Source organism: Ipomoea nil, unplaced genomic scaffold (genome assembly GCF_001879475.1).
Source record: "Ipomoea nil cultivar Tokyo-kokei standard unplaced genomic scaffold, Asagao_1.1 scaffold0805, whole genome shotgun sequence".
NCBI classification, from domain to species: Eukaryota; Viridiplantae; Streptophyta; class Magnoliopsida; order Solanales; family Convolvulaceae; genus Ipomoea; species Ipomoea nil.
The window spans coordinates 419,349-533,007 of NW_017617233.1; the positions used below are offsets into that span (position 1 = coordinate 419,349).

At 34.9% G+C, this 113,659-nt stretch overlaps 12 protein-coding genes across 16 annotated transcripts; 6 read left to right on the plus strand and 6 right to left on the minus strand.

Annotated features, from left to right (window-relative positions):
* Positions 1-1,707: 1,707 nt before the first annotated feature.
* LOC109177938 (homeobox-leucine zipper protein ATHB-16-like) lies at positions 1,708-3,816 on the minus strand. Its single transcript, XM_019327442.1, has 3 exons — positions 3,267-3,816; positions 2,536-2,888; positions 1,708-2,455 (listed from the first exon to the last, which is right to left on the minus strand). Exons 1-3 carry the CDS (start codon positions 3,301-3,303, stop codon positions 1,931-1,933), a joined length of 915 nt encoding a protein of 304 aa, XP_019182987.1. The 5' UTR covers positions 3,304-3,816; the 3' UTR covers positions 1,708-1,930.
* A 7,054-nt stretch (positions 3,817-10,870) lies between these two features.
* On the plus strand, positions 10,871-15,091 carry LOC109177916 (GLABRA2 expression modulator-like). 2 transcript variants are annotated; one of them, XM_019327411.1, is made up of 5 exons: positions 10,871-11,535; positions 11,937-12,038; positions 13,360-13,631; positions 14,139-14,354; positions 14,844-15,091. In XM_019327411.1, the coding sequence occupies exons 1-4, from the start codon at positions 11,178-11,180 to the stop codon at positions 14,325-14,327; spliced, it is 921 nt and encodes a 306-aa protein (XP_019182956.1). In that variant the 5' UTR covers positions 10,871-11,177; the 3' UTR covers positions 14,328-14,354; positions 14,844-15,091. The 2 variants fall into 2 exon arrangements, with proteins under 2 accessions (XP_019182956.1, XP_019182955.1); XM_019327410.1 differs by lacking the exon at positions 14,844-15,091 and having other exon boundaries at positions 14,139-14,696.
* A 4,472-nt stretch (positions 15,092-19,563) lies between these two features.
* Positions 19,564-20,856, plus strand: LOC109177541 (zinc-finger homeodomain protein 2-like). The gene has a single exon (XM_019326921.1). It carries the CDS (start codon positions 19,753-19,755, stop codon positions 20,464-20,466), a length of 714 nt encoding a protein of 237 aa, XP_019182466.1. The 5' UTR covers positions 19,564-19,752; the 3' UTR covers positions 20,467-20,856.
* Positions 20,857-38,040: 17,184 nt separating this feature from the next.
* On the plus strand, positions 38,041-43,236 carry LOC109177825 (ATP-dependent 6-phosphofructokinase 5, chloroplastic). The gene is made up of 13 exons (XM_019327295.1): positions 38,041-38,493; positions 38,587-38,677; positions 38,894-38,967; positions 39,377-39,488; positions 39,863-39,958; positions 40,242-40,343; positions 40,437-40,511; positions 40,701-40,841; positions 41,265-41,381; positions 41,458-41,562; positions 42,304-42,384; positions 42,554-42,682; positions 42,782-43,236. The coding sequence occupies exons 1-13, from the start codon at positions 38,195-38,197 to the stop codon at positions 42,947-42,949; spliced, it is 1,590 nt and encodes a 529-aa protein (XP_019182840.1). The 5' UTR covers positions 38,041-38,194; the 3' UTR covers positions 42,950-43,236.
* A 2,053-nt stretch (positions 43,237-45,289) lies between these two features.
* LOC109177826 (cyclin-D4-1-like) lies at positions 45,290-48,388 on the minus strand. Its single transcript, XM_019327296.1, has 7 exons — positions 47,766-48,388; positions 47,262-47,348; positions 47,054-47,152; positions 46,760-46,961; positions 46,545-46,669; positions 45,652-45,907; positions 45,290-45,549 (listed from the first exon to the last, which is right to left on the minus strand). Exons 1-6 carry the CDS (start codon positions 48,078-48,080, stop codon positions 45,695-45,697), a joined length of 1,041 nt encoding a protein of 346 aa, XP_019182841.1. The 5' UTR covers positions 48,081-48,388; the 3' UTR covers positions 45,290-45,549; positions 45,652-45,694.
* Positions 48,389-51,959: 3,571 nt separating this feature from the next.
* On the minus strand, positions 51,960-57,778 carry LOC109177828 (14-3-3 protein 1-like). 2 transcript variants are annotated; one of them, XM_019327301.1, is made up of 5 exons: positions 57,147-57,778; positions 56,472-56,594; positions 56,072-56,188; positions 55,879-55,929; positions 51,960-51,971 (listed from the first exon to the last, which is right to left on the minus strand). In XM_019327301.1, the coding sequence occupies exons 1-4, from the start codon at positions 57,627-57,629 to the stop codon at positions 55,909-55,911; spliced, it is 744 nt and encodes a 247-aa protein (XP_019182846.1). In that variant the 5' UTR covers positions 57,630-57,778; the 3' UTR covers positions 51,960-51,971; positions 55,879-55,908. The 2 variants fall into 2 exon arrangements, with proteins under 2 accessions (XP_019182846.1, XP_019182845.1); XM_019327300.1 differs by lacking the exon at positions 51,960-51,971 and having other exon boundaries at positions 55,746-55,929; positions 57,147-57,777.
* A 1,952-nt stretch (positions 57,779-59,730) lies between these two features.
* Positions 59,731-62,385, plus strand: LOC109177829 (protein CURVATURE THYLAKOID 1D, chloroplastic-like). The gene is made up of 5 exons (XM_019327302.1): positions 59,731-59,983; positions 60,438-60,715; positions 61,633-61,737; positions 61,853-61,924; positions 62,006-62,385. The coding sequence occupies exons 1-5, from the start codon at positions 59,857-59,859 to the stop codon at positions 62,075-62,077; spliced, it is 654 nt and encodes a 217-aa protein (XP_019182847.1). The 5' UTR covers positions 59,731-59,856; the 3' UTR covers positions 62,078-62,385.
* Positions 62,386-66,197: 3,812 nt separating this feature from the next.
* Positions 66,198-68,263, minus strand: LOC109177827 (transcription factor bHLH30-like). Of its 2 annotated transcripts, none has more exons than XM_019327299.1 (3): positions 68,073-68,263; positions 67,698-67,975; positions 66,198-66,829 (listed from the first exon to the last, which is right to left on the minus strand). In XM_019327299.1, the coding sequence occupies exons 2-3, from the start codon at positions 67,947-67,949 to the stop codon at positions 66,299-66,301; spliced, it is 783 nt and encodes a 260-aa protein (XP_019182844.1). In that variant the 5' UTR covers positions 67,950-67,975; positions 68,073-68,263; the 3' UTR covers positions 66,198-66,298. The 2 variants fall into 2 exon arrangements, with proteins under 2 accessions (XP_019182844.1, XP_019182843.1); XM_019327298.1 differs by having other exon boundaries at positions 68,069-68,263.
* An 8,584-nt stretch (positions 68,264-76,847) lies between these two features.
* On the minus strand, positions 76,848-78,050 carry LOC109177553. Its single transcript, XM_019326941.1, has 2 exons — positions 77,256-78,050; positions 76,848-76,910 (listed from the first exon to the last, which is right to left on the minus strand). The coding sequence occupies exons 1-2, from the start codon at positions 78,048-78,050 to the stop codon at positions 76,848-76,850; spliced, it is 858 nt and encodes a 285-aa protein (XP_019182486.1).
* A 6,248-nt stretch (positions 78,051-84,298) lies between these two features.
* LOC109177526 (MADS-box protein JOINTLESS-like) lies at positions 84,299-87,387 on the plus strand. Of its 2 annotated transcripts, XM_019326900.1 has the most exons (7): positions 84,301-84,941; positions 85,978-86,056; positions 86,148-86,312; positions 86,427-86,468; positions 86,581-86,622; positions 86,718-86,881; positions 87,177-87,387. In XM_019326900.1, exons 1-7 carry the CDS (start codon positions 84,760-84,762, stop codon positions 87,187-87,189), a joined length of 687 nt encoding a protein of 228 aa, XP_019182445.1. In that variant the 5' UTR covers positions 84,301-84,759; the 3' UTR covers positions 87,190-87,387. The 2 variants fall into 2 exon arrangements, with proteins under 2 accessions (XP_019182444.1, XP_019182445.1); XM_019326899.1 differs by lacking the exon at positions 87,177-87,387 and having other exon boundaries at positions 84,299-84,941; positions 86,718-86,897.
* Positions 87,388-87,829: 442 nt separating this feature from the next.
* Positions 87,830-90,954, minus strand: LOC109177544 (uncharacterized protein At4g38062-like). Its single transcript, XM_019326925.1, has 2 exons — positions 90,717-90,954; positions 87,830-90,377 (listed from the first exon to the last, which is right to left on the minus strand). Exon 2 carries the CDS (start codon positions 90,349-90,351, stop codon positions 87,970-87,972), a length of 2,382 nt encoding a protein of 793 aa, XP_019182470.1. The 5' UTR covers positions 90,352-90,377; positions 90,717-90,954; the 3' UTR covers positions 87,830-87,969.
* Positions 90,955-98,997: 8,043 nt separating this feature from the next.
* Positions 98,998-103,028, plus strand: LOC109177547 (protein NETWORKED 2A-like). The gene is made up of 2 exons (XM_019326930.1): positions 98,998-99,384; positions 99,925-103,028. The coding sequence occupies exons 1-2, from the start codon at positions 99,291-99,293 to the stop codon at positions 102,588-102,590; spliced, it is 2,760 nt and encodes a 919-aa protein (XP_019182475.1). The 5' UTR covers positions 98,998-99,290; the 3' UTR covers positions 102,591-103,028.
* Positions 103,029-113,659: the final 10,631 nt, after the last annotated feature.

Sequence of the window (113,659 nt, forward strand, 5' to 3'; positions counted from 1 at the left end):
GGTTTTATTATATATTATAAATTAAATTAAATTATTTTTACCATCAAAAAAAAATTAAATTATTTTATTTTATTTACTATATTAACATAAATTAATATCGGCATCTAGCCCTTCAAATGTTGTTTTTTTTTTTTTTAAACAAAAAATATTATAACTATGGTTTAAACAAAAATATTATTACTAGAATCCTATACATAGAGACTAGGGGTGTAAACGAGCCGAGCCGAGCCCGAGCATGGGTAGGCTCATGCTCGTGCTCGTTAATGATAGCACTGCTCGAGCTCGAGCAGCTCGATTGTTCGAGCTCGAGCTCGAATTCGAGCCTGAACTTGAGCTCGAGTTCAGGTTCGAATTCGAGCTCGAGTTTAGGCTCGAATTTGAGCTCAATTTTGATCTCAAATTTGACCTGTTTGATTTAAAATTTAAACTACTTTGTTTTATGACTTTTATCCATACATAATTATTAAAGTATTTTAATTTCCCTCCCCTAATTATTATTTTTATATACTAAATATAATATAATATAATTATATATTATATATTATATAATATATTATAAGGCTCGCGAGCGGCTCGTCGAGCCGCGAGCCTACAATACCTAAGCTCGGCTCGTGCTCGTTTAATCCACGAGCTGGTCGAGCTCGAGCCAAGCTCGATTTTGACCGAGTTTGAGCCGAGCGTTGACCGAACTGCTCACGAGCGACTCGCGAGCGGCTCGGCTCATTTACACCCCTAATAGAGACTAATCTTGGTTTATGTTGGATAAGATTTTAAAGGGTGTCAAAGTTTAAAAATAACTGCATTTTCGAGCTCAAATGTAAATGATGGATTTAATTAACTCGGGGTGACCCGAACCAATAAACTCGATTAAGAATGTAAATAGTAAAAGATAAGTATATAGGCTAAACGATGTCATAAGGTCACGTGGACCGTATATTATATTTGATAATAACGTTGTTAAGCTACTACACTAGTAGGATAATGCTATTACAATCAGTAGTTTAGGATAAGAGAATAGAACATGTCTTAATCGGACAAAGGAGGGACCATTTATACATGCTACGGACCCCTAACTGCTTGCCTAAACCGGGGGAGCAATCCTCCCCCCCCCCCCCCCCCCCCCCTCCTCTCCGCTTTGACCGCGCCCGGTCCGAATATCGGGCAACATGACTGAGGCCGGCTGCCGAGGCAGCCCAGGTTGAGCACGGGGCTCAACCCCGGGGCCTCGAGTCTGCTCGGATTCTCCACGCCCCGTCATTTTGGATCGGTTCGGTTCCATTCATAATATATTCATCGGTAAAATCTCTAATTAAATTGAAAGAGACTCTCACCATTTTATTCACACCTATGAGGCTATTAATAAATATTGATTGGTTGTTTAATTAATTTTTTTAAGAGCCACCCACTTAACTATCATGTTAGGAAATGTTGATTCTTTACATCTTTTAATATTAATACCGTCTTTTTAGGTATTAGTGGGGCATATATGTGAATACGATGTTGGGAATTTTTGTTTAATCATTTATTTTAATATATATAGCTTTTCTCCCTCCAATAATTATGAAGTTGGAAGAATTGCCTAGGTAGTAGAATAGATGAAACATAATTTTCATATTTAATAATCACAAATTTGATTATTATTAACATTATTTTGGTCAAATCTGTCTTAAATTGCAATGAAAAATGGAGTAACTGATATGAAAGACGTAACATAATGCCGATGAACATAGAAATGATTTGCCGGTGTCTTGTGTTCTTGAGACACAGTGATTCTTTGATAGCTGCTACCTAGGAAGCAAATGAAATTTCATTTTGTGCAATTTGATTTAACACAGTGATTACAGAGCTAATGTTTTTTCTTAATTTTCATGCTCCAATAATGTTTCTGAAATTTTTTAAATTTACCAGAAAGTTATTTGAATTCTTGATCTTAGGATTCATCTTCCCAATTCCAATCGTCAGGGGAGCACCAAGGGAACGTTGGAGCCTGTTCTTCCGATAGCAGAATGGTGCAGGGCTCTTCGCCGGCGGCGAAGAAATTGTGCTCCTCAATTTTCACGAACTGGGAGTCGTCGTAGGAATCTCCGAGGATGTTTTTCGGGATCTCCGAGAATTGAGCGGGGTTGTCGGACGCCGTCAAGAACGCCGCCCCCGACGAAGACATGGCGGCGGCGTTGGGGCTGTTGTCATCGTTCAGTATGGCGCTGGCGGAGTCGCTGTCCGATGACCAGTCTTTGAATTCCGCAAAAATCGAGGCGTTGCCGCCGCCGCCGCCGCCGTGGAAATGGTTGTCGCCGAAGTTTAGCTCTGTTTCAATGTCAAGCGAGACGGCGGCCGTCGATTTCGACTTGTCGCCGCCGCCGCTAAAGGATTCCACCGCCTCTTCCTTCACCGTCACCGTCACTTTTCTCTCTCCGTCGTCCTCGCCATTCATCTTCCCTTTCAGCTCCCGAATCTGCAAAAGTTATCACCAAAACGATTAAAATATCTCAAAACAAACATTATAGATCAGATCAGATCACGATGAAGTGTTACCTGTTCGAGGAGATCTTGGTTGTCATGTTGGAGAGTTTCATAGCTGCGTTTGAGGGAATCATAGTTGGCTTTCAGGACGCCGTAATCTCTCTCCAGCTGCTTGGTCTTCCACCGTGCACGGCGGTTCTGGAACCAAATCGCCACCTGTCTGGGCTGAAGCCCGATCTCCTGAGCAAGCTTCACTTTCCTCTCCGGTTCAAGCTTATTCTCCATATCAAAGTACTTCTCCAGAGCCTTCACTTGATGCACCCCCAACCGCCTCTTCTTCTCCCCCACGCCGCCGCCGCCGCCGCCGCCACCTTCTTCCTCATCAACACCTTCCATCATTGACCGGAACTCCCTACCGTAAACATCTGCATTAAAATCAACAAACCCAAACCTTAATAACACCAAAAAAAAGAAAAAAAGGTTACAAATGCTTGGCAACCCAACCAAATTGGTCAGACCGTTGTCCCTATAACTATAAAGCTACAAGTTCTATTTTTCATAAGTGCGACCTATTGATCTGATTCGAGTTAATAAGTTATAGACAATCTAAGCTGATTTAATGTTATAAGTTCTATTTTTAACCGGAGTTTGACAACCTAATCTAATTTAACTCTTTGTGGTTCTTTATCGATTAGATCACAACGTATTTATTTAGTGTACACTCGAAGAGTTTTTATACTGACTAAAGAAAAAGTTACAGATTGATGATTTGCAGGAAGAAAAAACAATGAGGGTGGTCTTGCCTAAGGAATCAGAGCCTCCAAGTGATGATCTCTTCATGGCTGGTTGTTCTGATCTGCTGACAAAATTCCAATCTTTTTACTGAAACTTCTGGGGAATCTTTCAAGAACTTTGGGCTGTTGTTCTTGGACTGTAGTAATGAAGAAGAAGAAGAAGAAGATGATGATGATCAAGAACAGTTCAGAAAAGAAAGCAAGCTGGGAAACAAGTCATCATGACTCATGAGAACCCCTTTTCACATCTTTTAAGCACAAAAACTCCATTTTTGTACTTGTTAGGTGGCACCATTACTGCTAGTTTAGTTCAGTTCATCCACCTATGAACCCACCAAGAACAAGCAAAACCCAATAATGCAGAAAGGGAATAATGGAATGATGGAAGCAAAACTGGGGAAAATGTCTCCTCTTTCTCTCCAAACATTTCCATGCTTACATCATTAGTTGTTGTTAGAACACAGGCTTAGGTCAGAAGACTCTCAGAGCTGTTCATCTACAAGAAGAAGAGTAGAGGACAGGGAAACAAGAAGAAGAAGAAGGAGAGAGCTTAATGGACTTATTAGCTGCCACTATAGTTTCTCTTTAAATAAAACTAAACTAGGGTTAAATGCAGGGTTAGATTCTGACTGGGGTTAGGTATTTCTTGCATACTTTGTATTCTGGGGGACTATCCATGGGCCTATTCAGTGTACTACCACTCTAGCAGTGGGGTACCTGACCACACTAATTTTTTTTACAAAATAAAAAAAAAAAAATTATATATATATATATATATATATAGGGTTGCATTTAAATACAAACTCCCTTAAAATACAAACTTGAGCTCGTCCACACATTAACATATTTACATGCATACAGGGCGCATTGTCAACAATTTATGGGATTAGCATGTGCACACATTAACATACTTACATGCACACAGCGCGTAACAGAAAAAATCACAATCATCCATCAAAGCTCGTGCACACATTAACATACTTACATGCACACAGCGCGTAAGAGGAAAAAAATCAGGACCGTCCAATACCACCATCCAACGGCGTCAAATGATTCCCTCAAATTGTCCACAGGTTTGTACATATATATATATATATATATATATATATATATATATATATATATATATATATAATTAAATTTCAGTACGGGTAAGTGTCTCTTGTACAATTATACGAGTGATTAATTTGCATGAATTTTGTAGTTAATGTGGGTGAGGTTTGTGCTTAATGTGAACTTCTATTCTGGTCCAATTTACCATCATGATCCATCTACTGTAATTTTTGCATATGAAGGTAAATTCAGTAAACTACTGAAGGTGAAAGTGTTGGATGTGCGGTAAATTTACATTGAAGTCATCACCCCAGGGTAAAAAACTGGAAGGTACTGTCATGATGGTGAGTGTGGCAAGGTTTACTGAACTGTATGTAGCAGCAAGATGTCAGGATCAAGCCACTATCCAAAAGTTATTGGGATTCGAACTAACGATTTACTCTTATACTAATTGTCAAGATTAAGTCATTGTTACTATGCGTCAAAAGTTATAATTAGTAGTAAATACTTAGGGGGCATTTGGTTCAGGTTATATAATATAATCAAGGAAATGTGACATTCCAAAGCTCACATTCCGGTGTTTGGTTCATATTATCTTAGGGAACTTAACATTCTCAAGGAATGTCACATTCCCTCCACATAGGATTTTTAAAATCATGTAATTATATATGATACCGTTATCTTATTTATTTATTTTAATTTTTAAATTTATTAAAATATATGAAAATATGTTAAGGATATTATAGTGTGTATAAAAGATAACGCTAAACCAAACATCATTATATTACATACCCCAATTTTAACCAAACACATAAATGTACCCAGTAATTTAACATTCCTAGCAATCTAACATTCTCTAAGGTAATCTTACATTCTGTGAACCAAACGACCCCTTAATTTTACTTTCTTAGCGTAACAATTGGTATTATGTTTTGATGACAAAATGGTATACTTGATTCTTTAAATTGTCGCCCATAGAAGAAGATCACAATGTTAGATCTCACTCTCATCTCATGACTGCAGTAAGTCAAGCACGCTTAATTACAGAGTTTTTTGGTTATCTGATTGTCATATTCTACTATAAGTAAATGGACATTAACTATTTAACTATACCTCCTAGTAAGTCCCAATGCCACATCTCAAATTAAGCAAAAGACTGAACTCGGCCAACCCGATGGATACTCAACACACTACTATAAATGAAGATCCCACCAGCCACTCAAATTTAAGCATGTAGCATGCTGGGAATTCAACAGTGTGATGATAAGTAATCTGTCATAGCTGCTAGCTGCCATGGAAGGGGAAAAGAAAATTCCTGCTTTTTGTAAGGTGGTCAGATCGGACAACACGTGTGGGTCTGAGCTGGGGTGGGGGTAGGGGGGGGGGGTCTCTCAATTCTCAAAGGTTCTATGTGTTCAACCAAACCCCAACACATAGGGAACTCATCACTCGTGAGATGTTTGTTTAGTTTGTATGATTTGCATTATTTTGTGGAGAAATATATACTCCCTCTGTCCCTATTTATACTGTATATTGTCTGGCTGCTTCATATGCATTATTAATTATTATTGGCTGACAATCAAAATCCTATCACTATCCGAGGATGTGTGATAGATCGACTCAACTAAAAGGGTTCGGGTATATACTGGCCACTGAGTAAATTCCAGTCCATACTCTTTATGTCACAAACTCGATCAATAGGGGATTGAAGAACTCATAACTTTCTGGTGTGAGAATTACTTCTCATTCAACATCTTCTCGAGCTCGTCCCTCTCTTGCACACAAAAAAAAAAAAAAAAAAAAATAAATAAATAGTGACGAATATTTTTTTAATTCACAAAGTAGCCGGAAACCCTAAACTTCTCAATATGAGCACACAGAGTTCCAGCAAAGCTCCAAGAACAGCAGCTATCAATATCTACATCTGCCAAAACTTCAAGCATGGATGCATGTCGGAAACAAAACCTTTATTTCAACTCACAATTATAACTAAAAAAAAAAAAAAAAAAAAAAAGAAGAAAAAAGTCCCAACTTTAAAATTTTGTTTGTAATGACATATCGCACATGACAGCTTGGGTGGAGTGGGATGGGATGGGAACCAATCCCTTTGACGAGTAACGACAACATGTGCCATCTAATAGTCCAACGCTGTTGACCTCATTGTGGTTTGTTAATCCGGCGGTCATTAAACATCATAATCCTGTCCAGCCCACATTGCCCGCAGCTAAATCTTTGATTTATCAGAAAATTCTGAAAGTGCCCTATGAATAAAACTCACTTTGTGACGTTAGTTAGGAGTTCTTTGCACTTTTGGTCCCACGATTATAGTGACACTAGCAAAATTGATGCACGACTTTTGAATCTTGCAATTTTAGTCCACGACTATTGATTTTTTTGCAAAAATGGTCCTTCCGGCCACTTTTCCGTCAAAATTTCACCGGAAAAAAATTTCTTCATTTTTAGCCGGGCTAAAATTGACATTTTACTTATCTCAAAAAGTTAAAAGAAAAAAATTGATATTTGACTACATACAATATTACTGGGCTACATACTACTGCCCCAGGCGGCGGAGTTCCTGGAGCAGGCAGGGCTGTCAGTAAGCGGCGGAGTGGTCGTGGCGTTCCCCGGGCTAGTTGGGTTATCCGGCAGCAGCATTGGAGGCAGAGCCATCACGTCTGCCGGATCATCCGAAAACATCGAAAAAGCTTCGTTGTATAGATTTCCGATGAGAGAAGCGTCGGAAATTCTCAAATGCAATTGCTTTTACCTTTCCGTTTTCTGTATTTCCTTTATAGAGAAACTCACAAGCCGGATGAGAGAAAATGGAGAAGCTCACAGCTTGCACGCTCAGTAATATTGTTAGTATGTAGTCAAATGTCAATTTTTTTTTGAGATAAGTAAAATGTCAATTTTAGCCCGGCTAAAAATGGAGTTTTTTTTTTTTTTTTTTTTTTCCGGTGAAATTTTGATGGAAAAGTGACCGGAAGGACCATTTTTGCAAAAAAATCAATAGTCGTGGACTAAAATTGCAAGGTTCAAAAGTCGTGGATCAATTCTGCTAGTGTCACTATAGTCGTGGGACCAAAAGTGCAAAAAACTCCGTTAGTTATAGGTAAACAACTTTAAATTGTTCATAATTGACTTAAACCAATAAGGTTAATAAATAGTTCCTAACTGGAATTGAATTTGAGACTTTAGGATTACTAAGCCCACTATTAGACCCAACGACAAATTATGCTGTGGACTCGGTCCAAAACCCCGCTGTTTAAATTAAAAATAAAATTGCTTCTTTTCTTGCCGTTTGTCTTCAGAATTCGTTCCTCTATATTCACAATTTTTGAACTCTAAATTCACAAGTTTAAAATTCTATATTCATAATTTTAGATCTCATTATACAAAATTACATAACTCAATATTCACAATTGCAGAATTCTATATTCACAATTTTTGAACTTTATATTCACTATTTTAGAATTGAATATTCACAATGTTAGATCTCAATATATAAAATTACAGAACTCAATATTCACAATTGTAGAACTCTATATTAATCATTTTTGAGCTCTATATTCACAAAAAAAAAAAAAAAAAAAAAAAAAAAAAAAAAAAATCATTGGTTGAAGAAACGATACCACCTGAATCTACCTTGGGTCCATGGCATAACAATTGCCTAGAGTGCAACTAAACCTCTTGATGGAGATAATTGAAATAAGGCAAGTAGATAATTGAAATTAAGGAAAGTAGCCATCACATTAGAGACCTCAGCTCGACCTCCCCTCACCTCTTTCCTTTGAAGCGTCGTAATTATATTAAGAGATAAATTAAGGAAAGTAGCCATCAGATTAGACCCTGTAATGGAAGACAGCTTTTTCATTGGTGATAGATCTCATCTGCTTTTTGTTCTTTCATTTTTGAGTGAAGTCCAAAAGGTAATAGGATCTGCTGCGGAATATTGATAAATATTGATAACCATCACTTTTCAATTTCTCATGCATTAGTTTCTTCCTTTAATTAATTGTTGTGATCAAATTAGTCAAAATTAGAGGTGATGGCACATCGGTGTAAGCTTGAACCAACTCGGAATTATATTAGCAAAGAATGATCTTGAGATTTTAAGTCTATATGGTTAGTTTCAGTCTAAATATGTGAATGTTTAGGGTCAACTCTGTTTTGAGTTCGGTTCAGGTCCAAAATTTGACAAATTATAATATAAATGTAACATATTAGAGTTTGATAATGACAATTCGTGCATCATATCATGCATATCATGACAGATTGGCATTCATATACATGCATGCATACCTCGTAAGTCGTACCTGTGTCTAAAACAAATCAAGAATTGGGGTCCGTTTACTAACAGAAAACTGTTTTCTGTTTTCATTTTCTAATTTTTCAGTTTTCATTCTCTGTTTTCAATTCTCTGTTTTCTGTTTAGAAAACTTGTTTACTAACATAAAACTGTTCTCTGTTTTCTGTTTTCTAATTTTTTTAGTTTTCACCTAAAATTTAGTTTATTGAGTTCAATCAAAATCTAAAACATTATATAGAGTTTAATTCTTAATTTTGATAATGTAAATAATGTCTAACTTTAAAGTATAAGCAAATAAATTATGTTTATTTAAGTAAGGTAAGTAGAAAAGATAGAAGATAGTGATAAGTAAAATAAGATGATAATGAATGTAATCATAGTAATGTGTTTATAGTGACATATAACTAAATAGATGATAGATGATTCTGTTTTCTATTTTGAAAACAGTTTTTAAGTGTGTTTCAGTTTTTCGGAAATTTTCAGAAATTATTTTCAGTTTTGAAAATGGAAACTGTGTTAGTAAACATGTTTTCTGTTTTCTATTTTCCAGTTTCCGGAAATTTTCAGAAATTTCCAGTTACTAAACGGCCCCTTGAAGTTTGATAATGTTGATGATTACGTAGCCAAAACCAAAATAAAAGACAAGCGGCGCTTTTCTGTAATAAATGGTTTTTGTTGGGATTTATTGGGCCAAGCCCATTGTGGACTAGGCCCATTACTCACTCTAGGAGGACTGAACTCACTGAAGTAGTAACCCACTAGTAATACTCAACAATACTCTTAACCAAAAATAATAATAATAAAAATCTCATGAACTCTTTTGATGAGCTTCTACCTCAACTTTCAAGTTCTATAATTTTGGCTCCTATCTTACGAGCCCAATTTTATTGAATGTGCAAATTGAGAGTTTGTTGGACCGGAAAAATGGACACTAGTAATTGCGATTGTCGATTGGTAAGATCGTTATTGACAAATTATACCATGGCCGATATGGTCCTTCCATTGTAAATCTTGGTCCAAAAATAACTTTCAGATTCTGTACCTGAAGTAGATAGTTTATGTATCTGTATCTATTATATTATGTGTCAACAATTATCAAGTCGTATATATAGTTGACACATTATGTACATACAGTTAATAGGTTATATACCTGTAGTTATCATATTATGTGTAAGCAATTATCAAGTTATTTGTTTACATGTACAGAAACTGTTAACTGTAAGTATATAATGTGTTAACTGAAGGTACATAATTTCTATATCAAGGTTCATAATGCAATATGAACAATGGTCCATGGTATAACAATTGATTGTTATTAGGCTTCTAGATTGAATTATAGCTTGATGTTGGGCCAGACCTGCATCATACTCGTTTTCTTACAAACGAATTCATTCACGATTAATTAAAAACGATGTCTCAATTGAATCCTATGTAACAAAGTCATTAGAAATTTAGAATATTTGCTTGCTATATTGGTATTTAACATTTATAGTATGTACCTTTTAAAAATTTAGATGACAAACTAAAACATATAGGTCATGTTTGGTAAAATAGTTAGCCTATAAACTAATTTTGACTTATTTGACCACTATTAATATTTTGATTTGACTAAAAAATCAATACAAGTGTTTGGTTAATTAGTTTTTTGAGGAATGAAATTATACCAAACAACTATTAGTTAACTAATACTTCGTAGCTAATTAACAAACACCTTTTTACAATCAGCTAATATTATCAATTAGTTATGTCTTCTAATTAACCTAATTAGATAACAGCTAACAACTATTTACCAAACAGGGCTATAACTAAAACATAACGAACAACTCAAAGGGGTAGCTCAAGTGGCAAATGAGTTTCTTTGTGGGGATGATCTTAAGGATAATCCGAGTTTGATTTTCATAAGTGACAATTTCCCTGGATCAGCTCTCATGCTTCTCGGAGCGAACGGAGATTAATCGAGTAGACCCAAAGAAAGACACAAAATCCGAGTGATTAACACACACAAAAATACACAATAAACATATTTCGAGAGTACAAGTAGTGCTTCACTTTAAATATATATTTTTTGTTTTTTGTTACTTGACGACACGGTAAGTATACAATCAAACAGTTATTAAGAGATGGAACATGTTCTGATCTCAAAATATTTGCCACTCGTTAAATAAAATTTAAATTAAAAAATAAAATTTAATTTTTTTTTGGTATAAATTTTATCGGATTTCCCCTTTGGAGACTTGTTTCCAGAGTCAAAAGTTAGGCGCCCCATTTTCTTTGGTTCCAAGTCCAAAAACGGGCCGGCACGACCCAATATTGCTGCGTTCCCGCGTTAAATTCGCCGGTCACCATCTCACCGCCCACCGTACGGCCTTCACCGTTATAACCGGTTACCCTGTCGACGCCGATGATTCACTGTCAAGATCACACATTTCAACATCGAGATCGTTAGCGGAGAGCTCCACCTCCAACACAAAATCTCACGCGCCACCGCACAAATCCACCGTTTCATAAAGAAAAATCTGAATTGGATTTGAGTCCTACTTTCTAGGTCACGGATTGTAATGGACCAGCCCAACGGCGGAGAAGAAAAGAAAGTAGCCGCCACGTCGGCGAAGGCGGATGCGGAGCCGATGAGCTCGGGTCTGGAGGCGGATCGGGGTCAGAATCCCGATCCCGTTGCTGACTTAGGGCCGCAGCCGGAGAATTCGAGCGCTGCGAATGAGAACCATAGCGAGATTGAGAATGAAAAATCGGCGAACGCGGTGAATAGATCGAAGAAGTCGGTGAGGTGGAGCCAGGAATTGGTGACGGAGTCGCCGATACCGCGGACGATGCCGTCCGATGAACCCGGATCCAATCCTTATGGCGGTTATTCGTCTGCCTCTGCCAACAACAATTCGTCTTCCTCCAATTTCAAAGGTCGGTCCCTCCCTTTCTCTTTTAGATATTTACATTCTCCCGCATAACAAGCATGAGATTCGAATGTATATAAATCTCTTTGCATTTCTCTATAAATTTATTCATTGAATGTTTACTTCCACATGTTTTATCTATTAATCCATATACATTTACTTAAACGTTATGACTTTTAATGTCTACTAAGAATAACTAGATTCGAGTGTTCAAATTCACGCTCTTATAGTCTTATCTATGTAAACCATTGCATTGATCAAATATGAATCGAAAATGAAGAGCTAGTTGTGAAATTGATGACTACAATATGGTTGTGTGAAATGCAGGATTGGGAAGTTTTATGTTGATAACTAGTTTCCAACACAACAGATTTTGATATAGTATTGATGCTTTGCTTTTGATGTCAGATACAATGGTGACTGTTAAAGATGTCATAGGGAGATGGAGGAAGAAGGTAGGAGAAGCAACAAAGAAGGCTGAGGATTTTGCGGAAAACACTTGGCAGCACTGTAAGTTGTCCTTCATTTTTGAGAATGTGTGCATGTATGGTACATTATAGAGAGGTTGCTTTCGAGGGTTCTTCCAGATCATGGGTTTGTGCTTCATCATCCCAAAGATGAAAGTGATTTTTAAATCCTAATCTTTGATTATTGATATGAAGAAGATGACACATGAATCTAGCAGTATGACATTATGTTTGTGGAACAAATCTACTGTATAAATTAGAGAAATGATTGACAAACTGGTGGGGGTAGAGTGGACAAACTTTTTCCATAGCACCAAACAACATATACTGTTCAACCTCTAGTTAACATAGATACAGGGGCTAGGCACAGGGATTCAATTCTAGCTGTTTCACTAAAAAATATTTATATCATGCTGGATTGAAGTTGACGGGTGAACATAATCTGATAAAAATTACCATTAATCCTAGATAGTTATGCTTACTATGACTTTGCAAATAATCATTTAAATGATTTATGAAGATTATTTTATATTTGCTTTTAAGTTAAAAAATTTAGGCATTCCCAAAATTTAGCTAATATTCTTCTCTTTCCCAGGATTCCCAAAATTCTTTTTACATTTGCTTAACATAGTGTGAGTAGAATTGCATAATGAGAAGTTATATTACAATGATATAAACAAGTTATCTTGCATAGTTGATGGAAGTTTGCTATTAGTATGGACATTGGAAAATACGATGCTTTGTGTGGTTGATTGTGTATACTTCTTTAGATATATTTATATAAGCTATTGTTTTTGCATTATCTTGGTATGACTATCTAAAGAACAGCTTCCATGAGGTTTTTCAGGCTTATGATGTGAATAACTGAGTGCCTCTGAGAGAATTCGATATTTGATTGTGATCAGACATTTTATTTAAAGATTGTGTGACGTATTGTTTATATACCTGAATGTCTTTACTCATTAAAACAATCTTCATTTATTTAAACATCAACATATATATTCTTTGGGAGCCAATTGTTTCCCATCAGAATATATAGCCCTGCATTTTCTTCCTTTTACACCATCTCTTTTCCCATGTTGAGACTTCTGCCGTATATGGCATTTAAATTCTATGAGCTTTCCTTTTGTTTGTGGTGTGAGGGGAGCTAAAGATTTGATGGGGTTTCTCTTTTGTACTTTTGCCTCATCTTCTGTTGTGTAATGCTCTAATCACTTTTCAGAGGGAAAAAATATTTTAATCTGCTCTTGCCATTGTGCTTTCATTATTTATAAATTCATCTGCGAAAGTTAAATCTCAATATTTGTGAGACTAGAATATTTTTCTGACAAAATCACTGAAGTCTTTGCCAATGGTTCCTATAGTGAAAACGGGGCCAAGCTTCACTGATGCTGCTTTGGGAAGAATTGCACAGGGGACAAAAGTTCTTGCTGAAGGTGGCTATGAAAAGATATTTCGCCAAACATTTGAGACAGTGCCCGAAGAGCAACTTCAAGATTCATTTGCTTGTTACTTATCAACATCAGCTGGTCCAGTTATGGGGGTTTTATACGTCTCTACTGCAAAGCTTGGATTTTGCAGTGATAGTCCTCTTTCATACAAAGCTGGTGACAAGACTGAATGGAGCTATTATAAGGTATGTTTCGATTTGCTTCTTAGTATTTAGACTTTCGAGTGTGCTTATGTGTATTTATAAAACATATAACCATGTAAGCTGTAAGGTAATTCGTTGATCATCCCTCATCTGCAAGATGGAAACTCATATTTACCATTTTATAGTAAATTATTCTTTCGAATGGTCAATGCGTTACTTAAACAGGCATGCCCTTTTTATCATACAATACCTTTTCCAAACTCCAAAGTCCAGAGCTCTAGGTGGTAAATTCTAGATATTTAATATTCTGCTATATAATTGCAAGATGATCTCTCTATGTACATAGTGGTGCCGGAGTTATTGGTTTTGTTTTCCTTGTTGGCACTTCTGCTTTAACTCATTCATTTACCTTGTCAGGATGTTAATTGAACCATTGAAACATAATCTCGGCAAAGTTGATCTTGGTTGAGGCTAGGTCCTATTTGGTTTATGTTCTAATCACATTAAGTCCTTTCTCAACCTCTTTATATTTCTCTGCAATGTGTGCAGGTAGTTATCCCATTACATCAGCTAAAAGCAGTTAACCCTTCAGTGAGCAGAACGAATCCTGCTGAAAAATATATCCAGGTCATATCTGTTGATACCCATGAGTTTTGGTTCATGGGCTTTCTTAACTACAATGGGTCAGTGCAGTGCCTGCAAGACGCTATAGATGCACACAACATGCATTCTGTGTGAACCAGTCGGCGGCCTACAACAACTTTGGTACATTACATGCTTCCGCTGTCTCAAAGAAGTGCAATTTTGCAAACCTGCGTATCGTGCCTGATCAAATATGTTGGTTATAACATTTGTGGGGAAAAATCATACTTGTCTTTCTAAAACGGAATTATCTGATATTAGAGAAGCACAGTTGGATTCTATATTATTTATCTGAATCAATAGCTGCATTAGCAAGGCATTAATGTGTTTCCTTAGAAACAATACAATGGGCATTTTCCTCATATTTTGTCCATATTGCTCAAGATCTTTGCTCTTCCCCCTTGCCCTGTTGTCAAGTCTTCTTTGGTTTCCCAATCAGTAATTCACTTCATTTTGTCATTTTAGGCGATCTCTCTCTCTCTCTCTCTCTCTCTCTCTACTTTGTTATATGGTTTTATGTGCAGTTGGAGTGGCTTCAAATCTTTAATGAACTGGAACTGGAAGCTCAGTAATTTATCTGAGTTATGACTGGAACTCATATTGTTATTTCAGGTCTGAACAACCCGTTTTCAGGTTGGCCTTAATGATGAAAGCAGTGCGTGAGGCAGATTGGTTTGACCTTTGTTGTTGTATCCTCGTGAGAAACAAGACAATATAGGGTAACCGCCCCATTTAATGTTTCGCCTTAGCATACCTCATAACATTAAAGTCTATAGGACCGAGTACTTGGTATTACCATAACAACCCGGCCTGTCACAATTCTACCTCTTTATATTTTAAAGTTTAAATGTGTGTTTTTATTTTTTTCGCTCTCTATTTATCTGAGGATAATAATTAATAAGGAATAAGCGCAAAATAAGCTTTCGAGTTGTTTATATAAATACAATTGAGTTATTTTTCCTTGTAAACATCAGGGACTCAATGAATGGGCGCGAAGTACCCCGTATAAACATAAAGCATTAACTATTCTTTTGAGGTAATACAGGGTACAAGAGGCACTATTATTGTTTAGAACCTTATAATTTTCTCATTTAAAAATGTGTTTCTAATTTTTGTTTCATTACGGAACGGTCATGAAACGTTTTCAAATTTTCTTGCTTTATTACAAAAAGACGTTAAAAAAAAAAAAAAAAAAAAAAAAAAAACTCATGAGTTTTTGTAAATCATAACTAATATATTCGTAAAGAAATGGTAAGATATATGGTACGGGGAAAGGGGCAGCGTGTGAGTGACAGACACAGATTCATTAAAAGGGAGATGTTGAGACAAATTAAAAGCAAAGTAGAGATGAGGGTTTTTGCCATTTCAGTGGAAGCATGATGCTAGTGGAGAAAAGAGTTAGACATGGCTACCCTAAATTTAGCACTTATCATTATTTAATATCTTTAACTTTGATTATTTTGATTTACGGGAGAACTCATAGTCATTACATGTGGTGAAACACACGTCTTGTGACCTTAGCCGATAAATAACAACAAGGAGATCAACTAGTCTAGATTGTCCATAGCTGATTGGCAAAAACCAAGAAAATCAATAGGCAGTTCTAATAGAGAGTAGAACTTAAAATTTTGCAGTGATCAAATCAACTATTGGACAAATTCGGTTGGGGTTTTCCCAACCTTAATTATTATTTGTACTGCAAGTCCTAGCCATGGGGCCAATACTACTAGCATATATATGAAATCACTCAATAACCCAACCCCAACTTTTGTTGCACCCCCTGCCACACTCACATGCCTTACAACCATTCATGTTTACTCCAATTTAGAGAAAAGTGGTTTCATATCAAAATGTGACTGTCTTGTAACATTTGTTTTAAAAAAATAATATCTATACTTTTATAGGGAAAAACTTTTAGTGTTATTGCCTTCGGTAACTTCGGGGAGGGGGGGAGGGATAATTTGAAAAAAAAAAAAAAAATTATTCTTATAAAAAAAAAATCACTTGATATTATTGAAATACTCCGCTTTTTTCATATTTAGTACATGATTGAAAAATCTCTTATTTTTCGACCACTTTTTACTTGGGTGGACAAGAACTTTTGAACTTTAGACACAAAAAAAAAAAAATTAAAAAATCCTAATTTTCATCTTTTTGGTGGTTAGAAAATTTTAGCAGTTAATTGGAAATTTGAAAATTTTTGAATTTAGCAGACAAAATTTTAAATGAAAAAACAAAATACTTATTCTATATATGGCAATTAAAGAAAGAGATGTAAGAAGAAGAAAAGGGAAAATGGAGGGAATAGAGAAGAGAAGAAAAGAAGAAGAATAATGAGGTGTTGGCAATTAGTGGATAACTAATAATTAATAGCTCATTATCAATGAATGCAAGAATTTTTAAAGACACTTTGAAGTAGTGTCAGTACGTTAGTTTCATCTCTAGATCAGTGAATAACGTTGTCCACGCTCTAGTTAGGGTTGCTCGTTCTCAAACTGGTCTCTTGTATGGTTTTCTTCAATTCCTATTTGTATTGAACACCTGACCTAATGAAGTTCTATTTTTTTTTTTAAATAATAATTAATAGCTACTTGTATTAGTTGTTTTGACTTAATGGTCTGTAAAAAATATTTGATAATTTAATTATTTTTTTAAGGATAATTTAATTATTTTTTATTAGCATATACTCCGTAACATATAAAATGGCTTATAATTAAGGACTTGTTTATTAATTTCAGATTTAGATTTTAAAATAAGTTGAATCTAAAAGTTACTATTATTATCACCATCCTAGTAGTTGTTGTTTGTTTTTATTTTTATTATTAATATAATTATGTCATAATTATAAACAAGTAGTTAATAATAATAATAATAATAATAATAATAATAATAATAATAATAATAATAATAATAATAATAATTCAACATTAAAAATGTAAATTTGAATAAAAATATAATAAACATAAATATTACAAAACCTTTAATTTAAAGTTTGCCAAAGCAGGCCGGCTTTATTTTGTTTGCAGAAAACAAGCATGAGTATAACCCAAGGTATATGAACTTAAAGCTTTAAGTTCATGCATGGAAGAAGCAATGGTACGTGGTCCTAAAGTCGCACTTTGATTACTTCAATTTCCAACATAATCATAGGAAAAACCAAAAAACAAAAGAAAAAAAAAAAGAAAAAAGAAAAAAAGGTTTCCAATCCCAAATTGTTAGCTGTTGCATTTCATTTCACAAACCTAACGAAAATGGATGGGAAATGGGTTATTTTCTTTTTCTAAAAATGTGCAGACCAATTAGAGAATTTATGCTTTCCGTAGAACCATGATTTTGCAATGCAATTAATTATATACATTTTGGTGTGTCGTTTAGTTGCATGCATGATTTCTTCCGTTTGAATATAAGTATAAAGAGGGGATATCTTATGTATGATTTGTAGACTATTATATAAAAACAATGTTTACAATATGCACAATTTTTTAGGTTAGTAAGTGAACATTCGTGTGTACGCTTGTGCACTTAACGTGCACATCTAGGTCGGCTCTGGTGTCCTTGATCTCTTCTAATACTCTTTTTTCAAGAGGTTAAATTCCAATCCTTGGCGTCCCACACTCCGGCCCGACATAGCATGTGGAAGGATGTAAATCACGGCGACTCAATGGCTCAGACATGGTCAAATGCTGGTCCGCACAAAGGACCTGCTCACTTTGGGCATAACTCTCACATTGTCGCCGCTGAGATTCGCACCTTGGTCTTTTTTCGTAAATACTGCCAATTGAACCATTAAACAATGCCCATTTGAAACTTGTCGATCTAAAATTGGGCAAAATATGCTTGATGCTCTCCAAATCAACTGTTATTACACCTAATAATATAAACAATGTAAATAAAGCACATGGGTTGTGGTTCAACCTTTTAGAAGAATGTAAATAAGGCACATTTTGCATAAAATTAAAATATTTAACACTCAAAATAGTTTCAAACATGGAGTAAAAACATAGATATAAATACCTTATCAACAACTCATTTAATTCATAGAAAAGAATTTATTATATGAAATGAAATTTAGACTTTACAAATATATTACCAAAGACCTTGTGGTCTAGTAGCACCAAGTTACTTGACTCAGTGGGGACGATATTAACTTTTTTGTGTTTTGATAAATTGAGAAAGTAGTTATAAACATATACTGCATTGTAATAGAGTCAATAGTATTAAACAAATTAATATTATTATATGAAATTTATATATTTAAAAATATTATTAAACATACAAAAAAAATTGAATGAATTAATTAAGATAAGACATCTCTTGGAAGAAGAAAAAAACATTAAAATCCTAAGCCGAGAAGGTCGCACGTAAGCCGGTGAGCCACCAACCACCCGACCCCAAATACCGACACCTTCAATTTTTCCTACGTTATTCCCGTGCCCTCCTTCATACGCGTATGTATTCCGTTTACTTATTAGGGACAAAACGGACAAAACACTGAGACGAACGCTACTTAATCAATAATCCCAACGCCCAACGCCGATGTCGTGACCGGGACGCGGGCGGGGGCGCGTGGAGCACTGTTGGGTTTTATCTGATCTGCTGCCGTGCTGCCACCTACCCTGTACAGGTGGGACCCACGGTCCCGAATTTTTTTACGGTCCCCTCCCCTCCATCGAAGCTTTTACTTACCGTGCGGTGAAAGCAATGGCGATCTGTCAATCACGCCACTTTGACCGGCGGTAGCCGGTCGCCCATCCATTTTGGGTATGAGAGAGAGAATCTCACCCTAATTTTGGTAAAGCAGACTCATTACCTCTCTAATTTGGGAACTTCATTGCGTCACTATGCCTCCCTCTAGGTGAGATTTAAAGTTTGAATATTATATGAAAAATTTATTTGGTTGACATGAATGGTTGTGCATTCTAGTTTTTAAAAAGAGGTCCAAAGTTTGAACCATCTTTGGTATAGAAAAATCAATTTGGTCAGAATTTTGTCACTTAATTGGATCGATCCAGTGTAAATAGGAATAAGTCTGAGTATGATACGAGCTTAAAAGTGCCATCATACGATTAGGGAATTTTTAACACACCCTTACAAAAAGAAAAAAAAAACAATTTATTTTGATGTAATCAAATCCAAAAATTCATTAATGACTTGCTATCACAAAATATTAGAATTTTAATAACTCGCTTACAAAATTTCAGGCAACAAAGTTACCGGCTTAACCTTGATGGATAGCTATCTCATGGCTTGTTGTTGAGAGCAATTGAGTAACGGATAGTTTGTGGAAATTATTGAATAGTAGAAAGTAAAGGGTAGTGGTAAAAAAAAAAAAGTGAGAAGTGAAAAAGACCGGCATTACTATGTTGCCGGTGGTTGTCTTGTTGTGGTTAAGGTTAGATATACAGAGGTATATATAGAGAGAGAGTGGTGAATGGAGATTACGGAAGATAATTAGTTGGGGAAATTAGCGTACGATTTGGCTAAGTATAAGAAGAGCTAAGAGCTAAGAGAAGAAGAAAGCATGGAGTTTGAGGATCAAGAGGAGCAGAAGGGAGAAGAAGGAGATATAGAGATGGGGGCGAGTTATGACTCGCTGGGGAACTCGAAGCCAACTCAGCCGAAAATGGCGTCCATGAGCCCCGGCGGCGGCGGCGGAGTGATGGCGCCACTTCAGATGAGGAAGCCGCGGTACAGGGAGTGCCTGAGGAACCACGCGGTGGGGATCGGCGGGCACGCGGTGGACGGTTGCGGCGAGTTCATGGCCGCCGGGGAGGACGGCAGCGTCGACGCCCTCAAATGCGCCGCCTGTAACTGCCACCGCAATTTCCACCGCAAGGAGACGGAAACCGCCGCCGCCGCCACCGCCCTAGTCCACTTCGGCTACCACCCCCACCCAACCGGGTACCTCCACCACCACCTCCCTCCGCCCCAGCACCGCCCTCTCGCGCTTCCCTCCACCTCCGGCGGCGGCGCCGCCGCTTACAGAGAAGAAATGATGGATGACATGGACTTATCGAACCCGAACAGCGGCGGCGCGTCGAAGAAACGGTTCAGAACAAAGTTCAGCCAGGAGCAAAAGGACAAAATGTTCGAGCTGGCGGAGAAGCTGGAGTGGCGGATTCAGAAGCAAGACGAGGCGGCGGTGCAGCAGCTCTGCAACGATTACGGCATTAGAAGGCACGTTTTCAAGGTCTGGATGCACAACAACAAGCACACCCTCGGTAAAAAACCTTAAAAAATCCAAAAAACAAAAAACATGGAGATCGAAGATGATGAACACCCTGACAATTTATCTCCACTTTTAGGGCATTCCATGATAAAAATCTGTGCTTTTTCTGGGGAACTTAGTGGTGAAAATCATTAGATTAGGCCAAAAACTAGGGCTTTTTTTTTCTTCTTCTTCTTTTTCTTGCCAGCTGACTCCATGAATGGAAGATGATGATGATGACTAGTAGTAGCAGTAGTAGCATTAATTTCTATGGAGTTCTTCTTGTCTCTGAAATGGAGTAATATTGTGGGTGCATGTTAAGATGAAGTTATGTTAAGGCTGGCTGTATTGCATGTACCCTTATGACATATTCCTTTTTCTGGGTTTTCTGAAACTAGCCCTCTTGATGTGGCTCTACATGAGTTATTGTGTTTTCTTGCTCTCTATATTCTTCTTCTGATACCATTATTTGTAGTGTGCAAAGCTAGCAGCTTTTAATGGCTTCTGAGGTCAAGAAAATGTTGAGAGAGATTAGCTGCAGCTGATGAGAAATGTGTCTTCTTCTTCTTTAATATTTTTTTTTTTTTTTTTTGAGTGTTAAGAGAAACTCACAGTCACTATTATCTGGTTGTCTACAACTATCTGACTCAAATCAAGAAGGTCAATAGACAACTCGACTTGTAACATTGTGGTTAATGAGTTTCTTCAATTCTTGAATCTTGAGTGTACAGACAAAGAGGGATGGATTGATTGAAATGGGGGAGGACTCATCTTCTCTCTCTTGCTCTCACTCACTCTCTCACTGCTGGGCATGTTCTCTGAAATGTGAATGCTTTTTCAGAGTCAGAATTCATTGAAATGTACCTTTCTTTGCATTTCTTTCTTTAATTTCTTTCCCCTCACTTCAATGGTGGACAAGGAAGTGATGAAGTGAATGACTAAGGTAGATGCAGTAGTAATGGCACTCTATGGGAATACTGCTAGTAGCTAGCCTTCTTTCTGCTTTAATTGTTTGATGGAATTAAAGGCTTAAAGCTCCCCACATCTATTCCTTTCTTCTGAGTTGTTAATAAAGCTGTATATATATGTGTGTGTGTTTGAGTGGGTAATTTCCACTTCATTTCTTGCATCTCTTCACCTCTTTCTTGATAAGTTGCATTAGCTATCTATAGTCTATGCCACCAAATCTAGGAGGAAAAACCTAGTAATTTGAGATAATTGGTAAGTGAGTTACAAATGTAACTACGATGTCAAATGATTGACTAATTGTTCGGAATGAAACTTTCCAAACTGACTAGCAGGCTTCGATGAGTCGAGGCATAGTTTCAACATAGTGGTCTCGACCAATTGTTTTGTATGAATCAAACCTTTCAAATTAATTAGGCTTTGATGGGTCGGGTATAATTCCAACACAGTAGTCTTGGCGAGTTGTCCAATAGAAATCGAACCTTCCAAATTGACTAGGCTTTGACGGGTCGGGTATAATTCAAACATAGTAGTCTCAGCCAGTTGTTCAGTAGGAATCAAATTAAACCTTCCAAACTGACTAGACTTTGATGGGTCGGGGTATAATTCCAACACAATAGTCTTGACGGGTTGTTCAATAAGAATCAGACCTTCCAAATTTACTAGGCTTTGATATGTTGGGTCGGGTATAATTCAAATATAGTAGTTTCGGCCAATTGTGCGGTAGGAATTAAATTAAACCTTCCAAACTAACTAGGCTTTGATGAGTAGGGGTTTGATGGGTAGGGGTTTAATTCCAAGTTCCAACATAGTAGTTCACCTAGGAACCATAATCATGCATGGATTGAAACACAATACTATTATTTGTTCAGATGTTCACTCTGGATAAAAGCCCATCTTATGACTATAATCAGCAAAGGACCAAAATGAGATAAACTAGCTACTTTAAGCTGTTATAGCTGACCGGCTCAAAACAAAAGATCAATAAATAATTCCCACGGGAAGTAGATCGAACTTTAAACTTTATAGTTACGAAACTAACTTTTGACCAACTTCGCTAGGATTGTTCCGAACACAATACTATGTTTGTTTTGGGAACAACTAGAGATATAGTTATGTATATACATGAAATCACAATCTCTAGTCTAATATTATTTTAGCAGCATGATGTTCTAATGTTGTTGAATTAAAATAGTAATTGAGTAATTCTTGTGCATGATTGAGGTTGTCTGCAGTGCACCTAGGGAAGGGGTTTGATGAAATCTGGCTCTTTGCATTTTTCTGGCTAATCTTGTTGTTGTCATTTTCCATGTTATGTATTATCACTTTACTATATATGATATAGAATATTGTTCTCTTGGGAAGGAAAATTGTGTTTTGAAAATCAGATGATGTCTGGAACAGTAACATAACAGTAATACTATATAGTATTCTAGTGTGCTTATTCACAGGAAAAAAAAAAAAAAAAAAAAAAAAAAAACTCGAATCCAAATGTGGGTAAAGTCCATATTCAAGAAAGCCAATAGATCCAAAGCTTGATTCTCCAATTCCTTTCTTTTTTATATTTTTTATTTTATATATTTTATTTTGTTTTCCAACCCTTCTTGTCATTACTTTTTTCTTTTTTAATGTTCCAAAGGGAACATGTGGGCACTACTGCAACACAAGAGTCTTCTGCATTATAATATTCCTACATGTCCCTCTCTAGCTATCTCACTTTGTGGGGGTGTCTATCTCCGCCTGTGTTATGGTCCGGGTCCACTACACTCGATTAATCTCGTCCGTCCGATTTCGCGAGATATAAGAGTTGGTCGAAAGGGAATTGTCACTGGTAAGAATCGAACTCAGATTATCCTAAATATCATCCACACAAAAAAGCTCATTATATTTGTCACTTAATTAATTTTAGTCTTCAACTATTAATCTATTATATTCATGTCACTCTTGATTCTTCATTCAACTTTTAGTCATTCTCCATTATAACGGAAAGAAAATTATAAATTTTCAAAATCCAAACTAAAAAGTGATTATATACTCGTAGTATATAAAGATTGAGCCTAGAATTCCCTTGAGAAGATTGCACTTGTTTTGAATGAATTTTCTCAAATTTGATTAAAATTGGAGGGAAAAGAGGGTGACATGTATGTTTAATCAACTCATAGTACTCAAAAATAATATGTAAAGTGTCACAAGGGATGTATTATTGGACAAAATTACAAAAATATGACAAGTGATTGTGTACGATCTACTAGCTAGTATTATATTAATTCTCAGTGTATTTGATTGTGATCCGTAATTTGCTTTGTAAGTATTCTGGAAAAGTAGCAATCTCTCTGTATGGTAAAAGTCGAATCTTCTTTTTTAGTAAAAGAAAATGTATTTATATTATTACTAGTCACAAGTATGCCTATTGCGCAAAACACCGTACCCCATGACTGATGAACATTATTACTCTATATTAATTATATATTCTAGAAGTAAATATATCTCCAAATTTCTTATAGAATGACAATAACAAATAGTGCAACACTATGTAATAGTTAAGTATTAGTTTGAAATCAAATGCAAACAAAAATATTGAAATGTAGTACACTACTACATGTGGATTATACTTTGTTGAAAACTCATTTACGGGCCAAATTTGTTTATACTAATAGATGTATTGAATATTGCAAAACAACCCATTTATTTGTAAATTTGTTAATAAATGACACTTTTAGTCAACTAATTATGTGTAAATGTGATACTAAATGATCTTTAAGAATGACTATACATTAGAAAATCCTCAATGATAACTGGAAATTGATAAAACGTTGGAGGGATGATCAAGTAGTATCCAGCAATTATATTGTGGACCGCGGTCCACAAAGTTTTATAGACCATGGTCCAAAACGACAGACACTATAGTGTATCTAAACCGGCACTGTCTCACGTATTATTTTTATTATATTATCAAATGAAAATGCAATTGAATTGATATAAAATTGTAGTTGTGTTGAAGTAAAACTACAGTGTATACCTATTATACACTAATTATTTTTTTTTTGAAGGTTACTATACACTAATTATTAGTCGTTGCATTATATTATGCATTGAGCAATTGCGGGCATGTGTCCTTTTTGTACTACCCTCATCATCTTTAGAAAGGAGTGTATGTATGGTAGAGACACTACCCTTTCCACTTTAATCACATGTACATTGCTTATCTTAAAAAACAAACCTAATCTACATTCACTTTATGAAGGCATGTGGATGGGTTTTATGTTGTTGCTTATTATTATTGTTAAGGTTAGCTAAGTTTCCCTAATGGGTACTTCTTCTTTAGTTTACTACAAAAGTTGATTCAATAACTTTGGTATTGAAATCATTGCCACTGCACTTGAATTTAGTGCACTCATGTCTATGCTAAATTTGCATATATCACACTTCTATGCCCTTTTTTTTTGGATGCACATTGTTAAGGGAAACTTATTATAGCATTCTTATTTTTGTTAGAATATAACGCTTAGCTTTAAAAATGATCTCTTTTAATTAAAAGCAATGTTATATTTCTCTCAAAATATCTATTTGTTTATGTGGTAATATAATATTTGGTTAGTTATTTTATCTTCATTTTTATCTTTAAATCTAGAATTTTTTTGTACGTATTTGTTATGTTTTCTACCGTTATTTTGTTTTGTCCATTTTTGTTTGGGTTTTGGGTTTTTGTCCTCTAGAGACTAGAATGCAAATACCAATTTTAGGTAGAAACCAAAACTCTAGGAATCCCCTCCATTCTTTTTAATTTTAACTTGTTTAATATATATATATATATATATATATATATATATATATATATATATATATATATATATATATAAGTTCCCTTGCAGTTGTACAATTAAATCTGAGCCATTGATCTTGCTTAAATCAACGTTCAAGATTATTAAAATTTTTTTTTAAAAAAAAAATCGCGGTGGCAATTTGGTAATTTTTGCATCTAGGTCAAATTTAAGGTGATGAGTGATTTTTGGGATTAAGGTGCGTGAGTTTTGTACTTAAGTTGCGTGTGTCTTGTGCTTAAGGTGCGTGAGTTTTGTGCTTAAGGTGCGTGTGTTTTATGCTTAAGGTGCGTGAGTTTTGTGCTTAAGGAACGTGGGTTTGTGTTTAATGTGAGTAGTTGTTGAAACTTAAGGTGCGTGTGTTTTTTAATGTGCGTTGTTTTCCTCCTTAAGGTGCGTCAGTTGTGTGAAACTTAAAGTGAACCATTTTTAAAACCTGGTCTGTGTTCTTAAGATGCTTTGTTGTATGCTTAATGTGCGTGGTTTGTGTTCTTAAGGTGTGTTGTTTGTGTGCTTAAGGTACGTGGGTTGTGTACTTAAGATACACCATTTTAATACTTAAGATGCGTTCCTTCGCATAACCGCACGAAAACCTCTCCACGCACATGAACCATTTCATATATATATATATATATATATATATATATATATATATAGGCCGGGTTTTTAATTTTGTATGTGAGTAGGTGGGGCGAAATTAAGATTAAATTTCAAAAATGGAGAAAGAATGATTTTAGTCATCAACCTATTATGATTTTACCATAGAATTTGGACCCTGCCTACCTTCATCACTTAGCTATGGTGCAACGTTGACTAGCAATACTAATGGAATATATGCACCAATTATATATTGCATTACACTTTATTCACATCCACAATAATTTCTACTCTAAACATTACAAATGAAAATCATTGCATTCCATGCAACACACGACCAAAGGTGACACACAAAGATTCTTTTGGATTGCCCGACTTTGTGAAAACCATAAAATTACATATTAATTTGCCTGGAACGTTACGCTGTGAGCACATGTCCACCTTGCAAGGTGGGCACAATTTCATATTTATAATTTCTATACTGTACATTCATAATTTTTATACTGTAGATCAATAATTTCTATACTGTAGATTCATAAAATTTATACTTTAGATTCATAATTTCTAAACCATAGATTCATAATTTAAATACAGTAGATTCATAATTTTTCTATATTGCAAATTCATAATATCTGTACTGTATATTCATAATTTCTGTACTATAAATTCATAATTTCTAAACTGTATAGTTATCAAATTATGAACATATAGTTCTCTGATTTGTGAAAACAGAGTTCAACAATTGAAATCTAAAGTATAAATTTTATGAACCTACAGTATAGAAATTATGAATCTACAGTATAAAAATTATGAATATGGAATCGTGCCCACCTTGCAAGGTGGGCATGTGCTCACAGTATAATTTGCCAAAGTTGAAATCTCTACAAGAAATTATATGCACTTGATGGGCCACTGGTTCAATTTTTACATTGGTCCCAATCTAGGGGCAAATTATGTTGTGCATCCGTATGCACCATGCACATGGTGCATACGGATGCAAAAACGACGTTGTTTTAATAAAACGCGCGTCTCCCCTTAAAAAAAAAAAATCAGGTTCGATTCCCAGCAACAACATATGAACTAAAATTCCATAATCAATGAACTATAATTCCATAATTGATCTGATGAACTATAATTCCATAATCTAATCTATGAACTAAAAATTCCAGAATGAATGAACTAAAATTCCATAATCTATAAGCTAAAATTTCAGAATCGATGAACTACAATTCCATAATCGATGAACTATAATTCCATAATCAATGAACTATAATTCCTTAATCTATGAACTAAAATTCCAGAATAAATGAACATTATAATGTTGTTGCTGGGAATCGAACCTGAATTTTGTTTAAAGGAAAGACACGCATTTTTTAATAAAACAACGTCGTTTTGGCATCCGTATGCACCATGCACGGTGCATACGGATGCACAGCATAACGATTGCAATCTAGGTGGTAATACATCCACCGAGGCATTGAGTACATATATGTTATTGGGTTGAAACTTTAGGCCCATTTAAATGGGCCGAAATTCAAGTCTAACTATTAAGATCTCAATCTTTTGGCAAATTATGTTGTGTAACTGTGGTGCACACGGTTGCAAAAACGACATCGTTTTGAGTAAAAATGTGTGTTCGACTTTAAAAAAACAATTGAACTATATATCCAGAATGAATGAAAATGAAAAAATCAGTTTTGATTTCCGTCAACGTTTTTAACGACTCCAATCTTTTGTTAATTTCAATTTGTCTCAATTTTTTTTTTTTATTACAGAAGAAGGGGATACCCACATGCATACACAGTAATCTATGAACCTTAGACCTCCCACATAAGGGAGCAATCAAATATCAGTGCACCACGAGTCATTTGGTTCAATTTGTCTCAAATTACACGCACAAAATTTAACTCTTACTTAAATATTTGATATTATAATTACACTAACAATCTGGTTATCAACTATGTCAAAATGTTATTGAGTTTGCAAAATGTAAAATTTGAAAAAGTTATAGAGCAGTTCTCACTCCAACATTTGAAGAAAAATGTTTATCAAATCACTTTAATGCTCTCACTTTGCAAGTTGCACGATACCTTCCCTCAAAATTTTTGAAGTGTTCATTTTATTCTAAAGTTCTACTCTTATTTTCAAATTTTTGATGTAGATATTTTTTTTGGAACTCACATGAAAAATAATTTATCATTATCTGTCATATCAGGAAGTAAAAGACTCATACTATCGCGCAATGTAACGAGTTCTATTACGTGTATTCACAAATTCTACTCCATCATTTTTACTTCATGACATGTCGTCATTTTTTTATTAGGAACGCTATGTCATTTACAATCCCGGCGTATTTCGGATGCTTGAAGGCTTCCTGTCTATCACTGACTGAAATCTCGAACTTTGAAAGAATTTATATCATGATTTACGGCAAACACAGATTAGTTATTTTTGTTATTTGGGTCCCTGGAAAGGTGTCTACATCAAGAATTTGTGAGAATGAGTAAAAGTTAAGAGTAAAAAATGTGAGTAAATGTAGTATTTTATGAGTGTAACAATCTAATAAGAAGACAGCTTCAAGGTGATTGGACAACACTATGTCAGCTTCAATGGTGTCCATTTCTTGACAGCTTAAAGACGGTGCCGACTTCCATGGCGGATAGATGGTGACAGACTTCCGATAACCCAAACATCTCTAACCCGAAGAAGCTAGTTATTTTAAGAAAAATTAGATTTATATTCAGAAAATAAAAACTGTAAATAAATTATTTATTTATTAACGAATTTTTGTATGTAAAAATATTGAAATTTATTGATATATATTTAAGTTATTTCTCTTTAATTTGTTACTAAATTCGTATTTATTTTGGTATTTAGTACACCACTGCACGTTGTGGACGTGACATGTTTTAATAAAGATATAATTATATAATAAAGTATAAAAAATGTTGTAAATTAAAGGTTTAATTGAAACAAAATCAACCGTTTGGGAGTTAACTTTATGTTAGATAGGTGTTAAAATTGAGGGCAAAAATATACAATTAAATCTTTTAATCTTTTCTTCTCAAATTTGTTTTTCCTCCCTCACAAGATCATATTTTGAACCAAATATTTTGTCATTTCTTCTTCAATTCTTCTCCATAACTATCACATAAAATCAAGGATTATTTTTCTTTTCATCTCCGTTTCTTATCAAATAAAATCAAGAATTCCTTAATCAAATTCTAGAATCCTAGTTTTAATTGCCCCGCAAATCGAAGTATAAGTTTACGAGGATGGGCTGGGATTGATGAATAATGAATTCAACAGAGATGTGTATACTTATTCAACATAAAGTATTATGTCCAAACAACTAGCAAACATTCAAATGTTAATTTACACGTCATGCATTGTATTGTCATGTTCAACAAGTCTACCCAACTCTCAAAACAACACAATGGTCCCTACATATCACATGATTTTATCTTATAGCTATGGAGAATAAATGAGGAAGAAATGGCAACACATTTGGTTCAAAATATGATCTTGTGATGGAGGAGAAATAAATTGAAGAAGAAAATGTATGTTAAATGATTTGGTTTTATATTTTTGCCTCAATTTTAACACCTATCTAACGGAGAGTTAACTAAATGACTAAAATTAGAACAAAATCAATAGTTAAGGGACTAATTTTGGTCAAATTAAAAGTCAATAACAGAAATTGGTAAAAGTCAATAATCGAATGACTATTTCTGAAATTAATTCTAAATCAAACTAGCTTGAATTGGATGACTATACGAAGCGGTTGGTTCATGGATAGAATGGTACACGAGGTTCCAAATTCGACTCCTATTAATCTTCTCGATTTAAGCAAATTATTTATAAATAATCTATATTAATTTATTTTTCTGTGACTATTTATCAATTAAGGTCGTAAAATTATTTAGGCAAAGTATGTACCCTTTCAATTCAAAGAGTTCTGCTTGAAACTGATTGCAAGATGGCTATGAAATACCTTACTGGAGATGGCAGAACTAGGACCACTTTCAGTATAAAATGTTTCTCTCTCTCTTTTTCTTTTTTTTTTTTCTTTTTTAATCAGATGTTTCTAGTTAAATATAGACTTACTCAAAATGTGACAAACTTGGTGGGACTACAAATAATTAAAGTGGAAATAAAGTCTTTGCCTTTATTTACATAATACTCCCTTTATGTTTCTAGGTAAATATAAACTTAATCTTGTAGGATTGAAATGTATATTCATAATGTAAAATGACTGAGATGTATTCGTGGCACATCATCATCATCCTCATCATCATCATCATTATTATTATTATTATTATTATTATTATTATTATTATTATTATTATTATTATAAAAAAAAATCACAATCCCTATTACTCGAGAATGGTGTGCATTGAATAAACCACATTCCTCTGTAATAACACGCAAGCTACATAAGAAAGGTAAATTGCATCAGGAAGACCGTACCCTTGTGCAACGGGCCAAATAGTACTAAGAATATCTTATACAACACCCTTGATCGAAAAGGTGATGACAAGAATTAAAGTCGTGACCGACCTTTTGATACGAAAGTCATGCTTCATCCACTCGTTTATCGTTTTAAGACCTTTTTTTTTTTTTCGAAATGCTACATTTGCAATAGGTGTTATTAGTATTCACATGAATGTTGAGAAACAAAAAGATCAATTTTTTTTTTTTTTTAATGTAAAAGTGGCAACAGGTTGGACAAGAATATAATATAGAAGGGATCATAAAAGAGGGTGTAATCAAATGTTCGCACATTTTGAACACAATTAATGTATATTTCCCATCAAACACCACTCAACTAGTTAATTAATTCAAAATAAATTTATAATTTTGTTTTGTTAATCATAGTAAGGGTGGCAAATCTATCTCCCAGGTATGTGTGGTTGTAAATAGATTTGGAATTCATGAATAATATATTATACTTTTCTCTTTTAATTTTCCCTCCTAATGTTCATTTTCTGGCATGAAAATAAAATTATTTTTATTTATTAGCAATCATGAATTGGTTAATTCTTATTTTTTTAATTTACAAAAAAGTCCTCAACCGCTATCTAAAAGTGCATTATGTGTGAAACTCATCTTGTAACTTGGAATGCACATCTGCTACATGAAAGTGCATGCGCTCTAGATATATAAAGTCCGCCTTATAACCCTAGGTGACAAATAACCACAATAAGATAAACTAGTTAATTTTGCTCATAGCTTACTATTTAGCTCAAAGTGAGAAAGCGTCCAAAGTAAAGCTCGCTTTGTAACCCTAACCGACAAATTACCACAATGAAATAAATCAACTTATATTTTACCTAGTTGATCGGTTCAAATTGAAAAAACACCACGATAAAACCTATTTTTTGACTCTAGCAAATGACCAAAAAGATAAACCACTATAGAATTGGTTTATGCTATCCATAGTCAAAATGGTTATCATGTAATATTGTGTGTGGTCATTTAACGTGGCATTAAATGATTGGATGGTTACTCAATCAAGCAAATCTCCCCCCTCTATTTAATGCCTTGGGAATTGCCAACCAAAAAAAAAACAAAAAAAACAAAAAAAACAACAAAGATACTACGTAGTACCTGATGGCTATTTTTGGTATCAAACTCTCTTCTTCCCTCTTCTTCTTCTTCTTCACTATCCTCGTTGCCGGGTTGATCATATCTCCGGCAGTTGCAACGCGGAGGTTTCCCCGCTCACAGATCGACACTCCTCCGAGCGCCCTCCGGTCGACGATGCCCAAACTTGAGTCCAGTTACGGCGGCGCTGCTGTTGCCACTCCGACGTCTCCCACCTTACAGAATTATCATGAGACTCCGAGCGCTCGCCGCCGGTCGATGATCGATGCTCAGTCCAGTGACAGCGCTCCTGCCCCCGGCTACTAAACGCCGGCACTCTGATTAAGCGCTTTAATTTCACGTACACGGTACACCCGAAAACCGATGGAGAAACAATAATCAAGTAATGCGGAAACGATATATATGATGTCTGTTTTTCTTTCTTCTTCTTCTTCTTTTTTTTTTTTTTTTTTTTTTTTTTATGCATGTAAAGTGTGAGTATATATATATGCCTTATCGTTGTGTGGAGTAAACCGGAGATGCATGTTTGCTATCTCCGATCAGCTCCGATCTATATATCTTCTGAGGTTTATCTATGAATTTCTTTCTCCTTTTGGCTAATTTTCTCTATTATGATTTTGGATCCCTCATATCAGGAGGAGCGATTGGGATAACTCTTGGTTAGTTAGGTAATTGGTTTAAATTTATAATCATAAAATTTTAAGTTTAATTTGAGTCGGTTAATGGGCTAAGATCAAAAGACAATGGTCCTATTCGGTAAAATGGCGGTTAGCTGTTAGTTTGTGTTAATTAGAGAGTATAAATAGTTGATAATAACATTAGCTGATTGTAGAAAAGTGTTGGGTAAATGAGTTGTTAGCTGATATCGGTTTGATATAATTTCTTTTCTCAAAAAGTTAATTGAAAAAGTTGCTTGGAGTAGCTTTTTGAATTTTAGCATTTTGGACTTACAAAAAGTTAATTAACCAAACATTTATATTGATATTTTAACTAAATCAAACAATTAATAGTAGTCAAATAAGTCAAAATTGACTATATGACAATGTTTTTTCTTGTAAATCAAATAGTTTGAGCTGGTTAGTTAATTCGCATGTTCTCTTAGTTCTTAACTGATCAATTCGATCAGAAAACAAATTTTATTGATTTACATCCTCCCACATTCTCTGTCGTCGGGTCGGAGTGTGGGGGGCCTTAGGGTTGGAGATTCAGCATTTTGGGATAAGAAAACAAATTTTATTCATAATATGCTTTGAGATACTAAGTGCGAGTTTTTGTGTAAATTAAAAGTAGGGGCTGGGAAGAAAGTTCTCTTATTAGTTTTAAACTTATTGGGCTGCATGCCGCCCGTTTACTTCAGTCAAAGTCAGAAAATCTTTTTGACATGGATAAATCTTATAAGGATACTTTAAGTACCACTAATTTTAATTAATTAATGACGCTTTAAGCTTATTTATTTATGGTAAGTGTTGTACTTAAAAGTATTTGCCACGTTTTAATTTCCAACATCACAAAACTCATCAGGTGATAGAAATATGATAGAATATTCCAAAGACAACACCCAATTTCAACGCCAATATAAAAATTAAAAAGCTAAAGAGTGCAAAAGGAAGGCATCTGAAGAATTCAGGGAGGTCAACCGGGTGGGGCATACCCGTCTCCACATCATACTAGTATAGGAATTTTAAAAAATGTTACTCCTTATTTCTATTTTCAAAATAATGAAATCCCTATGGACTAAGGATTTAAAAATTTAGTTTGAAAAACTTTTGTTAATCGGCAATCGGTTAATCGAACAAAACTTCAGTTCGATTAATTCGGTAATACAACGTTCAGTTTGATTAGCGATTAAAATTTTAACAATTTTGGTTGAAACGGTTCGGTTAACTGAATGTATATTCCTATCTAATTGTGTGAACCTGAGAACCTGTACACACATTTGATGTACACACACTTGATGTTGCATCATCCAACGAATGAGAACATGGTGCACGAAAAAAGTCAACACAGAGCAAGGTGCACAACGTGTGTGCATTGTGTTATAGATGGCATGCACCGTCCACTAATCTAGATAAAGGGTCCAAATTGATTATCAGGTTCACATATTAATATAGGTTCTCACACACACACACACATATATACATATGGATTCAGGTGAGATTATACTCCTAGGTAAAATGTGATGATTGATATGATCCATCCCTTTTGATAGATCAACGATTGAGGTTTGCTGATAAATAAGATCAAAATAGAAAAAAAAAAAAAGAAAAAAAAGAGTGATATTTGTTTTATAAAATATTACAAACTTGAAAATTTGTAATAATTATAAAATTGATCTCATTTTTTTTTTTTTACTAAAATCATCAACCATTGATGAATCTTGATGGGTGGCTAAGATCAGTATATATATTGGGATGGGTTAAAATGAGAACAACCCCCCTCTTATAAAAATTGAGGATTTATCTAGTGAATGAAAGTCTCCGTTAGAGTCACAATAAATGAAATTCTTTTTTTTTTTTTTTTTTGCATAGTACCAAGGAATTAGTCTAGTGAATGAGAAGTTTTACATAAGATTTGCATTCAGTAACAAGGTGGGGATTCGATTACTGTCCAATATTAAAGGTTTGAATTTGAGTTAGCCTCCTTGTTTGCACAAGTGTTGATTCATAAAAATCAAGATATAATTTGACAAAGTTAGAGAACCTTAGTTATAAAAAAAAAAAAGAGCATAGAGTGCATTTGGTATATTAAGTACCTAATTTGTCATCCAACAAACTAAGGGCATCCACGGCAAATTACGGTCTACACAGTTGTATGGACCACAGAGCATTCACGACGTCGTTTTGATGTTAAAAAAAAAAAATCCTTTGTTTCGCGCGAGTGTTAGAATAATGAACATTTTGGGATAAGATAATGTATTTTATGAGTTAGAATAATGTATAATGTACTTTATGTGTTAGAATAATGAAATTTCTGGAGCAATTTATATCCTACACCACGGCGCGCGTTGCACTATGCGCCCAGATGCAAAACGACGTCGTTTTAATTATTTTTTTTTTTTTTTTGAAATTTCCCGCCCCAGTGAATGGCAGTAGTTTTTTCTTTAAAAAAAAAAAACCGCTGTTCAAGAATGTACATAATGTTATACTAGAATACACATAATGTTATACATGAATGTACATAATTATATAGCAAAATATACATACTCTTTTTAAAAGATAATACACATAATCTAACATAATACATAATAAACATAAACTTTTAACACAATACACATCAACTCTTAACATAATACACACAAATTTTCTGATTCGGATGTACATAATTGTATAAAAAGAATGTACATAATTGTATAAAAAAATACACATAACTGTATGAACCAATACACATAACGTTGTGAACAAATACACATAACGTTGTGAATAAATACACATAATCTCAGCAACTTCCTACAGCGCCTCCCAACACTACCCCAAAACGACGTCGTTTTGGGAGGCGCGGCGCACAGTGCTATGTGCGCCGTGGTGTAGGATATAACGATTGAATTTCTGGGGTAAGATAATATATTTTATGAGTTAGAATAATGTGTTTTATATGTCTTTGAGCCTGATCCACACACTATGTGAACCACGATTCACACAATAATGATTGGGCATCCACTTGATGGGCCATAGGTTCAAATAATTTTCATTGGGCCTAATCTAGTTGGTAATAGATCTATTGAGTGCATATAAATTATTGGGTTGAAACTTTAAGCCCATTATAGGTGGGCCAATCTTCAGTTCCAACTATTAATATCTCAATCTTTATTATCATGTTGCAATCTGATCTTTTTAGATATTGACTCATCCATATTCACACAAATTGCAAAAGTTTCCCTACTTTAAATTGACATCTTAAAGAATATGATGATACCAACTTTTCAATTTTCGGCTGCAACTCTCTTACTCACATGATATGTCATGGATTCCATATTCTTGTAGTACTCCAACCCATTTTGTGGTACATTGCATTAATACTTATGGAGGGGTGAATCGTGGTAACTCTACTAACCAATGAAGGCTGACAATAAAATCTTTATTGTCATGACGAATTGTTGGTAAATAAACACAATAAAGATTTTATTGTATAAAAAATATATTAATTGTACTGAGTAAATGTTAATTATTTACGTGAGTATAGTATTCGAAACATAATACATGAACAGATAACGGTTGCTTTGTATCAATGAAATTAAGTACAAGTTATAGTCAATAATAATGATGGTAGGGCTTTTAAAGAAATGCATGGATGGAAATTAAGTATAAGCTATAGTCAATAATGATGGTAGGGCTTTTAAAGAAATGTATGGAGTGGATTTTTTGTTTGTGTGAGAGTGAGAGTGCGTGATATGATTTAGGAGAAACTAGGGAAAAAAATCGGTTCTTCTACTAAGTTGAGTTTTTTCACGATTTTTTAGAGCATCTCCAAGGGGGGTCTCATATCTGCAAATTCTAACGCCATTTTGTCATTTTGGCAAAATTCTGATCTTCAATGTGTGTTTGCATAACGCCATATCGTCATTTCTTTTGGCATTAGTGAACAGTGCCGCACCATATTTGGCGTGGCACTGTTCATTCACGCCAAATGGAGAATGGGGAGAAAATGGACTCTTTTGCCCTTCTTTCTTTTTCTAATTACAAATATATCTTTTATTTGTTTTATATGTAATTTTTTATTTTGTTAAATACTTATATTTAAAGTTTGTATAATGAAATAAAAATTATACCATTTTAAAGATCTCATTGAGACGATCGAAACAAGACTAATATTGAATATATATTAATTAAAATTTCGAATATATCAAACATAACTAGAACATAATAAAAGTTATTATTGTGGAATAAATTAAATTTTTAAAAATATTGTTAAATTCGATTTTTTAAAATAATTAATGTTATAAAAAAATTAATGTAAATAAAATTATTATTTACATTACAAATTATATTTTATATTAAACTAATTAAGTTCGAACTAAATTATATTAAACTAACTAAATTTGAACTAATAATTGAAAAATAAAATTGTTTTAGTGTAAAAGTTTGGTGTTTTGATGTTTTGGTGTAAATGGGTTGGAGATGAATAAAATTTGGTGTGAAAATATGCTGAGAATATTCCTTCTGATGTGACATTTACTGAAAAAATTTGGTGTTTTCGAGTAAGATGGGTTGGAGATGCTCTTAGACTGAAAAAAGAAAAGTTGAGAAAAGCTCGCACACCTGTTGTATGCATCAGGGTGGTTGCCAAATGGAGATTACCCTATTTTTCTTTTTTAATTCACTTTATCTACTTGGAACCCAAAAACTCAATAATTGACTTTTTTTTTGCTCTATTTATCTTATTTTTCTCTTAGTTACAATTTGTTGACAATTACTCCGTAATATTTTATGTTGAATATTCATTATGTCATGTAGTATTTCTATAAAGTAAAATAGCAACGTCTTTATTTGGTTGATGCTATAGGAATACTTTTTCGAACTCAAAATGGAGTGTGATGAAATATATTCATAGAGAAGTTAATCAATATGTTAATTGAACTGTTATAAATCATTCGTTTCTATTTATTGGCTTGTATGTGTTTGATACTTCACCTCAGAGAATCAAAGCGATTGCTTTTTATTATCTAGTCGGTTCTATTAAGCCAATATATAATCGGTGTTGTTATTTATTTTTCTTTATATTAAAAAACAAACTATTTTTATTTATTTTAAAATATATAGATTTTATACGTCAATACTATTTTAATTAGTAAAAAAAATTGAATCAAAACAGTTTTAAACCACTCTTTTTTATTTATAAAAATAAGATATATAAAATGAGATAAATAAAATAAAATTATACTTATATATACACACACACACTATTTCAAGGCTTTTTTATTTTTATTTTTTTTTTATATAGTATCATTTTTGGATTAGAATATGTTTTCATGCCAAGTCACCTACTCCCGGATCCTACCTAACTAAGCCTTCCTAACTCCCAACTCCACTCAAAATCTAATTAATTTTTATTTATTAGACAAATTATTCTTTCATTATTATTTGCTATATATATATATATATATATATATATATATATATATATATATATATATATATATAATGTTACGAAATTATTTTTGTAATCATTAATATTACAAGTTATCATAAGTCGTTAATGTTTCTTATAGACAAAAGATATTAAAGCAAGACTAATGCGATTTTTATGGAGCGTTTTACACGAGAAAGAAAGAGAAAATTGTGTGACAAAAGAAAAATAATTTTGACATTTTTTTAAAATTTATTTATCAGATTTTCAAAAAAAAAAATTAGACATGTCTACTAGGCTATTGGAGTGATCGTCAAATTAATTTTTCTTTTTTTTTTTCTTTTGCATTCCATTAAAGCAAAAATAAAATAAAATAAAATAAATGCATAGTATAATTTCCTAGTTGATACATTCAAAAAAAAAAAAAAAAAATTTCCTAGTTGATATTTGATTGATATAATTGTCTTAGTTTGAGTAGAATTTGAATGAGTATGAGAGTTATTTGATATTGGATACAACACGAATAAAAAAATAGTTATAAATATTTAATCGGGAGTTGAAAACGATTATTTCACCGGCCTCCTCTCGTTGTCCGTCGCTCTCCGATCTCTTCTCTGTCGTCTTCCTCTCCGTCTGTCACTGCGTATATATATATCTCTCTCTCCTCATACTTTCGTTTACTAAGCTTTGTAATTTTCCCTATGGAGTCGCTTTCCTCAGTGATCGGACCGAGAACAGTGCTGCCGCCCGCCAGGAAAGCTCACTGCCGCCACAATCATCTGTTTTCCACTCCGTTGCGGCGGAGCTCGGCGGCGAGCCGGAGACTGAGCGCCGTTCGAGTAAAGGCGGCTGAGAGTGCGAAAAGCAGCATTGACTTTAGTGATCCTGATTGGAAGTTGAAGTACCAGAAGGAGTTCGAGTCTCGGTTCAATATCCCTCACATCACCGATGTCTTCCCCGACGCCGTTTCGTATCCCTCCACTTTTTGCCTCAAAATGAGGTAAATTCCTGGCCTTTACATAGTATTTCGTTGTTTAATTTTTTAGTTATTTGTTTTTTATGGGGGATCTCCACATGCACAATTCTATTTTAGGACGCCTGTAAGTGAAGAATTTGCACAAGGGTACCCCTCGGATGAAAAGTGGAAGGGATACATCAATAATGATGACAGAGTGCTTCTTAAGGTGTGTTTCTGTTCTGTTTCTATTGAATTTCCAATTCCTTATAGCAGTTAATGGTGTCTACTCATCATTCCGTTACATGATGTAATATTTGTTTTCCATGTAATCTGGAAATAATATTTGTTGGGACTGAATCTATTTTTATTGTCATATTCTCATTAAACTCTCAAAATTATATTCCCAATTGCCTCTGACTAATGAACTTATGCAATGCCTCAGACAATCTATTATTCCTCTCCAACATCAGCTGGTGCTGAGTGCATTGATCCTAGCTGTACGTGGGTGGAACAATGGTAAGCTTCACTCTCATGCTAAGATTGTATGACATACCAAAAATTAGATGCTCTGTTAGACTTGAAGCAGTAGATTGGTTTGACCTGAAGTGGAGGGATATTATATGCTATCAATTAACTCATCTATATTTATATATATCTTGTGAAACTTGAAAGTGAAAGCATTGATGTCATGTTGAAGATAGATAAGGAAATGGGTGCTGGCACAATTTAAGAAAAAATGTTCAAAACTTTCTGCTTCTGTTTAGCTCAAAATTAGTTAACTTGTCAGTGTTGGGAAGAAAAGTGCTGTAACAAAATTGGTCGATGCTTAAATTGGTTTTTGTTGATGTATCTTTCGAGATTCCAGTTCTATATTTCTGATGTGGGAATGCAATTCTTTGTTTTATTGATCAATATCTTCACTCAGGGTCCACCGTGCTGGTCCTCGTGAGAAAATATACTACAAACCTGAAGAGGTGAAAGCAGCAATTGTAACTTGTGGCGGGCTTTGCCCTGGTCTCAATGATGTCATCAGACATGTATGATATTTACTATTTCTGCTTTACTGTTCTTAATTGATTGATTCATGTATGAGTTTTATTTTCTGAATTCTTTGATTATCTATCTTTACAACCAGAGCTAAAGCAGTAGTTATTAAGTGAAAAGAATTTCATCTATATTTTTATTAGCCCATTTGTTTCGTTGCTTGGTGACAACACTATATAGGTGCTTTTGCCATCCCTATTTGAGTGATTATTTTGCATTTAATTGTTTTATATGCAAGATAAAACTGATGCATGATTTGTGATCATCTCTGAGACGAGAAATCTATGCTAGACATTTCCTCCTATGCAGCCATATAACAGTCAGATTATTAAGTTGATTATTATTATGTCCACTATGATGGCTGCAGATAGTCATTACACTTGAGATATACGGTGTGAAGAAGATTGTAGGAATTCCCTTTGGATATCGTGGCTTTTCTGATGAAGATCTTGCTGAAATGCCTGTGAGTACTCTCTTCTCGGTGTTGTTTCTGAATGTTATTTACCTGAGCATTGCTATCCAATCAAGAACTTACTGTTGATAGTGATGAGTACGGATACTTTTACTGCTTTCAAAACATATCTTCAAGTATGGTAGATTTAATTTTATGACGCACTACAAGTTTATAGAAATTGTCTTAGATGTTGGATAAGGACCCTAAAATAGGAGTTGGTTTATGTTTACATAAAGAAACAGTTTTTTTTTTCTTTTTTTTTTTTTCAAAGAATTAATTTCTTGATATCCAGCTATCTAGGAAAGTGGTTCAAAACATTCATCTTTCTGGGGGAAGCTTGTTAGGAGTCTCACGTGGAGGACCTACAGTCACTGACATTGTGGACAGTATTGAGGTGCTTAATAAACTTTCTGATGAGAAATATGTTATTTCTACCTTGTAAGATATGATTTTGTTGAGTAACTTTGTCTTTTCTACTTGGTTTCAGCAAAGAGGAATCAATATGCTCTTTGTGCTAGGTGGAAATGGCACACATGCTGGCGCTAATGCTATCCATGATGAGGTTGTTAACCTACACTGAATTCAACTCAATCTTGGATAAAGTTCTTGTAAATTTTTAATCCGTGAATAAACAGGGAATTTTAAATGTCCATCTTTTGGAGTATGGTGATCCTTGGCTGCCACTCTTTTAACTTTGATAATACCAGAGTTTACTAACTGTTTAGTTTGCCTTCCTTTACTTGATGTTCAGTGTCTTAAGAGGCGTCTAAAGGTGGCTGTGGTTGGTGTGCCGAAAACCATAGACAATGATATTCTGCTCATGGATAAAACTTTTGGTTTTGATACCGCAGTGGAAGAAGCACAGAGAGCAATTAATTCTGCTTACATTGAGGTATTGACCCATCACCATCTTATATAACAGACTGTATCACTTGCCACGAATATCCTTCAAGCTTTTCAATTGTTTCTTGTTTTCCTATGCTTTGTTTCCATACTAAATGATAGGATTCTCCTGATTTCATTCTGTTGACAATTTCATACAACTTTAGTTCTACGCATCTAACTATGATTACATTCACTAGTTCCATAATACAGTTGAAAGATCAATTTAGTCATGTCTCTATGCTATCCCACAAATTACTCAATTCATTTTTAAAAAATAAAATTCTGTCTCTTGAACAAAGCCCAATTGACCTTATGGTTTTGAAGTGTGCTTTCTTTGTCTTTAACAACCATTTGGGCCTTTTGATTAAAGCTGTACATTGTAACTCTTTCCCACAATATTTTGAGTTGGGGTTTGCTTCTTTTTTGACAGGCTCATAGTGCTTATCATGGTATTGGGGTTGTGAAATTGATGGGCCGTAGCAGTGGGTATATAGCAATGCACGCATCACTAGCTAGTGGCCAAATTGATATATGCTTGATTCCAGAGGTATGCCTATTATATACTCTATTGAAAATAGTATCTATAGCTCCATTGGTGAGACATCTTTTATTGCAATTTCCAGGTACCTTTTAATCTGCATGGACCTCATGGTGTACTCAGACATCTAAAGTATCTTCTTGAGACGAAGGGTTCAGCTGTGCTCTGTGTTGCAGAGGGAGCTGGGCAGGTGAACTATTCTATGCTTTTATTTCTTTTTTGTCCTTGGTACATGAGATACCGTGTCAGATGAACAGTATAACTTGGTTTTCCATTAATCTTGTGATGTTCATTGTTCAAGATACATAGTAAAATTCTGGGGGTGTCCCTATCCTGTCATATTTTATTTCCACTGGTTTGGCCATGGAAAACGGAACTTTGTCTTGCATGCAAAGGGATATAATGAGAATAGAATGAGAGGAATAATCTATCCCCTCATTCAGAGAATAACTTTGTCCCTCACCTTTTAGGGAAGAGAATTTATGCAGAAGGTTGTCTGCACTAAGGATTCTGCAGAGATTTCATTTATCTTCAGCCCATTAATATTCGATATGCATTAGTACATAGTAGGTAGGTTAGGTAATTGACCTTACTAAATTAGTACCAAGCTTACAAGCAAAGATGAAGATCAAATCATCTGCAACAACTACTGTTCTACTGAGTAAAGCTGATCTTGGACAAGATACATTAGCAAAAGAATATTTCTGCTCAAAGTACCAATGGAAAATCTCAAAGTTTCTGAAATATCTTTTTTTTTCCCTTGACAAAAGAAACAGATAATTTATTTATTTATTTATAGTTTTTCTTTCCATTCAAGCTTAAGGAAGGATGACTGTTGGACCTCATATGTGATCTACTAATTTGCTTTTTTTTTTTTTTTTTTTTTTTTGAGGCAATACTAATTTGCTATTTAATTCAACTTCCTTTGCAGAGTTTCCTTCAGAAAACAAATGCCACAGATGCATCTGGAAATGCTGTGCTTGGAGACATAGGTGTTCATATACAACAAGAGGTTAGATGTTGCACCTGTGTCGATCTTTCTCTCTTTGATATCCATTATTTGATGTAATAGATTGGTGTTGCCAAATTTGAGGCATGCAGTGTTATTATGCAATTTCCTTCTCCATAATGCAATTTTGATAGATAAAGAAGTATTAATGCTCTGCATAATTTCTTGCCAGGTAAAGAAGTATTTCAAGGAGATTGGAGTCCCGGCTGATGTGAAATACATCGATCCTACATACATGATCCGTGCATGTCGTGCAAATGCATCAGATGGAATTCTCTGCACCGTTCTTGGTCAAAATGCTGTAAGTCCTTTAACCTCCTCCTTACTCGATTCGGTGTTGTGACTCGACTCAATATATTTTGTCTTTTACACCGTTTTATGATTTTGGTGGTCTTGTCAGGTTCACGGGGCATTTGCTGGATACAGCGGCATCACGGTGGGAATATGCAACACTCACTATGTCTACTTCCCGATCCCAGAAGTAATTTCTCAAGCAAGATGCGTCGACCCCAACAGCCGCATGTGGCACCGTTGCCTAACGTCCACAGGCCAGCCCGATTTCATTTAATTTACTCTGCAATTCGATTTATAGTTCAGAAACCTTAAGTCGTTTCCCCATACTGTAAATTTGACCGTGTCGGATCGTCCCTGTCCCTGTTGTTTAAGAAATAACAGCAAACAGGTAGCTAGGAATGCCATTTTTTTTTCCTGTCAGCAGTGAATACTGAGAGGGTCTGAACAATTGTCTTAATTTTTTCGAAGATAACATACATGTGGGAATGCATTGGTTGGTTCATTGTTGTATGAGTACTCCGTATTCTATTTATGAATAAATGCAAGTTTTGTACTATGTTACACCTGAATGTACTGCCCTGCCACTGCTAAATTTTATGTTTTTCTGATGCTTATTAAAGGAATATGTACCCTTCTATGCCTAAGTCTGCATTACTCAAAAATGCGGTTTAGCTGGCAAATAAACACAAGATAAACTAGACTAGGTTGTTCATAATGTTGTCAGTTTAAACTGGTCAACTATGAACAACCTAGTCTGGTTATTAAGCTAATTGTTCAACCGATTCGACTATGGTTGTCCCTTAAGCATAGTATTACTTATAATGATTCATTAGATGTTCATTATTCATCATGATGGATTAGATGTTGATTATAATATAATATTCATGTTGATTATATTTAAATGTCCTTTAAATTTACTGTAAGTTATTCTATGAAGATTCCCGATCTTCCCAATTGAGTAATCATATCCTGACACCATAGCCAACTGTGCGGTAAAAACTTGAAATTGACTGGTCAGCATGAACCAACAATGCCTGACAAGTCATTACTTTTTATTCCACTTTTTTTACCTTGCCCACTTTTCAGTTGTACATATTTTTTGTACCGAATGCCCATACAACTATTTGAGTGCTTTTGGTTTAAATTATTCCATTATTCTAATTTATATTTTTTTATGGGAGAAATTATAAATTACTGTGTTTGAGACAAACTCACATAAGAAGAGAAGACCTTATAAAATGTTAGCAAGAATTGAACTCAAAATCATTTACATAGAGTTTAAGTATACTTTCTTTACTATGCACTACTGAAAATTATGGAATTTTCGACCACCTGAAAGTGATATTAAATCAAGTTGATACCAAAAAGTGGTCGGAAATAGCAACAAAAGTTTTTTCGGATACCAAAAATGATCGAAACAAAACTTTTGACTTGATTTAAGATCACTTTCAGGTGGTCGGAAATTCCATAATTTCCAGTAGTGATGTTACGTTAGATATTTTCACAATGTCATATGTAATCATGTCGTATGTTGAATAAAGTTGGATAATATATATGGTGAAAATATAAATAAAAAGTATAAATTTATCAAAAATATAAAGTTCGATTACGACATCTCGTATGTGGTGATAAAAATTAAGAAATTGTTTTATTCCCATATGGCATGCATATACTATATAGGTGTGTAGCTTTATTGGGATCTCCCAAAATCAGAGCAGTTTGAATGGCAAATATTTTATAATCCATTTCTACCATGCTTACCTGTTACAGTCAAAACGCCAAACGTTGTACCACCTTTTTTTAATCTCCTGTCACCTTCTAATAATAATGGAATAAAACAATGCGGAATAGATGAAGTATAATTTGTATATCAAAAATTGCGAGTGCAATTTTTGCAAGCATTTCTTGGTTGAGTTTATTGCACAATGTATTGTTAGTACGGTTTACATTTTATCTTGTGATTTATGAACTATTACACAGACAGAAACTAAGTAATTGTCGTTTTCCTCCTAATCTCTTCACTGACACAATACAATTACATTATTATTATTAGTAGTATTAGTATTAATATTAGAGAAAATTTCACTTTTCATCCCTAAATTATAAGGTAATTGTAGAATTCGTCCCTGAGTATTGATCATGCCCATATTTTGTTCCTAAAGTTATCATTGGTAATATAAAAGATAAATTATGAACATTTAATATGTAAATTGTGTATTTTGAACCCGGGTCCACCTTGTAAGGTGGACCTGGTCCACATGGTATAACTACTGAATGAAAATCCTATTTACCGGTCAAAGATGGGTTTGTGAGCCTGGACCATGCTCCAACTGAGGGCATTATTGTCAATCACCGTGAAAACTTCAAAAACAAAGCTTAACGACGTCGTATACGATATAATACGCCACAACGTTGACACCCAGTTTCCCGCCATTTTTGAAACTCCGTTGCCAATAGTACCCCTTTTATGATTTGAAGTCAATTTTACAGTACTCAATTTTCATTGCAGAAAAAAAATTTTAATCTTTTTTTTTTTTCTCAAATTCCAATTTTCTGTCTATTCTTATAATTAAATAAACATTAAAAAAAAAAAGTGTATACTTCTACCACAACATAAAACTCATCAAAATTTCACCTTTTTGTATTACTATGGTTGGTTGACACCTCAATGTTTTTTATTATATAACAGTAATAATAATAACAATAATAATAATCATTATTATTATTAACAGCTGGTAATGATGGGACCCATCTCTACCCTCCCCCCCAATTCTCATTCCTTGGGGACCTTCCTTGTCTGTAAGTCTTTTTCACTGCCACACCAAAATTCCCATTCAACCAAAACTTATTTGGCCATAAGGTGTGATTTTGCAGCTGCCAAGGAAAAAAAAAACATTATATGACTAAACAGACAAAAACCATATTTCATGCTCCTAATAATCTCCAAAAGTCCCCTTTAAAGATTGGTAGTATTACTAGGAATGTTCGGTGGTGGTTGTGGAGTTTTCGTCGCTACTAATCATTTGTTGTGTTGCGTTTCCAGTCTTCTTTTCTTGGTGTCCGGGGTGGAGGTCGATGAGCTCGGGCATGACCCGGCTGTCTGCTCGTCGCTCAAACACGCTGCTTCCAAGACGCCGTTTGGGCTTTGGGGTATGGAGCTGCCACTACCTTCCCCCGCGTTTCCCTTCAGTTTCAGGTTTTGAATCAGCTCCACGCATTTCGCCAGCCTCTCCTGCAAATCCACAAATCCATTCTCAGTTGTTTAGATTGCTTGATAATGGTGGATGATCAAGATTTGGTTTTTGATCAGATGATATGTAATGATTCTAGGCAGGACCGTCCATTTCTAGTTGCAGATGGCTATAAAGATTCGGTTTTTATTGAGCAAAAGGTGTATTACAAACAGCAGATGACAATAAAGATTCGTTTTTTTAGCAAAAGGTGTATTACAAACAGCAGATGGCTATAAAGATTCGATTTTTATGATATTCCAAACAGTTTTAGCAAAAGTTGAGGTTTAATTGCATCATTATGTCCCAAAGTCCATTTCTAGTTGCAGATGGCTATAAAGATTCTATTTTTTTGATATTCCAAACAGTTTTAGCAAAAGTAGAGGTTTAATTGCATCATTATGTCCCAAAGTCCATTTCTAGTTGCAGATGGCTATAAAGATTCGGTTTTTATGAGCAAAAGGTGTATTACAAACAGCAGATGGCTATCAAGATTTGTTTTTTTTTTAAAAAAAAATATTCCAAACAGTTTTAGCAGAAGTTGAGGTTTAATTGCATCATTATATCCCGAAAAAACTGAGAAATAACATCATTATTATATCCCAAATAACATTATCTTGAAAAGGTATTTCAAGATACCTTTTGTGTTTCTTGGGTGAAGGAAGGCATTGCCTTGATAACGTCTATTGCTTGCGTTTTCCCCGAAACGAATATGGCCACGGCTGCAGCTACCTCGGAAGGCCTGAATTCCAAGAAGTCGATTCCTGCAATCCCGTTCAAGCAATCAAATAACAATTCAAAGAGTTTGGAACCCGAAAAGATCATGGAGAACGAAAAGAGAGGGCACCACCGACCTTTTATCGTGCTCAAAATAAGACGCATTGATCTGGAAATCACGTGCAGTGAGGGTAACTGATCGCCATTGATCTTCCTCAGGAAATAGTCTATGAACGAACAAGGCGTATATGCCAGCATTCTCCACTTGAGCCTGCTCAACACGAGAAGTTCCATTTTCTGTATGGTTTTACCATCAAACAGAAACTTGGGATCACCCACCTGTTCCAATCGATCAAAAACGAACCATTATCCAACCCGATTCGTCGAATAAGCATAATACATTAAACTGATTAAAAACAGACAATCTTCACCTGTAAATCCACACTCAAAGGCACACTGATCTCCTCCAGTTTAGCTGCTAGCGATAAACACGCCACAGCTAACAATTGCACTGCCCAAGTTTTACTTCTCTATGAATCCCAAGAAACGAAGAATTCGAGCCATAAATCAGTCAAGAAAATCACCATTTCAAGGCCTTAAACACAAACTACCTGACTATCAGAACAGATAAATACTTACTGGCAGTTCATACATTGAGAGAAAACGATCCAAGTAATTCATTGATAGGCAAAAACTAAACTCTCCAAAGCCAAAATGGGAATGAGCCTGCATAGAATTGACAATTATGGAGCATTAAACACTCAAAAGAAGTCTCTTGAATCTCCTTTAGGGTAAGAATTAATAAAAGCTATGAACTTTATCAATCAAAATGTCACCTAAACTAAATCAGAGATTCAATCATCAAACCATCAACATGTTTCACCAAGTAGAATAAGCATCAAAAAGATAAAACATGAACTGTTCAGCTAGCAAAAAAGACATCAATCTGTTTAAAGAATTCCCATTTTCTGGAAATCCCTCAAAATGAATGCCAAAACCAAGAGTTCAATGGTGCTTGAAATGGAAGGAAATCAAGTGCTCTCTTGAAAAAGAAAATCAGTAATAATAACAATAACAAGTTGGAAAAAATTCAGAAAAAATATAATTTGAGAATGGAAAAGAAAGAAGAAAAATCAAACCCACCTTCCAAATCCAATCAAGAGCCTCTCTTCTAAGGGTCAAATCCAATTCCCCAGTTCTCAATCTGCTGAGATAATCATCTGCAGGCATATGCTGGCTCTCCCTCCCCACCATCAAGCAAAAGCTCTCTTCACTCAAAATTGGAAAATCAATTAATGGGTCTGATCCACCATTGCCAAAGATCAAACCTTCACCACCATTAGATTGATGGGTTTGCCTATCTGTGGCAACAGAATCAAGATCATCAAAGCACAGAGCCCTGATGGTCTCTGTGCAAGGTAGGTCTGAGTCTACACAATCATAGCTGTTGTCAGCCATTAAAGCCACACACACCCAAAAAAAAAAGTAAAAAAAAAAACAACCCAAAAAAAAAAGATGCTTCTTTCACTATGCTCTGCTATCAAAATCTTCTCATCATCACAAAATTTAATTCATTTCCTATGTCTAAACGATTACTGCTCTCAATTTGCTTCTTGGCCTTCTTGGTTTTACTTTTTTCTTTTATAGAGAAAGAGAGTGGAGAAAGGGGGATATGAAGAGATGTGGGGCTGCACTCTGGAGTCTGTTCCAAGGAGAGCTTTATGTAGGAAGTGAACATTTATGTTTAGGGTAAAGGACTTCTTGAGGAAGAGAGGCCTGTTCACTCTTTTTCATTTCTAAATTCTAAGCAAAAAAATATTTATTTTCCTCTCTAAATACAATAATAAAACTCTTTATTTTCCTCAGTGCCTAACCGCACCACTGAAAAATAAAAATAAAAAAAATAGAAAATCGTAAGAAAAATATAGCACGGAGTAAAACAGCCAGAACGTTCTACTTACCTTCTTGATTTAAATCGATCAACTATATAAGCAATCTAAACTGGTTTATCTCATTGTCGTCTCTTGCCAGCTAAAGTCACAAATGAAATTTACAAATATACATATTCGAATAGTGATTGGGTTTTCGTCATCACTAAAAAGAAAAAAAAAAAAGGAATAAAGTATATACATTTGATTGTGAATTTTTTTGGTCACCTAAAAACATACCAATTCCATTATTTATATTATTTAATATATTTATATAAAAAAATGTAAATAATAATAATTATTGGGGAGAAAATAAGGAAAAATCTTGGTCATGATATTCTACAAGATTTAGGGATAGAAAATGTAGGCGTAAATTTAGAAGTTATAATAGATACTGCTCTTAACATTTTTATACCCTTTCTAAATAAATATTTAGAAGTTATAATAAATATTTATTTACTACCTTATAGTAAATATTTATTTATTTAGTACCTTATAGTAAATATTTACTTTTTCCTTTGAGTGCATTATTTTCATTTGTTAGGTGTATATTATTCTTTATTTGAGTGTATATTGTTACTTCTTTGGGTGCATATTGTTCCTTCTTCAAATGCATGGTTTATATATCTTCTAGTGAATAATTACTTTTTTCTTTGAGTGCATTAGTTTCTTTGTTTCAGTGTATATTGTTCGTTATTTGGGTGTATATTAGTTCTTCTTCGAGTGCATGATTTATCTTCTAATTAATATTTAATTTTCTTCTTTGGTTGTATTATTTTATTTCGTTGGGTGCATATAGTTCCTTCTTTAGGTGCATATTATTCTTTATTTGGGTGCATATTGTTCCTTCTTTAGGTGCATAACTTTGAAAACTAAATGAAGATAATTGCAAGAAGCGTGTTTAAAAAAAATCCTTCATTATGGGCAATTGATCTAGATTATATCAACGGCTCAGATCTCATCTCATTTTTCATCTGAGAGTTATTTCGCACGTGAACCATCCCCTATGTGTGGTAAGATCATTGTCTTTGATTTCTCCGATGCTGCGTTCGCAGGCTTTAAGCCTTTAACCATCTGTTCATAATTACTTTCTCAACCGACTAAAGCACAAAGAGCCAATAACGCCTCCAATGAGGTTCAAACTCACAACCTCGATCTCCCATATGGGAGTCCAACTCGGGTGCCATCTGAGCACAAGGTGCTTGGCATATCTCTTAATATTTAGTTATTTACATTTGTTTGATGTTCCTTTTTTAATTAAACAAACTTATTTCATAATTAAATATAAATAACAAAAAAACTAATCAAATTCTGTCACATTATTAATAAGAAGTAAATTTAAGCGGAGAAGGTAACACTGGCGCCCTTTTACCCTTAAGCACATAATATTGGATGTTTTTGGCTAATGGTTGTGAATTGTTGATAGTGAAAGTCAGAAGTTGATGTGTGAATGGTTAGTCATTAGTCAATGAACAAAACTGAGCGAAGTTATGGAGTGCGAGTAGTGATGGGGTAATAATGATTCTTTTCTGTTTTCTGTCAGAAATGATTTTAAAGCAATTACATTTATGGATTATTGAATTATTTAATTTGTTACATTATAAACCTAATCCCTCCATTATTGCAAAAAGTAAAATTCCAACTAAATGCACTACTCAACAACCACTATATGATGTGTGTGTGTATGTATGTATATATATATATATATATATATATATATATATATATATATATATATATATATATATATATATATCGAGACACAATTCAATTAATTAACCAATCTAAAATAAGTTGAGTGATATTATTTTGTACTTTTACAATAACAACATGGTGAAGGGTTCGAATATTATCACTAAGGACTTAAAAAATGATATACATATTTGATTTTACTATGAGCACTAATGTACAAGTATTTGCGAGCCTGTAGGCCAGTTGCTCTAGGGTAGGAATGTGTATGTATGTATGTACAGGGATTGAATATTGTGAAAATGATCGTCTAGTTTTTCAATGTGAGAAGATTGATGACTCTAAAATAAAGGGTAAAAGGAGAAAAATAATATGTCATTTTGATAAATATTTTAATATTTAAAGTGCATTGCGTAAAATTACAAATGCGCTCAAGAAGTTGCACTTCACATATCATTATATACATTTTGTAGTTTTTATTGATACATTTGAAATATTTATCAAAATGTTACTCTATTTTTTTAATACTTTAGAGCCATTTATTATTCCCAACTATGATAAATTCACAATTTTATATGAATATATTCAACAATGACTTTAATTTCTTACCCAAATTCATCAAGAGTATATTCATTTATTATATTTATAATATTTCCATTTGAGCATTTGCTTAGGTGGTAGATATGTTCTTAAATATCTTTATTATCATTAGATATATTCATAAATAGTTTGCTCATTAATATTATTGTTATTATATTAATTATTATTGTGGAGTATTATCATTGTAGCAAAAATAACATGAAAAAATGGTTCCTCTAAACACTAAGTCTATTGCATGTATTGAACATCAAATGATATCTTAACACTCTTGTTATGTACTTTATTTTGTCGCATATTTTGATTTATTCCAAAGAAAATAATAGATCACGATTTTTATTACTCTATTTCTATTTCTATCAATAAAATCCTGACATGTGACGAGAATTTTACACTTTAAGAATCCTTGTATCATTTTCTTTTGTGAAATGAAAAATTATTGAGAATTCATATCATGGATAATCAAATCAGGGGCATAAATGTTACTAAAATAGTAAAACAAACAAAAAAATTAATTTACGTACCCTACTAAGGAAATTGGGAATCCAAATTAGCAACTTGTTTTTTTTTTATTTGTTTAAATAATAATATTGCATTTTCTTGGTATTTGCTACTCGTTAAATGAGACTAATTATTTTAGTTGATTCTCAGTTAACCCCTACTTATCAATTCTGATCTCATAAGAGCATTGGTGCACCGGATGACCCAAAGTTTAGCACATAAGGTTAGGACTCAAAAATTCTTAATTAGACGAAACTATAAAACATTATTACCTTTTTATTACAAAAAAAAAAAAAAAAAAAAAAAAAAAAAAAAACCATATTTCTTCATGCATCATTATCATCATCACGTGTAGGACTGCAGCTTACACATATTCAAACCTTAATATCAGCCTTCCCACCCTTCTCGATCTAAGCTCTATTATTCTATAAAGAAAAAGAAAGAGAATTGAAGATGATGATATATATATATATGGAGATCAGATGGGGTTTGCAAACACCAACAAAGCTTTTCTTGGACTTATATATGCATGCATGTCCATGAATTGACGCATTTCAGTGGTCCAACAACTGTCTCTCATCTTTTTTATTTTATACTAACTACTCTTGCTTCTTGTTCTTATTTGAGATTCGAGCTCCATATATAAGATTGGGTGTTTCCCCTAGCCCCTAGCCCCCACACCCCCCTCTCAAAATGTGTATGACACTACTAATAATTCAGGGGCAATATATGTCACGTTTTGAAAATTGAGGGATAATATTTACACCACTAATAATTCAGGGTAACATTAATGATTGATATTGATATATAATATATGAATGGTCTACTCTACTGTATACGGTCTTATTAGGTCGGTAGTGGGCTCGGATCGTATGTCTAGTCTGCTTGTTGGTTTAAGTCTTTAGTCTCGAGTTACGTGACAGTGGGTCAGAGGTCCCCAGGCTAAAGATCAATTAGTAGAAAATGCCCAAAAGTCCCCCTCCCCTGCATTTAATGTGGTATTTATATGTGGAAACGGGGAACAGGTGCCGAGCTTTCGGCATGGCTTGCACGTGAAGTTCATGCAGCGATGCAGTTTAGGGGCGTAGCGGGCCTAACCATGTGGAGCTAGATTCCTGGTTCCTCTAGGCGCGATCCCCCACGTCCAATCATGAGAACTAGGTCGGTAAGAAGTCCCGACCTCCGGGGTCGAGGCGGAATCGCTAATAACCGTCTTTAACCTGCCTATCCCGACTTAGCGCTTGCTGCGGTCAATGTTGAAAAAATTGCTAAGCGCCTAGGCAGGCGCCTAGAGCGCCTAGGCGGGTGCCTAGGAGGCCGACTGCCTAGCGCCTAGGCGCAATTTTTGCAACACTGACTGCGTACAAGGTCGGGAGGTTGCCTGCTTTAGCCCAAAGGTGGTCGGGCCAGATTCTACTCGGGTCGGGGGTCGAGACTGACCAAAGCCCATGAATAGCTCGAAGGCAATAATCCCCATCAGGCATATTTGTGAGGGGCATAAATTATAAATTTTTCTTATTTCTTTGTTGAAGTTCGTCAATAATGATTATATTTGAATGCTCAAATATTTTCATTGGTAACCTATTGTATATTGGAGAATCAACCCTTCAATACTTCTAGCGATGAACAAATTAATTTTTAAGAAAGATGTGATTTACACATGCCTTGAATTTTTCATGTTATTGTCGTGACTAGAATTTTAAAATATATTTCAAACTAAATTTCCTTACAACCTCACGCTATTTGTTTCTATATAGCGAGCGAGCAACTCAACAAGTCATAAGCCAACAATTTTGAAGTTTGACCTTGGACTGAACTCAAATCAAATTTTGATCAAATGACTCACTAGTGGAATAACACTTTTGCACTCAATAGAGACCATTGGAGTGTTTTTGTTGGGTGAACTGAAATATTATTAAAAATAGGTATAACATTTGTGTTGCTCCTCGAACATAATGTCCCAACTCCCAAGTTACGGATTAAAACTCTTCACGCTATGATCATGAGTCATTGGTACAAATTATAGGTTCGACAATTGAGTAAGCTTGCCCGTCGGCGTTGTCTTGACAGTTCAACTTTTTTTGTTGTTGTGTCGATAAGATTAATGCTAGTATAGCTAGCCTAGTACATGGTCGTTCAGCTGTTGGAGGACCACATAAATTATGGCAAAAGCTACTAAATAAAAACCATCCACCCATACCTCTGCACTTCCTCAACACGTACAACTCAAGCATATATTAGCTTCTACTGCGGCATGCTAGCCTGCTGCTAGTCCACAATAAGTGCTCAACTCTTTTTGTTTCTAATGGGTTGGGTACTAGCGGTTTGGTGCCTCGACTCATTTTAATTCGTAATTCCATGACGTGCTTACCTATTTTTTGAGGAATTGTTTGGACACTTAGGCCGGTTCCCTAGCAATTCTCTTCTATGATTAGTTGTGTTGGATGGCTTTTGATTGCACAAGTCGTAAAATCAACCCTTTTAATTCTCCTTATGGCCCATTCTAGTTCGTTATTGGAGGACATGCTAACCTATTTTTGAATGAAACATACTAGACGATTTGGTTACTTAACAATTCTCTTGTTCTTTGTTCGATTGTGTTGGCCGACTGTCAACTGCACCCGTCGTAAAATCAACTCTTTTAATTCTCCTTATGGCCCATTCTAGTCCGTGATTGCAGGACATGCTAACCTATTTTTGAAGGAAACATACTAGACGATTTGGTTACTTAACAATTCTCTTGTTCTTTGTTCGATTGTGTTGGCCGACTGTCAACTGCACCCGTCGTAAAATCAACTCTTTTAATTCTCCTTATGGCCCATTCTAGTCCGTGATTGCAGGACATGCTAACCTATTTTTGAAGGAAACATACTAGACGATTTGGTTACTTAACAATTCTCTTGTTCTTTGTTCGATTGTGTTGGCCGACTGTCGACTGCACAAGTCGTAAAATCAACCCTTTTAATTCTCCTTATGGCCCATTCTAGCTAGTCCGTGATTGCAGGACATGCTAACCTATTTTTAAAGAAACATACTAGACAATGATCTGGTTAGTTAACAATTCTCTTATTCTTTGTTCGATTGTATTGGCCGACTATCGACTGCACAAGTCGTAAAATCAACTCTTTTTATTCTCCTTCTGGCCCATTCTAGTTCGTGATTCCAAGACATGCTAACCTATTTTTCAAGGGAACAAACTAGATGATTTGATTCCTTAACAATTCTCTTGTTCTCTGTTCAATGTGTTAGCCTACTGTCGATTGCATAAGTACGTCATAAAATCAACTATTTTTATTCTCCTTTTGGTCCATTCTAGTATGTAATTCCAGGACATAGTGACCTACTTTTGAAGGGAACAAACTAGACGATTTAGTTCATTAACCATTCTTGTTCAATTATGTTAGTCGACCGTCGATTGCACAAGTTGTAAAATCGACCTCTTCGTTTTTCTCTTTCATTCTGCAACTCTACTACTAATTAATTCTATAATATCAATTCCAAAACCCTTACTTATTTAATTTTTTTACTCCGTATCTATTTGTAATTTTTTAAGATTGGATATATTGAAAGAAATACAATAATATAGATGAAATCTTCTTGGCATCACGTTGTGCGCCCATTTAGTATTACAGACGATTCTCCCTAGTCTATGTAAGATGCTTAAATGGGAAAAGAGATTATTAAAGTTGATAATTTGATTTGTTGTGTTATCCATATATGTATGCATGTGTGTATGTTTCTATGTACGTATATATGCATGTGTTTTAGATTAAGCCAATGAAGGGCCTAGTCAGCCTAACCAAGATATCATGGATCAGGGTAACATTATTGACTCTAGTTCATTTTTTTTTTTTTTTTTTTTGGTGACATTTTTGACTCTATTTCTGATTATATACATGCAGTTAACATTCACTTATAACTAAATTACATAATATGTTAACGGTGTACGTAATCTAATCTGGACCATAATTTATAATGCACATGTTGAACCCTGATCCATGATATAATTTGTGAAACAACAAATAAGTCTAGTTACACAATGCAATAAATCCAATTATACTGTAAATTTAAGTTTTTAATCGAAACGTAGCATATCAAAGATTATGTCCACTAAGTATATACATATACAGTTAAACTACAACCCAATGAAGTAGCTCAAGTTACAAATGAGCTCTCTTTGTGGAAAAAGATTTTGGGATAACCCGAATTCGATTCCCACAGGTGACCATTCTCCCGGGCCAGCTCCATAAAAAAAAAATACAGTCGATATCGAGTTATTCACCATATATACATATTCTTAGAGTGACAATGCAACAAAAGAGAGATTTGGTGGTTTGATCTTATCTGCAGATAGAGGCATTGTGAAGAGATGGAAGAAAAAGAGAGCAAAGGACAAATAATGGAAACAAAAAGACAACACAACCAACAAACACTCAAAACTTAGATTTCAAACCAATATTAGGACAAAGAAAATCAACACAAAACACACAAGTCATCACTAGTCATATATATATTTAGTCTGCAGATTATAGACTTGAGACCACATCCGATCCATCGAGAAGTGATTCAACTCAAGCATCGCCCGTCTGATCCTGCATCCAATCACAAAAACGGAGAAGTTATTTAGTTTCTTGTTTGAACGTCGGGCAGTTAATAGATTGGCATAAAAACAAGTCCAAATAGTCCTATCCCTGCAAAGGTATACCAATAAGTTCTCGTTGAGTTCTAATTTACCTGCATATCAGAAGTCCAGAGAGTGAGATTATCCCTCAAAAGTTGCATGATGAGCGTGCTATCCTTGTAGGACTCCTCGCCCAAAGTGTCCAGCTCGGCAATGGCTTCCTCAAAGGCCTGTGTATAAACGGAAAATATACGATAAGCTAGACACCTTCGAATAAAAACAATTTCAGAGACATCTTAGATTTGGTGTTTGGCAGTTCAAATTCCCCATCGATAAATCGATAGGAATAGACGTGGGTTCTAATTGTAACCAATAATGTTACACATTTCGAAATCGAATTAAAGCTATCAAATCATTTAGGACGAAACTAAAAGATAGCTTATACATTCAGCCATTCAGGAACATAAAAAGAAATTATTGAAATAAGATCGATAGAAGTAGAGATTGACTAACCTGCTTAGCCATGCCGCAAGCCTTTTCCACTGCATTTAAAATCTCATAGTAGAATACCGAGAAGTTGAGTGCCAAACCCAACCGTATAGGATGCGTAGGAGCAAGATCAGCAACTGCAACATCCTGAAGTACGTCGTATAGCCAGAAACAAAAACCAAGAATTAATGATAGTTTCGAGAATAGATGTGGTTAATGATATCTCAATGTTGTTTAAGCGACCAAACACCCTTACAACCTTATTGTCACTGTTAGCTTTTTTTCAGCGTAAACTGAAAATCTCAAAAACAAAATCGAATCTTTTGCTGTTTCAAAGATCATATATGGAGATTCGTGTTCGGTTTCAATCACCCTCATGGAACAAATTTGTCAATTACATCAACTAAAAAGGGCTGAACAGTACACCTAACCTTAACCAACAGGGTAAATTAAAAGACTTCAGACATTATATGCAAACACAATCCTTAATTTGATAATTTCAGTCAAAAGAATCAAACTTTACACACCCATCCTAACAACAGTTCAATCAAAGATCTTTAAAAGACTAATCCAATAACCTAAACATATATAACTGAAACATTTTTGGTGTTTCCTAAGTTCCCTTACCTGAATTCTTAATCAATTCTCATGAAGTATAGAAAGGGAAGTTAAAAATAGAAACTTTAATTTATTATATACCTGAGCAGCTTTATAAGCTAGCATAGTCTCCTCGGCGGCTTCTTTGCGCTCATTCCCAACCTTAAACTCCGCTAAATAGCGATGGTAATCGCCCTTCATCTTCAAGTAGAAGACTTTGGGCTCGGAGGCGGCGGCGGAGGGGATCAAGTGGCGGTCCAAGAGGTTGAGAATTTGGGCGCAGACGGCGGAGAGCTCAGACTCGATGACCCTGGATCTGTAATCCTTGACGAGTACGACGTGGTCGTCGTTCTTGCGGCTCTCCTCCTTGTGCTCTATGGAGGAGACGATCCGCCACGCCGCCCGCAGCGACCCGATCACGTTCTTGTACGCCACCGACAGCAGGTTGCGCTCCTCCACCGTCAGCTCGGAATCCGCCGCCAGCTTGTCCATGAATTTCACCATCTCCTCGTACCGCTCCGCTTGCTCCGCCAGCTTCGCCATGTACAGGCACTGCTCCCGGCTCAAGCTTTCCGGCGTCGTCATTGCGGCTAACTCTTTCTCTTTCTCTTCTCTGGGAAATTAAACTCACTGGAAGAAAAAGGGTCGAGTTTTTTAGAGTAGGATATGACGAGGCGAGACAGTTGGTACTTTGTATTCCACGTTGTATCGTTAAGGCTTCTTTGTCTGTATACGGATAAGGACGGTGACGATTTTAGGCGTAGATGTTCTTACTTCTTAGGAAGTGTCGACCAATCGCGAGCGTGTAGACACTCGATTGCCTTTTTATTTTTATTTTTATAAATTATTGGTAAATTTACTCATCTTACATTAAATTAAATTAATAAAAAAAATGAAAGGGGCTAGGAGGAGTTAATTCCAGCAATGGTCCTCCGACTATATTGGTTTTTCAAAATTAGTCCTCGATTTTTAATTTGGACACTTTACATCTATTGATTTTCAATTTCTTTCAAATTGAGGTCCTTCCGTCAAATTACGGTAAATTGGACTTTAAATGAAATGGTAAAGTAGTCGTTTCATTTGCCTAATGTATAATTTTTCGTATTTCTCCCTTGTATGCGCGACTTCAGACATCGGATTCACTTAATTACTTAATCCCTAAATCCACTTGAAGAACAAAATTTCATTAGGGATTAAGCAATTAAGTGAATCTGTTGTCCGAAGTCGCGTATACAATGAAGAAATACGAAGAATTATATATTAGGCAGATGAAATGACTACTTTACCCATTCACTTAAAGTCCACTTTATCGTAATCTAACGAAAGGACCTCAATTGGAAAGAAATTGAAAGTCAAGGGACGTAAAATGTCCAAATTAAAAGTCGGGGACTAATTTTGGAAAATCAATATAGTCAGATGACTATTGCTGGAATTAACTCGGCTAGAAGTGGAGAAATGAAAGGGTCTTCAACCGGAAAATAATAAACATAAGACAAAAAAGTTACTGGATTTACATGCAAATAAGCGAGATTAATAAAGCTTTTTATAGGGCAAATAGAGTGGTGTCTCAAAGGACGGGTAGAAGCTGGAAACTGATTAGATGGAATAAACCACCACCAGGTTGGATCAAGAATATTAATATTGATGGGAGCCATAATCCTAACACGGGCTGGGTTAGATGCGCAAGCATAGCTAGAGACGAGTAAGGAAACTGGGTAAAGGGGTTTATACAAGGATTTGGTAATTGCTCAACTGAAACTGCAGAAGCTTGGACATTGTTAAGAGGCATCCAAATGGACAAAACGATAGGCAGCAGACAAAGTTGCATTGAGAGTGATTTCAGAAATCTTGTGGAGGCGATCACCTAGGGGCTAAGGTGGGGAAACATCATAGACAACATAATCAACGCTTGCAGACGAGAACTTGCAGAATCGGGCGTTTAGCACCTGACGTTTGTTGCTAGATATCAAAATCAAGTGGCTGATTTCCTTCCAAAGCTCCCCGTAGAGCAAAGAGACACGCCAACCCTTCACCAGGCACCGGTTGGGATCCTGCAAATTAAATCCGGGAAGAAGACATGTTTGGCATCCATATTTGGAAGCAAGTCCACACATAAAGTTTCTCCTTTTGAGTATCCCCCTTCCAGTGTAATAAAAAAATAAAAATAAATAAAAAAGTAGAGGCCTTGGACGCACCCGGCGTGACAGTTAACGCCTGCACTAAGGCTTGAACTCACAACTTCCTATATAGGAATTCAACTGGAGTATCATTAGACCATAAGGTCTTGGCACTACCACATACTATTATTCTATCATGCTACGAACAAATAAAGAGTGTTTGAAAAATAATGAATTCTTTAAAAAAAAAAAAGAGTTAATCATTCACTATCATTGTAACTTCTCAAATGTTTCAAAGAGAGCGTGAATGGGGAGAGCGCGTGAGAACATTTTGATTTTATCCGCGAGAAACTTGTGGGGAACGGACAAGAAAGATGAGTCAGACTGCACTTTCAACATGGCGTCATCTCCCTGCCCGGTTGGCCCAATAACCGAAGTGGGGTATCGGCCCAATAATATAATTGGGCTAGCAGGCCCGTCTTAATAGATTCAGCCCATAAAACAACCGGCCCAAATACAGAAAAGCCTCCGGCTGTTTCTACTGCGTGCCAGCAAGCTCTTCTTCTCCCACACGTGTTTCTCGTAAACTCAGTCCGATCAAAACCCTAACTCGCTTTCAGTTTTTCTCTACACTCTACAGTATAATACTCTCTACCAAACTTCCGCCATCGCGTAATCAATTGGCTTCAGTAGAAATGGAGCTCTGCACTTGTCGAGCTGTATCCAATCTTTCAAAGCCTGCTGGCCTTTTCGCTCCCCATCCGAGAAGCCATGATCGCGTTCCCTGGATCAAGAAGGCTTCGCGTTTTGGGTTCACTCCAGGTTTTCCCGCTAGCCCATCATCTGTTCTTACCCTTGTACTTGTTAATGCATCATGCTTTTGATTTAGCGGTTGATCATGTTGTTTCTTTGATCGGACAATGTATTCCCTTGCTGTTTGCTTCGTTGGTTTGAAAAGGGTCGCCAGTTGTTTGTGAAAATGTCTAGTGCATCTCGGGATTTATTGGGATTTTGTTAGTTAGGGAAGAGGGTAACAAAGATAGAATTTTTATGGAAGTTAACCTCAAGTGCTGGTTATATTATTCAATTTCACGTTGGCTTTTACCTGCTTTGTAAATTTTGTATCTTTGGCCTAGGGCTATGATTTTTTTTTTTTTTTAAATATCATTTTTTCATAACTGATAACTCTCATAGAAAATGAAACAGAGAAATGCAATTTTATAATTACTTTAGCAAGATATATTTGACAGGTTTCCCGTTTATGTTATCATTACAGGAGTGTTACAGTATTCCAATTCATCTATCAGATTGGCAAAATCAGATGAAGCATCTAGCTTTACTAGTCAGTATGTGAAAGATGAACCTGATAGCATTGTAACTGCTGACGATTCTAAATCTGGTGAGCAGACTAGTGCTTATGTATCTTTGCATAATGAAGCATCTGAACAAGAGGGTCACTATGACACTGCCACGGAGAATGAGAAATCAGAAGACGATCCTCTCTCTGAATTTCGAGGAAAATTGTCTGAGATTTTTGATCAGCTTGATATAGAGGTTTGATTCTATTCATTTTTGTTGTCTGTTCTAGAAATTTCCTATGATATGTCATATGCCATGGCAGTTTTAAAATGGACATTTCATATATTCTTGTCATTTGATTGCAACTTATTCTGATTGTGATCTTTAGAATATTATATGCATTTTTATTGCCCATAGTTTGATATTGTCATTCTTAATTTGATACTTCATATATTTGCTTATGACATATATTCTTTACAATACCTCCTTTGATTATGGTCAATAAGAGTGATTAATATATGGCTGCCTTGATGAAATGGACTCGATGAAAGTTTGTTCATGCTTAATGAAACATTGACAGTAATGTTGGTCCTGAGCGGTTACCTGAGCAGCCTGAGTTCATTAACATTCCTTGTGTCTTTCAGTTTTTCATCTTCACACATCTGGTATATGGTTAGCAGATTATGACTAGAATGTCCAATGTGTGTCTGTTTGTGTGGACATACATACTCGCAATTCTGAGTTTCTGACTATAATTGTTATTTTGTATTTGAAATTTTAAATATACAAGACTTTTGAGTTTTGACCAGTTTATTTTTTTAAAATCTTTTCTTTTCTGGTTATTGGAGCCTACTAATTATTTGACAATATTTCTGCACTGTGTAACTTCAGTAATTCCAAGTTGTACTGTGATAGAAGTGTGATTGATGTTAAGAAGGCTGCTATGATGTGTCTCTTACGTTTTAAAGGTCTGTCAAGATCTGATGATACATTGGCGAAATTGCCAATTCTGAGCGGTTACCTGAGCAGCCTAGGTTTTTGAGAATTAAATTATCCTCATATAATATGTTCACTTCTCTGTATTCTATGACCATTAATTTTACAATTTTACATCAATTTTATTTTGACTTTATTCAAATGTTTATAAATTGTTTCCTATTTTGCATATGCAGTTTGATTCTGAAAATTTGTCCTCGCTGTTTATACTTGGTGGTGGTGGTGGTGTTGCCCTTTGGTTAACAAGTGCTGTTGTTGGTGCTATTGATTCTATCCCTCTGGTCCGTTCTTCTACTCTCCTCATTTTTTTTGGATCTTGACCCTATTTGGTATATTTCATTTTACATTCTTCACTGTCGATGAATTGCTTATAATTTGGTTATTATCATTTATCAGTTCCCCAAATTGATGGAAGTTGTTGGCATTGGCTATACAGTGTGGTTCACTAACCGCTATCTGCTACTCAAGGTAAAATTAGTCAAGTGTATTGTTTTACACAGCTCATTTCTCTCGGTTCCATGACTGTTTATGTTTCAATTGGATTTGCAGAAAAACAGGGAGGAGTTAGCGTCAAAAGTCGAAGAGATCAAGAAGCAAGTGTTGGGTTCAGATCGCGATTGAGCCCTGTTCTACGAAGGCTGAAGATAAAGGGGGGCTCCATGTTTAAGCGAAATTCGTTTTCTTTTAAGTGTCTGTGGCAGTTGTGCATGCCAGAATGGGGATGGAGTTTTTGGTGTATATTTATATATATATGTTTTCATGTCCATCTTGGGATATCCTTTGTTATCTGGTAGTAGAGTTGAACATGCCTGTAGATACTGCAGCTTCACAATTCTATAGAGATGGTTGATAGATGCTTTCATGGATTATGCTATTAGTTTTTTTAAAACTAGAGCAATTCTGGTTAATAAAATGTGGACTGCCCAATCCCCATGCATGCTTATTCTCCTCATACTTTTATCATCTTTACCACCTAAAGTCTCCTGAACATAGTTCAACTAGTCAATTAATCTAAATACTGCTCGTCTCAAATTAGTGGAGAAGATAAATTGTGAGATGTACTTCATTTATATCTCCTTTTTAACGAAGCCTATATATATATATATATATATATATATATATATATATATATATATATATATATATAGATTCATGATATAGTGACTTCACCCTCTTCATATATAGTTGCACAGTTGGCTTTTTGGTCCAAATCTATCCATACGGACTCAGAAAAAAGGGTGGACTACCCTAAACAATATATGTATATATATAGATTCATGATATAATGACTTCACCCTCTTCATATATAGTTGCACAGTTGGCTTTTTGGCCCAAATCTATTCATATGGACTCAGAAAAAAGGGTGGACTACCCTAAACAATAGCATATATATATATATATATATATATATATATATATATATATATATATAGACTCATAAACAAATGACTCCACCCCTTCTCATATATAGTTGCACAGTTGATCTTTTGGCTGAGATCTGTCTATACAGACTCATAAGAAGGGGTGGACTTACCTAAACAATAGCATATATATATATATATATATATATATATATATATATATATATATATATATATATATATATATATATATATATATATATATATATATATATATATATATCAAAGTCGAATCACATTATGGTAGCTGCCATCTCCTCAACTACTATACATACATGACGTCCAAATATAGGTTCTATACATGCAGCTGGAGCTTCAATTCCAGATGGAAACATCAGAGATATCCTCGTCTCACTTTCCCTTGTAATTCTTAACGTGCATTCATTATATTATGGCATCTCATCTATCTGCTACCAACGTCATACTTCTTACTATTTTTAACGTTTCTCCATCTCAACATTTGTCTCTTTACTTAATTTACCAACGTTTCTTCATCCACCCGGACCACCCCGCACTGCTATATATATACTGCAGAGGCTCAAAAGGATTCTGTATCTATCTCCATTTACAATATATACTTGCAGATTGCGGAAATTTTCTAAGGGATATATATGATGAAGCCAAACAGTTTGATTCTCGTAGCTTTGTTGTTGTGTGGGGCCCTTCTCTCTGCATCTTCAGCTCTGGGAACTGAAGAAAATAATGGTGAAGTAGGCCTGCAGCACCATGGCGGCTGGGGTGGTTACGGCGGTGGAGGTTATCATGGAGGTGGTCACGGTGGCGGAGGTTATCATGGAGGTGGCCACGGTGGCGGCGGAGGGCACTGTAGATACGGGTGCTGTGGCGGATACTATGGCGGACGTTGCAGATACTGCTGCCATAGCGCTCAAGAAGCTCAACCAATCAATGAAGCCAAGCCGTAGAACAACGACGACACAACATATACGACATATCATGAAAGTATGAAACAAATTAAATAAACCTACGACTATACGAGTAACGAGTATACGTAGGCATACTATGTTTCCACTTCTATGGATTTTAATTATGTATAATATGTTTTACAAAATATATACTTATATTATATATACGCGCTATTACTTTGGTTAATTAGGGTATGCACAGACTTAGTTCACTGGTTAGACAATATATTTAGGATAAAAGACTAAGGTTCGAACATCAATAATGGTAGTATGGAGATTATGCTTAAAGTGGACAAATCTCTCATGCACCGACATTTGATCCTGTCTGCTGAACCATTGAGTCACTGTGATTTACATTCTCTCAAATACTCTGTAGAATCGGAGTGTGTGAACTCTTGGGGTTGGAAATTTAATCTTTTGGGGAAGAAATTTGGTTAATTAGGTAAATTTTAAAATGTTGAACCCAATTCATTGATGTTCGAATTTCTATAAAGCTTCAAACTTAAAATTGTTAATTGAACAGATATAATTTTGATCAAATTAATCAAAGTAATAGTTAGCTAAAATTATTTTGGTTAGTTGGAAAACCCTAATAAATCAACCCTACTAATTTTGCATATTGATATGGATGTGACTCAAGCTAAGCTACCTATAGAGGCATGCTACTCAAATCAAACATTTTCTAATATGATATCGTTATAGTCAGTAATAAATACTCATCGGCCATCAAGCGTTTTCTAATAAGATATCATTATAATCAGTAACAAATGCTCACTTTATTTTTTTTAAATATTTTAATTTACCAGAAAATTAGTGGTCAGTATCTGAAAATGCATTATGGACAATGAAATTCACTTTGTAACAATAACCAATAAAAATTACAATTAAATAAATTAGCTTTAAGTTATCCATATATAGTTGACCAGCTCAAATTTAAAAAGTTAATCTTATAAATTAAACTTGAAACTTTATAATTATCCAACTAATTGATAAATTAACTCAATTGCGATTGTCCTTAATGTTGTTGTAGCGGCGGGCTAGGCATGGTGGGCACGGTGGACACTAGCGGCAGTGTCGGAGGAGGAAGTGGCGGAATCCGAAGTAGGTGGGCAGGCCATCTATAATAGCCGGCTGACTCATTTGGATAAGAAAAGAAAAATCAGTGTTCTGGAAAAGTAGTTCAATCCCATCGTCCCACTTCATAAACCACAATATAATAATCTTATACTTTATAAGCTCACACTGTCACAACTCACAAGTCACAACTGGAATTGAAGTATGATACTGTATACTTATCCTCCGGAACTCTAATATGATTTACGTGATTATATATATTATTTGTGGTAACTAAATATTGTTTAAGTCCTCGGTCAGTTATGAATAACCTATGTTAATTTATTTTATTATGATTATTTGCTAGCTAGAGAGTTACAAAACCAACTTCACCCAAATTAAATTAAAACACATGTTTTGGCCGGGTAGCATCGGTAGACTTTCCTGTAAAATAAAGATTAAAGTTGATGTGGTAAATACGTTGAAGTACTCTGTTTTGGTGTACGGTGTACTATGTATTGTCTCGGGTAGCTCTGTGTGTGATCAGAAGTTCCCTAGCTTAAAGTATGGTATGAATAAAACTCCAAAAGTCTCTCCTTAAGGTATTAAATGTGACTTTTATAGAGATCTGGGGGTACATATGCTGGGCATGCGACATGTCAACAACGTGTCTCGCATGCACGGGTGGGGTCAGATGCGATTCCAATAGGTCCATGTGCTTGGAGGTTCCTGACACTTGTATTATTACGATGTAATCCGGTAGTGAGGTGACTACGTTAGTCTTCTAATGCTGGAAGCTTAGTGCTCGGGATGACCTTCTCGAGCATATAAGGTCGGGAATTCTGTCCCGGGTGTGAGGCACGAGGCATAAGATTAAATAATCTCAAAAAGACTATCTTCTTACTAAGCTCGGGTCAGATAAGATCCAATCTAGTCGGTTATGCTCGAGAGATGGACCTCTTGGTCCCGTGCGTATATATCGAGCACATATACGAACATACGAATAAAAGGTATTCCGAGTTAATGTCAGTCAAGGTCCCTCGACTTTGGTGATTTTGCCATCTATCGTCCTTAACTTTAATATGTCTCAGTGTAGTCATCTGACTTCGTAATTTTGACCTCTAGTGATTCTCCCGTTAATATCTCACGTTTGCACTGTTAATTTTAGGGATAAAATGATAATTTCTCCTTGTTTATTGATTTTTAAAGGATAAAATAATATTGAGTAAGTTGACTCAATTACCAAACTAACTTTAATTTACAAAAATTCTACAAAAGTGCACGTGAAACCACAAAGTTATATATATATATATATATATATATATATATATATATATATATATATATATATATATATATTCATGTTTTGAATTGGTTTGTTGGGGGATTAGTATGGGGTTTTCCATGTCCCAATCAACCACAACGACAACAAAGTGACATAATAATCAATACTGATAGAGACGGGGCCGCTTGTGCCCCGGCAACTCCTGCAGGCTCGAGTTAACCACCGCATTTGACCTGTCCACCACCACTTTCAGCGCCCTCCGCACCGCCGCCACCACCTCCTCTCCACCCTTATTGCCGCCATTCAAGCCCTCAACATGCACCCACAGCACGCACTTTATCCGCCCTCCCACCGTCGCCATCTCCGCCCTCACCACCTTCCCCTCCACCGACTTCAACGCCCTCACCAGCTCCGTTATGATCTCCGGCCGGTCCTCGCAGCACAGCGCCGCCTTTAAGTTCCCGCCGCCCGCCTCCCCCGCGTAGCTCAGCTTCAGCTCGTCCGTCTCGCTCGGGAACATGTATTTCGTCGGCCGCCTAACGTCGCCGCCGCCGCTGGTGCCTGCTGCTGCTGCGTAGCTGAAACTATTGTCGTCGGCGTCGGATTCCGGCACCGCCGCCAGCTCGGTGGTTGTCTTCTTCAGCTCTCGTACGCACTTCACCGCCTCCGCTAGTAATGATGCCTTGTCCGTCTGCAATATTAATCAGTGACGTTAAACATCATTTCTTATTGCTCATTATTATATTATAAAGTGACATATATTCATGCAATCGCTCATCATTGGACCGACCCCCCCCTTTTATCATTCCACTTTATAAACATGATTCAAATGTGACAACAAAATAATTCAATGCAAAATCATTATTTCACTAAAGAGAATTTGTATCATACTATGTGTAATTTGCTCCCAATTAATAAATCACTGAATTTGTATCATACTATGTGGGGCTTTGGGGTGACTGAATTTTATCTTTTGTGAACAAAGCATCAATTGTATGTTCTATATTAAGTACAATCATGTATACTATTTGAATTAGGTTTTGTACCAGGTCTGATTAGTACTTTCCTCTCGCAATACCTAATAGAACTTTACATAGTATAGGTAATTGTACTCAATACAAAAGACACACATACTTATAGACAATTTAAAAATTTCCTAAATTGTTACATAGGACTATAAGAGTATGTAGTTGTACATACTCGGTGCATACTCTTAAATAATTACTGCGAATTTTTGTATTGATCCAAAAATCTTAGAAATTTCTCGGTACACACCATCTAATAATGAGTGCAGATTTTTCCCTTGACCCAAAAAAAACCCCTTAAATTAATGGCACTGGGGTTGGACTCCCATATGAAAGATTGTAAGTTAGAGCCTCAATGTAGGCGTTATTGGCTCGCTTCAGTAGATTGAGAAAGTAGTCATGAACAGATACTACATTATAATAGAGTTGCATTCAAATATATATATATATAGACACACAAACACATACATGAGTGATGAGTGAGTTTTATCTAAGCTGATGATGATGAGATGGAATGAAGTTGTGTGATCTTACCTTGATTGTGTTGGGGAGGAGGGTGCGGAGGGTGGCGAGATGGCCGTTGATTCGCTTCCGGCGGCGGCGCTCAGCCTCGCTGTGGCTCTTGTTGGCGGCAATGGCTTTCGCCTCCGCCAGCGACCTTGGGCTCACGCACGAGGTATCTTCCAGGCTATTCATCATCTCCGCAGACCCCATTATTCCTTGAAGAAAGTTATTATACGACTCAGAACAGCTCCCCACCTCATAAAAGCTCGGAAATGTCTGCATCTTCTTGTTCTTACTCTCCGCCAAACCTTAAAGAACACAAACCCCACAAGAAAAACATCATATCAACTACGTGTAGATACATACATATTTACATATAATAATCATCAAGAATATTTCACAAACCGAGATATATGAAGCTGCCCGGGGTTCTGCAGATGATGAGATACTAAGATTCTGCAATCTGAAAACAAATCCGCAAAAGAGAGGATTCCGATGGTTACCGAGACGATGATGCAAAGATTTTGTTTTACTAGGTAGCGATATACAATATTTTTGTTTGGATCAATCTTTTTTTAGGAAGAGTTGGTGAGAGAGAACATAGGCCAACACCCTCTTTTTATAGAACAAGTGTGGAACCAAAAAGCTGGAATTCTAAATTTTATTTGCCTTTATGACTCTTTGGATTCTTTGTTTATTATATTGTTATATTATCTAGAGGAAAGTAATAGTTGTATTCTTTTTTTTTTTTTTTTTAATAACTACATAGGTATTATTGTTTTTTTGGTTGCTTTTGATTTACTAAAAAGTCTACCGTCATTATCCAGAGGCCTTGTGATCCTACTTAGGTTGTCCATATCTAATAAGCTCGATCAAACCAATAAATAATTTGGTAAATCGACCTTGATTTACATGAAAATCCGCAGCTATCCAAAAGTGTGCTTTGGGTGACACATGTCTTATGGCCCTAGTAGCTAAAACCAAAAAGAGGTAAAGCAACGTATATCGGTTGTCCATATCTAATTAGTAATATGGTAAACCAACTTTGATTTATAGGAAAATTCGCAGCAGCTACCAAGAGTGTACCCTGGTGAAGCCAATCTTGTAAGCTGGCAACTTAAACCAAAAATATTAAAAGAGGTAAATCATCATAAGTTTTTCATAACTGATTAGTGGTTTGGTAAATCAGCCTTGATCTACGAGAAGGAAAAGTGCATAGTCGCTATCCAAAGGTGTGCTTTGAATTCGGCGAAATCTTCTTTGTGATCTTAGACAACAAAAAACCAAGTCAAACCAATAAAAGGGAAACCAATTTAGGTTGTCCGTAAGTGACCAACTCAAATATTAATAGACAGCTCATACAAATAATCAAATTTAAAACATTGTGATTATTAAATCAATTATTTAATCAATTTGACTGGGAATGCGGGACTTTATTTTATTCTGTATCTGATAAGGATGTTTCTATGTCACACGTAACTATTATTGCGTCATTACACATGCACCGCTTCATAAATAAAGTTTGATGGTAATTAGTGGAGTTTAAGTTAATTGGATCTTACGTACCTATTGAATATCACGAATCTTGACGAGAACAAAAAGTTACAAAAGTTATAAATAATTTTTTTTTTTTGGATTTTTCAATGGTTAATTTGACATTGTTGACATAAAATATGGGTCACATACAATATGTTGACATAAATTTTTTTTTTATTGAACAATGCAAAAGTTTGGACAAACTACAATCAAATACATTATTTTTTGATGCACTAGGTACTGTCAACACCAATGAAATAGTACCTAGTGTAACTAGTTATGAATGCTACACTTTTGTTTTACTCACATATTCACATTGGTATTAATCGCTATTATAATTATAAACCCTAATTGTTTATCCATAACTCTTTCAGCATCATCTTTGTGACAAATTAATTTTTTTTTAGTCATTTAATTCGTCGGCAAAGTTTTTTTTTTTTTTTTTAATTTTTATTTTACACAATAGTAGTATACTTATACAATGGATGACACAAAATTCAAACATTTTCTTAGAAAATACAAAAATGTTTTTCATTATATTCACATTGGTGTTGGCTAGATGTGCAAGCTATTAGACATAAAGTAGATAGCGTGAGGTTTTTTAACTCCTATAATGTGTGAATCATTGGTATATAATAATTTTCCAATATTTTGTCAAAATATTCCACTCAAAAATCAAAGAAATTGATTTTATATATAATAATCAAACAGAAATACAGATTTATTATAAAATTATACACTCTCTCATGTGACAATGCTCGCCATTTCTTTTCTTCTTCTTCTTCTTTTGTTTTTTGTTTTTTGGTTTTTTTTTTTGGGGGGTTGGGGGGGGGGGGGGAGGGGAACCATCAGGGGTTGGGTTGGTCAAAGAAATGAAAAACTTAAATTTACAGGAAAGTTTGTAGTCGTTATTCAAATATGCATTCTTGGTGAAATTCGCCTTGTGATTCTAGTCGGTAAAGGATCACAATGAGATAAATTAACTTAAGTTACTCATAAGTCATAGCTGGTTGGCTTAAACCAAGAAGTTCAATAGATAGCACAGCTTAGGTTGTCTATAGTTATCCGGATCAAACCGATAAGGTCAATAGGCAACTCAACCTAAGTTACTTATAATTAATCGGCTCGAAAAGGCTAATAAACCATTCCCATAGAGATTCGAATTTGAAACCTGACATTGTGATTAATTACTAAGCCAATTATTTAACCAACTCAATCCAACTGCCCACAAAATGACAAACTATATATTAAGGTTGCTGAATATATATGATATGAAGACCGGTTAGGGTTTTCTTGGTTGTCTTTACTACATATAATGTTATTGTGTTGATCGTCCCAATTATTGTTAGGTTGGGTCGGGGGAATGTTTTTCAAAAGGAGAGGGGCCTATAGGGCAGTACTAAGACTTTTGGAAATTATTGTTTTTAAAATTTTAAATGAGATAGATCCCATTTGAAGTGATATTTATTACTCCTCAATAGAAAAATATTATTTTTAGTTACTCAATTATAATTGTCTAGTAAATTTAATTCCACAATCATTTGTGATATATATAAGTTTAGTTTTTTTTTTTTTTTTTAGTTATTAACGTGATTGATTTGGTCACTCAAGGAACAAATCAATCGGTCACTTTATTAATGAGTAAATTATCAAAATGGTCCATTAATTATATCGATTTGACTGATTTGATCTTCTCATTTCAAAATTGTCTAATTAGGTCCTTTGACGTTATTTTTTAAACCAATTTGGTAATTCGACGCCCAACCCGTAAAATCTCTATCAAACATTTACTCAATAGTGTTGTGACCATTATATATCCTTCAAAATATATTGTCTAATGTGGCGGATGACAACATTGGTTAAAGAAATAATAGTCAAAGGACAAAATTAGACAATTTTTAAACGCGAGGACCAAATTAGCCAAATCAATATAGTCAAGATACCATTTTGATCATTTACTCCTATATTAAGTAGCACATTAGTAGCCGATTTATTATTTGAAAGATCAAATCGGTCACTTTAATAATAATTGATATATCTTTACTTTAAATAATTGAAGAATTAAATTTACATTTGGTAATAAGTAAGTGACTAAAATTAGTCGAGACCAAAATAAGGTTTTTATTTTAGTTTTAACCAAATAATTAATTCAAACTTGTCTAATGATAAGAAATTTAAAGTCAAAACCTTGGTTATGAGTTTTAAATCCAAAGGATTACACCCTAATTCACTTCAACCATGTAAACTTAGCTTCGAGGAGGAGGTTAATCACAAGATGAAACTCAACCTGATTCTACATACCTACCATCAGTCTACTACACCCTAATTCACTTCAACCATGTAAACTTCGAAGAAGAGGTTAATCGCAAGATGAAACTTAACGTGACTCTGCACCCCTACAACCCGTCTAGTACACCCTAATTCATTTCAACCATGTAGACTTCGAAAAGGAGGTTAGTCGCAAGATAAGACTCAACGTGACTCTACACCCCTAGAACCAGTTTACTATTCGCAAATCTAAACTATTAACATATTCATGTTCTATTTTCGATTTTCGTGCTATAAGGTGAAATATTTGGGGATAAGAAAAGAAGAAATAAGAGAAAACAAAAAGTTGATAAGAAGAAGAAATGGAATATTTGTGGGAAATTAAAGCTGTTGTGTTTTCACTTTGGCAGTGAAATTGGTGGAAGAATTTTCAAAAGTGTAATCATTTTCCGGCGCAGTTGATTACGCTTTGTGCCACCACCAATTCCCTCTACTCTACAACTTTAGGGTCCCAAAAAGCAGCCTTTCATTATATGGTCTGAATTCAACTTAAAACAATTTAAAAGGGGGAGAAGTGTCAAATAGGCCCATGTACTATTGTCAAGTGCTCAATTCTCACTATGAACTAAATTAAAGGCCAATTAACCACACTTATCTACTAAATTTGTTCAATTAGCATTTTTAGCAGGTAATTGACCTTTTTTTACAGGTTACCAATTCAATTATTAAAAAAATAATTTCAAAATAATTAGCATGGACGGCAATGGCCTAGAACATATAAGGGAGATGTCCCCAGGTCTCCATATACTACTCCCAGGCTCTGAAATGCAAGGCGCAATAGCAACATAGTTGAAAATTTCTAAAACAAAATCACCAAATAAAGAAACAATCAGTCTTCTCTTGTCAATAACTACAATTTTAGTGAGCACATAATAAATCCTCAAAAGGCGCTAACCATAAAAGCTCCAAGATATATAATCTTTATATATAACCAGAAAGGCAAAGTTTACCTTTTCTCTATACATGTTAGTTTCTTATTCTTCCAGCCTCTTCATCCATAGGCTGATCAAGCTTCTGGTCCAAAACCCACATCCCTCCCTTAGTTTCATTTTCGTCTTCATCAATCTCCATCCCAGATTCCCAGACGCTATTTTCTTTCAAGGCCGGAAACCGGAAAGCTGATTCTGATTATCCCTCAAAATATAGCTTAGCTTGGAATAAATTATTTTGAAATTATTTTTTTAATAATTGAATTGGTAACCTGTAAAAAAAGGTCAATTACCTGCTAAAAATGCTAATTGAACAAATTTAGTAGGTAAGTGTGGTTAATTGGCTTTTAATTTAGTTCATGGTGAGAATTGAACACTTGCCAATAATACATGGGTCTATTTGACACTTCTCCCTTTAAAAGGAAAATCTCTTTTTAAAGAACCTTCCCCCACCCCCCTCCCCACCCCCAAATCTGAATTCACACAGTGCATGTTTGACCAGAAAAGGTTGAACAAAGAAAACATTGGAACAACACTTTGCTCTCTTTCCCTGCAGTTGAGCATTTGGGAAGAGAAAACAAGGTTCTAAACCGGGGCAACTCCAGTTAAATTGGTCGAACAGTTGACTTAGTAATCATAAGGTTTAAGTTCGGCTTCTGGTGAGAATTGTCTAATAACATTCTTAGTTAGAACTGGTTAGCTAAAGATAATCTAAACCACCGAGAGCAAAAAAAAAATGCACATATATAGTGTTTCTGTATGTAATCAAAACAAAGATAACCACAAAATTTCAAGTTGGGGGCAACCTACCTTAGCAAAATTGGTTGAACAACTGATTTGGTAATCGCATGATTTCAAGTTTGACTCCCCGTAAGAGTTATTTGTTAGTCTTTTTAGCTTAAATTAATAAACGATTTTACTTTATTGTGGTCTTTTGTCGCCTAAAGTCAAAAGATTGATTTCATTCAGATTGGAAACATGCAGATATATAGTGTATGTGTAGTCAAAGCAAAGATAATCATAACTCCTCTCCTTTTCACCATTTAAGTGATATGGGTCAAAAGTCATAGTAATGTTAAAAATGTCAAAATTTTTGAATCGAAGACAGCTGGTTGGTCACTAGTGTGTGTTCATCCTAGTAGAAACATGGTACTTCTGCTTTATCCAACATCCACAGGTCAAGTGTTTGCTGCAATTGCTTCCCCTTCACTTTCAGTACTGCAAAAGTGGAAGTGAAAATCAAATAATTATAATTATAATTATATATTGTTGTGCCAAGACTAGTGTTACACATGCATCATCATATCAAAACATGTTGCACCTCAATTTCTATCCTGCTATATACCTGTTTTTGTTGTTTTTTGATGTAAAGAAAAATTTGTTCTCACAAAATCTGTAGTTGATACCGAATATGTACCCTAGATGAAGAGGGTCTTACGGCCAGATCGAAGTGGAGATATATAAGTACTAGTATAGACTGCTCTTTAATGTATGAAAAAATATGTCGTTGATATCGAATATGCACCTTAGGTGAAGAAGGTCTTACGGCCAGATCGAAGTGAGGGATATATAAGTACTAGACTGCTATATATATATATATATATATATATATATATATATATATATATAGGATACGAAGATTCTATACTACTATGAATTAACTAATGTAATATTTTTTCTAATTGGAAGTGGTGATTGGCTAAACAAGCAACACGACAATATGCTCTAATAGCTAGTTAGGGATGACAATTTCAATCCGTCCTTGGAATAATTATCAGAATCCATATCGCATGGATCGGGTTTTTTGGGGTGATAGTGAGCAGTAGGTCTTAAAAGATTAAATCCGTGATGGGTTGGACTGGATTCAGATTTTATGTACAAACCTGCCTAGAACAGTAGAAACCCATCCAACCCACCATATATATATAGTAAAATAAGTACTCATATATAGTTAATTATAAATTTTTTTAGAACTTTTACTAACTTTTTACTATTTTTAGTTCTAAACTAATATGTTTATTTTTAAAATTTTAACAATTTAGTTATTATATTTGAGTATTTTTATTATTTTATGTTTTAAACTTTTAATATAACTAGTGTATTTTATTATTTTATTATGTGTAAGTAATTTAAATATTATTTAATAAAATAATAAGTGGTGGATATATACGCGTAGAGAACACCCACACCCGGTGGGGTGGGGTGGGTCTTAAAAAAAATCCACCTAATGTGGTTTAGGAGTGGGATGGGTAGAGAAAATATAAAGTTGGTCAGGTGATGGATGTAGCACTCCCCAATCCACCCTCGACCTATTGCCATCTCACTAATAGCTACAAAGGCCCATATCAACATTAGCAATGTTAGAAGCATAGGTCGACCAATTCAATTGTCATTTGTAAGTGTACAAACGATACACATTTTGCTCTATTTTTATTGGTTATATTATTTGTCAAAACTTAGGTTATTTTGTTAGACTGTATTGTCTTTATTAGGTTTTGGATTTCAGCCTGGATCTACTTCAGATGGTTCTAAACCTGAGTCAGGACGTGTTCGAGAAAGGGCGATTTTCTCTAACAATTTTCATTTATAGTCTAATTGATTATCCGATTTCGGCTATAAAAGGAGGTGTTTTGAAGCTCATTATGCAACGAACAAGGGCATTAAATTGGTGATTAAAATCTCTAATATTTATATCTTATTATCTCACTCTTGGATTGTTCTAAGGACTCTTTGATGATCATCTAGTGAATTAGATTGACGTAAATTTCCCCTCAGACGTAAGCGGATTTGCTCCAAACTACGTTAACAATTTTTGTATGATTCCTTTTCTTTACTTAGTTTTTTATCCTGCTATATATCTTTCATTGTGTGTGATACACGCCTTAATTTATATAAGTAATTGAATTAAAAAATTACGTAGAAACAAACTAGGAATCTCTTGCATTCAAGATCCATGATCCTTTTTCATAATTAATGCGGAGTAATACTTAACAGTGAAGCTCTTAGCTGTGATCATTCAAGCTTTTTATTATACAATAACACATCAGGCAATAGGGATCTATGATCTTTGCTATTCAAAGAGAAGAAAATAGAGCAAGTTAATGGAGTGAACAAGTAAAGAGTATGTTTGAACAGAACAGTCCATAAATAAATAATGATGACAACTGACAAGAAAACAACATACTCATCATGCAGCTTATTAGTCAATCTGCAACAATCAAAGTTGGGCTAAAGTGAAATCTTCATAAAATGTGAAACTGTGGCTAAGCATGCAGTTTATAATATTAATGGTGGAGGGTGATGAAGGAGCTAAGCTGCTAAGGCAAATAACTGCAAATTAAATCCCCTAAAATGCTCCAATCCACTTCACAGGAAACAGCAGTAATGTTAAGGTTAATCTCATTTGCATTGCAAATTTTTTCAAACGAGTTTCGGGGAACTGTAAGAACTAATAAAATAAAATAATCATAACTTTATCCAGAAAGCAAAGGAAAAACAATGCATAATAAGGAATAGGAAGTCCAACTTTCCACTGCCAATCAAATCTGCGCTCCCAAGCTCATTTCAACACACTCTAAAATCAGCAAAATGATATTATGAATTAATCAAAAGGGCTTATCAAAAAAGGGCAAATAAAAGCTCTATTATAATTTGTCATATTTGAGTTGCAATAATAGCCTACCATAGGCACATAATATCTGTTAATTTTCACATACTAATAATTTAATAATGATGCCAACACTCTTTGAAAACCCAAAAATCAAGACTCTGCTAGAACAGCCCATAATTAATGACAAAGCCAAGAAAACAGATATTGTGTTAACAAATACTCTGCAAAAGATAAATGTGGTCTCTCACTAAGAATGCTGTTAACCAGAAAGCTACAGAAACTAGGAATAAACCGCTGAAGACAGGAAGGTATGCCGAACCTGTAAGAATAAATATTAAAGCTGAAGTGAAATCTTCAACAAAAGTAGATATGAAGAAGCATCTAAAACTAGTTCTCAATGCCTAAGAACCCAACAATCTTCACAGTAGAAGAGGGCAGATTGAAAATAGTCTTTGTTAGAACTCATTGACACCACGAACTCAACTAATGATCAATGTAGCAGCAGAAAACCTTCTTTCAGAATTCAGATACACTTATAATAATCATCAACGGCATATTAAACATTTAATAGGACCCATTGTAATCAAATTTAGAATTATACAAAGTTGCGGAACAAAATAACATATGGAACTCAGAGTTATCAGCAAAAACTATGCAAAAAAGTTTCCAGGTAGCATGGATAACACTAACCTGGAAGCTTTATACCAACAAAACACATTTAGCACTCCGCTAAATGGAGGTGATAGGGAATACAACTATGCATATCACTCAAAATGCTCATTGGACAAACACGAAGAGCTTGTTTGCCTTTCCGAATTTTATCATTGAAGATTTTGGTAACTAGGAAAATGAATAAAAGAATCTTAAACAAAGAAAGATCAAAGCAAGATAACGAGTAAGCCTATACTATTCTGTCCTAAATGCAATTAACAGTAATAACCTAACATGGGATTATAATGGCTGTTCATTTTCACAATGCAATGCTACATGCATCAAATTTCGCATTCTAACCAACAGAAAGACTACATTACAGAGCCTAGAACTAAAGAACAGGGAAAACTCAAAAAGGCTGCCATAGCCCATAGCACAATATGCTCCAAGATTTTCCCTTTCTTAGCACATGTTTAATCATCCTTTCTTGAAATTCCATCCTAAATTACCCTACAATTGAACATAATCGCTTACCTTAACTCTCACCCCCTTCCCCATCAACTTCTTTGAGCTCTTGGCTGCCATTTTTTGTTTCTTCATTCCCACGAACTTCCCATCATTGGAATCAATTCTCTGAGCTTTTCCATAATCACCATTTGTGAATATTATACCCTCAAACGACATAACCTCTAAGCAATCATACTCGCCCTTATCAAGCACTTCCGGCGGCGGCGGCTGGCAGACCGCCGGATTAAAAGCTCTTCCACACTTGGCATTCTGACACTTGATGCAATACTTTTCGTACTCCTCAGGATACTCATATAAATAATAGCAGTAAGTACACACCGTCCAGAAGGTTCGAAATTCCGACCCGTTCCCACCGTTGAGCTTTATATCCAGCTCTTGGTCGTACTGGGATTTCCGGTCCGGGTCCGAGAGCACCCGCCAAGCCTTGGTGACGAGGCCGTAGGCCTGCTTGGACAAATCGTACGGATTCTCGTTAGGGTTTAAGAGGAGGGCGAGCTTCTCGTAATTGGATTTGATGAGCTGACGATCGGCGGTGAAGCGAGGAACGCCGAGGATCGCGTAGTAATCGGATTTCTTATTCGATCCCTCGCCGGCGCCGCTGCTGATGGTGGCGGAGAAGGCGGATATCACATCTGCTATGGCGATGAGCTGGCCGGGGCCCGGGTGGTCCGGGTCGGATTCCTGAGCTCGAAGAGCATGTTTACGGCACTCTTCGTAGTTCTGCTTGTCGAGGAAGGACTCGGAGGATTTGAGGAAGGCCTGAGCTCTGGAATCGGGTACGGGTCGGGCCTTGCTCCCCATCTTTGCTCTGGAATTGCAGCAGTGAGGATTGGAGGATTTGGAAATTATGGACGGTTTCGGGTCCTGAAGTTGCTCCAGTGCTCCTCCGGCTTTGATTCCTAAAAATAAAATATAAAATATAAAAAAAATCTTGGAAAATTTGTCAATTTGACCACTTAGTCATGAAAATAGTGCACTTAGTTTCCCTAAGTATAAATAAATAAATAAATATTGTTACATTCAAATTCTTTAAATTTGTAAAGTTATTCAATTGAGTCCAAATTAAATTATATAATAGGTTAATTATTCTCAAGCTTGACACGTGTTATTTTTAAAAATATTTTTTTTATTTTTTAAACTTTTTATTTATTTATTAAATTATTAAAAAAAAAAGTATGTCCTTCGACTGTCCACGCCAAACAACCAATGGCTGCCTCCACCACGGACTCACTTGATGAGCTTCAAATGCCTCCTTTTTATAGTTTAAAAAAAAAAAATGTAACCAACTGATCTGAAAATGTGATGCATGAAATCCCCTATCCAAGGTGCTTCATTCATTCAAAAATACTGTCTAAATACTAGTTCAAAATACTAGAAATTAATTAGAGAAATTCGCCCTTTTCTTGACCACTTTCTGACTCTGGCACATAAACTTCTGAGGTAGATCCAGGCAGAAGACTGTAGCTTCTGAAATAGATCCAGACTGTAATCCAGAACCTAATACATTCTACCAAAATAACCTAAGTTTTGACTAATAACTTACCTAGTTACAAACTTACAACTTACTCACACTATTTATGAGTTAATACTAAAAATGGTCATCAACTATAATGGTTTTATCAATTTCGTCCTAAACGACTTTGGTGACCTAATGTAGTCCCAGACTTTTGTGTTTTTACTCAAGGTAGTCATTCGTTTGTTATTTTGTCCATTTGATGTTAAATAGATGGACGATTTAATATTGACATCTCTTTATTCCTATACTTGCGAAGTGCGAAATTCATCTGTCTTTTACGAATTACTCCTAAACCTGCGAATATAAAATTTGATTTGCATGTTTGGGAGTAATTCTACGAGTAATCTGTAAAAGACAGAGGATTTCGCATTTTGCAGGGTTGAGAGTAAAGAAAGGCCAATATTGAGATTATTGAATTGTCCATTTATTTAACACCAATTCAATGAAAAAACAAACGGATGAATAAATTAAGTAAAAACACAAAAATATGGAACTACATTAGGTCATCAAAGTCGTTTAGGACGAAATTGAAAAAACTCACCATAGTAAATAACCATTTTGAGTATTAACTCCACTATTTCTCTATTGGGTAAAAATAGTTAATACAATATGTTATTTACTCTTTTGCTAAGATCTTATAAGCTATTCATTGCTAACATATTATAAATTTTTAGTTAAATAGATTTTTTTAAACTCCTAATTAAATTGGAAAGGAAATTTCAATTACAAAATAAGTATAGTTTTTAATTTTATTTATTCCATTTTTTATAAGGGGAAAAGTGAAAAACAAAATAATTCACGAGTTACAATATGGGTATAGACTTACTTTCTCAATTATTGACGTGGTTTTATTTATTTATTTATTTATTAGATATATATTTAATTAAAGGGCAATTTATATCGTAGACCAGGATTCACAGTACATTGTAAATTCTAGTCCAATATATAAAATTTGGCTTCATAAGGTACAGAATTCAGATTCGTAATGCACAAAATTCATATTTATAATACACATACACATAAACACGATATAATGAACATGAATTCTGTGTATTATGTTAAGTGTTTATGTATCATCAATTATATAATACACATAATTCATGTTCATTATATTGTGTTTATGTGTATATGTATTATGAACATGAATTATATGCATTATAAACATAAATTTTATGTATTGAACCATGATTTATAATGTATTATAGACCCTGGTCCACGATATAACGATGATAATTAAAGTGCTTGAAACGGGTTGAAGATTTGACATCCATGCGGGGTCGGGAATGTAACATATATGGGCCAGAGAATTTGGGCTGCATCTATTGGGCTTGCCAAACTTGCGTGTAAGCAAGAAGAAGAACATATAGGCAAATTATGCCCTGGACCCGTGTCCACAATGAATTGTGGACACGGGCTCAAAACGACGTCGTTTTAAAAAAAAAAACGCGTCATTTAGTTAAAAAAAAAAAAAATTACGCGCGTTTTACCGTTAACGGTGTTTTTTTTTTTTTTTTTGAATTATGAATGTATAGTTATGCCGTTATGAATGTACAGTTATGCCATTATGAATGTACAGTTATGCAATTATGAAATTATTAACACAGATCTCTAACATTATGAACTTACAATTATGAACATATATAGTGATAAAATTATGACCATGGAGCTTTAAAATTGTGAATATAGAGCTTCGAAGATTATGAATGTACAGTTATGGAGTTATGAATGTACAGTTATAGAGTTATGAATCTACAGTTATGGAGTTATGAATCTATAGTTATGAGATTATGAATCTACAGTATGGAATTATGAATGTATAGTTATTGATCGAATTATGAACAAAGAGCTCTAACATTATGAACTTACAATTATGAACATAGAGCTCTAAATTTGTGAACATAAAGCTTCGAAAATTATGAATGTACAATTATGGAGTTATGAATGTACAGTTATGGAGTTATGAACGAACAGTTATAGAGTTATGAACATACAGTTATGGAGTTATGAATGTACAGTTATTAACATATAGTAATAAAATTATGAACATATACTCCTATAACGAAGCGGTCTGAATTTTTTTTTTTTTTTAAAAAAAAAAAAAAAAAAAAAAAGAGAGATAACAGTGCCTAACGGCACTGTTACCCGTGTCCAGCAAGCATGCTGGACACGGGTCCAACGCATAACGATTGGAACATATAGGTACTTTTTTTTTTTTTTTTAAAGGAAAAGTCCGTAATTGCTACACGAATATGTGTTTTGGGTGGAACTCGTTTTAACATTATGTATAAATATTTGGAAGAGAACAAATTGTATGTTTCCAAAAAACTAAAATATTACGTCAGGAGAGTCTCCACGTCTTCTTTCACCTGTCATGTGTCAAACTAACATTTCTGATGTGGTAAATACGATGATTCCCACAACTACGCACAAATACTGAGGTCGGGTTGTAGGTAGACCCTTCTCCAATATGCTGGTTGGTTTAAGTCTTAAATTTTGGGTGATGACGTAATGTCAGAGGGTTCCGAGCTAAATAAGGTCAATTAGAAGTGTTCAAAAGTCTCATATTTCACGTAATTAATGCAATATTTATTATAGGGGAATGAAAGGGGAGATATGCCGGACTTTCGACATGTCCGCCACATGATGCGCATGCAGTTGGTGCACTCTGGAATGGTGCCAAGTCAGCCACATGGGCTTTAGATCTTTTACCACCCACTAAGACGGGGCAAATCTATGCAAAGTTATGTGTCGAGCAATCTAGCTTGGGAAGATCCTCCTGACCCAATACGAAACGCGCGTTATCGCATCTGTTAATTAGTTAAGTTATTGTCTCTTAGGTCGGCATGGTCGGGTTCATGATTGGTCCAGATCGAGAATGATCTCCCTAAGTGACACGACCGGATACTAATTAAGTGTACGGTACTAGAGGGATCGTATACCCTAGGATTATTTCTGATGGGGAATATACCCCGGGTTCAGGTTCTCCGTACGCTCCGTGCTCCTGTTTGGGTCGGGATCAAACGGTTCGGATCGTGATCATAGTCATCGGATCAAGGTCAAACCCGTCTCAACTGGGCCTATAAAAGGGACCCTAGTCCTTCTTTTTAGGGGTTCCTCCCACTCTATTCTCTCACTCTAAGCTCTCCCCCTTCTTTCTACAAAAACCACAAGAACATTAATGAAAAAATGAGTTATTTGAGTTACTTCTTGTCTACTTTGCATTGTTACATACATACAATATACATTCTACATTCACGGGATTAACCGTATCAATTTCCTATCAGCTTCTATCCTCTCTTTTTCAAAAAAATATTTTTATAATATCTAAATTTAAAATTGTTTTGGTTTAACAATACTTTAAATATAAATTCTAAATACATAAATTGTTTGCATTAATACTAAATTAAATACTACAAACAATTAAATTGTAAATAAGTTACGTAGCCAAATTTCGTTAATTAAATTAAATACGTAAAATGAAACGGACAAATACTTCCCAACAGGCAAAGCAACAAAGTTGTACTGGAACGACACAACACGAGAGCAGCGTGTAAAACAAACTAATATGTACCAATGACCGCTCATATTATATGTTCAGCAATCAGCATTTTATGTATGTGTACTTCCAATATTTTTTCCCTCAAAAAGTTTTTTTTTTTTTTGTTTTGCTTTTTTTTTTTTTTGTTTTTTTTTTTGTTTTTTTTTTTTTTGATGTCTAGACGAAGAGTGTATTGGCAAGAATTAAACTTGTGACCGCCTAATAATTATACTATTCTAAAAAAAGGATGATAATTATACTGGCCAAAAATATTGTGGTCGAGCGGCATGACTGTGACTACCGAACCCAGTGGAGACATTGACTCTTTGTACTTGAAAATGTTGAAAAATATGTATAGAGGTGATGAAACAAGTAACATAATCATCTCAATTTGTTGTAGAGGCTTATCAGTAGCATAGTTCAAATTAACTTATGTATCAATATATTATTCACATCTCTCCTAATGATAAATCCAATGTATTAAGAGTGTGTTTGGAAATCCGAAAAATGATTTATGGAAATCATTTTCTGAGTTTTGAGTGTTTGGTAAGTAGGAATACACTAAAGTTAATGGAAAATGAAGTTGGGTCAATGAAAAATAGAGTCACTTTTATGAAAAATGACTTCCCCTTTTATTTAGTGGAAGTCATTTTCCGCTTCAACCTTCTTCTCCGCTTCTTCCTTCTCGACATCACTTCTTCGCATCTTCGCTTCTGGACATCGCTTCTCGTCATCGGAAAACCAAGGGGAAACGCAAATTCTGGATTTCCAAGTCGGAAACCAAATTGGTTTCCGACTTGGAAATCCATAAATTGGAAATCCAAGTCGGCGGAAACCAGAAATTGGTTCTCTGGTTTCCGGCCGCTGAAACCAGAGAGTAAGTACTGCTCTCTGGTTTTCTATTGTGCAGCCAAACACCGGAAAGGAAAATGACTTATGAAAAATGACTCATTTTTCAAAAGTCATTTTCCAAAAGTCATTTTCATGCTTTCCAAACATACCCTAAGTTTATGAACTCAATTTGTCCATTTCAACAACAAATCAATTTTTACTTTCTTACTTTTAAATCTAACGCTTACTAAACGAATTTTAAGTGACTGATTAAATATGAAACACAAAGTCAATTTTTACATGTTAACTAAGCAGTTAGCAGTTTGTTTCTATGTCAAGTTCTTCGAAGTGGTTCATTGACACTCCTGCTATCATTTGTAATTGTAATGTTATAAGTATGGAAATAAAATAAAAATCTTGTTTGTAAAAAAGAAGAAGAAAATGGGTCAAATAAGTTCTCAAACTTTAGCTGAAAAATCAATTAGCCCCTAAAATTTTTTAAATGTGCAATTACACCTATCAACAATTCATTTTAATGCAATAAAGCTCAAAAACTGATTAATTAGGGTTTCGACCATCATTTGACGAAATTTTAGGTAAAGAAGGGCGCCGATCACGGAGAAGGAAGGCAAGGTCGACTTCTCTATAGAGAAGGCAACCCAAGCGAGAAGGTGACCCAGTGATCGCCTTCTCCGTGCCGGTCGCCGATCACTTTCTTGCTAGAAATTTCGTCAGAGGGTAGTCGATCCCTAATACTTATAATAGTAAATCATTAATCCATTTATATATTAATTAACTTTTTTGTTACCAGGACTATTTGGTCTAATGGTATCCGGGTTGGACTTTTATTTGAAAGATTATGAGTTTGAGCTTCAGTGGAGGCGTTATTGATTCTTTGTGTTTCATTAGGCAGTCACTGAACAGATACAACAGTTGGTTGAGAAAGTGTCTTTTTAAAATTTGAGGGTGTATTTGATATTTAAAGAAAAGAAATTTAATTCGAGTACAACTAATAATTTACATTAAATTGTGTTTCAGGAACAGGGACTTCTGTGTTTCTGTCTGTCTCTCTCCAATGTCGACTTTTATCCAACAGATAAATTGTTTTCCCCGAAATACTAAACTACAAAACCCAACCAAGCTGACAAAACAAGGCAAAGAATTTACTGTTCAACCAATCCATACTTCTTTCTCTGCTCTGTCGCTATCACACATTACCCACTCGCTGCCTTTGAGTGTTTCTTTATCACAAAAACACTCTCTCTCTCCCTCCCCCATTAGTCCTTTCTCTCTCAAATGCTTAAATCGGAAAGCTCAAGAGAAATCTATGGCCATTTAAAGGGTGTAGTAGATGTAGGGTTTCATGTGTTCTTGTCATTTTAGTATTTCCCTCTTCTAATTTTGGCAAAATGCAGACATTTCGCCCCCCTAAATTTCTCCACTTTTAGAAATATAGCCTGCCTTACCACTCTATATATAGCCTTGTAGTTGTGGATTGTGGTTTCATCCATTTGTATCCCGGTTTATTCCCTGTGCCCTTTGAATTTCTCCGAGGTTTTTGTCTGGGTTTTCTTGATTCTGCTGGATAAGTGGCAAAGCAGTAATCTTTCTCCTTTTTTTCCGGGATGGTTCGGGAGAAGATTCAGATCAAGAAAATCGACAACGCGACGGCGAGGCAGGTGACATTCTCCAAGAGGAGAAAAGGGCTTTTCAAGAAAGCTGAGGAGCTTTCTGTGCTGTGTGATGCCGATGTTGCCCTCATCATTTTCTCTTCCACTGGGAAGCTCTTTGACTATGCTAGCTCCAGGTACTGCTTTCTTGTTCTTCTCTCTGCACTTAGAACTAACATGAATATATCTATATATGCAAGTAGGAATCTTTCCGACAGTGTTTCTTAGTCTCCCATAGTTGTGTTGTTTGGTGTTTTTGATCTTAATTTCACTTGAGGTTTATGATGGCTTGCCATTCTTTTGAGTCATAGTGAGCTTCTTAGTTCTTACTGCCTAGCAAGAAGCTTGGTTGTGGGTAAAGACACAATATTGAGTCCCGGGTAGTCGTAATGTGAGAGTTAAGCCGAATATGGTTGAGTCTTTATGAGCATTCCACTTAATGGGCCGCTATGTTACCGTGATTTACGGAGCTTGGGGCAAGGGAGTTTGGCTTGTGACACTAGACAGTCCTTCCACTGTGTCCTTGAGTTACTGTGATGTTGGACCGGAATGTGGGGGCCTCTCAATTAATGTGTGGCTGAGTCAGTGTGATTTATCTTCCACCGTCCTGTCGGGGCCGGGACGTGGGAGTCTGGGGTGAGAATTTTGTTTTTGTGGGCAAGAAAACCATGACTAACTATAGTTTTCAAACAAAAAAAAAAAAAGAAAAAGATGGGGTTTTCAAGATCTCATTTCCCTCAAAGTAAACATGATTGATCATTCAAATTTTAGGGTTACCATGAGTAGATTAAGCTATGAGATTTGTAATGGATAATAATAAAGGAATAGTTTTGATGTCTTACCATAGATACAAATTAGACCGTTGTCTTGGTAACCACAAGGTTTCAAGTTCGATTCTTATAAGAGCCACCTTCTTGGTTTGGGTTGTTAGCTATAGACAATCTAGGCTGGTTTAATTTACCTCACCATTTTTGTGGTCCCCTCGTATCAGCAGAGGACCGCAAGGCAGACTTCACCTGAAGTGCACTTTTTGGATAATGGTTGAAAGCTTTCCCATATCTCGTAGAACTTCTAATTTGAGTAGTGGTGATTGGTTATGTGGAAGGAAAGTGATGCTCGGCTTGAGAAAGTTGTTCAAGTTTACCTTTTCAAAGTTCTCATTCTTTTGTGCAGCATGAAAGGAATACTTGAAAGACGGAATCTGCACTCGAGGAACCTGGAAAAAATGGACCAACCATCGCTTGAATTGCAGGTACTTTCCACATTAGTCCATTTCTTTACCATTCGGTCTTTAAGTTACATTGAGATTTCTTAGCTTAATAATGGAAATTTATGCGCTGCAGCTAGTGGAGAACGCTAACCATTCCAGATTAAGCAAGGAAATTGCGGATATGACCCATCGGCTTAGGCAGATGCGGGGAGAGGATCTTCAAGGAATGAGCATCGAGGAGTTGCAGCAACTGGAGAAATCCCTCGAAACAGGACTGACCCGTGTTATAGAGAAAAAGGTACGTGCAAATTTTAGTTCTGGGGTGGTCGTTTTGGCATATGTTCTTAGTGTAGATTTTATGTATGATTGCTTGCATGACACTTTAATTTCCCGGTTTCCCCTATCATGACAGGGCGAGAAGATTATGAAGGAGATCAATGAACTTCAACAAAAAGTATGGAACCTAACTAAGAATCTATGGTCCATTTTCATTAACTAATTATGATGCAAATGATATGTGTGGTTTAAGGTTTTTCTTAATGCCAATCGATTTGTAAAAACTTCAGGGAATGAATCTAATGGAAGAAAACGAGCGATTAACACAGCAGGTATGTCTGCGTTTTCATGAAACATATCATCGAACTTTAATCTTTACCAAACGTCACGAGCTAAATAGGGAAACTCGAAATTTTGTTATGTGAAGGTGATGGCAATATCAAACGGTCAGAGGGTCATCACAGCAGTTGCTAATTCAGACAATTTGTTGAACGAAGAAGGCCTGTCCTCCGAGTCTATCACTAACGTTTGCAACTCGACCAGCCCTCCACAAGACTACGATGATAGCTCCGACACCTCCCTCAAGTTGGGGTTAGTGTTAAGTTAAATATGTTGAGCATATAACCATTAACGTGCAATCCAACTATCAGCTTAGGTTTTTAGTTGAGATGGAGCACATGCTTCAATTTGGTATCAGAGCCAGATCCCCACGTGTTGCTTGGAACCCACCACCGCACACGTGAAGGGGCGTGTTGAGCATATAACCATTAATGTGCAATCCAACTATCAGCTTAGGCTTCAATTAAATATACTCATCCATGATATGATTGCTCGCTTCTCAACTTCTGCATTCATCTCCGGTTATTACAACTATTTATTCTTGCAGGTTGCCCTACTGATCGAGGCTGAGAACCGAGAAGAGAAGCCATGGGAGCCTCTCGATCTAGTAGTGTCTACCATATGTAAGCTAGATAAATATTACTGTAATTAACTACTGATATATGTGGTACTGTTAAAATTGCAATGGACAGCTTCCATATAACATTCCCTGGCCTCTCGGGTACTTTTGAATATGAGTTTCTGATGTTTGAATGTTAGTTAGTTGTTATAAAGATTGTATTAGTTATAGTTGTTATAACCTATGTATGTTTTTGGAATGTTTCCTACATACAATATTTCCCACCCTCTCAGGTGCTTTTGAATATTAATTTATGATGTTTGAATCTTTTTTTTGGTACGCTATAATTGTTATAAACACTTATTGTTAAGGGTGTTGATCGAGAACAATGCCTTTTGCATCGGATATAAGCTATGTATGTTTTTGAAATTGTATCGGGTATTGTGGGACCCAAAAGCAATTGTTGTACTTGGTGTAAAAGACACGCAGTACTGATCGACACTGTAAACTTTTCCTGGTCTCTCGGGTGGCCTTTGAATTGAATATTAGTTTATGATAGTTTGAATCTTGTTATAAATACTATACTAAAGACGGCTAAAATGATGTTTTTGGCATCAATAAGCAATTAACCATAACATAAAGAATCAAAATGGTTAAAATCTATATGAAAATAGCTCCAAGGTTTAGTTGGATAATGATAAAACTTTTTCTATGATTTAGGAGTAATCAATCTACCTCAAATGATAGTAAGATTTGATGCAAGTAGCATTTTGGAACCCAGTTAGTTGTTGAGAGATCTCAATGGTGATCTCTCTCCAGCCATGGCAGCTTCAACAGTCTTAGTTGGAGAGGGGCATCTGTTCATCAGGTTCTCTTTTACAGGATCGAAGAATTCATTAACTCTTTTCATGTCTATACCCAATCCTCCATTGCTGTCGAAACTCTGCATGATTCTTCCCAGTTCTTTAGTTAGCTGTTTGTCTTCCATGGATAACTGGCTTATCCTATCTGACACTCCTGTTAAGATCTCCAGCAGCATTTCCCTATCGGTTAACACCTTCGTTGCATTCTGCTGCTCGATTTTCTGTTTTAAATCGTTTTCCAGCTCCGAGTTAATCATGTTTTTCTCTTGGATTTCGATCTCTTTCAGGACCACGGCCTCTCTGATTGTTTCCCAGGTTTGGCGGAACTTATCAGTGTCTGCCTGCATCTGGAGAAGCCGGGACAAGAAAGTGGCGGTTCTGTTCTCGAATTCTTGTTCAAGTGATGAGACGAGGTCCTGGAGGTCCTCGATTTTCTGGTGAAAACTCGCCTTCTCTTTCTCTGCTTCTTCTTGTGCTAAGATAGACCCTTCGAGTTCAGAATTCAGCAAGGCGATTTCTGTTTCTTTCTCGGATAGCATGGCCAAGAGGCTGTCTTTCTCCTGTCTGAGATCAATCTCGACGTCCATCTGGGCAAAGAGCGAATCTTCTACCTTTCTTCGCATTTGCAGGTTCTCATCGAGGCTCGATTTCAACCTCTCTGCAATGGTCCTCCATATCTGCAACTCTAATTCGGCTTCATTCCCCTCATACAAAACTTCAGCCAGTTCTTCTTGTGCTTCTGTCAAGTCGCTTTCTGTTTTCCTCACCTGCTCCTTCAAATGTTCTTGATAGGCCAATGCCTCTTTGAGCATTTCCTTTAGTTTATCAAGCTGTTCTTCGTCGATCAAATTCAATGACTCGATCTTGGCTGATAACACTGCTACCTTCTCACGCTCCTCTTCGAGATCCTTTTCTGCTCTGATAATCGCACTGTTCTTCTCGTCTAATTGTTGGATTAGAGTAGAAATGTGAAGCTCTTCGTCTTTGTTTTTTAGATTCACAGCAGCATAGGCGTTAGCGAGGCTCTGATATACCTCGGAGAGGTGTGATTTCAAGACGAGTAACATCACAGAAGTTTCTTCGTTCTGCAATGTTAACTCGAACATTAATGAATGGCAAGACTGCAGCTCTTTCTGAAGCTCGGTGATCAAAGCGTTTTTGTTCTTTAACTCGGATTTGCAGCAATCAAGATCCCCAGCCAAATCCTCCATTTCAGAAGCCCATTGAGCTTCTTTGGCCTTGAACTTGTTTCTGAGTTTTGAGAGTGAAGAATTCCCAGATGCCTTGATTCCAGCTTCCTGGAGTTCTTTCAGGGATGCCATTAATTCCTGTTTCTCTTGTTCTAGTTTTCGAATTTTGTATTCTGTTTCCTTGTGGATTGCTTCCCTCGAACCCATGGCGTTTCTTAGGTTCGCGATTTCTTTATCCCTTTGAGCACACAAACCGTCGATTCTTGAATTGGCTTCCTCGTATTCTGCAGAAACACTGTCAATGCAGGATTTGGATTCAGAAAGTTGAGCTTCCAGGAATTTTCTCCTGGTTTCTTCATGGGCTAAGGCTTGATTACACATCTGTAATCGGGTTCGAAGATCTTCTGAAATCCTTGTTTGGGAATCTAAGGTGGACTGCAATGTGGAGATATGATCAAACAGTGTTTCTTTTTCCTCCTCCAACTCTTTCACCCTTTCGCGAAATTTCTTCTGGAGATTCTCATGAGCTTCAAGGAGATGACAGAAATGTTCTTTCTTCCATTTAAGCTCATCTTCAAGCTTCCTATTCTCCTCCTCTAACTTGAACAGAACTTCATCTCTCTGTCTCAATTCTCTGCAGGTTTTAGCTCTTTCCTCAGCTTCAGAACACATCTTCTGAGAATCACTCACCATTTCCCTCAACCTTCCATTTTCATTTCTCAGAGATTGTATCTCCTGGCTCTGATCCATTTTCACCACATTCACCTCGTCCAATGCCATCACCATCTTCCTGTTCTCCTCCTCGAATTTCTTCGCCTTCTCTGCAGAATCTGCACGAAGCTTATCGTTTGCAGAACTCAAACACTTGATGGCAGATTCTTTTTCCTTCAGATTTGCCTTCAGTTCTTCATGCATCTGCTTTGCAGCAGAAAGTTCATCCTCCTTCAAACTCAGCTCCAGTGTGAGCTTATCCACTTTAGAACACCCATCCTGAGCCTTGATCACTTGTTCATCATAAGCTCTTCTCAGATTCTCCATGGATTCTGCTCTCATCTCATGCTCTTTCCTCAGCTTCTCATTCTCTGCCATGGCTTCATGTACTGTACCCATTTCCTTCAATTTCTCTTGAATTTCACCTGTTCAAAATCCAAACACAAAACTATTCCTGTCAAGAATCCAAAAGAGAAAACCCAGACCCTTGAAATCACCACTAATCAATCTATGATCTACCATGAAATTTCCAGAAAGACTGAAAAAAAAAATAAAAAAAATCCACACTTTATGCAGTCTCCATCTTCCCCTATCAGAAGAACTGGATAGAATTATCAGAAATGGACAAGAATGGAAGAAGCAGGACATATATAAACACAATTCATCAACTTCATACAACAAAACCGGCATTTTCTTTTACCAATTTTCTGCATTTCTATGCCACCAAACACGAAATGAAAGTATGGGTATTGAAGAATTCGTACCTGAATGTCAGAATTGGGCTCGCCGATGCAACAGAAGCAAACGATTTGAATGATCCGTCTGGAATTCGAGAGATGAAAGAAGAATTGGAAGAAAGAGAGAGTTTAGTGGTTTCAGAAACGGGAGAATAGATAGCCGTTGTAACCCGGAAAGAGAGAAAGATTTAAAAATTCCGACGTGGAAGAGTTACCGTTGGTCGTTTTAATGCCACATTAACCTCGGATAAATCGACATGGACCCTACCAAATGTTTTCTTCAGATTATGCCCTACAACAAGTAATATTATATAATAACAATTATCTCCGAATATAAAGTAGAACTTGATTTCACACTTTGGTTGAGACAAATTTTGAAAACCAAATAATTTCTGTTAGGGAAATATTGCATTGTTACAAAGTTAGTAGTACTCAAAAGTCAAAATAAATAAATAAATAAATCAAGAAACGTCTTTCTTGTCCTATATATAAGGCTGAATCAAGTAAAAATTATTATATTTAAATAAAATTGTGGATATATCACTATTGGCAAGCATATAGAGGGCGACAGATTTAAAGAAAATGACAATGGTATAATGGTGCATTAGAAAAAGATCCAATGACTATCATAAAATGTAATTTAAGTTTTTGAGTTTTTGTTTTGCACTTTTAGAGTATTGTACACTTTTAGTGCTTATATTATGCATTTAGTAGTGTATTGTTTTTTTTTTCTATTGTTCACTTATTTTACATCTAAAACTATACTTTTAACAATTCTACAACTTGCTTATAAACATTAAGGTCATGTACTTTTTGAGTGATGAGGAAAAATCACAACTATTATCCAAGAATGTATATTTGATAAACTTCACTCATGTGTAATAACTCGTAAATTACAGAGAAGAGGTAAACCGCATAGAAAGACCATGTGCGATGAGGTCAAGCTAGCATTTTTAGATTGTTTGAAATGCACTTTAGCATTCGTATTGTACACTCTTTTTCATTTGTATTGTGCACTTCTACCAATTTTTATAATGCACTTTTAAAGGTTTTGGTATGTACACTCTTTTATAGTTTCTTTAATGTCCTTTTAGGAGTGTTCGTTTCAAACAATGTTTTCAGGTAATGTAACATTTTCAAGAATTTTACATAACCTAAAAGTTGTTAGTTGGGGACAGGGCCGTATTTTAAGTTTTGGTGGCCCTGTTCTAGTAAATAAATGTGGCCCTACCAAAATCATAATTTTTAAAACTAATACATGCAAGTTTCGAACCTTTGACCTCCAAGTTAAAATACAATAAATACACATTCTTACCATCTCTTCATGAAACCTTTAAAGTTTAATTGAAAACTTTTTAATTTTTATTTTTAAACTAGCTAGGTAAAAATTAAATATTGAACCTCTAAAATTTGGGGCCCCTCTAAAATTGGGGGCCCTGTGCGGTAGCCCAGCTTGCACAGCCTAAAATCCGGCCCTGGTTGGGGAGGTGAGGGGATGCGATTTCAGTGAAAGTTACAAAAAATGAACTAAAAAAAAAGTTTAACAATCTCACATTCTCTATAGTAGTCTTACATTCTCTTGAATCAAATGAATAAATATGATATTACAACATTTGCAATCCTAGGGTTATGTGAGATAACTTCAACCAATTGACTGTTAGAAATTTTGTAATGCACTTTTAGTTATCATATTCTACACTTTTAGTGATTATACTATGCACTTTTAAATTTTCTTTACACACTTTTAGTGCTTATACTCTATACTTCTTTTAGATTTTATATTATGCACTTTTAGTTATTATACTCTACACTTTTAAATTTCATATTATATACTTTTATATATATCATATTATGCACTTTTAGTATTTATACCCTGCACTTTTATATTTCGTATTGTGCACTTCTACTGCTTTTATATTTGCACTTTCAAAGTTTCTGTTATGCACTACTTGTGCATTTTTAGATATGGAGTATTATATTGAACAATATTAATGTATACTTAACACTTTTATTATTACCTTAATGTATTTTCATAACTCTTATAATGCATACTTAAAAATATTTTTTGTGCATTTTAGTCTTTCCTAAACATTGTAGCAGGATTCAAGTAAATAAAGATTGAGATTGTAGAAGCATGCATGAGATTCTTATATATAGCTACATCTAATTCAAAATCAATTAATGTAGTAATTATAGATAAAAAAAACCAAGATTTCTTGTGAAATATATGAAATATGATCAAATAGACAATTAAACCAGACACTTTCAAAAAAAAAAGACAATTAAACCAGACAAAAAATATATAATTAAACCATTTAGCAAAAAAAAAAAATAATAATGAAATTGAATTATTAAACCTTCTAAAATCAAGCAAAATCCTCCAAACATAAATTAAAAATATCAGTAAAATTTCACCACCAATTCAGAAACAAAATTCAAACTAAAGAACTATATATTAGCAGCTTAATTAAAGTCGTAATAAGACCGGAAAAAAAAAAGAGTGAAGAGATGCATATCCAAATTTAAAAGTTGGAATGAAAATAATATATGAAGATACCTTTTGAGAATTTGAAAAAGTTTAGATCATAGATAGCTTTATCTTCGATTTGAGACGAAACAATCGTCTTGATTTGAGCCAATTTCATTTCATATATGAGATGAAGCAATTGCCTCCACTTGAGACAACTTCGCCACATATTTAAGGCAAATTTTTCTGAAACAAAGCAATCATCTTGACCTGAGACGACTTTCTCACATATTTGAATTAGGAAACCATCTTGATTTGAGACGAAGCTTGAAACAAAGAACCCAATTGAAGAAACTAAACGAAGCATTGAGAAAGATCTAAGTTGTATGTCACCAACTGTATTTGATTTGTAGGGACTAGGGAGAATAAAGAAAGAAAATATGAGAATGATCTAATTTGCAAATACTAATCGTATTTTTGTGGGGATGGGGAATCCCTACCCCCAAGTAATCCTCGCAGATTTGGGGATGGGAAAAATATTCCTCTCGAATACAATGATGGGGATAGGGGAGAAAGTTGGGGGGGGGGGGGGGGGGGGATGGGTTCGAGGCAAAAAAAATTTCCACAAGTTCTTTAATTGTTCTACAGAAGCAAAACGAAACACCCCCGAAGAACTACCTCACCCTTTGCCTAGCAACCCTCAAGGCATAAGTCCCATTGCTCAAAGATTCCTTAACTTATACGTTCTCTACCCTATTGTCATCTCTATATATAGATTAGAAGAAATATTTTGATACTTTTTATAATCAATATTAACTTATCAAATAGGAAATTAGAAGTAGGACACTTTTATATACTTTTCTCATTCCAATTGATATAACATAAACACTTATTTTTATCATTTTTAGAAGGAAACACAATCGCCTTTACCTCTAAGTCTCTAACTTTTCATGTAGTTATCCATCTTGTTCTATAATTTCTTTAAGACACCAATAAAGAGTTAATACCCAATTTAGTCATTGATTATAGTGATTTTTTTTTTATTTAGCCCTAAACGACTTTTTATGCATGCTTAATTAATTAGGTCCTCGAGACCTCGACTTTGATGGTTTTACTCAATTGAATTCTTTGTTGAGATAGCTTGGTAATTTCACCTGTATTAATATTCAATTTAGTCCACGATTATAGTAGTTTTACCCAAATTAGTCTTCGACTATATTGATTTTTCTTAATTTAGTCTTTAATTTGATTCTAATAGTTGAAGACTTAATTGGGTAAAATTATCAAAGTCGAGGACATAATTAAGCATAACAAGTCGTTTAGGACTAAATTAAGAAAACTAACCATTATAGTCCATGACTAAATTGAATATTAACTCCACCAGTAAACAATTATAGTACTCGTGTGTCTTTAAATAACTGATTAATGGATTAAACAACTAATAACAAGTTAGTTTGGTTCACAAAATAGGTCCAAATTGATATAGTATTCTTAAGAATAGACTTATTTCATTATTTGATAAGTCATTTTATTCTCAAGACTAGTATTCAAGTACAATCCTCTCTTGATCCTAAAATATTTGCATCCCAACCCCTTAGACTTCAATCGTCTCACTTCGGCCCCCTAAGTTTTTTCTCTCCTTATCTAGACCTCACAAGTATTGTCCATGGGTTTTCATTATTCACTGGACCCAATTAACCCTAGGCCTTGACTCCCGGGGCCCAATCAACTTTATACACAAAGCCCATTCCCCATCACTTCCCATCCAACCCAATTTGTTAAGTTACACAAATTTTTTTTGAATGGTACTGACTCTATTATAATACAGTATATGTTCATAACTACTTTTTCAACCAATTGAATCTCAAAGAGTCAATAATGTCTCCACTGAAGCTTGATCCCACAACTAGAGCTGTCAAAATGAGTCCAACCCGTCAAGTTGGGCCCGTTTAACCCGTGTTTTAGATGGTCTGGGTTGGAGAATTTACAATCCAGCCGTTTTCAACTCTACTCGTGTAACCCGTGTGGGATACGTGTTATACGGGTTGGCCCGTGGAACCCACAGGCCAACCCATATCCCCAGCCCGTTTCCAGTTCAGCCCGAGACGGGCCAGCCCGTATGGGTCGAGCTGGCTCATTTTGACAGCTCTACCCACAACCTCCCACTTAAAGGAGTAAACTTGATGCCATTGGACTCCAAGATCCTAGGCAATTTACACAAAATTTAAAACCACCAAAAAACAAATTTTAATTGCTTGTGTAATTTGCCTAAATCATACATATTCTTCTCACTTAATTAGAGGTTTTGAGTTCAAGAAATTATTTTTAAAATCATAAGGTAGTGCTTTGTGGATTTTAATGTTCTATCTGATACAAATATGATTAATCTCAATGTTTAATTCTATAATATATACTTATCTTAGTAAATATGTTGGCATGTTGCCAAACAAAAGAGAATACGAAGAAGTCTTGACTCATCCATTTTCTTTGTAGAGTTATATTACATGTACGCTAATTACTTCTCAATTCTTCTTTGTAGAGTTATATTACATGTACGTTCATTACTTCTCAGTTCTTATTGTTTGACGTATTCTCTCACATCCCCTTCCCCACACACCCCTTCCCTTTCCTTCCAGACAACAAATACATACATGCATGTTATGTAAAGTATAAAAAGGATACCACTTTGAAGACTTTATGTGATGGGCTAGATCGAGATAATACATTTAAGTACGAAAGTCATGCTCCATTCACTCTATCACTCTCTCAATTTGAGGCTATACAACCTAGCCACTATTTGTATTTTGTATCTAATGATTGAGCTTAATTAGTCTTTTAATTTGAAATGATTATTTCAGTTGAGCAATGAAGAAGCAACAACTAATCATGGTTGAAAATGAAACTAACCTTTTTAATTTTCAGATTACTTCTATGTATCAAGATTTTGTTAACATGCAATTTAATTCGAAAAATATCCGTTATTTAATTATTAGGATTAGGATATGTTATTGAGCAATTAAAAGATTATATATAACTTATTGGGCAAGAGTCAAGACTTGACATATATGTCTAAAAATATCCATAATGTGTTGATTGGATGGTTTGGCCATAATGATTTTCTTCTTATTACTAGACTGTAATTTCTTTATATCCTCCGGATTTTGTTTGTTTTTTTTTTTTTTTGTTTTTTTTTTTTGTTTTGTTTTAGTTTTGTTTTGTTTTGTTTTGTTTTTTTTTTTTAAGATCTTGATAGCTCAAATTACCTAAATTTTTGTAATTTCGTTTGTTTGTCTCTTTGGCCAAAAAAGGTAATGCCCCTATTTGGTAAAATAATTAGCTTATAGGTCAATTTTGACCTATTTGACCACTATTAGTTTTTTGATTTGGTTAAAAAATAAATATAAGTGTTTGACCAAGACCTTGTGATCTAATGGCACCAATGTTGTTGAAGGAGTTAATATCCCACAACCGGGATTTGATCATGTGACATTCCCTCAAAGGAAGTCACAGAGGTGCCATCGAGCACAAGGTGCTTGGTAATAAAATATTTTTTTAAACCCTAAAAAGTAATAGGAAGAAATTGATCACAAAGAATCTCTGTAAAAAAAAAAAAACAGAATTTCAAAATGAGTAGTCAAGTGGGTAGAACATGATTTTCATATCAGAAAGTTTAAGTCCAATTCTTACTAACACTTTTTAGGTCAAGCCTGTCACATAAGACCTTCATAAAAGGGTTATTATATATATAAGAACAAGATTTACTCATCTTAAATAACGGTTATGAATTTCTCTTGTCACAAAAAAAAAAAAAAAAAAAAAAGTAAAGTAGTGAAAGAAAAGAAGAAAGCAGAGTATACACATGCAATGTTGAACCCACACTAAAAGTTGGTTATGTTTTGTAGGATCCACAATGCAATTTATCAAAATTATTATATTTATTTCAAAAAAGTTCTAACTTTGATCAATCAATATAATAAATAAAATAAAAGTTCTTGGCAACTTTTTATTACGGAGTACTTTCTAAATCATATTAGGTTGAGATTAATTTAGAGATATTGAAATATCTTTTCTGTCCGTATATAGAATTTTACTAACTTTTTATATTATTTATTTACCAAATTTGAATGCAAAATCTTACTTTTAAAAAATATTTCGAAATCGTTCTATTTTACGCTAATTTAGTTTCAATGTATCTTTTCGATCTTATTCCACTTTTGGGACTATAATAATATATTTATACTTGTAGTTTGTTTCATTATAGTTCAAAACGTTCACTTTGTGAAAATTTTATTGTGCATTTAAAAGTGTTTTGAATTAAATAAAAGTGAAACCTTTTTTTTTTTTTTTTTTGGAAAAGAAATGTCTTTTAATTTTAAGTTAATGATTAAAAAGTTAAACAAATCATGAGATCATACTTCAATGGGATCAAAGAACATAAGATTTGAAGGTTTGTAAGAGCATCATTATCAGTGGAGAATACACAGTTATTAAGAAAATAATAGTCATGTTGGCAAAGAGAGAGTGAAGAGAGAGAGAATTGGGGTTCTTCTGCAAGAGAAAAAAATAATGTCAGCATAGTGGGACCCACACTCATTTTGGACAACTTGTGACAACCTTGCGTGACTGTCACAAAGGCGCCCAGCGGGCTGACAACGCACCTGGCATATACTTTTTTTTTTAATCAGTTTTTTTTTTTTTTTTTAATCTCATCCCATATTCTCTTTCCTAATCACACTTATAAAAACCCCTCAAATACCAACTACTATGGATGCTCTAAGTGTTTGAGCATCATACAACATTTGGAAGTGGGTGGATAATTGTTTTAAGATAAAATGGCACTTTTAATACATCAATTATGACCGAATCATTGTTTTTAAACTTCACCCATATGACCAACTGAGCTGTCAATGTGGATAATTGTGACGAAATCATAGAACTAGAACTGAAAGACTAAATATGCATTACAAATAATTGAATGAACGTAACAAATCTAACTAACGGTCATAATTGAGGGACTAAAGTGTCTATTATTATTATTATTATTATTATTATTATTATTATTATTATTATTATTAAAAGTCCTTTTCTTTGGTATGCATCTCTCTTCATCTTTAATTTTGTTAAACAAAAAACAAGAATTAAGGGCGAAAATGTTCTATAGTCAAGAAATCAAGGGGTAAATAAATTGTATACGTATATTGCATGATCGGACAAGATAGATAAATTGTACTAGGAAAATCTTGTGCAACAAACTGACTGAGAAAATATTGATAATAATTAAACTCTTAACCTTCTGATACGAAAATCATGTTTAATTTCATGCGTTTAGTTGCGGATACGAAAATCATGTTTAATTTCATGCGTTTAGTTATGCTACTAGTTAAATTCTATCTTTTTGTATAATGCTACATGGATGGCCTTTACAGACTCATTTCTGATCTGTGAGAGGCTGGCTAACATGTCAAACATAACCATATTTCCAAATATATGGACCACACCTTTACTATTATTATTATTGTTACTATAATCATCATCATTATACCATATTCAAAAGAAACAATTATTATATTTCTTATTAATTCATATAATCTTGCTGTAAATGTGAATATGGTGACACCACTGGTTCATTGGACAATAGGTGGACTACCCCCCCCCCCCCCCACCCCTACCCCCCAACCCCCGCATCCATACATACATATACATTTGTGTATATATACATCCTCCATATATGTAGGGTTACACACAATTCACTCCCAACCAGAAGCCCATAACTTGCAAGCCAAAAAGGGAAGGGGAAAAAGGCAGGGGGTATTTGCATTTGCATTGCTGCATTGTGGAGCCCCCACGGCAGGACAGAACATTACCTAAACAATGATACAACCTCTGTGTATCATTGTTTTCCATGTTCTGATCTGAAGCAAGAACAACATAATCTTTATTTCTTCCTAGTCTCAGTTTCTTCTCCATTATTATTGTCTTGTTTTTCTTCAGTCCCTTTCTCTCTTTTCCTAGGAAAGGATAGATATATGATGTTTGTCGTCTGAGGAGATCAGAGGGAAAGGGTTTTCTTGTTTGCAGAAGAAGAAGGAAAGAAGACAGACAACAACGAAAGAGAGAGACAGAGGGGTTCAGATATGTTGCAGAGGGGTTCAACCAACTCCCATTCATGGTTGTATGCGAGCCATATCAGGACCAAGCAATCCAAATGGCTCGACCAAAGCCTTCAAGGTATGATCATGTTCCTGCCTATTTAGCATAGGATTCAATGGTAAATAATATCAGTGTTGCAAAAATCCCGTCTAGGAACAGATTAATCAGCATCTAGGGGCTAAGTGTTGGCCGGCCATAGCTGGCCAGCTAGGCGGCCGACTTGGCTGACCATAATTCGGGTCTAGGCGGCCACCTAGGCATCCTAGGCGCCGATTAGGCCGCCTAAACACCAACTAGGTTGTCTAGTTGGTAAACTTGGCTAGCCATAATTGGTGGTCTAGGCGGCCAAGCCATAATCCAGGTCTAGGCGGCTGGCCAGCTAGGCGCCCGACTGGGCTGTCTAGGCCTCCTAGGCACCAATTAGGCCTCATAGACACCGATTAGGCCTCATAGGCACCGACTAGGTCGTCTAGTCGGCCAGTTAGCGTTCTATTCTATTTTAAATGAGTTTCATTTAAAACGATATCGTTTTGTGTGATATAATCTTAAATTATTCAAACTTGAGATGTTTTTTAGGTTAATATTTAGACGAAACTGTATGGTTTATTGGCAATGCAGATATGGAGGAAAAGGTGCAAAACATGTTGAGGATGATTGAACACGATGGGGACTCATTTGCAAAAAGAGCAGAAATGTATTACAAGAAAAGGCCAGAGCTAATAAACTCTGTGGAAGAAAGCTACAGAGCTTTCAGAGCCTTGGCTGAAAGGTTTGACAACCTATCCAACCAACTCCACACTGCAAACCACACAATTGCCACAGTTTGCCCTGAGCAGATCCAGAAGATGGCCATGGAAGACGACTACGACTTCGATTCCCCAAGATTCCCCAAGAATCTTCACCTCCCTCTCCCTGCAAATGAACCCATCAGCCCAAAGCCCCCAAAAGCTTCCAAAAGGGACCTCAAACCCATCATCACAATACCCTCTAAGCCATTCCAGTTCAAGAACAAGCTGCCAAATGGTGAAGACAGTGTTGTTGTTGTTAGCACTCCCCCTTCTGCTAAATCTGGGCTGACCAAACAGGAAGCCATTGAAGAGATTGAGAGGCTCCAGAAAGAGATATGTGGGCTGCAGACTGTGAAGGAGCTCGTGAGGAGCGAAACCGGGATTTCGAAATTCCAGGAGATTGACAAGCAGATCATGGAATTGCAGCAGAGTGTCTCCAGGCTGCAGGATGAATTCGGTGTGGGCATCGACGATAAGGCCGCCCGGGATCTGGTCGCAGAAACAGCACTCAAATCATGCCAAGAAATCCTGGCAAAGCTGCAGGAGGAGCAAGAAAAATGTGCTAAACAGGCTAAAGATGAATCCCAGAAGATTGCAGATGAATCTATCAAATCCGAGTATCTTAATGAGGGAGACGAGTCCCAGGGAGAACCCGGGGATGCAAAGAAAGCTGAAACAGCACTCAAATCATGCCAAGAAAGCCTGGCAAAGCTGCAGGAGGAGCAAGAAAAATGTGCTAAAGAGGCAAAAGATGAATCCCAGAAGATTGCAGATGCAGACCGGAAACTGAAATCTATCAAATCCGAGTATCTTAATGATGAAGAGTATCAGGAAGACGAGTCCCAGGGATCGAACCAAGAACCCAGGGATACAAAAGAGGGATTATTGCAGCAGACATTTAAGGAAGAACAGATTGATGATGATGGGAACTCAAAGGGAAACCTCACTGTTACTGATCTGACAATCAAGATTGATGAGCTTGTGGACAAAGTAGTCACCCTGGAAATCACACTCACTTCCCAGACTGCTCTCATTGACACATTAAGAACCGAATCCAACGATCTCCATGCCCAAATCCAGAGCTTGGAGGACGACAAATCAAGCCTGACTGAAGATAAACACAATCTGAGCAACACAGTGAGTAAACTCGAGGAAGAGTTGAAGAAACTGAAGAATCTAAACCAAGAAGTTCAAAACGAAAACAGCAGCCTCCAATTGCAGCTGGCTGAAGCCATTTCCAGTGCTGATAATTTGTCTGAGAATCTGAAAACTGCAAAACCAGACAACAAGATTGAGTCCATGGAACCCAAAGAAGAAGACATGGAAAACAAAACAGGAGAACAAAAAGGGGAAGCCACAAAACCAGAAGCGAAACATGTGACATTTGCAGAACCAAGAATACTAGAATCCCCAACCAAACAACAAAACAAGGACGAGGAGGAGAAAACAGAACTGGAGAAGGACGAGAAGTTCAACTGGCAGAAGATGCTGTTGAATGGAGTAGAGGACAAAGAAAGATTGCTACTGAAAGAGTACACCACGATTCTCAGAAGCTACAAGGATATCAAGAAGCAAGTAGAGGAAATGGAGAAGAAAGACAGGGACAACCAGTTCGAGGTTGCATTGCAGATAAGTGATCTGAAAACCACCATTGCAAAGAAAGATGAAGAGATTCAAACCCTCCACCAAAAATTAAACCTTTTGCCAGGACTAACTGAGGAAGAGAAGTTAGCCATGCTTAACAATTCCTCTTCATCCAACCAAAAACACGTCCCCGATACGATCTCGATTGATAAACCTGCAAGCATTTCACCCGTGGAAGCGAATCTCAGGCAGAAAATCGACGCTGTCCTGGACGAAAACCTGGATTTCTGGCTAAGATTCAGCACTTCATATCACCAGGTACCGAAATTCAAAACAGCAGTGAAAGATTTGCAGGATGAGGTAATCCAGGCAACCCAGGCCAACGCAAAGAAAACTCACAAAAAGTTCAAATCAGAAATCAAGCCTGCATACAAACAGCTGATAGAAACACACAATGAACTATCATCTTGGCTAGAACAAAGCCAATTTCTCAAGGATGAACTGCAGCGAAGGACCTGGTCTTTATACAGAATCCAGGAAGATATCACACAAGCTTTAAGGGATGGCGTCGAAGAAGACGAGATCAGATTCAGCAGCCACCAGGCAGCCAAGTTCCAGGGGGAAATCCTGAACATGAAACAGGAACATGTTAAGGTCAGGGAGGAGCTGCAAGCGGGCGTGGATCACATCGTTTCGCTGCAAGGTGAAGTGGAGAAGGTGGTCAAACATCTTGATCAGGAATATGGGTTCTTGATGGTGGATCACCCAATATTGCTGACCTCTAAGACCAAAACTCGAGTCCCATTAAGAACATTCATCTTTGGATCCAATCGAAAGAAGCAGAGGCGTTCTGTTTTTTCCTGCATTCCCAGCGGTAAATATGAGGTCTTGAGAGATGGATCACATCCATGATCCATAAATCTTCTGTTCTTCTTCTTCTTCTTCGTCTTCTTCTTATTCTTCTTCGATTCCTGCTGACATTTCAATCTTTCATATTTTTTCTTCTTTTTTCTTGATTTGCATTGGAGCTGGAGACTGTAACTATAATCTCAGACTGCCAGTAGTGAAAACAGGCGATTTTTTTTGTCAGAATTGAATTCATGGATTGGGACTGTTATCGCATGATTCGCATGAACATTGCAGTTTGGTCGGAGAAATCTAGTAAATGTGTTATAGATTTCTATGTATTCTGTCATCATGAAAAGGCCCATTTTAGGTCTCACTTTAATCTCTAAAGGCCCACTTTGGTCTCTTTGGATCAATGCCTTGTTGGGCTACATTGCACCACTTTGGGGATCAATACATAATAATTATATTTACACATGTATACAATTTGGTAAAAATCTCTACAAGTTTACCTTCTATCGTTATACCGTGGACCACTGATATATATATGTTCACTTTTAGTATATTGTATGTTCATTTTACTTTATTGCAGATTCATTTTCAATAAGTTCATTTTAATTTAATACTTACTGTAAGTTTATTTTTAATGCATTAAATCAATATGTATTATACTAAAAATGAACGTCTAATATACAAAAGATGTACTTGTAGCAGATAAAAATATTATAATAATAATAATAATAATAATAATAATAATAATAATAATAATAATAATAATAATAATAATAATAATAATAATAATAATAATTGTACCAAGTGGCTTATAGTCTACTGGTATCGGATTGTTCCTCTATATGGGAGGTTTAGGTTTTGAACCTTAGTGTAGGCGTAGATTGTATGGGTATCCCCTTCTTTTGTAATTTAAAAAAAAAAAAAAAAAATAGTAGTAATAACAATAATAATAAAGATACAAAATCCATGAAATTCGTTAAGTGGGCCCCCCCAATAATATGATGAATCCTAATTCTGTTTGTCTGCTGAAGCTGACAAAGAACTGGTGCAGTAGATGAAATTTTATTTTTTTTAAATAAAAAATAAATTATTATTTTTATTAAATAAATAAATAAAATAAGCGTTGCACTGCTTACACGGTAAGGAAAATACACACATTATTATTATTAATATTATAATGATAACAATAATAATCGGTGCAGTAAATATAGTTTGTTTAATCCAAACACAGGAACTGCACGTGCGTGCCGAAATCCGAATCGTCGACATATTTGAGTCGAAAGATGCAGTGCACGTGCCTTCCCAGTCAAAGGTCAAAAGAGAGCTTGATTACATTGCACGAGTCTATGGGCCTTTAACCAATTTTTTACTAATTAATTATGTTTAAATTAACAAAACTGCAAAAGCATGCAGCCTAAGCCTAAGCCTAAATAGGGACGATGACGACCAAACGTTGATCTAAATCCGACCGTCCATCACTCAACCTTACTAATTTTAGTATGTCAAGGTAATTTCGGTGTCACAACTTTCACTCGACATCACATATTTTGACTAATTTATTATCAAATTAGTAAATTAGTTTATTTAACACATAAAAAATTAAGACCCGTCAAGTATATATAGATGGTTTGCCTTTAAAAAGAATGATACATTCTCCTTTTCAATGGAGCATAACGACTCTTCGCTCATTAAATTTTAATTCCGCATTGATATTTTGAGTAAAATAGTGCAATTAATAGGCTCGTGGTCTCAAATAAAAGTTTTAATAGGCTCGTGGCCTCAAAAAGACCGTCGGTAGAATTTCAGCAAATTCTAGTAATGGTGGTCTTGGTATTCCTCGAATGAGGAAGATGTCAGTTCATATACCTTAGTTCTGAGTGCTCTGAACTTTTTTTTAAAAAAAATAACAATAACAAATATAATACTGTCTTGCCTTTAAGTACTGTTTTATATAATATAAATTTTCACTTTTAATATAATCATTCAATATAATATCCCATATTGAATGTAATATCATTATTCATTATTCATAACCATACATAATATTTAACAAATAATATTCTTAAATCTTACTCTCTTCTATTTATACTATTAAATAACCATACAATATAATCTCACTAAACCTACAACAACACTATCATTTGTGATATCACAATAATTCCATACATTTTATATTGTTTTATTATTAGAGTCGATCCAAATTGTAACCAATACAGCTCATGCTTTGCATGTTACTACTGATACATGTGTTGTATGTATAGATTTCTTCCACACGTTGTAAAGAAACTTTTGTTGGATTTGATCTTATCGTATCATATACACACACGATTTGTTCTTTTAGTCTTATCTGAAAAAATTCTAATTGCTTTTGTGTGTTTTTTGGACATTCTTATCATTTTCAAATCGAAATGTCATGCTATATATGTTACGTTGTTGTTATATATATATATATATATATATATATATATATATATATATATATATATATATATATAAGTAGGTTATATTTTTTACGTTGTTAAATTTGGTGTCGATTAATGATGAATACTTTTTTGACGTTTTCAATTTTCGAAACGTAAGTGTAATATTGTGAAGCTTTTCAATTCTTGAAACCGTCAGAATAATGGATAGATCGATACCAGATTTTTTAATTGCGCGAACTTAAGTGAATTACGCATCGGCTATAACCGACGTTAAATTTTTCAAAATTGACTCAAAATTTTTATTTCATATTAAAATTAATTTAAATAAAACAAGAACCTAGAATCGGTCATAACCTATGCAAACCGCTTACCAAAACTTACGACGGTATATTGCATTGAAAAACTTAACCGGCATAACTAAGCTTAGCCAAACTTTCATATCTCATAGTCATCAATAATTGATAATGTACACTAGATAAACGCAACTACTATACGATGTATCTTGTTTAGTTTTTTTTTTTTTTTTTTTTTTTTTTTAAATCTTATTATCCCATGTATTAAAATTTTTGTGGATTGATTTTAGGGTTTTTGGATTAAAATTTAAGAATTAAGATGTCTTTCAAACTTGAGTTTTTGCATTTGGATCATAAACTTGAATTGACCATAAAAATGAGTATAGTATATAGTATACGTTGGGAGGGTAAAAATAGCATTTGATCCCATCACCAATCCAAGAAGAGTTTTAACAGTCCCGAGAAAGCGTAATTTTCGGCGTGTAATTTTTATGGCATTTCGATATATGCAAAGCCTCCCCACACACAACTTGTTATAGCATAGCTGCACACCCTTTTAATTTAAACATAATAACGTTTTATTTATTTATTATTTTTTTAATGTTACAACAAAAATTTATAATTACTATTTGAAAGTGTACCTTGAATTAGTTTCACTCCCATCCCATGTAATAGCTCATAAATTATATAAGAGAGATAAATTGTATTACGATGATATTGTACGATGAAATTGACTGAGTGGTGTTAACAATAATCGAACTCGTAATTTTATGGTATGAGAATTATGTTCCATCCACTCACTCAAATAAAACGTTATATTATGCCCCGAAAGGGGTAGGCGAGTGTCTGAATGAAACGTGATTCTCGTACTTAAATGTTATGAGTTTGATTCTTTTTATGGGGTAATAAATAATATAAATTAATAATAAGGGGACACATTTATTACCTTAGAAGGTGGTATGAGTATTGAGTTATCCCATGTCATTGATGTTTTGTTCCCTATTTATGATTCGACTCCAATATTTTTTAATTTACTAGAAAATCAGCAACTGCTACTCGAATGGACTCCGATAATATTTTTGTCCATATATATACCGTAATGATATTCTCATCTTGCTTAATAAAACTAATTGAGTTTCATACCTCATCCCAAATAATTCTCTCAAAGACATTACTACATGAGAAGCACATTGTGCTCAGATGACATGCAATGAGGTCATGAGATCGAACCTTAGTGAAAGCGTTGTTGACTCTTTGTGTTACCTCAATGGAGGCATTGTTCTGCTCAATCTATTGGGATGAGGTAAAGCACCACCCCCGGCTCGACAGAGAATTATCATGGTGACTTAATGCTGGTGCGCATAAGGGATCTGTGCATAATTTTTACACTGCCGTTGTAGGTTCAAACATTGGTCTCTTTTTTCAAATACTGCCTACTGAACTAGTGAGTTAAACACGTGCGTTTAATGTTGGACCTATTGGTATACATAGAGAGAGAGAGAGAATGGAGTAGCTAGGTAGGTATTAGCAGTCTCGATGAGTAGGGGAGGGTGGCGACGAAACAAGTAAATGTGGTGGTAGGTCAATCATCCTTAAAATCTGGAGTGGAATTCTTAAAATTACCAAAAAAAAAAAAAAAAATCCTAGTTATTGCCGATGATGAAATCAACAGGAAACAAAGACAACAACCTCGTCATATATCATCATTATTATCATCCATCCTCTTCAGGTTTACTGTTCCCCAGCAAGCTAGCTTCCTGTTTTTAAGGCATCCGGTCTCCACTTTCTCACTCCAATTACTTCAATTCTTGCATGCAGCAGTAACTTCAATTCTTCCCATTCAAAAAATGGGGAAATCTGTTGGGCAGTGTAGATAGAAGTGTTTGGTTTTGGTTCCCTTGGAATGTGACATTTCTAGGAAGACAAGAGGCCCTACAACATGCATGGAATAATAATCCCCCAATCTTTACTCCCATGATGTCTTGTTTCTTGTTTCTTCCGTGGAATATAATGTGAAAACAAGCTAAAGGAATAATGATAATATGATATGATGGGGAAATAATGATCCATCTAGGAATGTCACTTTCACAATTGGTATGCACTACGCAGACAATATACAACCAACCAATACCAACATGTACATGCAATGCATGATTCTATTGAATATACTTTTTTTTGTTTGAATTAATTTTTAGTTTACATGTAAAAGGTAGCTTTTTAAGGATGACAATGGGTCACGTATTCTTCTGTTCGTTTAAGATAATCTAGTATGATATTTGTTTACGATTACATGTGGAAGATCCGAACTCGTCCTCAAAGTAATTTCAAGTTAAGAGAATATTTATTTATATTTATAGTTAAAGATACTGACAAGCAATATACTAAATTGATCCCTCATACTCTTAGGATGTGTATTAAGTCTATTTAAGTTTAATTCCTTAATATCATGAGTTGACTAAACTTGTTAGCATTAATAATAATTTCTATATTATTTGTGCAAAACATCATTAAATATATACTCCGTATTGGCAATTTATATCCTACACCACGGCGCGCGTTGCACTATGCGCCCAGATGCAAAACGACGTCGTTTTAATTATTTTTTTTTTTTGAAATTTCCCGCCCCAGTGAATGGCAGTAGTTTTTTCTTTAAAAAAAAACCCGCTGTTCAAGAATGTACATAATGTTATACTAGAATACACATAATGTTATACATGAATGTACATAATTATATAACAAAATATACATACTCTTTTTAAAAGATAATACACATAATCTAACATAATAAACATAAACTTTTAACATAGTACACATCAACTCTTAACATAATACACACAAATTTTCTGATTCGGATGTACATAATTGTATAAAAAGAATGTACATAATTGTATAAAAAATACACATAACTGTATGAACCAATACACATAACGTTGTGAACAAATACACATAACGTTGTGAACAAATACACATAATCTCAGCAACTTCCTACCGCGCCTCCCAACACTACCCCAAAACGACGTCGTTTTGGGAGGCGCGCGGCGCACAGTGCTATGTGCGCCGTGGTGTAGGATATAACGATTGCTCCGTATTATATAAATTTGGGTTAGCCTGGTGCGAATGATGATTAGTCTGAGTATGGTACGGGCTTAAAGGTACTTCCTACAGTTATGGTCTGTTCAGGACACCTCATGGTCTGATAAAAAAAATTATATAACACACAATAACACATGCGCGTGCACACACATATATAATATATACTCCGTAATATATAATAGCGTGTGTGTACGCACACACATTATTTGTTTATGTATGTATTTTAATAGTATATATATAAGCGGGTTCGAATAGTATGTACTCAAAAGGCGCTACTCGAATTTGACCCGACCCTAACTAGGGTATAGTATGTATATACTACCTATACCCATATCAAACCCAATTATAAGGCATTCGAGTGCTATATAATAAGGTAAGGTACCCAAATTTTGGCTACCCTTGCCATCCCTAGTAGCTTTCACATTTCAATTTGTGTAGGTCACATTTAAATATAAAAATAACTTTCATTGTAATTCATATATAATTGGTGGGTCATGTTCAATTTTAAAATTACACCCAAAATTTCACCTAACCCAACTCGACTTGATCACCTTAATTACATCTCTCATGTTAAATTTATAAGTTATATTGGTTTGTGAGTAGGTATGCATACACACAATAATACAATTATTCTTAATATTAAGATAATATATAGAATATGATACATTAAAACATTGTGAATTAAATTTTATAAATAGAATATAATTAAGAAAATGTATAATTTAATTTTGTTATTTTGACATAATTTATAGATATTGTCATATTGACTTGTACAAATTCTTAAAATATTAAAAGTAATGTTGTAAATTTAGTGATCGAATTTAACACACAATCAATTATATAATTATAGTTAATTTATTATTTAAAAATGAAGTAAAGATATTAATGTGTATATTCTAGTCCGATAGTAGGTAGGGAGTAAACACTTAACAATTATAGTTAATATTAAATGCAAGTGATGAAGAATCATAGTAGAAGTCTATTAAAACCATTGCTTGCTAATTATTATATCCTTTAATACAATATTATTATATTGATTCTTTACACGTATTTAATTATTTTGTAAACGGTTTTCATAATAACTCCTAATAATGAAGCTAAAAAATTCAAATGTATTATTAAATATAAACTTTTTTAATACAGAAGAAATGTACCTGAATAAAGTTATGGGTCAAAAAGCACCCACAATAATCGTAAAAAGTAACATGTTCAAGCCCTTTTGTAACCGTCATAAACTCGTAATTTAAAATTATAGTAGTCACGATGACTCACTAACTAATCAACATACATGTTTACGTTTTGATATATGTGCCTAAGTCTCGTGATGTAACCTAACAATACCACATCAAACAAGGGTTAGGTAATGATTTTAGTAGGAAAAAAATAATATTTTTAAAGATATAATTTTAGAAGCTTTAGTTTCAATGCGACTTATACATATTGATTTAAGAAAGGAAAAATAACATTTTCTTGCAATAAAGGTAAAGAAAAATTTTATTTCAATACCACCTATAAATACTAATTGTAGTACGAAAAATTAACTTTTTTTGACATAAACATAGAAAATTAATTTCAACGCCACTTACCCATATACAAGTTAAAATTGTAAACACAATAAAGGATTAGTGATCTTAGTAGAGAAACTTTGGTTTCAACGCTACATACAAACACATATTTTAGTAGGGATAAATAACATTTATCTCAACGGTAAATATAGAAATGTTGATTTTAATGTCACTTATAAATAATTTTAGTAGAGAACAATAACATTTTTGGGATAAATATAAAAATTTTGATTTTATTGCTACATATATACATTGATTTTAGTTGGGGAAAAATAAAATTATCTAGCAATAAATGTAAAAAACAAAAAACTTTGATTTCAATACCACAGTCCACATATAGATACTAATTTTGGAAGGAAAAAATAACTTTTTTTTTTTTTTTAATGATATACATAGAAACATTGGTTTCAATACCAGGCCACTTACCCATATGCAAGTAACAAGCGTTTGGTTGGAGATAGGGAATTACATGGGAAATGAATTGCAATTTCATGTGAGATAAATTACTGGGAATAAAGTGGGAATTTAAATTCCAGTGTTTGGTTTACAGGAATAGAATTACTTGGAATTTCAATTCCATTGTTTGGTATACATGGGAATTGAAATGGAATAAGTAGTATAAAGTCAAAAATGTCCATTATTGTTGTTAGACATTAATTTTAGGTTAAAAAGGGAAGGGGTAATTTTGACTCATCACTATCTTTTTTTTCTTCTTAAAATCACAGGAATTAAAATCCCAGAGGGGACATATGATTTTAATTCCATGAAAATGGAGGAATTGCAATTCCTTTCAACCAAAAAAGGGAAGTTTGTGACTTTTGGAATTAGGTGGGAATTAAGTCGGAAGAGAATTTAAATTCCCTTCAACCAAACGCCCCGTAAAAGTGGCAAAAACTAAAAAGCAATAGTGATTGTAGTAGGAAAACTTTAGTTTCAGCGCCACATATAAATATTGATTTCAACGCCACTTACCCATGTACAAGAAAAGTAAGGATTAGTGATTTTAGTGGAAAAACTGTGATTCCAACGCCAATATAAACACTAATTTTAGTAATTAAGAAAGAAAATAACTAAGTGTATGCATATATTTCATAATAATAATAATAATTTTTAAAATTTATGGAAGAACTGAAGGGAGCCCCTGACTCCCATTTGTTACCACTTTTCCCACATCAGTGAAAAATGTGGTAATGGAGCCTCATAGGCTCCAATATTTAGCTTACCCAACCCATCAAAATCGGATAGGTAAAGGCATTGAGGAGCAAGGCTCCTCATTAAATAAGTCTCTAAAGAGTAATAATTACTTAAAAAAAAAAAAAAAGAATATGGAAGCTTTTGGAAAAGAAAACTATTTCCACAAAATGTCAATCCCAAACGCTGTCCAAGGTAGTATTTGGAATTCTAGCGGTTTGGAGCAAACCGCTGCTCCAAATCGTTGGTTAATAAAATGGTGTCACCAGTGTTAAAATGACATATCTGTCATTTACTAAACATTGCCATGCATAATATGGAAAACAAATATTTTCTTCTACGATAAAAATAGAAACATTGATTTTAATGCCACATGTCCATACATACTAATTTTATTATGAAAAATTACATACATTAGTTTCAACGCTGCCTATCCATCCACAAATATTGATTTTAGTAGGAAAAAATAACATTTTTTTCAACAATAAACATATAAACATTGATTTCAATACCACCTATCTACTACTATTTTTTCGACGATAAACATATAAACATCAGTCCCACCTATCTAACCAAGTAAAAAGTGACACACCAAAAATGATTAGGGTTGCAAGTGTGATACAAAACGTGATAGGGTGAATGGAATAGTCAAATTGGTAAAGAGGTAAGGCACAAATGGCGTGGGGTATGAGAAAGAATCGTTGGACTTTAGGGAGGCAAGGTAGATGTCTCGGCATGAAGGACAAGTGTTTGAATAGGCATCAATCCACGCCAACTTCACTTCCATCCTCCCCTCAACAAAATCCATATCCAAGTGAAAGATGCTTGCGTTTGCCTTAGGGGAGATAGATGATGACTAGATGAGTTGGATAACATTAGGCTTTCTTATTATTATTATTTTTTTTTTGTCAAGCATCTTGAGCAGGTCCTAACGTACTGTAAGGGTAAATTATACTGTGGATCGCGGTCCACAAAGCTTTGTGCACCGCACATCAAAACGACGTCGTTTTGTTTAATGAAAAGAAACGACACACGTTTTGCACTGTTCGCAAAAAAATAACGATGTTATTCAGTTTCATTTTGTATACACTACAGTTTCATTTCAACACAACTACAGTTTCATCTGATAATATACACTCAAATATGTGAAAATGTTATTTAGTTCATTTAATATACACTATAGTTTCATTAAAACACAACTACATTATCATTTCGATATAACTACAGGTTCATTGCACAATATACACTAAAATATGTTAAATGTTATTCAGTTTCATTTTATATACATTACAGTTTCATTTCAACACAACTACAGTATCATTCTGATATAACTACAGTTTCGCTAGGCAATATCCACTCAAATATGTGAAATTGTTATTCAGTTTCATTTTGTATACACTGCAGTTTCATTTCAACACAACTATTGTTTCGTTTCAATTCAATTGCAGTTTCATTTGATAATATAAAAATAATACGTGAGGCAGTGTTAGTTTAGTTACACTGTAATTTCAGTTGGTAATTAACACACCAAAAAATGCGCGCTCCGTTAACTGTAACATTTTGCCTGCTTTCGCTAGTTATATCTTTTGGAGTAATGGTAAGTACTTGGTCTTAACAATTAGTATTACAGCATGTCACAGACTTTTGGTGTAGTGGTAAACACTTGATATAACAATTCGTATCAGAGCATGCCACATGCGATCTGCTTTGATACCAATTGTCATTATCAAGCTCTGATACTAATTGTCAAGATCAAGTGATCACTACGCCAAAAGCTATAATTACTAACGACTTCACAACTTTATTTTCTTATATTTACGTAGCAGTCAGAGCCACATTTTAAGCGCAAGATGTAGGACTCGGCCCTCCAAGCCTTTTTTTTTTTTTTTTTTTCCGACCCTTCAAGCCTCTATACCAACACTAGGTGTGGTGATTTTGAAAATAACTTGTATAAATATTTATGGTGGATTATGGAAGACAATCTCGATCGTAGGTCTCAATAGTGATAATCATTGAAATGTGGGCTGATCAGCCCATCTTAGAGCCCAATCCAGTGGAAAAATCAAACAAAACATATATACCGTTGGCAGACAAGCTTCTGTCATGCCAACATAACATGATTTATGTACAATCCGGAAAAACTGGAAGAACATGTACATAGGGGTATGATTTGTACTTGAAAATGTGTTCGATTCTCGTTGGTTACGTTGTACATTTCGTACCCGAGCATATTCGCTTCTCATTAGTCGTACAATTTTTGGACTCGACAATATACTCGCTTCCTATTGGCTGTACTACTTGTATAGTACCCGACAGTATGCTCGCTCTCCATTAGCGGTAACAAACGGACAAAGCCACCACAATGTTTAATTAGGTTGTTATAGGACTTTAAAAGGCAGACAAATCTTAGGTTTAACTATTTTGTTGCCGAATTTGTAGGCGGTAACATGCACAAAATCTTATTCCTAGTCAAGCAATATAACATGAAATGTGTCATTATTCGGCTAAAATAGTTACGTTACCTCCTTTACTATCGGTAGAGAAAATAACGGTTTTAA

Coding starts and splice junctions, on each gene's coding strand:
- LOC109177547 (XM_019326930.1), top strand. CDS start 99,291: ATGTTGCAGAGGGGTTCAACCAACTCCCATTCATGGTTGTATGCGAGC. Junction 99,385..99,924: donor GCTCGACCAAAGCCTTCAAG/GTATGATCATGT, acceptor TTGGCAATGCAG/ATATGGAGGAAAAGGTGCAA.
- LOC109177827 (XM_019327299.1), bottom strand. CDS start 67,949: ATGCAGACATTTCCGAGCTTTTATGAGGTGGGGAGCTGTTCTGAGTCG. Junction 66,830..67,697: donor TCCTCCCCAACACAATCAAG/GTAAGATCACAC, acceptor TTAATATTGCAG/ACGGACAAGGCATCATTACT.
- LOC109177829 (XM_019327302.1), top strand. CDS start 59,857: ATGGAGCTCTGCACTTGTCGAGCTGTATCCAATCTTTCAAAGCCTGCT. Junction 59,984..60,437: donor GCGTTTTGGGTTCACTCCAG/GTTTTCCCGCTA, acceptor TTATCATTACAG/GAGTGTTACAGTATTCCAAT. Junction 60,716..61,632: donor TTGATCAGCTTGATATAGAG/GTTTGATTCTAT, acceptor TTGCATATGCAG/TTTGATTCTGAAAATTTGTC.
- LOC109177828 (XM_019327301.1), bottom strand. CDS start 57,629: ATGACGACGCCGGAAAGCTTGAGCCGGGAGCAGTGCCTGTACATGGCG. Junction 56,595..57,146: donor TAGCTTATAAAGCTGCTCAG/GTATATAATAAA, acceptor GACGTACTTCAG/GATGTTGCAGTTGCTGATCT. Junction 56,189..56,471: donor CTTGCGGCATGGCTAAGCAG/GTTAGTCAATCT, acceptor GTTTATACACAG/GCCTTTGAGGAAGCCATTGC.
- LOC109177916 (XM_019327411.1), top strand. CDS start 11,178: ATGGACCAGCCCAACGGCGGAGAAGAAAAGAAAGTAGCCGCCACGTCG. Junction 11,536..11,936: donor GTCTTCCTCCAATTTCAAAG/GTCGGTCCCTCC, acceptor TTTTGATGTCAG/ATACAATGGTGACTGTTAAA. Junction 13,632..14,138: donor CTGAATGGAGCTATTATAAG/GTATGTTTCGAT, acceptor CAATGTGTGCAG/GTAGTTATCCCATTACATCA.
- LOC109177526 (XM_019326899.1), top strand. CDS start 84,760: ATGGTTCGGGAGAAGATTCAGATCAAGAAAATCGACAACGCGACGGCG. Junction 86,469..86,580: donor TCAATGAACTTCAACAAAAA/GTATGGAACCTA, acceptor TAAAAACTTCAG/GGAATGAATCTAATGGAAGA. Junction 86,623..86,717: donor ACGAGCGATTAACACAGCAG/GTATGTCTGCGT, acceptor TGTTATGTGAAG/GTGATGGCAATATCAAACGG.
- LOC109177826 (XM_019327296.1), bottom strand. CDS start 48,080: ATGGCTGACAACAGCTATGATTGTGTAGACTCAGACCTACCTTGCACA. Junction 47,349..47,765: donor CTCTTGATTGGATTTGGAAG/GTGGGTTTGATT, acceptor AATTCTATGCAG/GCTCATTCCCATTTTGGCTT. Junction 46,962..47,053: donor CTTTGAGTGTGGATTTACAG/GTGAAGATTGTC, acceptor CGATTGGAACAG/GTGGGTGATCCCAAGTTTCT.
- LOC109177553 (XM_019326941.1), bottom strand. CDS start 78,050: ATGGGGAGCAAGGCCCGACCCGTACCCGATTCCAGAGCTCAGGCCTTC. Junction 76,911..77,255: donor GGAAGGGGGTGAGAGTTAAG/GTAAGCGATTAT, acceptor TCATTTTCCTAG/TTACCAAAATCTTCAATGAT.
- LOC109177938 (XM_019327442.1), bottom strand. CDS start 3,303: ATGAAGAGATCATCACTTGGAGGCTCTGATTCCTTAG. Junction 2,889..3,266: donor TGGAGGCTCTGATTCCTTAG/GCAAGACCACCC, acceptor ATTTTAATGCAG/ATGTTTACGGTAGGGAGTTC. Junction 2,456..2,535: donor ACCAAGATCTCCTCGAACAG/GTAACACTTCAT, acceptor TAACTTTTGCAG/ATTCGGGAGCTGAAAGGGAA.
- LOC109177544 (XM_019326925.1), bottom strand. CDS start 90,351: ATGGGTACAGTACATGAAGCCATGGCAGAGAATGAGAAGCTGAGGAAA.
- LOC109177825 (XM_019327295.1), top strand. CDS start 38,195: ATGGAGTCGCTTTCCTCAGTGATCGGACCGAGAACAGTGCTGCCGCCC. Junction 39,959..40,241: donor AAGATCTTGCTGAAATGCCT/GTGAGTACTCTC, acceptor CTTGATATCCAG/CTATCTAGGAAAGTGGTTCA. Junction 41,563..42,303: donor TTGCAGAGGGAGCTGGGCAG/GTGAACTATTCT, acceptor CTTCCTTTGCAG/AGTTTCCTTCAGAAAACAAA.
- LOC109177541 (XM_019326921.1), top strand. CDS start 19,753: ATGGAGTTTGAGGATCAAGAGGAGCAGAAGGGAGAAGAAGGAGATATA.